The following is a 131,922-nucleotide window of genomic DNA, read 5'->3' as shown; positions in this document are numbered from 1 at the left end:
AATTTTGAGACTAGCAGATGCAAACTATTATATATTGAATGGATGGATAAACAGGTCCTATTGTATATTCAATGTTCTGTAATAAGCTGTAATGGAAAAGAAAACAATGCAACCTGCTGTTACTATTAAATTGAATCACTCATTTAAATCTTACAAAGAATACACGAAAGTTCTTAGTAGCGTTATTCACAATAGCCAAAAAGTGGAAATAACCCAATTGTCCATCAGTTGGCAAAAAAAATAAAATATGGTGTATACATACAATGGAATAGTATTCAACCATAAAAAGGTCAGATTTTGATACATACTACAACACAGATGACCCTAAAAGACATGCTAAGTGCAACAACCAGGCACAAAAAAGCAAATATTGTTTTAATTCCACTTATATGAGGTACCTGGAATTGGCAAATTCATAGATACAGAAAGTAGAATAGAGATCCCCAGGGACTGGGGAAGAAGGGAATGGGGAGTTAACTTTTCAATGCCTGGTGTGTTTGGAATGATGAAAAAATTCTGGAAATAGATGGTGGCACACCATGGTGAATGTACTTAATGCCACTGAATTGTACACTTTAAAATGGCTAAAATGGTAAATTCTGTTATATATATTTTACAACAATAAAATTTTTTTTAGAATCAGCTTTTATAGTCATACATGCAGAAGAAAAAAAGCACCTGCTAGGCTTTTGAGCAGGACTGCAGTGTCTATCGCTGGGGGAGAATAGATGCTGACACATAGAGCCTTCCAGTCCATGGAGACGGCACATGCCCCCTTCAAGTCTTAGTTTCTCTCAGCGTCATACTATACTATTTGGCGTATAAATCTTGCCATCTAACGTTTTTTTGTGTGTGTATCTTTTTGTCCCTCAACAACCTCAACACTTGGATCCTACACATGTGGGAACCAGGAGAAACTAAGAATCATCCAGCTATCTCCTTCCTCCCACCTTGTCCAGACTGGTTGATTGTGGTCCAATTTTCATTTATTTGCCAACAGTTTCAATCTTCTGTCTCCAGCCACAATTTGTCCTCTGAACCCCAGACTGCTTCTGCAGCCCCTCCGCCAGGATGCCCCATGGTCCCTGAGTCTGAGCACGTCCAGGACTGGGCTCAGCACCTCCCCGACCTCGTCCTCCTCCAGGCTCCCCTGACCTGGTGAAGCACATTACCACCAGCCCCTGCTGCCAGGGCCACAGTTTGGAGAGGCCCCTTGCCACCTCCCACAGCCTCCCACCACCTCAAACATCAAGGCTGGTAGTTTCCACCACCTAATTCACAAAATCTTTCCAAGTCCCTTCTGCCTCCTTGGTTTAATTGTCTCATAGCTCTCAATGGACCCCTTGCAAAAGTCTCCTTATTAAACCCCCAAGTCTGTTCGTTCCTCGTTCCAATCTGCAGCAAGAACGACCTTTAAAAAAATGGTACTTTCTGATTTATAATATCTCCTTTCCTGACAGCCTTCCAACAGTTCTCCACTTTGAAAAAAAAATTGTTATTATAATTAACACTTATAGAAAATTTATTATGTTCCAGTACCTGTTCTATGGTCTTTATACATAGTAACTCAGTTAATCCTCATAACTAAATATTCCCATTATACAGATAAGAAAACTGAGGCTCAGAGAACCACCTCCAACGTTTTTGCATCAGCTCTTACCCCATCCTGTTTCTTTTAGGCAGCATACAGTTGGGCACTAATTTTTTTAATCCAATTTAACACTCTGTCTTTAGGAATATTGAGAGTATTTACATTTAATTGTGATTATCAGTACAGTTAGCTTTATGTCTGTCATCTTGCTATTTGTTTTCTATTTGTCTTACATTCTTTTTTTCTTAATTCTTCTGGATTAATGGAATATTTTTTATTCCATTTATCATTAGTGGCTTATTAGCTTATAATTTTGTTACTCTAACTGGTAGTTTTGGGATTTGTCGTATGCTTTTAACTTAAAACAATGTCTTCAAATAGTATTCCACCATGCCACATACAGAATTAGAGCCTTATGTTTATCCCCACCCAAACTTTGTACTATTGTCATACATGTTGCTTTTGCACATATTAAAAACCATATATTACTTTTGTTTAGACAAGATTATTGTTTAAAGAAATAGAAATAATAATGTTTAAGACTTGTATATATGTATTTGCTTGTTTAAATGTAGACTATTTCCGGGACTTCTCATATCTTTGCTTACGTTCATATTTCCCTTTGGTATAATTATTCTTCGACCCTAAAGACTTACTTGTAGTGCAAATCTACTGGTGAGCAATTCCTTCAGCTTTTGTATGTCTTAGAAAGTATCCCCTGATTCTTTTATTTATTAATTTTTTTGTGTCCATGCCTTGCGGCTTGTGGGATCTTAGTTCCCTAACCCGGGATCGAACCTGGGCCCTCGGCAGTGAACGCACCGAGCCCTAACTGCTGGACCACCAGGGAATTCCCTCATGATTCATTTTTTGAAAGATATTTTCACTAGGTATAGACTTCTATTACTCACAGTCTCAAGGCCCATAGGCCTCAAATTCCATTAAAGGTGGGCAGGCTGCTGCCCCTTGTGCTCAGGGTAGGCGCTGGGTGTCGGGTTTCCTGGGGTCCCTGTGCCCCCCTCAGCTTGCCATTGTCCCCACATACATGCATCAGAGTCTTTCTCCAGGCTCTGACGCCGTCCCCGGTTGTCCACAGCTGTTGTTTATGACTCTGGTGCTAAGCTCGTGGTAGGACCAGGTGAGATGTGTTTTGTCCCAATTCAGCCTCAAATCTCAGGCAGGCCCTTCACACTCTGGCTTCAGGGGTGAGGTTTTCCTGGCATTCCTGTTCCTCCTACCCCTGGCCTCCAAATGCTGCCTTGTAACTGCGGTGGCCTGGGGTGGTTGTTTTCCACATACACCCCCCAGGAGAGCAATCACCCAGGATCTGTACCTGCCCCACCACCAGGAGCAGAGACTTCTGGCTTCTACCCTCCCCCTGAGGCAACAAGTCTTTGCCCATGTTCAAGGAGAGGCAGATGGATTTTACTTCTGCTGCTTCTCCAGAAAGTACCATGCCCAGCACGTCATGACTTGGGCTCTGCAGAGGAGAGGGAGTCCGGGAAGCTAGTGGGACTTTGAGCTTGTTCCTCCACAGCCACCAGTCACCTCCTCAGTCCTCCACAGCCACCAATCACCTCCACGTTTGCAGGGAGGTCAGCACCGCATGCTCTCCTCCTCAGGGACACCTGGTGAAGGCAGAGGGCGAAGAGCTCTCAGGTAGGTGAGAACTCCCTTTATATCCGAGGACTGGCTTCAAGGCACGTGATCTGTGCATCACAGACAGCCCACACTTTGAAGATCCTTGCAGCTGCTTTCAGGCTGTGCCATCAGCATCCTGAATTCTTTATTTTTGAGCAAAAGTTCTCGTATTTTCCTTTTGCACTAAGACCCACAGATGAAGTAGCCAGTCCTGTTCCAAAGTGATGTGGTAGCCTTTACAGATGCTAGAATCTTTGCTGAGTTTTTCGTATCGACTTCTAGAGCAGCTACCTTTTGTCCCATCCTGTCTCTCTTCCCAGTGGATTATCTTAGAGTTCAGTTTCTGTGGTTGCCTTGCAACCTCTGAGGGCTCAAAAACGTTGCCATTGTGTCTTTCATCAAGCTGTTTGTTAGGGTAGGAGAAACATTTTTGTAGGTTTCTAAGGGAATTTTTTCACATCCTAAGTGGAAGTCCAAAACTGCTGTATGGTTCAAAACTTGCTCTTTTCAGGATCTCAAAATTTCAGCCAACAGAACAATTATCTGATTAAGGTGCGTCTTCCCTCTCCCACCCCCGACTCCCCACCCCACCCCCCTACCTTAAAAGGGAATATCACATTTCTTTTAAAATTTCCTACAGAAAAAAAATGGTTTTATGTTTTTTGTTTTCTCTTTTGCCCACAACAAAATATGTGTTCGTATCACTGTCAATAGTAGAACAACCTGAAATGACAATTACAGTATTTTGATAATAGGCAGCTATGGTACCATTAAACCCAATTACTCAACTGAGCGCCCCCATTAGCTCATGACAGGGAGAAAGTTACAAAGTGAAGCGTGAACAGAGAGGAGGAGTAATAAAATTAGGGGAAATTCTCTAAATAAGGATATGTGGCTTGTGTGCTAGAGATAAATAGGTTATATAGTACACATATTGACTGCACACTCTTTTTAAATACTCATGCCAGCTACAAACTGGCATATGCCATCTACTCAACAAGGATTAAATTGTGAGCTGCTGCAGCTGCTGACCTTCAACACCCTCTTAAAAGAGCTCAGGGTGAAAACAGGTATGACCCACTCTGTGTTCTGGGAAAAACTGGCATAACAGGTCTTCAAATAGTTAGATATCTTTAGAAGACTTTATGAGCCCAATTCTTGCATCTCCTTATAATTTGAAAAATGATAACATCATGAATGGTGACACCTGCTCCCTATGACTAGCAGCAAGCCTCTGATAAAATGTGAGCTTGACTGTACTGAGCCCGTCACTGAGATCATATATGACACTGACCTTCCCTCCTGCCTCTTGGTAGTGATTTCTCAGCGCAATTTGAAATGCTGTCTCCTGGGCTTTAGTCCTCCTTTTGCCCCCAAATAAAAACATAGCCCACAACTCTCATGTTTTGCTTTTTTTCAGTTGATACTCAGACTCTTCGTTAGTACACTAAAGATGAATGTCTTCTAAATATTTCAGTATCGCTCCTTCACTGTTAGCATTGTTTTTATTATTAAAAGCAATAATACATAGGCTAAGTTGAAATAGGATTCAAGTTAGTTTTCCCTCAGGCTATTCTTTTTTAAAAAATCTAAAGCATTTTAAGTCACACTTCTCTTAGAAATCACTTGACAATTTACAAGTCTGCTTCTTTTTTTGTCTTAAGCTGGTGATATCTTTAAACATTTTATCATGGAAAATTAAACAAAAGTAGAAATAAGAGTATAAGGTGCCTCAATGTATCTTTTACTTAAATTTAACATTTATTCATCTGTATCCCTACCTACTGTCCCCCTCTGATTATTTTGAAGCAGATTTTGACCATAATTCCTATCATATTGTAGTACTGTATCTTTAAAGGCTTTCTTTTTTTCTCACCTAACCATGATACCATCATCACATCTAGAAAAAAATAAGTCCTTAATCGTATGTTTCTAATTTCTCCAACTCATTGCAAGTATAAGAGAATGGTATTATTAACCAAGAATCTGAAGATTTAAGGCATCTGCAGTTTCCCTAAATTAAGAAGAATTAGCTTTTATCACCAAGGGAACAATTAACCATCTATTTTTAGCGCTTTAGCTGTACATGCAACTCATAGTGTTTTCCTTTGTGTTAAAGACAAACGTATTGCCAGGCAAAGAAATGGCCTTAACGTTTTTGTATTAAAAAGCAGGGATTAGAGGGTTGGAGGAATATTTATCCTACAAATTTTAGGACCTATTTGTTAATGTCTGGAATTTTAGCTTTTAAAAAAAAACACAGATTTTATTTTTAATGGTAATAATTCTTTTCTGCAGCCAGTATCCTTGGAAATGGATGTGGATGGACAACTGAAAATAGAACCTGTGATTAGAACAGGTAAATACGGAAATGTTTGGATTTTTTTTCTTTTGCATTTCTCTTTGCATTTGAATGTATTTCAAAGAATAATGGAAGCTTCCTGAGTCTTTGTAAGGGATCCTGATTAAGAGATCTAAACAGCTAGAAGAACCAAAGAATCCGGAAAAGTAAAAAGTCATTCCTAAGGATGAAGGTCTTTATATTGCTGGGGACAATGCCCTGAATATTGCTTGTACTAGTTATTGCCACATAACAAATTTCCCCAAAACAGTATAGCTTAAAACAATGTGGATTCTCTCTCCCACCATTTCCATGGGTCTGAAATTCCAGAGCACCTTAGCTGGGTGGTTCTGGCTCAGGGTCTCTGATTAGGCTGCAGTCAAGGAGTCAGCCAGGCCTACAGTCTCTGGATAAAACTGAAGCTGGAGGATTCTCCCCAAGCTCACTTACAGAGTTGTGGCGAGAGGCTCCCATTGCCTGACCCATGGTCATCTCCACCAGATTGCGAACAGTATGATTCCATCAGAGTAACTGATGAAACAAAGCCAGGGAGAGAAGCAGCTGTCCTTTGTCATCTAAGGTAAGAAGGGACACAGCATTACTCTAGTTTATCCTATTGGGCCTGTGATCCACCCTGGTACGTTGTGGGCGGGAACAGTGCAGAAGTGTGAATACCAGGACAGACGGACCACTAGGGCCACCTGGGAGGCTGGCTCCCACAGCCTGCCCCTCCCAAGGAATACAAAAGTCTCCACCCATCCAGCATCAGCTCAGTCCAGAGTCTTATCTAAATCAGGTCCAGGTGCAGATGGAGCTATGAGGATGTCTGCAGCACTTACGCACAGTTCCCCCCGTTCTGTAGGCCTGTGAATAGCAATGGTATCCCCCTCCCGGTGCCCTGTACACATGCTTATCAGACAGGATGATTCCTGCTCAGAAAGATACACAATGAATGGCACGCAGAAGTTACTGCTCTGTGAGTAGTTCTGAAATCCAGCTGGGCAAGTGTTAGAAATTCCTTGACTAGAATTCAGTCTTCCTGCCAGGAAATGACTTTCAAATGGCTCTTGACTTGGGCCCTCTGAGGCTTTGGCCTCATCTTCTGAGTCATCCTTTTACATGAACGGTTTACGGGGGAGCCATTTCTCAGCTGCTTCCCACCAGTAGAATCTTCGGGGTCCAAAGGCCCCCCTGTACTTTTACTTCTCTGTCTCTTTCGGTCCAAGTTGACCAGGTTCCTGCTGATATATTTTTAAAACTTTGAATCTTCTTTGAGTCTTATTCTGAGGCATCATTTTTTATCTTTTTTCAGATCTTAACAAATGACTTTATAGTTGTACTCTTGTGCTTTCCTGAGAGTGTTAGCTTCCATGATGGCTGAGACGGTAAAGAATCTGCCTGTAGTGCAGGAGACTTGGGTTCGATCCTTGGGTCCAGAAGATCCCCTGGATAAGGGAATGGCAACCCATCCAGGTATGACCTAAATCAAATCCCTTATGACTATACAGTGGAAGTGAGAAATAGATTTAAGGGACTAGATCTGATAGACAGAGTGCCTGATGAACTATGGATGGAGGTTCGTGACATTGTACAGGAGACAGGAATCAAGACCAACCCAAGAAAAAGAAATGCAAAAAAGCAAAATGGCTGTCTGAGGAGGCCTTACAAATAGCTGTAAAAAGAAGAGAAGTGAAAAGCAAAGGAGAAAAGGAAAGATATACCCATTTGAATGCAGAGTTCCAAAGAATAGCAAGGAGAGATAAGAAAGCCTTCCTCAGAGATCAAGGCAAAGAAATAGGGAAAACAATAGAATGGGAAAGACTAGAGATGTCTTCAAGAAAATTAGAGATAGCAAAGGAACATTTCATGCAAAGATGCGCTCAATAAAGGACAGAAATGGTATGGACATAACAGAAGCAGAAGATATTAAGAAGAGATGGCAAGAATACACAGAAGAACTGTACAAAAAAGATCTTCACGACCCAGATAATCATGATGCTGTGATCACTGACCTAGGGCCAGACATCCTGGAATGTGAAGTCAAGTGGGCCTTAGAAAGCATCACTACGAACAAAGCTAATAGAGGTCATGGAATTCCAGTTGAGCTATTCCAAATCCTGAAAGATGACACTGTGAAAGTGCTGCACTCAATATGCCAGCAAATTTGGAAAACTCAGCAGTGGCCACAGGCCTGGAAAAGGTCAGTTTTCATTCCAATCCCAAAGAAAGGCAATGCCAAAGAATGCTCAAACTACCACACAATTGCACTCATCTCACACGCTGGTAAAGTAATGCTCAAAGTTCTCCAAGCCAGGCTTCAGCAATATGTGAGCCGTGAACTTCCTGACGTTCAAGCTGGTTTTAGAAAAGGCAGAGGACCAGAGATCAAACTGCCAACATCTGCTGGATCATCGAAAAAGCAAGAGAGTTCCAGAAAAACATCTATTTCTGCTTTATTGACTATGCCAAAGCCTTTGACTGTGTGGATCACAATAAACTGTGGACAGTTCTGAAAGAGATGGGAATACCAGACCACCTGACCTGCCTCTTGAGAAACCTGTATGCAGATCAGGAAGCAACAGTTAGAACTGGACATGGAACAACAGACTGGTTCCAATTAGGGAAATGAGTTCGTCAAGGTTGCATATTGTATATTGTATATTGTCACCCTGCTTACATGCAGAGTACATCATGAGAAACGCTGGGCTGGGAGAAGCACAAGCTGGAATCCAGATTGCTGGGAGAAATATAACCTCAAATATGCAGATGACACCACCCTTATGGCAGAAAGTGAAGAGGAACTAAAAAGCCTCTTGATGAAAGTGAAAGAGGAGAGTGAAATAGTTGGCTTAAAGCTCAACATTCAGAAAACTAAGATTATGGTATCCGGTCCCATCACTTCATGGCAGATAGATGGGGAAATAGTGGAAACAGTGGCTGAGTTTATTTTTCTGGGCTCCAAAATCACTGCAGGTGGTGATTGCAGCCAAGAAATTAAACAGACGCTTACTCCTTGGAAGGAAAGTTATGACCAACCTAGACAGCATATTAAAAAGCAGAGACATTATTTTGCCAACAAAGGTCCATCTAGTCAAGGCTATGGTTTTTGCAGTGGTTGTGTATGGGTTTGAGAGTTGGACTATAAAGAAGGCTGAGCGCTGAAGAATTGATACTTTTGAACTGTGGTGTTGGAGAAGACTCTTGAGAGTCCCTTGGACTGCAAGGAGATCCAACCAGTGCATTCTAAAGGAGATCAGTCCTGGGTATTCATTGGAGGGACTGAAGTTGAAGCTGAAACTCCAATAGTTTGGCCACCTGATGTGAAGAGCTGACTCATTTGAAAAGACCCTGATGCTGGGAAAGATTGAGGGCAGGAGGAAAAGGGGATGACAGAGGATGAGATGGTTGGATGGCATCACCGACTCGATGGACGTGGGTTTGGGTGGACTCCAGGAGTTGGTGATGGACAGGGAGGCCTGGTGTGCTGCGGTTCATGGGGTCACAAAGAGTAGACACGATTGAGCGACTGAATGAACTGAACCCATCCAGTATTCTTGCCTGGGAAATCACATGGACAGAAGAGCCTGGTGGGCTACAGTCCATGGGGTCACAAAGAGTCAGACACGACTGAGCTACTAACACTTTCACACTTCCTGAGAGTGTCCTTGATTTAACTTTGCTCTGAAGCCATTTCGTTTGGCATTATTTGGGATCTTCCAAACCAGTGAACCCTGGTTCCTTTTTAAGTCCTTTCTTGAACTTCTCTTTCTTCTCACAGTTTACTATAAGCAGCAAGAAGAAACAGGCTGATGTTTTCAGTACTCTGGTTACAAACAGATTTAGCTAGATTCCTTAATTTGTTAGCTGCATTTTCCAATTCCCACATAACTGCACAAGCTCCTTCCTCTTGCTTTTGGCTTCACTTCCTTGCCACACAGGCCTCTCCATGAGGCCACCCACAGTATGACTTCTTTCTCCATTTGAGTGACCAGAGACAACTCATGACAGAAGCCACAATCTTTCATAACCTAATCTCAGAGTGACACACACCACTTCTGTTGAATTTTATTAACCACACCGACCACCCTGGTACAATGTAGGAAATCACACTGTGGTATAATGGCCAGGGGGCAGGGATCATTGGGGACCACCATGGAGCCTGCTCCCACATTTCCTAAGCAGCATCATTACTTGGTAGGTTTGACAATAATCATTTTTTCCAAAAGGTCTAAAAATATGAGGTCTTGTTTTTTTAATCTATGGCATGTAAGTACAGAAAAATCTGGCAGGACCTACAGAATCGCAGCGTCAGTCATACTTATTTCTGGGTATTGAGATTATGCGTGATTTTACTTTTGTTTTTGTAACTTTGTTTCCAAATGAGTTTATAATAATTTACAATCAGAAAACATTCTTTTTTTTTTTTTTCCCCAGTGTGGAATATTCCAGGGGAAAAGAAGTTAAAGGTTGGGACAATTTATTATTTTCAAACATTTTGTATTAAGCATTATTAGACATTAGGTACTTCCGAAGGGAGAGGATGTAATCCTTGTTTTTAAGGAATTACAGCTATAATACAGTGTAATAAATTCTACAGAAGAGGAATGAAAGGAGCTTAAATAAAGGGCAATACACAGAGGAGCCAAGTTAAACTGACCCCTTAAGATAGCATGCAGGGACTTCCCTGGTGGTCCAGTGGTTAAGACTTCCAATGCAGGGAGCATGGGTTTGACCTCTGATTGGGGAACTAAGATCCCACATGCCTTGGGGCACGGCCAATCACACAAACAAAAAAATCTATTAAAAAAAAAGAGTGGTAGCATAGGAAAGGGATGAATAGACAGCCTTTAAACCATCCTTGGAGTTTGAACTTGTTATTATAGTGTGAATACACCAGTATAGAAGTATAAGCAGGGAAATGAAGTGCCAGATATATTTTTAAAACTCACCTTCACTTTGTTTTCATTGTTTTATCTTTAAAACACTGATCCACCTGGAATGTTGTAAATGTTACAGTTCAATGCAAGGCAAAATAAATCTCAAACATTAGTTAAGTAAACATGAGTAGTGTTTACTATCAAAAAGAACTTGGAAGTCTAAAAAGAGCTTTGACATTATTTTCAAAGTTTAATTTCTAGAAATACAGCAGACTAAACATTCCTACTTAGAAGACCTTAAAGAGTTTGAGTGGTGAAATGTTCACTATGGCAAGGCACGCTGAAAGAAGAAACTGATAAATGACGTCAGCTGGGAAAATACAAATTAATGAGCACCTTACTGTATACATTTCTATCTCATCCTCATTTGGTACATTGTAATATGGCACATTCCCGGATTATTATATGTAGAAAGCAATCCTTTTCTAATACTTTATGTCCATACATTTCCATGGAGATCAACACTGAAATGTTTACGGCCTTGAGCTCAATCAATGTATGGCATGATTTTAATGTGAATCCTCTACTGTCCTGTAAGGTCAAGGTGTAACTGATTTCATGAAAAACTGATTTCATGTAAAACAGCTAGTTGGCATTTCTAAACTAGCTGCTCTGCTCCTTCTCTTCCACGTTGAGTACAGTATCCACAGTTATTCCAATGTCCTGCAGTGACCAGCCTGCCTCCACTTCCAGAGGCCTTCTGGGAAAGGAAGTAGAAAGGCTGTATAGGGATGTGCGATACCCAAGCTTCATCATCCAGTCAAACAAGACCTAGAAGACAAAAAGCTTCGTTATAAATACTGCACACGCTTTGTCCCTCATGATAGTTTATGATCTCTCATTGTTACATCATGCCCCTAGGAGTCATGAAACAGAACTTTCGTATCTTTCAAAGGAACTTTCCAGTGTTTAAAGCAAAATAGCATGCCATGAATTTTGAGATGTGAATGACCCTGATACCTTTTGTTTCAAAGAAGGCCTAGGGACTACTGACACCTACAGGCAGCAGAAGCATTTAACAATTAGGAAAGCTCCAATCATTGGGAATGGGGAGATTATTCATTAAAAAGGCTAAGAACAAAGGGTTAGCATTTGGGAAAAAAGTCATTTAGATTACAATCAAAGCCAATACTCCACATCAAAATCACCCAGGAACAGTCAAAACAGACATGTCCACGGCCCAGAGACTCTGCCTTTTGATAATAGCCCATCCCTATGAATGTATTGCATTTCCTGTCATAAAGATTCCCATTGTAATTGTCCAAATTTCCACTAAGACTCCTGCTAAAGGATGGTGTGTTGCTTTAGGAAGAAAGCTCAATGACAGAATGTTCTCAGGGGATGCTGGTATCAATTATACATATATCAACTTATATCAATAATTATACTTTATATCAAAGTGATACTTATATCAATTGTAAGTAACCCTTGACTTCTACCACCATCCATGTCCCTGTTGATATTCCATGTAATAAATGTGCGTTATGTCACAAAATGCCATAATTTTCCAGTATGTGAATGAGCCTTAGTTTAACCAATGCCTACATAAGCACTTATATTATTACCTTTGATCATCTGTCATTATTCCCAAAGAATAAATTCTCATAAATGAAATTACTGGGCCAAAAGATATATTTTAAAATATATACTGATAAATTATCCCACAAGAACAGCAGTCTAAATTACATTACATGAATAATGTGAATGTAATTTAATAAGAATCCCTGTTTTCTGCACACACTGCCCCAAACTGGGTACTCTTCTTTTTAATCTTTGACAATTTGATAGGTAGAAAATGGTATCCATTTTAATATGCACTTCTCTAATTCTAAGTGAGACCAAACATTCTTTTCATGTTTATCACTTGGTTTTAAATTTTTCAAATTTTTTTAGCTAGCATAATCATCATTACTTTATAAATATTTATTAAAGTGTTGTTGTTTGGTTGCTAAGTTATGTCTGACTCTTGCAACCCCATGGACCCCCACCAGGCTCCTCTGTCCATGGGATTTCCCAGGCAAGTTTTTTTTCTCTAGCTAGCATAATCATTACTTTATAAATAATTATTAAATTGTTGCTGCCAAATTTTTAACTTGATGAGCTTTACAGAATTTAAAATTTTTATGTAGTCTAACCTACTAGTATTTCCTATTATAGTTTATAGCAGTCTAGACATAGAAGGTTAAATGCAGCAATAAGGAGAAATTTATTTAGATAATAACTTAGATTTTTAATGCATTCATAATGATAAATTCAAATGTACTTAAAATCAGAAATACACCAACATATTAGTAATTGGCTTTGGTGTCAGATGGCAAATCAAAATTGTTTTTCACTCTACTTTTCTGTATTTTCCAAATCATTGCTAGTGAACACAATATTGTTTTTAAAAGAAAAAGAAGTCTATTAGAACAAAAAGAAACAAGCTTTAGAGAATGATCTGAAAACACATACAAGCAATGGGGCTTCTTAGATTAATAATCCATTAGCGCTAATAAGAACAGAGTTAATAATAGCTGCTTCCTAAAGATTTGAAAGCATCTTACCACTGAGCTGTGAAAATATAATTAAAAAACAAAACAAGGAAGAACTGAAAAAAATTTGAATGCAGAAATCACAATTCAAGAAGGCTCAGCAAGCCTAATTCTCCAAATTTCTGTCACGTAAAGCATACATAAATCCCATTTACCCTGACCTGATGGTAATGCAGACAACAGACAACACATCCTCCCTGCATGGGAATAAACTATTGCCAAATCCAACACAAATATTTCTCCGAATATGATTTTTCCTCACCTGTGAACTGCAAGACTTAAAAAACCTTCTCCTCAGGACACGCCCACTCGGACAGCGGAGAGCTACAGTCACGACCTGAGGAAAAAAGTGTTCAGATGAGAATTCCAACCACAGCTGTTTGTAATTCCAAAATCACTACTCCTGTGAAACACCTGTACCCAGTTCTCAGCACTCATGTGGGGTTTTGTAGAAATTTAGCTCTCAGAGTTGCACGCCAACATTAAGGTCCAGTGAAAATTCACCTTAAACACAGAAATAATTCTTCTGAACCTGAAAAATATCTTCCTACTGCTTGAGGAAACCAGTGATGGAGTCTTCCAGAGAGGGCGCCAGAGACCCGAGGTTTCTGTCTGCCCAGACAACACTAAGAGGGCAGCTGGGCCTCGAAAGAGGCCTTACCAAGCCGAGATGATCCAGAGCTGCCTCAGAGTCTGCAGGCAAGACAAACACTGGACTGGAAGGAAACAAAACGCTACCCAGGCCACCCCATCACCGTAGGCTGGGCACCATGTCTCCCTCATGAGAACGAGAGATGAGCCTGGAGTTAGTCCTGGCTGCTGGGGATCTAGGAGACCCCTTTTCCTGAGCAGCTTTGTTCTACATATTGAGTTCCCCCACAGTTTTTCCTCTGATAAAAGTGTTAAATAGCTAAAAAGAGCTTGCAACATGCTAGTATTTTAAAGAACATTCTAAAAAAGAAAAGAGTGGGAAAGACCTAGAGATGATCATATTAATAAAGTCAGAAAGAGAAAGACAAATACCATATGGTATCATTTATGTGGGGAATCTAAAAACAGATGCAAATGAACTTATTTACAAAATGGAAACAGATTCACAGGCATAGAAAACAAACTTACGGGTACCAAAGTGGAGGGCTAGATTAGGGGTTTGGGATTAGTAGATACAAGCTACTAAATAGATGAACAACAAGGTCCTACTTGTATAGCACAGGGAACTATATTAAATATCCTGTAATAAACCATAATGAAAAAGAATATGTATAGATGTATAACTGAATGACTGTGCTGTCCACCAAAACTAACACAACATTGGAAATCAACTATACTTCAATTTAAAAAAAAGAAAAGATGACAAATTAGTCATTAATTCTGACATTCATTATTCACCCTCAGGAAACCCTTTCTGATGGTCCTATGGAAAGTGTTTTAACCCTTTCTTATGGGTAAGAAAGGCACACTTCCCAGACTAGAATGCTATCTTTTTCTTGTCTTTTAACTTTTATGAACGTTATCCTAACTGTCCTGGGAGTTTTGTTGGCAGCACAGTTACGGAAATGGTGGAAATGGTTGTTTTATAGCAGCACCCACCCGCTTCAGGAAAGCCACGTTAGCACTATTTCCATGCAAGTAGGTAGAGTGTTTTATTCACATCCAGATTGGTGTGATGTTGAGCTCTGTTACTACTTCTACTAAAGGAAAGTTTTATAATAAAACACAAACTAACAATCACAAAAGCCAATTTTGCTTATTTGTAGAACAATAAAACCTAACTTTTACAGTGAGGTTTTGTTCAAACTTTAATGATCTAAGAGGAGAATTAAGGCCAAACGCTTTCAAAGAAACTAAGGTTAAAATATAGTGACTTAATGTTTACCATTGTGATTAGATAAATACTTAAGAGAAATGAACAATCATTGTTTGAAACCTAGTTACTGTTCTGTTATAACAGTTACTGTGAAAGGTGGGTGTGTAATTTTCTCCTAAGGCTACTGACGTCCAATGGACTGACCTATGAACAGGTCAAAGGCCTGGAACACAGTTCAAATTGTAAAGTAAATCTCTGTCCCAAACACAGAGTGTTAAATGAAATCTAAATGAAAAGGGGCAGCACTAATTAAAATTTGGCCCCCCTTAAAATGAAATAAGATAGCATACAATAATGAAAATAGTTGCTATGGTACTATGGTAATTACATGATGATTTACAAAACTCTTTTCAAATTATCTTAAATTCTACGGTTATTGTCTTTTCAGTTTAAAAGCAGAACAGTAACATGTGGTGACTATTCTGTTGTGAATTCTAGACTACTTATAACTCTTTTGATAGTTGTAATATGAAATACATAACAAGCACTTAAATCAGGGTGTAAGGCTTAAGAATAGCATTGTTTCAGATACCGCCCCCCTTTCAGAATCCATGTCAGCCATTAGTTCACTTATTAGTCTGCTCCTAAGTCCAAGGAGGCTTCCACTATAACAGGAATTTTCTCACATGGCTATTGCAAAGCCTACAGAGCCACAGCTACTACATGTACAGGATACACATTCACACAGTGAAAACTTCATCCTGTTCTGATAACCTTTAAGATGAATGTTAGTCCCTTCCCTGAGCAACAGATTTATTAAGATGTCCCTCTATTCTGTGGGTGACACCACACACTTAATGGGCCCAACTTTAATAAGAAAATAGAGAATGTCCTGAAAATGAAAATCTCCAGTATTCCTAAAGGTGAAATTATTCTTTTATATATGGATTCATGAAACAGCTGTGTGGCTTAGGTATTAAAATATATTAGTTATGATGGGCAAGCTTTATGTATGATGATAGATCATGATTATGGTATCAGAACAAAGCTTCAAAGTTGACAGAATACAAAAGGGTACTTTGCAGAAAGCCAGAAACAAGTATGACTATGTGACTGACAAAGACAGACATCCTAAAATCTGGGGTAACTGTGGCATAGTGCTCATTGCCAACTCCAGGTGTGCCTTTTTAACTCTGAAAGCACTTTTTTAGGGTGACGGGGTGAAGGATAGGTAGGAAAGGCACACTCTCCAAACTAGAATGCTTCCTTTTTCTTGTTTTTAACTTTTATCATGATGACGACATTCCACGCCTAAGGTCTACTTTCATTATTATTAAACAGTCCAACTACAACAGAGGGGAAAGGTCAGGCAGAGACACCCGGAGGGACCAGGCTAACTGCTCAGAAACAGCTCATTAGATCAAAGCGTTGGCTGACTAGGTCAAGGAGAATAAACTAGGACACCCAGAGTCATCCAGGGAGGTAAAAATAAGGGCTGGTGAATGGCTAGCAGAGAGTTAGGAATTTATCCTTTGAATTCTAAGAAATCTATGCGCAGTAGCAACTGCACAGGTGGAAAACGCCTTGCCCAGTGATGATTCTGACAGAATCAAAATCTTCCAAAATTTATTTTCTTTTCTTGATTAGTGTAGAATATACACTAGACAAGTATCAAGTGGTATTAACTATACATTAGTGGCATTCTTCACAAAACTTTATTATATAATTTAAAGTTGCTTATACCTGATTGATACTATGTATGTATGTGATTCTCAGGTAACATGTAATTCTCAAGTAACAATTTTTTACCATAATTTTGTTGACTTTATTAACCAAAAATAGCAAAGAGGACCAAAAATCAGAGCAAGGCCAGAAGAGAAGCAAATAGGAGCAAGGAGAAGCAAATAGGAGCAAGGAGAAGCAAACAGGGATAGTATTGCTTCTAGAGTAAACAAGGGAATTAAGCCCAGAGGTCTCACACAACCAGAGGGCCTGGGCTCCCCGAGGAGGGACCTCAAAATCCTGCCTGTGGCTTCAGCCTCAAGTTGAGGAGATGGGATGAGACATGATTGAGGTTCATCCCAGCTCTAAAACTCCAAAACTGTGACAGACACTTTAATGAGTGTAGCACAGGTCATCTGTCCAAGTATGGGAAAAGAGCAGAAAATAAACAAAACAGAATGACTATGAATAACTCTTATAAAGAGGACAGCAACACCAACTGCTTCCAGGTGGAGATGTGTTGACCTTTTTAGGGTCACAGACCTGAGATTCTGAAGAGCACCCTCCTTCTACCTATAGTCGCAAAAAGGTACAATTTCAAAGGATTCACTGACCATTTGATGTCTATCATCACTGGTGACAGACTGGTGTTCTGTGGGAATAAGGTCATGTGCTTTAAAGCTGGAGAAAAGTCTTAAAAGGCGTTCCCTGTCAACCTGAGCTGTACTTAGTTACTCCCGTACCCAGAGCTTGAGGAGAGGTGAGGATGTAGGAGGGTCAGGACAGACATATCATGGGTGTGGATGTCATGGGTGTAACAGGGAGGAATTAGACCTTTGGTTTTTTCTTAAATTGTGTTTCTCCTGGGACTATGATTCTCCTAGGACTGATTGCACACATCATTGTCTCTTTTTCTGTAAGACTTTCAGAATTTTCCTCAGTGTTTTAGTATCCAAAATACTAACTTATGAGCTGCAAATGTGTTGGCAAAAATGAGACCCTCCAGCACGTTCATGGCTGCCTCAGAAATGGTTTTCAGGGAGTGTAACAGTCGCTGAAGAGTCAAGAAATGGAAAACCATCCAGCTTGCCTTTGCCTACGCCATTTCACGGCTTTAAAAATGTGCTTCTGTACCTCAGAGACTGAGTGAAACTGAGCTGGGCAACCGTAAGAAGGTGGCACAGATTATGGCAAAGCAGTTGGGCAGAGGACACAATGCAGAGTCGGGATTCAGTCCAACCCTGAGCCCAAACAGCAAACCATCTTTCAATTCAAACACCTACAAAGTAGCTGCATCCTTCATTTTCTCTTTTTTAATGGAAAAACTACAATTTGAAGTCATCTGCCTATTTTGATTCTATTTTAATAGGCAACTCATTTGATGACCCAACATTCTGGAAAAGACCACATATCCAATCTCTGCCCGATGAAGTGGAAGGGCTTTAAAACACAAACTCAGCAGACAGCAGGCTTCCAAAATAGGGCTTGACTGAAGCATTTGATACCACCCCATATTTGAAACAAGACCTAATCATGGTGCAAACACATAAACACTGTACTATTTTTTCTTTCTAAACCCAAATGTAGGTAAGATGTACTTACTTGATGTTAAAGAAAATTAAAAATACATTGATTTTCAAAGAAAAAAAAAATAAGCTTACTTCTTCAGCTGTTTCAGGGGGTTCTTCAGGTAAATCAAGAACCTAAAGAAAAGTAAGTATTTAGTAACAGGAATGTAAACAGAAGAAGAAAAAATAACCTCGAAGAGAAGAGTTCCTCTCAACATAGAGTTTGGACATATCTATGCTTAATGAAATCTTTTCTTTTAATATACATTTATAAAATGTTTACAATGAGGACTCAATAAACATTTTTGGATAAGCAACTCTGTGCTAACAATACATCATAAAAACAGGATTTGAAAAAAAAAACCAGATCTCAGATGACAGCTGCTAATCTATACACATTTAAAGAACATTATGTTTATGCTGTTCTAAGATATTACATAAAAATGTACTACTAAAGAAACAGAGGATAAAAATTAAATTCAGTAAAACTCCGTGATTATTTAGGTTCACACATATATGCATCAGGATGAGTACATATATATTTCTCTTTACTGGCGCCTTCTAAGGGGCTGGAAAACCACCATTCACTTTGGTTGCTTTCATGATTTATCCACGTTTCCCTATTTCTGTTAATCTATTAAAAAACCAGATGTACAAAGCATTTTCTCTCACTAAAACAGTGTACAACAATTTCACCTTCAAGGGATGCTTTTTATTTTTTAATACCATAGATTCCATATTTTATAACATTTTATCTAACAAATATTCATTGCATCTATTAAATACATCATTTGTTTTTGTTTGCTATCAAAAACATATGTGATGGTCAATTAGAATTTACCATCAGCATGAGATAATCTATGCTATTAACAAATAGCAAAGAATCTTACAAATGTAATGAGTCCATGTAGCTCTCTAGATCTTTTTCAAATGTTAGAAACAGTTCAAAGACCCAGTTCCTACCCTCAAGCTCCATGAAGGGACCAGGAAACCTCAGACTGAGAAGCAATGCATTGAAAACTACTTTTAGGGAACACATAGCTTAGCAGCTTTCCCTAAGACTCAACAGAAACACACTTATTTCAACCTTAACCAGCTCCAAATTGGTCTTCTTAGGGATTAAAGATTTGAAAGAAAAGAAGGAATAATAAACCTGGACACTGCTCCAGAGTGAATGGTTGCTAACTCATTCCCTAAAAGGGGCACTGGGGACAATGATACATTCATGTTAATAACGTTAGCCACTCAACTAAGCTCCAGTACTTTGGCCACCTGATGTAAAGAGCCGATTCATTGGAAAAGACCCTGATGCTGGGAAAGACTGAAGGGAAAAGGAGAAGGGGGCAGCAGAAGAAAAGATGGTTGGAAGGCATCACTGACTCAATGAACATGAGTTTGAGCAAACTCTGGGAGATAGTGGAGGACAGAGGAACCTGGCATGCTGTAGTCCATGGGGTCAGAAAGAGTTAGACACAACTGAGCAACTCAACAACAAAATATATGACTTCCTTATATCTTAGCTACCCAAAGGAATGTCTTCGTTAGTAAATATTGCATTTTTTGTTTCTACATAATTAAATTACTTCCTTAAAAAGAACTGTTTACTAAATGTACTATCATTTATCTTCCTAGATTCCTTGTAAGTTTGGCTCAGAATGCTAGTATTTAACAAGAAAGTGATTTTTAATGAAGCTGAAGTGATTCTTAATGAAGACACCATCTGGATTCCCTCAATATACCACTTCCACCCAAAAAACAATATCCCTACTGTATGCAGATACAGCTCAGTGAACAGTTATTAAGTAATGAACCTCCTTCTTCGTGGGCTGCTCAGCGGGTGGTGAAATGTTGGTTACAGAATTGGGCAAGTTCCGTCTCTTTGCTGCTTCTCTGTTTGATGTTTCAAAAGATGTCTGACTCTCACTGTCAAGCTCCAAATCTTCATCACCCTGGTCAAAAGCAAACTCAATTCAGAAGTGAAGTCACTACCTAGAGCAGTTGTATCTTCTGTTGCCATCTTTCACATTACCTTTCTTACCAACCCTTAACGGTTTCATGACGTATTTACCATTATGAAATGGATACAAACATTCTGCTTCACTGTCAGAATCCTGTTTACCCCTACTGGATCATCTTTATGAGATGATGAAAGGTACAGTGTAAATAGAAGGCCAAAAAAGAAGTCTTTGGGACAGAAAGCATCTTACACAAAAAAATCTACAGCCAGTTCCTCTAAAAATGAATTTATGAATATCCTTTTTTCTCTGAAGAAAACTTAACATTGTAAACTTCCACTTGCAAATGACAAAATTCATACTCAGTGCCAAAGGAAGAGTCAAAGGTCAATTTGGCTTCAAAAAACAGAGCTAAATTGAATATAATGTGAGCTTGTAATACCCAAGAGATTTGGATGCCCTCATATAAAAGATGTGATTTAGTCAACAGTTTTCTCAGACTGTCTTAAGTTAGAACTTTTCAAGGATCTAAGTTATATGCGCTTTAGGCACCAAAAACCACTTAAACATTTGACATACAAATATGATCAATAAAAACTCTCTCTATATATAACTGGTATATAAGCATTATTAATAAAGACTCCTAAAAATAGACTAGAATAATAATTTACAATTTTTAAAATAATTAGTATATGTTAAAGGAAACATAAACAATAGCAGAATTAAAAAATATGAAATGAGAATATTTTCTAACCCCAAGTTTATGACCATTGCTTAACTTCCAGGTTTCACCCGTCATCTGATAAAAGCGTTCTTCCAGCTTTTTCAATTTCATTTCCTGGCTAGGTTTTAGAACATTCTCTATGTATCTGCTGACCTGTTCAAAAAAAAAAAAAAATCAGGTGACTATACACTAACACCCCTAAGATTCTATTTACATTGTCTATAAAGTTGTAAATAAGAACCAGGTAAGAAGTGGTGTTTTAACACTAATTCAGTTTTGCCAAAAAACCTACATCCTCCACTGTTGCATTCTCTCTAAAAATTTGCATTTGTACACAATGCAAAGAAAACCAAATGTTCTATCCTTCTGCTTGTCTGGCAGTCTGCTGATACATCCTTTAATGGGTTTTCAGTGCAACAAAAACTTACTAGGGTTGGAGATATAAGTATGCCCAAGTGCTACCTGGTATTTCAAGATCATGAAAATAACTGTTAAATGATCATCCATGGTAAATGCAACTTCTAGTTAGCAAAACCAATCTTGGGTAGGATGAAGCAAAAACAGTGCTCAGAGGTAAAGTTATGGCTATAAATATCTAATTAAAAAAGAAGAAAGGATATCAAATTATTAACTTTACATCTTAAAAATCTTGAAAAAGAACAAGTTAAACACAAAGCTGGCATATGAAAGCAAATAATAAAGAAGACATAAAAACGGGATAGAATAGAAAAACAACAGAACCAATGAAACCAAAATTGGTTCTTTGAAAAAAAATTAACAAACCTTTAACTTGACTAAGAAAAAGAGATGACTACCAAAATCAGAAATGAATGTAGAGAAACTGAGACCCTCAGAAATTGCTGGTGGACATACAAAATGGTGTGGAAAATAGTTTGGCAGTTCCTCAAGAAGTTAATATATAGAATTACCACATGACCCAGCAATTCCATTTCTATGTATATACTCCCAAAGAATTGAAAGTAAGTTCTCAAACATTTGCACACAAATATTCACAGCAGCACTATCCACAATAGTCCAAAGGTGGAGACAACCTAACTGTCCATCAGTGAACAGATAAACAAGTTTTGATCCATCCATACAGTGGAATATGACTCAGTCATAGGAGGAATGAAGTGCTGATTTATGCTATATGGATGAACCCTGCAAAACATTAGGCAAGGCAAAGAAGTCAGACACAAAAGGTCACATGTTATATGATTTCACTTGTATGAAACATTCAGACAGATCCATACAAACAGAAAGCAGATTGCTGGCTGCCAGAGGATGAAAGGAGTGAGGAATGGGGACACAACTGTTTAATGGGTTTGGGGTTTTCTTCTGGGGTGATGAAAATGTTTTGGAACGAGACAGAGGCAGTGGTTGTACAACATTGTGAATATTCTAAACGCCACTGAATCACGGGCTTCCCTGGTAGCTCAGCTGATAAAGAATCTGCCTGCAATGCGGGAGACCCGAATTTGGTCCCTGGGTTGGGAAGATCCCCTGGAGAAGGGAACGGCTACCCACTCCAGTGTTCTGGCCTGGAGAATTCCATGGACTGTATAGTCCATGGGGTCGCAAAGAGTTGGACATGACTGAGCGACTTTCACTTCTCAATGTTTAAACCTCTTAATTTTTTAGATGGGCTAAAAGGGTGATAGGCAGTAAGGCCAGGCGTGAAGTCTGAAGACGGCTCTCTGAAGTGAAGTGAAGTTGCTCAGTTGTGACCTAAATTTGAAATTCCCCCGGATATTTTTGTATTTTCTCTATATAATACTTTCCAAACAGTAGGCTTTACCTTTTCACCCTGTGCCTCTTGTTGTTTTTTCCTCACAAGTTTTTGCCTTTTCTCATTCTTCTCTTCTTCTTCTAAGATATCAAAACATATAAGTGCTTTTTAATTCCCATGTATCCGTAAGTTGAATGTTATTTTCTCTGAAAATCATCTGTAGATCCTCACATTTGGGGAGAGAAAAGCTTTCAAAAAACAGATTTATTTTTCAAATAATAAAGATCAGATAGACAGAGACAGTTGAAACAAAGAAATCCGCAAGAAATTTCTTTCTGTAAGAAATGTCAATCTGTAGGAAAAGGTCTGTTCTGAAACAAAAACTTTCTGACATGTATTAATGTTGCGTGTTACAGTTTTGGTAGGGAGACTTCAAGAATAACGATGTTGGGGTTTTTTCCTGCAGGTGCCGGATAGGGTTTTAGCAGCTCTACAGAAGCCCATTCTCACACATGAGGTGTGGAATACTGTGCTCCAGCTATTTGGTCACCCTTGGACATGACGGTAAAAGCAATACGCCTAGATTCTCAACGTGGGGTGTGAGTGGCAACCCTTTCGGTGACTTAACCAATATTAGATTATAAGCCACTGAATGTCAAGAGAAGGGATCTCTGCTGTTGTAGAGACCTTTTAAAGTTTGGGTTAGAAATGATACAGTTTCAGACATATATATAAGAAAAAAGAACAATTTCTCATAAAAATATTGGGGTATAGCCCATTCAAAATTGTTAACTAAAGTTGTAAGTATTACTCTACCATAAAATTACATAGCACAAATGAATGGTAAAATAATGCTTATTGTGCAAAAGTTCTCGAATAAAGGAAAGAAATTTCAGTAGAAAAGTATAAAAGGGTAGCATAAAGAGTAAACTTACCTTTCAGATAAACTTGGGAAGGTTTAAATGAGTTAACCCATGAGGTAGTCACAGAAATAATTAATGTAAGAAGAGCAAGCAGTAGGAAAATCCGGCCACACAGCAAAATTAGATCTTTGATTCCTTATAAAGGTTAAAAAAAAATTACAATTACAATTCAAAACATTTTTCTTGATACTAATAATGAGTACTAATACATTAGACAGAAGATTATCTGTCTAGAAAAGTATAGTAAAATTTAAGGTATGTAACTGTCTTAAGATTTTTCATATAGTCTCCTTTGGGCAACAAAATTCATCATGACTGTCATTACCAGAACGAGTTTTCAGAAAACGATTCTAGAACATCTTATCTCTCAGGAATATAAGTATAATCTGAGTGACTGGCTACATTATAAATATATGACTATCCATAATGCATAAATTCTGGTTTCCTTTCTGCCCAGAGAAGGAAAGAAAATAATCCACATAATTGGGAACTAAATTGTGATAGTATCATCTTATCAGATTCTAGTTCTATTTAAAAAAAGCCACTCCCATTGAAACACGAAATTCTTCTCACAGGTAAATTATGCAACTCTGTACTTCTCTATTGCTCAATATTTACTTCATCATTTGTAAATAAATTTACTAAATACACGTTTGCCTAGAAAAAATTAAAATTTCAGTACTTTTATTATTTTAAGAACCAAATGAAAATTAACCAGCAAAAATGTAACAAGTACCTTCTTTGTGTAATACACTTTGCCAAATGGTAGAGAGTGTACGTATAAAGTTGGATTAAAAATGGTTTCCACCCTCCATGAATTTCTAGTTTTGTTTTGTAATTCTCAAAAGTTACCAGGCAAAAGTACAGAGGAACCATCTTACCAGTGTGATGGGGGCTGGCAGTTAGTCAAATAACTAAGAATTTACAAAGGAATCATATATACAGACTTAAATATTTTATTTTTAACTGAAAACATATATACACGCACACATACATATACATACACACACACACACACACACACATGTATCATCCTTAAAAAAATAAGCAATTTAAATTTGTTTAAAGTTTTTTTGTTTTCTTTTGCATTACAGTCCTTCCAACCTTTGCCAGCATTAACTACTGATTCAAGTATTGTTCAGTATGACATGTAATTAACTCTAGAGTAACTATGATCATTTCAAAAGTAAAAGTAATTTGATACCTAGAGTATTCATATTTAGAGAAACAAATGCTTTATGGAATTTATGTTCTATAACACTGCTTTTTGTTCTAACAAGCAAGCAATTTCAAATGGGAATACAAAAGAACTAGATTTATGTGTACACCTCTCAAGTAAGAAATTTTTAAATTAAGTTGAGATGTTTTGTTTATACTATGCTCAAGAGCCCATATGCAGGACACTTCAAAGGATAACAAATGTGATGAACCAGCATTAAAACACTTAGCTTAAGTATAAGTAAAAATGTATCAGCAATGAATGCTTTTACAGAGTGGAAAAAAACGGATCATTTCTCAATATATGTCCAAAAATATAGCACAGGTGAATGAACATGTCTGAATTATCTTTGGTAATTCAATTAGCAGTTCCAGCTAAAAGTAGCAGTATCTCTAAGTTCTGGTCCAAACATAACTAGCCCTGCAGCTGTTGCACTGAGATGTATGATTTTTAAAATAGACTAAAACACTGTTACTGGATATTTGCAGAACCAGTAACAAGAAACCAAAGTAGACAACTACCAGTTCACAATTGTAAGTGGAAAGGCTACCAGGCGGCCAGTTGCATTTTCTATAATTTTTTACTTTTATTAAATTAGATATTGTGATAAGTGATGGGAATACAAAAAAAGAAGGAGGGGGGGGCCTCTGTGCTCAAGGATATTATCCTGTGGTCAGAGCTTATCGTGTGAACATCTCCTTCTGCAACTGAGTAACCACCTTCTCATGGACTAGTGACTCAAATAATAGTGCAAAGTAGATTATAGATGAGCAGAGTAACGGTGAATTCTGTAAGGTAAGGAAGCAGGTAGATTCTGGAATAAGCGTGAATTTAACATTTCTGTCTATCATTTAGATAAAGGTCTTGTTAGAGTCCAATATGGCTGGGAACTTCTAGAGAATGTCTGTAGATTTTTTAAAAGGCATTTTTTAAAATTTCTTATTTCAAGCAACGTTCTGGGTACCTGACTTCTTGCGGGTAGGGGTAACGAGAGGAAATACACAGAGTTAAATTTCATCATGGTCTCTTAATTCCCTTCTTCCCTCTCTCTTTCCTTCTCATCCAGTCATTGATTTATGCATGCATGCAGCGACTAGAGATTGAACACCTGCCTTCTGCAGCGAGAGTGCAAATCCTAACCAATTCCAGGGAATTCTCACAGTGGCCAATTTTGGAAGTGAGTTTAATAAGGGAGATAGACATGTAAACAGATCATTAATATGTCCAAAAATGAATGAATTCTCCACCAGTCCACGTTTCCTTTCATTTTTCCCTTTATCACTGGTACCACCAACTGCTTGAAGTTGTTCTTTGCCACATGTAGGAGTCATCCTTGAATCTCTGCTTTCTGTCACCCAAATCATTAATCCATCAACATCCCTGCTGATTCTACTTGGCTAAAATCCCAAATCTGTGCACATTTCACCTCCTCTGTTATCCTATGCTATGCTATGCTAAGTCACTTCAGTCATGTCCGACTCTGTGCGACCCCATAGACGGCAGCCCACCAGGCTCCCCCATCCCTGGGATTCTCCAGGCAAAAACACTGGAGTGGGCTGCCATTTCCTTCTCCAATGCATGAAAGTGAAAAGTGAAAGTGAAGTCGATCAGTCGTGTCCGACTCTTAGCGACCCCATGGACTGCAGCCTACCAGGCTCCTCCGTCCATGGGATTTTCCAGGCAAGAGCACTGGAGTGGGGTGCCATTGCCCTCTCTGTTATCCTAGTCCGGGCCAACTGTCATCATGACTTCCCTACTTCAGAAGCCTAACATGCCTCACTGCTTCTGCTGTAGCATCCTTGCAAAACATTCTCCACACAGAACCCAGAGACCTCTAAAAAGCCTTAAGGAAGTCCCTTAACCTCACCATATCTCAGTTTCTGCCACTCTAATGACAGAAAGCAAATAGGAACTAAACTGCTTCTTGATGAGTGTGAAAGAAGAGAGTGAAAAAGCTGGCTTAAAATTCAACATTCAAACAAGTAAGATCATGGCATTCAATCCCATCACTTCATGGCAAATACATGGGAGAAAAGTGGAAACAGTGACAAATTTTATTTTCTTGGGCTCCAAAATCACTGCGGATGATGACTGCACCCATGAAATTAAAAGATACTTGCTCCTTGGAAGAAAAGCTATGACAAACCTAGACAGTGTATTAAAAAGCAAAGACACCACTTAGCTGACAAAAGTCTGTATGGTCAAAGCTATGGTTTTTCCAGTAGTCATGTACAGATGTGAGAGTTGGATCATAAAGAAGGCTGAGGACAAGAAGACTTGATGCTTTCCAATTGTGGTGCTGAAAAAGACTGTGGAGAGTCCCTTGGAATGCAGGGGAAGCAAACCAGTCAATCCTAAAGGAAATCAACCCTGAATGTTCATTGGAAGGACTGATGCTGAAGCTGAAGTTCCGATACTTTGGCCACCTAATGCGAAGAACTGATTCATTTGAAAAGACCCTGATGCTGGGAAAGATTGAAGGCAGAAGGATATGGGGTGACAGAGGATGAGATAGTTGGATGGCATCACTGACTCAGTGGACATGAGTCTGAGTAAACTCCAGGAGATAGTGAAGAACAAAGAAGCCTAGTGTGCTGAAGTCCATAGGGTCACTGTCAAAGTGTCCGACACCACTTAGCGACTGAACAACAAAAATTGGGATTATAATAATACCCATCTTTTTGCTTTTTCATATTGATTGTAAAGCGGATTAGATGAAATAATGAATGAACAGCATTTAGAATTTGGTGCTAAATGAATGTTACTGATACTATCTTGAGCCAATCTCCCTCTATGTCTCCTTGATCCAGCCTCAATGATCTTCATCCTTTCCCTCCAACGCGTCACAGTTCCTTTGTCTGGAATGTTTTCCGGCTTTTCAAAGGGTTGATTCCTTATCATTTAAATCTCGGCTTAAATTCCTCAGCAGGTTTACCTCACGTCAGTTTATTTCCTTTTGAGCATTCAACACAATTTGAAAGTCCTGTATATGTTTGTTCCTGTGCTTTCTGCCTCTTGTTCCCTTACACGCAAAACTTCCAGATCAAGGGCGACTTTTTCAGCCACCTGCAGTCAACTTCCTCAATGAAGCGGGAGTCTCGCTTTCCCCCTACCAGACCCCTACCCGGACCCCGATCCAGACCTGGATCCGGAAGAGGGAGGCCGGCGCGGTGCAACCTGGGAGTCGTAGTCAAAGCCGCCCAGAGGCATCGCGGCTGGGAAACGGGAATTCAATGCAGTGTTCATGGGGCCGTTACCCGAGTATGAGGGTCAAAAGGGAAAAGCCAACACTTACCGAGATCTGGTTTCCCACGTCGGAGCTCCAGACACAAGAGGGGGAGAGCAGAGAGTAGAAAAATACCAACAACCCCACGAGAAGCCATAGTGACGGGAGCCCCGTTTCCGGGCGGAAGGCCCGCCCCTTCCGGCTACGCCTCCCTGGGAGCCCTTGTTAAGGGAGGAATTTGGGGAGACAGCTAGACCCTGAAGCCGGCGGGTCGTTGGTCAGATTGAGATGAGCCCAGGTTTTTGAACTCATAATCTGTAGCGTTAGAACAAATGCAGGACACCTCACGTCACGTGGGCGGTAAGACGGCCTCGCTGGCGCCCGCCTAGTCAAGTCCTGTCAAACGTGCTGTCAAGTCAAACGTGGGCTCTGGCGAGGCTGACCGCACCTGGATTCCGGAGACTGTGAAAAAGAGTTGTCAAGAGTAAAATGAGGCGTAATGGAAAGGATACGGGCAGTTGACGCTGTGAGGAGGCAGCCTGGCCCTTTAGCCTTGTGTCCGTAGAGGGTGCTTTTGGACTTTTGGGTCCGAGCAACTGAGCGCCACTCTGCCGCAGCACCTTCTTCTTCGCCTCAACGGTCTCCGGCCCATTTCGTGGTCTCTGGTTCCTGTGGAAAGGTGATTCAAAAGTGAGACCTGGCGCCTAATCCTGGAGACCCGCCACCCCTTCTCCGCTCCGGGTTAGTTTGGCCAGCAGGGTTATTGTTAAAGACTTAACTCGGCCTCACAGTTCTGTGACCTCATTGCCATCCCGTGACTCACCTCCACGGCGCTTCTGCCAACCTACAGCGCAATTAAGCTAGGGAGATCCTTGCAGTTTACAAGCTTTCATGCTTTGAAAGTTCATTTTCTGACCTAGCCATCAATTTTCCCCACCCTGGCATTTAGTTCAGCTAACATTTATTGAGCCCCACAGTTTGCTGCCCGGAGGATTTATGAGACTCAAATACGTGTAAGTTAGTGAATTTGCCCCCAGAAAGCTCAGAAACTCAGTTTAGTAGCCTTGTAAACAGATAAACACAGCCAGTGCTTGAGTGTTGTGATAAGGATGGGCACGGGGCTGTAGAACCCTATCCCCAGCGAGGGCTTGAAGGCTTTCCTGAAGGAAATCATGCCTAAATTATGTCCTAAAGGTTAGGAATTGGGAAAGGGGGCAAGAGGAAGAGTGGGATTTCAAGTTTAGGAAATTGAATGCAGAAAATCCAGGAATTAAAATATTGCAGTTTCAAATTTGAGTGGAGGTGCCTAGAGGTAGGTTGCAGTTAGGAGCACACAGGGCTTGGCTTTGTAGGCTAAGAACTTTATCCTGGAAGTAAAGGTGCAAAATAGGAGGGCACAAACTCAAAATGAGTCTAGATGAAGTATTATAAATTTTCATATGGCATACCAATGAAGTAATTAACTATATTGACTCAGAGCTTCTCATTTTTTGTCTACATGAAGAAAGGAAAGAAAGGAAGTTCCACACTTCTTATCTGTCTTCATTTTGGTGTGATTTCCTTGTTTAAGCATTTTGCTTCCTCTCTCTGTATTCCTAGTATAATCTGTTGATGACAGCAATGAGTGTCTGTCAGAACAGTAAAGTGGAGCTTCCCACATACTCTAAGATTTGCATGATGTTTTAACACATTTCCCAAACTTTGTTGACTGTGAAGTCTCTTCACCACAGTTATCTACTTCTATCCACCCCTTCCTCCCACCAGACCACCAAACTAACCTATTCAACTAAAACCAAGTTTCTCACTGCATTAAGGGAGAATACTGATGTATCATAATTTTTGTAGTGTCTTAGAGGGGAGTTCAAGGATGATTTTTATAAGGCTTTTCAAATCTAGGTTGGAAGGGTTTAAGGTAGTCTTTCTGATGTTGAGCTCTAACTGGGATTAGACATAGTACATGGTATAAGAGTTTAGTTCTGGTGGACATAGCAGGATGCAGGACTTGACGGCAGATGTGGCCTCTTTTTGATAAGAACGGGAATTTTCCCAATTGAGTGACCAATTCAGCTTCTTAGTGCATGAGAGGGAAGCTTTTTACCCAGATGAGTAACCTGTTGTTCACATAATTAGATTTTCAGGAAGTTTATAAAGCTAACAGTGAAGGCAATTAAGTTATGTGCTGATTTACAGCTATCCTTGTTGGCAAGAATTTCCTGGAACAAAAAGGAAAGTCATGTTGATTGATGTAAGGTCACAGTTCTCAGTGATCATAATTAAGCTATTGTTTATAGGTGTTTCAGTTCTTACAATAAAATCTTATATGAACACTTTGAGTATTGCATAAGAGGAAGAAATGATGTGTTAGTTGCTCAGTCATGTCCAACTCCTTGTGACTCCATGGACTGTAGCCCACCAGGCTCCTCTGTCCGTGGGATTTTCCAGGTATGGATATACTGGAGTGGGTTGCCATTCCCTTCTCTGGGGGAATCTTCCTGACCCAGGATTGAATCAGGGTTTCCTGCATTGCAGTCTGATTCTTTACCATCTGAGCTACCAGGGAAACCCTGGTATAAGAGGAAGGGACTTTTAAATCTTGATAGTTTATATTAAGTCATTCTCTATTAGCATTCTTAAAACACAAATTTCACATTTTTTTATATTTAAGAAGTGATGCTACCAGTTTTCTTTATGTGTAAAAAAGTAGGATTGTCGAGACTTCTGTGGTAGTCCAGTGGCTAGGACTCTGTACTCCCAATGCAGGGGGCCAGGGTTTGGTCCTGGTTGGGGAACTAAATCCCACATGCCACAGCTAGGAGTTTACATCCTGCAACTAAGGATCTTGTGTGCTATAGCTGGGACCTGGTGCAGCCAAATAAATTTAAAAAAAATTTAAGTAGGATTGCCATCACATTTTAAAATCGAATCATATTTGATTGGGGGGAAAATGTTTATTAACACGTAGCATGAATTGTATGTATTAAGAGAATCTACACTCCGGAAGATGGGGAAGGACAGGGAAGCCTGGTGTGCTACAGTCCGTGGGGTTGCAAAGAGTAAGACACGACTGAGTGACTGAGTAACAACAACAGAACTGCTTATGTTACCTAATATTTGAAATTTTTGTATTTAAAAAAAACTAGTTAAGTTTTTCTATAGCTTATGACAATTTTCAGACAAAAAAGTTGAATAAATTTAAAATGACTATCCATACACCCACATTTTATTATGTCGTTTGTTGTTTAACTGCTAAGTCATGTATGACTGTACAACCCCATGGACTGTAGCCTGCCATGGGGTTTTCCAGGCCAGAATACTGGAGTAGGTTGCCATTTCCTTCTTCAGGGGATCATTCCAATCCAGGGATCAAACCTGTGTCCTTGCATCTCCTGGTTTGGCAGGTGGGTTCTTTACCTCTGAGCCACCCGGGAAGCCCACATTTTTACATATGATCATATGTATACATATGATCATATATCTGTCAATCTATCCATTCATCAATAGGTCTTATTTTGATTCATTTCATAGTTGGAGACTTTAGAACATTTTCCCCAAGATACTTCACTGTGCATATCATTAACTATATCATATGTGTCTGCATACTTCAAATATATACTTCAGCATGCATTTCATTAACTACAGTGAAAAGCTAACATCTTAACTCTACCCTTCCTTGGATTCCAACATAATCATTGTTAAAAGATAAACTGAAACATGTTAAAAATTTTGAGAGTTTGAGCAAAAGTTGATTCAAACCTTCTATCCTGATAGAAAAGAGCTCTGGGGAGCCAAGAAAATGAAAGACTTTACTAGGCAAAAGGGAAGAGCAACACGGAAGTTATTTTAGGCAAAACAGCAGGTTGGTTATTGCAAGGCTATTTTAGAGGATGGCAGCGGTCCAAGAAGTAGATTCCCTACCTAGTGCTGATCAGGTGATTCCATTTCTGGGAGAGCTGAAGCTGTAAGTAAATTCTGCATTTGGTGGTGTGGGGATTCTCATAATCAATCCGTTTTAGGCCTCTTGTCTTGTTTCTTAACCTCATATACTAGTGCAAGATAACAAAATTTTTCCCAGAAAGTAACCATTGTTTTGATTTTTTCTTTCTACTATAGATGAGCTCTGTCTCTTTTAAAACATTTAAAATCCCATGGACAGAGAAGCCTGGCAGGCTATAGTCCATGAGGTTGCAAAGAGTTGGACACAACTGAGCAACTGCGCACACACAGGACTTCTATAAATGGAATGATAGAAAATGTGCTGTTTTCATTAAGCTTTGTACACACATCACGATTTTTTAAACTTTTTATTTTGAGATAATTTTAGGTTCACATAGAGTTATAAGAGAGAATACAGAGGGAGCACATGCATTCTTTACTCAGTTTCCCCCACTGGCAAATTCATTCAAAATTATAGTACAGGATTTATATAAACAGGAAATTTATATTGACACAATCTATCAAGCTTGCTCAGATCTTACCAGTTTTACGTACACTCATTTGTCGGTGCTGTATACGGAGTTATTACCTGTGTTTCCTGTGACCGCCACTAGTCGAGATACATAACACATAATAATAGCTCCATCACTATCTCTTGCCCTACTTTTTTATAGCCACAGGCACTTCATTTTCTATCCTTCATCACCACCATACCCCAGGCAACCAGTAATCTGTTCTCCATCTTTTAAGTTTGTTGTTTCAAGAATATTATGTAAAGTGTAATTGTACAGCATTCATTGACATGAAGTGAAAGTCCCTCAGTCATGTCTGACTCTTTGTGACCCCATAGACTATACCCCATGGAATTCTCCAGGCCAGAATACTGGAGTTCATTAACTACAACGAAATGCACATCTTTTTTTAAAATTCACTTATATTAATTGTACCGTTCCTTGAGTACCCATATAAGCATGTTTAAAAACAAACCAGCAACTGGGACTCTTGTGCTCCCAGTGCAGGGGACCAGCTTTGGTCCCTGGTCAGAAAACTGGATCCCACATGCTGCAACTAAAGCCTGGCACGGCCAAATAAATAAATACTTTTAAAAACTTTAAAAAAATATTGAGTCATATTAAAAATTTTAATATTGGCTTTTGAGATCAGATCAGATCAGATCAGTCGCTCAGTCGTGTCTGACTCTTTGCCACCCCATGAATCGCAGCACACCAGGCCTCCCTGTCCATCACCAACTCCCGGAGTTCACTCAGACTCACGTCCATCGAGTCAGTGATGCCATCCAGCCATCTCATCCTCTATCGTCCCCTTCTCCTCCTGCCCCCAATCCCTCCCAGCATCAGAGTCTTTTTCAATGAGTCAACTCTTCGCATGAGGTGGCCAAAGTACTGGAGTTTCAGCTTTAGCATCATTCCTTCCAAAGAAATCCCAGGGCTGATCTCCTTCAGAATGGAGTGGTTGGATCTCCTTGCAGTCCAAGGGACTCTCAAGAGTCTTCTCCAACACCACAGTTCAAAAGCATCAATTCTTCGGCGCTCAGCCTTCTTCACAGTCCAACTCTCACATCCATACATGACCACAGGAAAAACCATAGCCTTGACTAGACGAACCTTTGTCGGCAAAGTAATGTCTCTGCTTTTGAATATGCTATCTAGGTTGGTCATAACTTTCCTTCCAAGGAGTAAGCGTCTTTTAATTTCATGGCTGCAGTCACCATCTGCAGTGATTTTGGGGCCCCCCAAAATAAAGTCTGACACTGTTTCCACTGTTTCCCCATCTATTTCCCATGAAGTGATGGGACCGGATGCCATGATCTTCGTTTTCTGAATGTTGAGCTTTAAGCCAACTTTTTCACTCTCCACTTTCACCTTCATCAAGAGGCTTTTTAGTTCCTCTTCTCTTTCTGCCATAAGGGTGGTGTCATCTGCATATCTGAGGTTATTGATATTTCTCCTGGCAATCTTGATTCCAGCTTGTGTTTCTTCCAGTCCAGTGTTTCTCATGATGTACTCTGCATAGAAGTTAAATAAGCAGGGTGACAATATACAGCCTTGACGTACTCCTTTTCCTATTTGGAACCAGTCTGTTGTTCCATGTCCAGTCCTAACTGTTGCTTCCTGACCTACATACAGGTTTCTCAAGAGGCAGGTCAGGTGGTCTGGTATTCCCATCTCTTTCAGAATTTCCCACAGTTTATTGTGATCCACACAGTCAAAGGCTTTGGCATAGTCAATAAAGCAGAAATAGATGTTTTTCTGGAACTCTCTTGCTTTTTCCATGATCCAGCGGATGTTGGTAATTTGATCTCTGGTTCCTCTGCCTTTTCTAAAACCAGCTTGAACATCAGGAAGTTCACGGTTCACATATTGCTGAAGCCTGGCTTGGAGAATTTTGAGCATTACTTTACTAGCGTATGAGATGAGTGCAATTGTGCGGTAGTTTGAGCATTCTTTGGCATTGCCTTTCTTTGGGATTGGAATGAAAACTGACCTTTTCCAGTCCTGTGGCCACTGCTGAGTTTTCCAAATTTGCTGGCATATTGAGTGTAGCACTTTCACAGCATCATCTTTCAGGATTTGAAATAGCTCAATTGGAATTCTATCACCTCCACTAGCTTTGTTCATAGTGATGCTTTCTAAGGCCCACTTGACTTCACATTCCAGGATGTCTGGCTCTAGGTCAGCGATCACACCATTGTGATTATCTGGGTCGTGAAGATCTTTTTTGTACAGTTCTTCTGTGTATTCTTGCCACCTCTTCTTAATATCTTCTGCTTCTGTTAGGTCCATACCATTTCTGTCCTTATTGTGCCCATCTTTGCATGAAATGTTCCTTTGGTATCTCTGATTTTCTTGAAGAGATCTCTAGTCTTTCCCATTCTGTTGTTTTCCTCTATTTCTTTGCATTGATCGCTGAACAAGGCTTTCTTATCTCTTCTTGCTATTCTTTGGAACTCTGCATTCAGATGTTTATATCTTTCCTTTTCTCCTTTGCTTTTCGCTTCTCTTCTTTTCACAGCTATTTGTAAGGCCTCCCCAGAAAGCCATTTTGCTTTTTTGCATTTCTTTTCCATGGGGATGGTCTTGATCCCTGTTTCCTGTACAATGTCACGAACCTCATTCCATAGCTCATCAGGCACTCAATCTATCAGATCTAGGCCCTTAAATCTATTTCTCACTTCCACTGTATAATCATAAGGGATTTGATTTAGGTCATACCTGAATGGTCTAGTGGTTTTCCCTACTTTCTTCAGTTTAAGTCTGAATTTGGCAATAAGGAGTTCATGGTCTTTTTTTACTCAATATACACTCCTTGAGATTTATACAAGTTAAGTGTATCATTATTTATTCTCTCACAATAGAAACAGTGAGAGACTTTATTTTGGGGGGCTCCAAAAACACTGCAGATGGTGACTGCAGCCATGAAATTAAAAGATGCTTGCTCTTTGGAAGAAAAACTATGACCAACCTAGACAGCATATTAAAAAGTAGAGACATTACTTTGCCAACCAAGATCCTTCTAGTCAAAGCTATCATTTTTCCAGTAGTCATGTATGGATATGAGAGTTGGACTATAAGGAAAGCTGAGTGCAGAAGAATTGATGCTTTTGAACTGGGGTGTTGGAGAAGACTCTTGAGAGTCCCTTGGACTGCAAGGAGATACAACCAGTCCATCCTGAAGGAAATCAGTCCTGAATATTGGACTGAAGCTGAAACTCCAATACTTTGGCCACCTGATGCAAAGAGCTGACTCATTTGAAAAGACCCTGATGCTGGGAAAGATTGAAAGTGGGAGGAGAATTGGACGACAGAGGACAAGATGGTTGGATGGCATCACTGATGGGATGGACGTGAGTTTGAGTAGGCTCTGGGAGTTGGTGATGGACAGGGAAGCTTGGCTTGCTGCAGTCCATGGGGTCGCAAAGAATTGGACATGACCAAGTGACTGAACTGAACTGATAGTAAACACATTTTTAGTTTTGTAAGAAAATGCCATATTTATTTTTCAGAGTGATTCCAGAAATCTACTTGGGATCCTAAGCTCCACAGGTGGAGGGAGAAACTCCACAAGGGCAGGCAAAGACTGATCAGGGAGCTGTAAGGTGATTGAACCATACAGCTCATGTAAGTAAGGAAACATTTAGACTCTAACTGACCAGCATCGAAGTCCTCCCTCTAGGAGAGGAATAAACAAACATTTTATGTAAATGACCAGGTAGCGGTCATTTCTATAAATGAGTAGATAGCAAATATTTTAAGCTTTGCAGGTCATGTAGTCTCTATGTCAAATACTTAGCTCTACTATTGTGGCACAAAGGCAGCCATTCGTAATAAATAATCAAATGGTTATGGCTGTGTTCCAATAAAACTTTATTTACAAAAACAGTCCATGGGCTAGATTTGGCCTGTAGACCATGGTTTTCTGACCATTCTGTGAGGCATTTATGAGACCACAAGAGAGTTTTACTTAAAGGCTTCTTTAGAACTGCTCTAAAAAAACTTTAGAAAAGAAGTCACAAAAGGATCAAGTTGACTTTAGAAAAGAAGTCATAAAAGGATCAATTTGATCCATAAGTAACAACTTTCTGCAAAAACAAAGAGCAACACTTTTAAAGAAAAAGAACAAAATTCAGATATTCAATATCATGTTAACCATTACATTTTTTAAAATACCTTTTTTTTTTTTTTGCTGTGGCAGCTTTTTTGGCTCTCGCAGAACGTGGGATCTAGTTCCATGAAGTGAAGTGAAGTCGCTAAGTCGTGTCTGACTCTTTGCAGTCCCATGGACTGTAGCCTACCAGGCTACTCCGACCATGGGATTTTCCAGGCAGAGTACTGGAGTGGTTGCTATTTCCGTCTGCAGGGGTTCTTCCCGAAACAGGGATTGAACCTGGGTCTCCCGCATTATATTCGGATGCTTTACCATCTGAGCCACCAGGGAAGAGCCTAGTTCCATGACCAGGGATCAAACCTGGGCCTCCTGACTTGGGAGTCTGGAGTCTTAACACTGGACCACCAGGGAAGTCCCTCAGCCATTAAATTAAAAAATAACTAGGTATGACAAGAAGCAGGAGAAGGTGACACATAAGCAGAAGAAAAGCAGGGGAAACAGACTCAGAAATTACATAGATGATTGAATTAGCAGACATGACTTTAAAATAGGCCAACAAGGAAAAATGGCTACATCAGAGTGGTGAAATTATGGATGATTTTTAAAATTTTCTAAATATATATATATATATATATGGAAAAGTTTCAAATGTTAGCATATTATGTAACTCTAAGTAAAATAATATTGTTTTGCAAACTTTAATATATTCTTTTCTCATTTAATGTTATGTTAAATTGTTCAAAGTTAATATGTATAGCCCTAAGTTTTTGAACTGTGGTGTTGGAGAAGACTCTTGAGAGTCCCTTGGACTGCAAGGAGATCCAACCAGTCCATTCTGAAGCAGATCAGCCCTGGGATTTCTTTGGAAGGAATGATGCTAAAGCTGAAACTCCAGTACTTTGGCCACCTCATGTGAAGAGTTGACTCATTGGAAAAGACTCTGATGCTGGGAGGGATTGGGGGCAGGAGGAGAAGGGGACGACAGAGGATGAGATGGCTGGATGGCATCACTGACTCGATGGATGTGAGTCTGAGTGAACTCTGAGAGTTGGTGATGGACAGGGAGGCCTGGCGTGCTGCGATTCATGGGGTCACAAAGAGTCGGACACGACTGAGCGACTGAACTGAACTGAACTGAATTTATTTTCACTTATGCATAGTATTCCAATATAAGAACATGGATGTCTGTTTTTCTGATGAGGGACATTTAATTCCAAGAAAAGAGAAGTGATAAAGACCCAGTTGAGGATAGTGATTACCTCTGAAGAGAGGAAGGAGGATGGAAAAGGGATGGATATTTGGAGCTATACAGTGTGGTAAAACTTCATTTCTTAAGCCAAAATGTGTGGATGTTCACTGTATTATTCTTTTCTCCCTTTTAAAAAATTGAAAAAAGAATAAAAACAATTGAGATATAGTTGAGGTACAATATTATATAAGTTATAAGTGTACAACACAGTGATTCACAATGTTTGAAGATTATACTCCACTTATAGTTATTAATAAATATTGGCAATATTCCCTATGTTGTACAATATATCCTTGTAGCTTATTTATTTAATACCTAACAGTGTATCTATTGTACCTCTTAATCCCCTAATCATATCTTGCGTCTTGTCACTTCTCTCTCCCCAGTGGTAACTGGTAATTTGTTCTCTATATCTGTGAGTCCTTTTGTTATATGCACTAGTTTGCTTTATTTTTAGATTCCATATATAAATAATACCATACAGTATTTGTCTTTTTAAAAAATGTATTTTAAATTGAAGCATAGATAATTGCTTTACAATATTGTGTTCGTTTCTGCCATACATCAACATGAATCAACCATATGTCTTCTCCTTGAGCCTCCCTCCCACATCCCACCCCTTATTTCACTTAGCATAATACCTTTCAAGTCCATCCATGATGTTACAGATGGCAAAATTTCATCATTTTTTATGACTGAGCAGTATTTCACTGTGTGTATGTATATATATATGTATAGTATATAGAACTAATTTTATATATATATATATATATATAGTTCTAATAATTTTTTGGTGGCATCTTTAGGATTTTCTAAATATAGTATAATCTGCAGGGACAGATTTACTTCTTCCTTTCCAATTTGAATTGCTCTTATTTCTTTTTCTTGTCTGATTTTTAAATTACTGATTCAGTTTCCTTACTGGTAATTAGTCTGCTCGTATTTTGTAAGTTTTACTGGTTCAGTTTTGGTATATTGCACGTTTCTAAGAATTTGTCCATTCCTCCTGCTGCTGCTAAGTCGCTTCAGTCGTGTCCGACTCTGTGCGACCCCATAGATGGCAGCCCAACAGACTCCCCCGTCCCTGAGATTCTCCAGGCAAGAACACTGGACTGGGTTGCCATTTCCTTCTCCAATGCATGAAAGTGAAAAGAGAAAATGAAGTCGCTCAGTCGTGTTCGACTCTTTGCAACCCCACGGACTGCAGCCTACCAGGCTCCTCCGTCCATGGGATTTTCCAGGCAAGAAAGAGTACTGGAGTGGGGTGCCATCGCCTTCTCCTCCATTCCTCCTAGATTGCCCATTTTCAGATCAGATCAGATCAGTCACTCAGTGGTGTCCAACTCTTTGCGACCCCATGAATTGCAGCACGCCAGGCCTCCCTGTCCATCACCAACTCCCGGAGTTCACTCAGACTCACATCCATCGAGTCAGTGATGCCATCCAGCCATCTCATCCTCTGTCGTCCCCTTCTCCTCTCGCCCCCAATCCCTCCCAGCATCAGAGTCTTTTCCAATGAGTCAGCTCTTCGCATGAGGTGGCCAAAGTACTGGAGTTTCAGCTTTAGCATCATTCCTTCCAAAGAAATCCCAGGACTGATCTCCTTCAGAATGGACTGGTTGGATCTCCTTGCAGTCCAAGGGACTCTCAAGAGTCTTCTCCAACACCACAGTTCAAAAGCATCAATTCTTCGGCGCTCAGCTTTCTTCACAGTCCAACTCTCACGTCCATACATGACCACAGGAAAAACCATAGCCTTGACTAGACAAACCTCTGTTGGCAAAGTTATATCTCTGCTTTTGAATATGCTATCTAGGTTGGTCATAACTTTCCTTCCAAGGAGTAAGCGTCTTTTAATTTCATGGCTGCAGTCACCATCTGCAGTGATTTTGGAGCCCAGAAAAATAAAGTCTGACACTGTTTCCACTGTTTCCCCATCTATTTCCCATGAAGTGATGGGACCGGATGCCATGATCTTAGTTTTCTGAATGTTGAACTTTAAGCCAACTTTTTCACTCTCCACTTTCACTTTCATCAAGAGGCTTTTGAGTTCCTCTTCACTTTCTGCCATAAGGGTGATGTCATCTGCATATCTGAGGTTATTGATATTCCTCCCGGCAATCTTGATTCCAGCTTGTGCTTCTTCCAGTCCAGTGTTTCTCATGATGTACTCTGCATAGAAGTTAAATAAACAGGGTGACAATATACAGCCTTGACGTACTCCTTTTCCTATTTTGAACCAGTCTGTTATTCCATGTCCAGTTCTAACTGTTGCTTCCTGACCTGCGTACAGATTTCTCAAGAGGCAGATCAGGTGGCCTGGTATTCCCATCTCTTTCAGAATTTTCCACAGTTTATTGTGATCCACACAGTCAAAGGCTTTGGCATAGTCAATAAAGTAAAAATAGATGTTTTTCTGGAACTCTCTTGCTTTTTCCATGATCCAGCGGATGTTGGTAATTTGATCTCTGGTTCCTCTGCCTTTTCTAAAACCAGCTTGAACATCAGGAAGTTCATGGTTCACATATTGCTGAAGCCTGGCTTGGAGAATTTTGAGCATTACTTTACTAGTGTGTGAGATGAATGCAACTGTGCCATAGTTTGAACATTCTTTGGCATTGCCTTTCTTTGGGATTGGAATGATTGGATTGCCCATTTTATTGGTGTATAATTGGTCATAGTTATCTCTTATGATCCTTTATATTTCTATGGTGTCAACTATAATGTCTCTTTTTTAATTTCTGATTTTATCGATTTGGGCCTGCTCTTTTTTTTTTTTCCCTTGATGGATCTGGGTAAAAGTTTATCTGTTTTTTTTTTAAATTTTTTTCTAATCTTTTCAAAGAGCCAGCTCTTAGTTTCATTGATCTTTCCAAATTTTTTTTAGGTCTCAATTTATTTCTGCTCTGATCTTTCTTATTTCTTTCCTTCTATTAACTTTGGGTATTATTTGTTCTTATTTTTCTAGTTTCTGTAGGTATAAGGTAGGTTACTAATTTGAGGTTTTTCTTGTTTCCTGAAGTAGGCCTGTATTGCTATAAAATTCCCTCTTAGAGCTTCTTTTGCTGCACCCCATAGATTTGACTCAGGGGTAAAGAATCCGCCTTCGATGCAGGAGATGCATCAGGGGCTGCAGGTTCAATCCCTGGGTCGGGAAGGTCCCCTGGAGAAGGCAACCCACTCCAGTATTCTTGCCTGGAAAATTCCATAGGCACAGGAGCCTGGTGGGCTATAGTGCATGCAGTTGCAAAGAGTCAGACATCACTTAGTGATTAAACAGCAACAGCAATGGATTCTGAATCATTGTGTTTCCATTTTCACATATCTCTGGGTATTTTAAAATTTTCTTCTTTGATTTATTCATCGACCCATTGGTTGTTTAGTAGCATATTGTTTAGCCTTCCATGTATTTGTGCTATTGTGCAGGTTTTTTATTAACTTAAAAAGTTACATAAAAACTCAGTTGTGTCCGACTCTTTGTGACCCCCATGGAAAGTCCATGGAATTCTCCAGGCCAGAATACTGAAGTGGGTAGCCATTCCCTTCTCCAGGGGACCTTCACAACCCAGGTATGGAACCCAAGTCTCCCACATTGCAGGCAGATTCTTTACCAGCTGAGCTACCAGGGAAGCCCATTAGCTTATAGTTGATTTCCAGTCTCATAGCGTTGTGGTAGGAGAAGATGCTTGATATGATTTCAGTCTTCTTACATTTATTGAGACTTGTGGCTAGCATGTGATGTATCCTGGAGAATGTTCCATGTGTATTTGAAAAAAGAATGTATTCCACTGCTTTTGGAAGGAGTGTTACATGTATCCATCTGATCTAATGTGTTGTGTAAGGCCAGTGTTTCCCTACTGCTTTTCTGTCTGGGTGATCTGTCCAGATATATCTGATATAATATCAAAAATATACAAAGAACTCCAACAATTCAACATCAAAAAAAACAAACAACCCTGATTTGAAAATGGGAGAGGATCTGAATGGACATTCTCCAAAGAAGAGATACAGATGGCCAACAGACACATGAAAAGATGCTCAACATCACTAATCATCAGGGTGATGTAAATCAAACCCACAATGAGATATCACCTCACACCTGTGAGTGGCTATTATCAAAAAGACAACAAATAACAGGTGTTGGTGATGATGTGGAGAAAAGAGAACACTTGTGTACTCTTGATGGAAATATAAATTGGACAGTGACTATGGAAAACAGTGTGGCATTTCCTCTAGAAATTAAAAATAGGATGACCCTATGATCCGGCAATTCCACTTCTGGATATTTTCCCAAGGAAAACAAAAACACTAATTTGAAAAGGTATATGCAACCATAAGTTCATCTCGGTCTTATTCAAATAACCAAAATAAGGAAGCAACCTAAGTGCCCATGGATAGATGAATGGATAAAGAATGAAATGGAATACGACCCAGTCATAAAAAAGAATGGGATATTATCATTTGTGATAACATGAAGGAAACTAGAGGCTACAATGCTATGTAAAATAAGGCAGACAGAGAAAAACAAATAGTGTATGATTTTACTTATATGTGGAATCTAAAAAGCAAAACAAATGACACTCAAAACAGAAACCATCATATACACAGAGAAGAAACAGGTGGCTGCTGGAGTGGGAGGTGATGGGTAAAGGAATGAGCAGGTGAGGGAGATTAAGAGGCATAAACTTACAAAACAAGTAAGTCATGGGGATGAAATATACATTGTAAAAAAAGAAGTGATTACAGAAATAATAAAACATGTTTAGATTCAGAATAGGTATATGTTATTTCTAAAGCTTTTTAATCATCTCCCCCACCTATATTCTTTGAAAATACATTAGCAAAACAATTAGAGATCAAAAGGGTAATCAGTGCGTATATGATTTCTGTCTCGATATGTCTTCTGAGGGAGTGGCCTATTTTCCAACAAAGGAGCCTTGCTCTTTCCCTTGGAAAAATTCCTCTTATTATAAAACTTGCTTTTTGTTAATCTCACATTCAATTATAGTTATTGTTCTCTGTCTCTTCAGTATTCATTCGTTTTCTCAATACGAAACAATGAAATTGTGTAATTGAGTAATCCTTATATTATTTCTTTCTCATTATTTCTATCCCTCTTATAAATAACTGTAATTATTTTCACATATGCATCATGAGAAATTTATATTTCATTGAGCAACTGGGATGTGCAAGCTTCTTTGTGTACTACTATTTCCTGTACGGACTTCTCAGATTGTTTATTGGAGTACCATTTCTACCTTCCTTCTAACAATAGCTCTTGACCTATTAGCTTAAAAGAAGACAGAGTTGTAATATAAATATCACTTATGAGTCATGAATACATTTCCTATAAATTACACTTTAGAAAAAAGGGAGAGGCATAGGGAGAGGCTACAATTAAATTTTTTTTTCATTTTAACAGTTTTTAATGAAAGCTATAGACAAGATGACTTTATTCCTACATCTTCTTAATTGTTTCTTCCTTATATTTGCCCTTTTCCTTTCCTACTTGGCAAGATTTGGGTTTACGTTCAAGGATCTTTTGGCAGGCTTTGTCCAGTTTTAGTCAGGTGATAACTACTTGCTGGGGTGAATGCGCACATGGACAGTCATGCCATTAGCCTTCTCCCACTGCACTCGTTCAATGCAAATGACGTATTTCTTCCTGTAAACCTGAACTATTTTGCCAATTTGCTGCCCTTTGTAATGCCCTCATACAACCTGAAGTTCATCATCCTTTCGGATGGGCATGGACTGAATGTTGTACTTCTGTCTTAGCTCTTTAGAAAGAGAAGACATAAATTTCCTGAGAATGTGGGAAGGCGCATTGAAATGCCTTTTTCGGTTTTTGCTTCCGTAAGAAGTCACAAAGGGATTGAACTTCATTTTGGCCGATAGTGCTTCAGCGATGGCCACAGAAGGGAAGAACAATTTTTGAAATGTTTTATTGGGTGCACTGGGTCTTCGTCGCTGTGTGAGGGCTTTCTCTAGTTGTGGTGAGCAGGGGTGGCTCTCTAGTTGCCGTGCTTGCGCTTCTCACTGTGGAGGCTTCTCTTGTTGTAGACCCTGGGCTCTCGGCGCATAGGCTTCAGCAGTTGTGGTGCATGGGCTTAGCTGCCCTGAGGCATGTGGGATCTCCCCAGACCAGGGAGCGAACCAGTGTCTACTGCATTGGTGGGCAGATTGTTAACCTCTGTACTACCAGGGAAGTATGAGGCTACAAGTTCTTTTAACAAAATAAAAAGCGATATTGAACATTTTCTCCTACAAAACAAATTAAAAAAAAACCACTTAAAAAAACTTGGATCTTGTATTCTCACTGAGACAATATCTTTGATGATTTCTTTCCAGTAATGGTCAAGAAAATATGGTTTAGAGTCAGGATCTGAATCCCAGCTCTGCCATTCACCAACTGTGTCATCTTATTCAAGTTAAGGCATTTACTGTCTTTGAGCCTTGGTCTCTATTTCCAAAATGGAGATGATAATATTATTTATTTCTTGGGTTCAGGAGGGGATAACAGAAAGCTCTTACCATCATGCTTAATAAAGCTATGTTTAAAATATATATATATTGACTGATTGATTTGGTTGTGCCAGGCCTGATTTGTGGCATGTGGGATCTTCAATCTTCATTGCAGCTTGTGGGATCTTTAGTTGTGGCATGCAAGATCTAGTTCCCTGACCAGGGATCGAACCCAGGCCCCCTGCATTGGGAGCGTGGAATCTTAGCCATTGGATCACCAGAGAAATCCCTAAGAAAGCTCTTCAGGACAGTGCTTGGTTCAATCCATATTAATCACTGGCAATATGGCAACCCACGCCAATATTCTTTCCTGGAGAATTCCATGGACAGAGGAGCCTGGTGTGCTACAGTCCATGGGGTCACAAAGATTCAGACACAACTGAGTGACTAACTTTCACTTACACTTTATTATTTTGACAAATATTTCACAGTGTCTTTGTGGAAATCACCTAAAATTGTCTAGTGGTCAAAAGAAAAAATTAATGATGAAATTATTAAAACATGAAATAGATGCTTTCCTCTGCTGTTCCTTACAAATTATGGTAGATTATAATGATGTCATAAGACTGCCACACTTGAATAACTTAGTTGATTTTCATTCTCAGCATCCTGAAACTACCTCTTATTAGCTACATTTACTAAATTTTTTCTTTAACTAATATTTCTTTGATTGAAGAAGAGAGAGTTTAGGTACAGTCTGAAGTCTTCAAGTGCTGGGGATATGGCTACCTGTTCCTTCCCACCTAAGTCAGAAGTTCAAAAAGGAAAAACATTTACATGAATATAATATATATATTTAAATATTTTTATTTATTTATTTATTTGCCTGCACTGGGTCCTTAGCTGCATGTAGTATCTTCAATCTCAGTTGCAGCATGTGGGATCTAGTTCCTGGACTAGGGATCAAACCCGGGTCCCCTGCACTGAGAGTATGACGTCTCAGCCATTGGGCCACCAGGGAAGTCCTGACCATAAAATATTTTAGATTCAAATAATACATTATGAATCTTTGTTCAACATATTGCATGGGATTATGTACTTAGGGGATGGAAAGTTTTCTGTATTAAAACCAGCAGAGATATAGACCTTGACCTCCATTCATCATCTTTATGTTTGCTTTATGGCATCATTGTCCTCCCATATTTCCTGGTTCAAGACTTGTCATCTTTGACTCTTGTGCCCTCTCCCCGATCTGTCAATTTCACTTCCTTAGTTTGTCCAATCTGTTCCTTCCTGTCTGTTCTCAATACCTATTAGCTTTGCCTCCTACACTGCCAGTTTCACCATTTCCAATCCATTTCATCTATTTCCAGGGAAAGACACCTCTGAGAAATCTCCAGAGGCTACTGCCTGTGGAATAATGTCTAAACACCTTAGCCTGCTTACTAGCAAGGCTTTCCAGGACTCCTCCACCCATCTCCCATCGCCCGCTTCAAGCTGCCTATGGTTCAGCCAATCAGCACTGCTCTGCTTACTACTTCCTCTTACTGCTAGCTCACTTCCTCCACTCTAAGTTATTTTCTTTGTTTGACATGCCTGTCTTCTTTCTGTCAGTCTTCCTACTTCACACATGAAGAAATGACTCTCAGAGGGATTAAGTGACTATGATAGTGCCTTTGGGGTGGGGGAGGCGGTGTTGAGGCGTATACGAAACCAAGTTTCTCTGACTCAGACTCTTTACTCCTAAGTACTTGCGAATATTTCTTAAGAACAAGGATATTCTCTTATTTAGCCACAGTACAATTCTCAAACTCAGGAAACTTAACATCAATGTAGTATTATTGTATATTATACAGTACAGTTCAGTTCAGTCGCTCAGTCGTGTCTGACTCTTTGCGACCCCGTGAATCTCAGCACGCCAGGCCTGTCTATCACCAACTCCCGGAGTTCACTCAGACTCACGTTCATTAAGTCGGTGATGCCATCCAGCCATCTCATCCTCTGTCGTCCCCTTCTCCTCCTGCCCCCAATCCTTCCCAGCATCAGAGTCTTTTCCAATGAGTCAACTCTTTGCATGAGGTGGCCAAAGTACTGGAATTTCAGCTTTAGCATCATTCCTTCCAAAGAAATCCCAGGGCTGATCTCCTTCAGAATGGACTGGTTGGATCTCCTTGCAGTCCGAGGGACTCTGAAGAGTCTTCTCCAACACCACAGTTCAAAAGCATCAATTCTTCGGTGCTCAGCTTTCTTCACAGTCCAACTCTCACATCCATACATTACCACTGGAAAAACCACAGCCTTGACTAGACGGACCTTTGTTGGCAAAGTAATGTCTCTGCTTTTGAATATGCTATCTAGGTTGGTCATAACTTTCCTTCCAAGGAATAAGCGTCTTTTAATTTCATGGCTGCAATCACCATCTGCAGTGATTTTGGAGCCCAGAAAAATAAAGTCTGACACTGTTTCCCCATCTATCTGCCATGAAGTGATGGGACCAGATGCCATGATCTTAGTTTTCTGAATGTTGAGCTTTAAGCCAAATTTTTCACTCTCTTTCACTTTCATCAAGAGGCTTTTTAGTTCCTCTTCACTTTCTGCCACAAGGGTGGTATCATCTGCATATCTGAGGTTATTGATATTTCTCTGGCAATCTTGATTCCAGCTTGTGCTTCTTCCGGCCCAGCATTTCTCATGATGTATTCTGCATAGAAGTTAAATAAGCAGGGTGACAATATACAGCCTTGACGTACTCTTTTTCCTATTTGGAACCAGTCTGTTGTTCCACGTCCAGTTCTAACTGTTGCTTCCTGACCTGCGTACAGATTTCTCAAGAGGCAGGTCAGGTGGTCTGGTATTCCCATCTCTTTCAGAACTGTCCACAGTTTATTGTGATCCACACAGTCAAAGCCTTTGGCATAGTCAATAAAGCAGAAATAGATGTTTTTCTGGAACTCTCTTGCTTTTTCCATGATCCAGCGGATGTTGGCAATTTGATCTCTGGTTCCTCTGCCTTTTCTAAAACCAGCTTGAACATCTGGAAGTTCACAGTTCACGTATTATACAGGCCATATTCAAATTTCACCAATCATCCTTTATAGGAAAATTTCCCCATCCAGAATCCCATCTAGGATCAAACTTGGCCCTTCATTCTCTTAGTTCTTCAATCTTCTTTAACCTGGAATAGTTCCTGAGCTTGCTTTGTTTTTAAGACACTTACAGCTTTTAAAGAGTACAGGTCAGTTATTTGTATAATTTCCAACCCTGTGGCTTTTTCTGAATAGATTCAGGTGGCTTTCATGAATAGATTCAGGTTATAGATTTTTAGCAGGAATACTATATAAGTGAAGTTGTATTCTTCTCACTGCATTGCATCGCCAGGCACACAATGAGAGCTGTCCCACTATATTCGCCTTTGACCACTGGAATAGGGTGGTGTGTGGACTACTGCAAAGCCACCAGTTTCCCCTTTGTGATCAGTAAGCAATCTTTGGGGACATATTCTGACTGTGTAAATAACTTTCCTCCTCAAACTTTCACCCAATGGTTTAATGTTTAATGACACAGCGATCACTATGATAGTTGTAAAATGATTTTTTAAAAAAACTCAACAGTTTCATCTACATTTACTACATGGCCGTCTAGTGAAAGGAGGAACTTTCCCATTTTTTTCTGTATTCCTTTTTAGTCAGGCAAAGAAAACAAAAATAATCCAAACAAAAACTTAAAGAATTGGATACTAGTCTAACTGGACTGCGGTTGATTCTCCTTCCTCTGGCACATGCGGGGCCTAAGCTTCTCTCAGACCGGACCTTTATTCCTCTGCCTACAACGCTCTCAGCCTCGTGAGTGACGGGCGCTGGCCACACAAAGTGGAGTGGCGTTGAGAGCCTCCAGATATTCTAAAATGACACCCCAGTCTCTACACCCTGGGAGGAAATGCTTTTGTGTGTCCACCTCTACGCTATCTTTATGCTTCAACTTTTGAACACAAAAACATTTGTTCCAAAGCCTTCCAAACCGTGCTTAAAGTATCATCTGGTGGTGGTGATGGGGGCTGGGTGGAGGGTTTAAAATGTAGATTGCTCGGGTCCTGCCCCAAAGCTTCCGATTTAGTAGATCTGGGTTAGGGTCCAGGGATCAGGTGGCCTGCGGATTAAACCTTGAGAAACATCACCCTCAAAATGATTGTGGGCAAGTCTCCTTTCCTGGAGAAGTCGGGCGCCACTGGCAATTCCCAAGGGGCTCGCTCAGAAAAGGCTGGGGGAACAAAAAGGGGCATTCATCCTTCCTCCATCCATCCGACTTCAGAAACCTACATCCGGCTGATGCCACTCGGGTGCGGGGACCCAGGTGCTGGGGAGAACACGTAGGCGGCAAGATCGGGAAAGACATCCCCCTTTGGAGCAGGGAGGGCTGGCTCCCGAGCGCGAGGGGACGCAGAGGGGTCGACACCGCCCCTCGGCGCCGATCCGCCCCAGGGCAGCAGTGCCCGAGGGCTCCACCCCCACCCCGCCCCGCTCCCAGCGGAGCACCGCGCGGCGTCTGAGTGCTTAGTCACGGTGAGGCTGCGCCTGCCCCGGGGCCAGCACGCCCCCCTCCCTCCCGGGGCCCGCCCCCGGCCGCACCCCCAAGGCGCGCACTTCCGCGCGCATGGCCCTGCTGGCCCGGACTCTAATCGCGAGCGCGGGACACTGCTGGCTGCGGGTGGCGCGCGCCTTCCCCAGCTCCGCGCCACCTCCGGCCAGGGCAGCCCGCGCCTTCTCCCGCGCCATGGCATGCAAGCAGGAGCCGCAGCCGCCGTGCCCGCCGCTCAGCGCCGGCGCCGAGATCTCGTACGACTACCTGGTGATCGGCGGCGGCTCGGGCGGGCTGGCCAGCGCGCGCCGGGCGGCGGAGCTGGGCGCCCGGGCGGCCGTGGTGGAGAGACACAAGCTGGGCGGCACATGCGTGAGTATCCCTGGTTCCTGGCGCTTCTCCTCGTTCCTGGGTCCCTGCTGAGCAGCGTTCCGAAGCCCCGCTTTGTGTCCGCTGCTTTCTGCAGGAACAGCCTCCGTTCTTCCCTAGTGCGATCCACCCCCACCTCCACCCCCGCCCCCCGCCGCCAGCGCAGCGCTTTCCGCTTCGCCTCGCCGGTCAGAGTCAGGATCCCAGCGAGTATAGAGGAAGGAAGTATAAAAGGACTTATCCGCGACCCCCGAAGCTAAGCCTGCATCCTTTCTGGCGCAGGTGTCATCCTAACGGTGGCCCGAGGTGATTAAATTTAACAGAACTTTCCTACATCCTCACTCCTCTGGGTGGAAGGGTATTATTGTATTCCATGCTGGATCTCAACACCAGACCCTTGAAACGTAAAACTGCGTGGAGAATAATTGCCGCTCGCCCGCGTCTCTCCGGGGCGGGGGGAGGAAAGATGGAGCGTGTGCAGTTCACTGGGGATCATGGGGCTCTCCCTTCAGTTTTAAGGGCAGAATGAGTTACAGCAGCGGTTCTCTTGGCTACACATTCAAGTCACCTGAGGAGATGAAAAAAATTCTGCCTAACCCGGGTGCAGCCTCGGCTTTGGCGATTCTGAATTGCAGCCAAGGTTGAGAATCACCGACTGCAGTTTACGTGGATGTAGGATTTACTATTAAATGATTTTACAGATCTTTCGTTGGGGGGGGGGGGGGCCGGTGCGGGATTTTAAAACTACCTCTCCTCCAAAGAGGGTTGTAAATCCAGCGATTCAGAAACTATTCATTTAAAAAACAAATTTAGTTTCCAAGTTTTTGATGAGGGCTTTTCTGTTGCAGAACTTGGGTGAGGTACTTGCTGTTGGTATTATCCCAGGGACTTTGCTGGCGGTCCAGGGGTAACACTCTGCGATTCCGTTGCAGGCGTCGTGAGCTCGATCCCTGGGTCAGGAATTAAGATCCCGCGTGCCTCGCATGCGGCCAAAAAAAAAGAAAGAAAGAAAAGTTGTATCTAAGAGTCCCTTGACTTGGGAATGGGTTCTTGAAGTTCCTTTGGAGAGAGATGCTTAAATGACACTACATTGGGAACTCCTTAAAGGCAGAAGCGGGTTTGTATGTTTTCAGCCCCTTATCACTTTAACAAAGTCCCTGCTCAGTAACCGTATGTGAATGAAACTCAAAATTAACAGCTGTGAAAGGTTAAAGGAGACAGGACACTGTCTCCAGTGTCCAGTGCTCTTTTTTGAAGTTCAAAACGGAAGTGGGAACAACGAAAGGAAAAATGACAGTTTAATGGTCAACTTGTACCGTGACACCTTAGTCCAGACGGAGCCTCGAAGAAGTCTGACTGCAGAAAGCAGATGGAGGGGTGCCAGTAAGAGGCCCCCAGGACAGCCGGTGACATCACTTGATAGCTGCCCATTTTAGTCCCTCTCTGCTTTTCCGTTTTCCTTCTTCCTCGTGAATGTCCTAATCAGCCTGTGGCATCCTTTATCATTGTCTTGATTAAATTGTCTTGATTAATTGGTATTAATCAAGAAGGGGATGCCCCCACTTTTAGATTCCTGTTAGAAACGTAAATAGATGAATTACGAGATCAGCTACTTCCAATTTAAAAAAAAAATCAACTAGTTTGGAGAGCTAGCAAAGGACAGCTTAGGAATTAGCCACTCACTGTTTCCTTATAAAGAACTTGGCTTTGCTTATCTCGGACTTCGCTGGTGGCTCGGACTTCCCTGGTGGCTCGGACTTCCCTGGTGGCTCAGACGGTAAAGCGTCTGCTTACAATGCGGGAGACTCAGGTTCATTCCCTGGGTTGGGAAGATCTCCTGGAGAAGGAAATAGCAACTCACTCCAGTATTCTTGCCTGGAAAATCCCATGGACGGAGGAACGTGGTAGGTTATAGTCCATGGGGTCGCAAAGAGTCGGGGTACGACTGAGTGACTTCACTTTCACTTTCCTTATCCCATTCTGCTGCTACAATTTAGTTTTCAGTAAACACTGATCTCTTGGGGAAAATCCCCCATTTCATATTTTTATGATGTGCCATTTGGGCTTGTATCAAACTGGATTTGGTTTTGAAATGCCAGGAAGGGTGTAGTATGCCTTGACTATCAGAGAAGATAGTAACTAATTGATAAAACGTGAGTTTAGATTTGTCCCAGGATTCTCGACTGAAGCGATTTAGCAGCAGCAGGATTCTCATTATCTGGGTTATCTGCAGGTGCCATAACAAACTCCTTACATGCAGTGATTTCCAAACAGGTGTAGGGAAAATGAAAGCACATTTCATTTGTTCCTGTCTTCACTTCACTTCTCTTAAGTGCGAAGTATTTGGACTGGAGATGATTGAGAGAAAAGGGTAGATACCAAGATTTGTAGGCAAAGGTATCTTCCCTCTAGAAATTTACTGCATGATAGGGGAGCAAAACGTATTGTAGACAGTCAACCCCAGAGTGCGATGGCACCAGAGTAAGGTTCCCTTAGAGTAGTTGAGAAATGATCACGTCTGCTTGGGCACATTGGATAGTTTGGGGATGGAGATAATATCTTTGTGAACTTGAACTGGATATATATCATTTTTTGACAGGGTAGGTCAGGGGCTTAGGCACAGAGGCAGGGTGTGTTGTGTAATCAAATTTGACTGGAGCAGAGGTGTCTCCAATGAGAGAGAGAAGCTGATGGGCAGGGGTAGTAAAAATATAGTGTTTCTGGAAGCACAGTTAACTATGGAAGGATTTTGAGCAGGAAAAGGACACTGTAAAAGTGGTTTTATGGTCAAGGTATTAATACTGTTGCGAGATGTCCCTTGGGAAATTGACATAGATGTTTCTTTACTTTTGACTCTCCAACCAGTTTTTTTCTTAAATATATAAATCTAGGGACTTCCCTGGTGGCACAGTGGATGAGAATCCTTCTGCCAATGCAGGGGACATGGGTTCGATTCCTGGTCCAGAAATCCCATATGCCTTGGAGCAAGCAACTTAGCCCGTGCACCACAGCTACTGAGCCGCGTGCTGCAACTACTGGAGCCCTGGCGACCAGAGCCTGTGCTCTGTAACAAGAGAAGCCACCACAGTGAGAAGGCTGCATGCACAGCAACAAAGACCCAGAACAGCCAAAAATAATAAATAAATAAATAATTCCTAAGAGCATAAACTTTAAAAAATATATAGATCTCAAGCTTGGTGGATTTTTAAATTTTTTGCTGTGGGTGAATTCACACAGAAGTTTCAGTTTAGAGCCTTCTAGTGGTGGTGGTAATTTACAGGGAGTTTTGTTTTTAATTATTTGCTCGTTTATTAGTATACCAGGTATATAGGTACATTTTTCGATGCTGTGGTCATAGCAACAGACAAAGCAGGTAAAAATCCCCATCCTCATGGAGCTTATATTGTGATCAGTTCAGTTCAGTTCAGTCGCTCAGTTGTGTCCGACTCTTTGCGACCCCATGAATCGCAGCATGCCAGGCCTCCCTGTCCATCACCAACTCAGAGTTCACTCAGACTCAGCGTCCATCGAGTCAGTGATGCCATCCAGCCATCTCATCCTCTGTCATCCCCTTCTCCTCCTGCCCCCAATCCCTCCCAGCATCAGAGTCTTTTCCAATGAGTCAGCTCTTCGCATGAGGTGGCCAAAGTACTGGAGTTTCAGCTTCAGCATCATTCCCTCCAAAGAAATCCCAGGGCTGATCTCCTTTCATTATATGTAATTTCTAAATTTTCCATGTGGTTTTTAACAAATAAAAAAGTATACATTTTTGTTTTTAGCCTTCCTTCATGAAAGCTTAGACTCAAGGATTGATGAACTTGGAAATGATTTTGGAGCTCTACTAATTCAGTCTTACTATAGTTTTTTTTTTAAATAGGAAGCACTAACATAAGCTTGCTGACTCAATTTTTTTTAATGACCATTTGAAAAAATTGTATTACTATCATTTTTATCAAGAATTTTTTTTATTAAAAGTAGGAAGCTTATAATTTTAAGTAAAGGACAGTTCTTTATTTATTTGGCCATGCTGTGTGGCTTATGAGATCTTAGTTTCCTGCCCAGGTAACAATCCCATGCCTCCTGCAGTGGAAATGCGGAACCCTAACCATTAGACTGCCAGGGAAGCCCTGACAGTCCTTTAAATTAAATACTTTTAGCTTTATGAAAATGGGGCATGTGCCTTGTTGCTTTCATTTCATTAAGGATCAGACTCACATAGAACCTTATAGGAATTTAGAAGCATTGTTCTAGCCTGCTACTGCTATTGCTAAGTCACTTCAGTTGTGTCTGACTCTGTGCGACCCCATAGATGGCAGCCCACTAGGCTCCGCCGTCCCTGGGATTCTCCAGGCAAGAACACTGGAGTGGGTTGCCATTTCCTTCTCCAATGCAGGAAAGTTAAAGTGAAGTCACTCAATCGTGTCTGACTCTTATCGATCCCATGGACTGTAGCCCACCAGGCTCCTCCGTCCATGGGAGTTTCCAGGCAAGAGTACTGGAGTGGGGTGCCAGGGCCTTCTCCATGTTCTAGCCTAGGACCCTCATTTTTACCAAGGAGCAAATTGAGTGTCAGCTGAAATGTGGTTGAAAACAAACCAAGCATAAAATAATCTATGGAATTAGCAGCCCAGCCATCAGAAGCTGTGGCTTTGGTGTCATTGTGTAGAGTAATTTATGACTTGATAAACATTTTTAATCACTCTTCTCAGCTACACAGAAGGAAACTTCTTCTGCCTCTTAGGAATCAGTCATCATTTTGTGGCTAAAACTCCACTCTCTCAATGTGGGGATCCTGGGTTCGATCCCAGGTCAGGGAACTAGGTCCCACCTTCCAAAACGAAAGAGCCCGCATGCCACAACGAAGATCCTGCAACTAAGACCTGATGCAGCCAAATTAAAAACCAAAGCAAAACAAAAAACGCTTGCTTTGGAATCTACCAGGTGGGTGGCCACTTCAGAGCTCCTGATTTAGCAGGTCTGGAGTGAAGCCCCGGCAGGTGTATGTTATGAAGAGCCCGATTCTGATTCTGGTGTACTTGAGCCAGACACAATGCTGCAGGCTTCATGGGAAGCAGGAACTGTGCGAAGACTGAATTCGACCCCATGGAAGCACAAGAACGAATCTGGTGAACCCTGCACAGTTGTCGGGGTCAGATGATAATGAGTTTGGTCCAAGAGTCATTCCCTGCTTTCATAGTTTCATGCTTCCAGAGTAAATGCCTTCCATGGGTGTATATGTGGTGTGACTGCTTGCCACATATACAGTTTTCCTTTTCCTGGATGCTTTTGTTCCTTCTGTGATATAATGGGGTCGGCCCCTTCCAAGGAGACAGGTGTTTTCAGGATGAGTGACCTGTGTTGGTATACTGAGAGTTCACTTTTCCTTGATGGAGTTTATCACCTTAAACTGTTACTAACTCAGGTTTGAGACGACTATGTCCCATACTGTGTTCTGTAGGGAAGGAAAAACTTTTCCTCCACCCTTTTATGTTCAGTAGCTGGGGCCTGCAAATTAAACTTGACAATGGGCAGATTAATGGGAGAAAAGGTTTATTTCCCATGCACACATGAGTGTCACAGAAAAGAATTGGGAAAAAAGGAACTCGTAGACCTGGAAGCTTAATACAAATTAACAGAGGGTGACAAATTGTGGAAAAGTAACCAAAGGAAGAGGGATTTGGACATCTAGAGGCAATAAATTGTGGGAAGGTAAATATATGGGGGGAAACTAATGGAAGATAAGAGTTACTTTATAAGGTGTGTGTGTGTGTGTGTGTGTGTGCGCGCGCGCGCGCACGCGCGCACGCGCGCGCGCAGATTCTTCTCATTGCTACCTTTCCATCTCCAGTGATAAGGGTTTTTCTCCAGCTAGTATAGGATTGGGTGGGAAACACCTTCACTAAGGGAAATGTTAGCTTTGCTTTTCAGCACAAAGGTGGGGAGATCAGAGTTCCTCCTGTCTGCTGTTTCTAAATTGTCTTCACCTCAAAATAATGCTGGAGGAGTGGCATGGGCAGTAGGGTGGCCCACTATTTTGGAGTACCACATTCTGTTGCCCTCAAGTTCAGTGTGGAAATAAGTGAAGGCTAGAACTGCTACTAAACGTCTAGTGGATGAACTAGGGAAAAAGGCTTGTGCAGCTCTAATAACATGATTCCACTCTTGAATCAGTCTTTATTTTTCTGGATCAGGTTAGACATTAAAAATGGGAAGCTGAAAGAAATCATCTTTTTAGCATTCAATCAGAAGTAAGTAATCTTGTATTGCCTACTGCAAGTCATTAATTTCTGAGGGCTGGAGAATACATGAGATAATTTTTGAGTTCATTCTGTGGAGTCTCCAAAAAGGTAAATAGGAACGTGACTCGTTTTGTAGCACTTTGCAGATTCTGTATTTGTGTTTCCTTTTTACAAACTGCAGGCTTGTGGCTGCTCTGCGTTGCCCGCATCTCTTGGTGCCATTTCTGCAGCAGCATTTGCTCACTTCGTGTCTCTGTGTCATTTTAACTCCCGTGGTAGTTCAGACTTTTTCTTCATTATTGTATCTGTTATGGTGGTCTGCCATCAGTGATCTTTGATTGTAACTACACGACTTGGTGAGGACTCAGATGACGGTTAGCATTTTTTAGCAATAAAGTGCTTCTTAGTTTTGTGCCTTTTTTCTCAGTGCTGTTACACACTTAATTGACTACAGTGTAGTGTAAACATAACTGTTGTATGAACTAGGAAACCAAAAAAATTCATGTGACTCTTATATTTCGGTGGTCTGGAGCCAAACCCGAAATATCTCCGAGGCCTGCCTGTATCATGCTTGTCTCATGATCAAGTGCAGACCAAGGGAAAATGCAGAGGTTGCCCAAAGCCAGGGTGAACTAGAGCCTTCTGAGAGCTTGGTCGCCGTGGTTCAGGGCCCTTCTTTCTGACTTACTATTCCCTTGCCCCAGGGCCTGCAGGAGTTCTTGCTGAGTGTACTGATGCAGCGATAAAGACTAACCCAGTTTTTAGTGTATCAGTATGAGGTTCTTAACCAATGAGAGTTAGGGAGTAACTTTTTGTCCAGGTTGATCCCTGGACAAAAAGTCTTTTTTTTTTAATATGTATTATATTACTTTCAGATAATTTGACATTTGTATATATTGTGAAATGGTCACCACCATAAATGTAGTTAACATCTGTCACAATACATAGTTACAAGTTTTTCCTGTGAACTTTTTTTTTCCCACTTTTATTTTAATTAATTTATTTGACTGAGCTAGGTCCTAGTTGTATGCAAACTCTTAGTTGTGGCTTGTGGGATCTTAGTTTCCCAACTCGTGATAGAACCTGGGCCCCCTGCATTGGGAGTGTGGAGCCTTAGCCACTGGACTGCCAGGGAAGTCCCCTCTTGTAAACTTTTAAGATCTGCCCTCTTAGCAGCTTTCAAATAGTGTTATTAACTGTAGTCACCATGCTGTATGTAGTTACATCCCTGTGACTTACTTATTTTATAATGGAAAGTTTGCACTTAGCAAAAGTCTTCTTGATCATTAATGTCACAGTGAGCTGTGCTGTACACACCAGTTGGAGAGACCAGCCGGAGGAGTAGAGGCTTTAAAAGAGGCCTGAGAAACAGCCATCTGGTAAATTGTTGTCTGTATTCATCTAGGCTGTTTACAGGGCTTCCCTGGTGGCTCAGATGGTAAAGAATGTGCCCCTGGTCGGGAAGATCCCCTGGAGAAGGAAATGGCAACCCACTCCAGTATTCTTGGCTGGAGAATCCCATGGACAGAGGGGCCTGGTGGGCTACAGTTCATGAGGTCGCAGAGAGTCGAACATGACTAAGCAACTTAACACTTCTTCACTTCAGGCTGCAAACAATTACGTGGTATAACAGGTAAATCATACACTAACTTGGAGGTAGTAGCATGTACTTTGATATTATAACATCTGTAGCCCCAGTAGGCTGAACATACATATTTTTTAATGGTAATAATACCTAACATGAAATCTACCCTTTTAACAAAATTTTAAGTGTACAGTACTGCATCACCGACTCAATGGACATAAATTTCAGCAAGCTCCAGGAGTTGGTGATGGACAGGGAGGAGGCCTGGCGTGCTGCAGTCCATGGGGTCGCAAAGAGTCAGACACGACTGAGCGACTGAACAACAACAGTATTGCTGACTGTAGGTACAGTGTTGTACAACAGATCTTTAAAACATCCTGCTTATCGAGATTTGGAGCCTGTTAATTGGTAAATCCACATTGCCCTCTCCCACCCCCAGCCCTGGCAGCCACCATTCCGCTGTTTGATTCTTTGAATTTGACTGTCTTAGATCCCTCATGTAAGTGGAATCATGCAATAGCTATCTTTCTGTGACTGTCTTATTTTACTACGATGTTCCAAGGTTGGCTTCCCTGGTGGCTCAGATTGTAAAGAATCTGCCTGCAGTGTAGGAGACCCAGGTTCCATCTCTGGGTCAGGAAGAGCCCCTAGAGACGGCAATGGCAACCCACTCCAGTATTCTTGCCTGGAGAGTCCCATGGACAGAGGAGCCTGGCAGACTATACAGTCCACGGGGTTGCAAAGAGTCAGACACGACTGACCAACTAACACTTTCCCAAGGTCGAACATGCATTTTTAAATGAACATTTATTAAAAGGAGGGCTCAGTTTAGGGAACCTTGCCATTAGTTCCTTCAGTATTGACAAAGATCCCTCAAAACCAGAAAATAATCCTGATTGTTTCATGAGTTGAGAGTTTCATAAAATGAGGCACACCTATGTTCATAAGTGCCAAAGAAAGGAGTGATCAGAAAGGGTGGGGTTCATTGAAGCAGGCAAATCCTATTATTGAAGTCTTTTGATTTACCTTGTTGATTGTTTAATCTTTTGCAACAGTCTTAGTAATGTTGTTTTGCCATCCACCTCAGAACCCACTAAATTTGCAAGGCTGGTAAAAGAAAGGCTGCCTCTTAATCCTTCAGAGTTCCTGCTTGCGTGTAAAAGGTATTTTGCACAAGTCGCAACAGAATTTTTCTGGTCGAGTGGAATTAAAGAATTTTATGGAAATATGAGTGACCTTCCGCATTTCTAAGCAGATTTCACACAGTCACAATTAATAACCATTTATTCACTGAGTGTTGCAACATGAGATATTAAATAGGATATGGGATCCTAGATCCTTTTTCTTTTGGGGGTGAGCAAGAGCTGTGGGGCCAGATATCACTCAGTGGGTGTCAGGTGGTTGAGAAAAGTGACACCCTAGAGGAGCTTGTCTCACATAGCTGAATCTGATTTCTCCTGGTTGCCCCAGAGTAGGAGTTCATTTGTGTTTGATCCCTGGGACTGGAAGATTATATGTTAATCTAAGGATCTGCTAAAATAAGAATTGAGCTCAAACAATTTTAGTTCTAACATTTGAATACCTCTTATATAAGTTCATTTTCTTGCTTTAAATTCTGTTTTATATAGAATACCTTCACTCTTCTTTCAAGCTAGATGCCTTCCCAGACTAACTTTCATCTGAAATTTGAAGGTAAAAGACATGGATATTAAATGTTTAATATGTGCCAGGGTGTGATAATTGGATTTATAATAAGAAATACGTATTCGATCTTTGTTCCCATTTCTGGCACAGAGCTCCTAAAACCTTTGGAGTTTACTATATGATGAGTGCCTTGACATTCGGCCTCACCTGGGTTTATGTTAATGAGGTGTCTGATGGAAAGAATGTAAGCATAGGTCCTGGTTGGCAAAGGAACCAGCCTAACCCCCTGACCTTGGGAAGGAAAGGACAAGGGTTTGGAGGTCGAATAACACCAGTGGCCAATGATTTAGTCAACCCTGACTGTGTAATGGAAGCCTTCAGAGAAAACCAAAAGGACAGAGTTCAGAGAGCTTCTGGGTTGGTGAACACTTGGAGATTTGAGGAGAGTGGCGTGTGTGCCCAGAGAGGGCATGAGGGCTCCACACCCCTTCCTACATAGCTTACCCTGCACATCTCTTCCATTGGTCTGCTCCTGAGTTGCGTTATAGCTTTTTATAATAAACTGGTAATCTCATGAGTAAAATGTTTTATCACATGTTTCTCTAGGTCCTGTGAGCCACTCTTACAAATTAATCAAACCCAAGAAAGGGCGGTGGGAGGTGGAGTCATTGAAACTTTGGATCTATAGCAGGTTGGTCAGAAGCACAGCTGATAATCTGGACTTGTGTTGGGTGACTGACATGGGAGATAGGGCAGTCTTGTAGGACTGAGCCCTTCACCTCTGAGATCTGATCCCGTCTCCAATGGATGCTGTCAGAATGGAGCTAAATTGTGGAGAAATAAAACACACATCAGGAGTGGTCAGAATTGTGAAGGGACGTGGGTAAGTGATGTCCAGGGGCTTATTAGTTGTGGATGTAAAGCTGGTGAGACTCGCCAAAGACAGAGATCTTCATCTCTTCTGGTCATCAACACTGAGCCCCTAGAACAGTATCTTGTGCAACATGACTGAAAGATTGTGCTCAAAGAAGCTGTTGATGAACCGATAGAGTTTTGCTTAGTGAATGACGATTTGTCATTTGCTAAGTGCTCCTGCCTCAGTCCTGAGCTAGATTTTAGGCTGTGAAGAAGGAAAATGGATGGAAGAAACCATAGGCAACTCGTGATGGGAGGCAGTAAGGGGGAAACCAGAGGAAGGAAGCTTACTGTTACTTAAGCACCAGTGACATTCTTGACCCATGAGATTGCAGATTAGCCGAGTTACTGTGACGTTTTTACTTGTCTGGGCAGAATTGTAGGTTAGAAGGCCAGACCTTGGTTAAATGGTGAAGCTCATGAATTTTGCCACAGGTACCATTGGACTCTCAGGCTTCCTAGGTGGCTCAGTGGTAAGAAATCTGCCAGCCAATGCAAGAGACGCGGGTTCAATCCCTGGGTCAGGAAGATCCCCTGGAGGAGGAAATGGCAACCCACTCCAGTATTCTTGCCTGGAGAATCTCATAGGTAGAGGAGCCTGGTGGGCTATAGTCTGTGGGATCACATAGTCAGGCACAACTGAATGACTAAAACACACACTTTTCCATATGGCTTTTCTATAACCAGAAGAGCTGGCAGACTGCAGAAATAATTCAGAGAGGTCAGTGGCATCATCAGAAGTATCATGAATTAGAAAATAGGTGCTTTACATACATCATCTCTGATCATCTCAAAACCTCTACAATATAAGTATTATCAGTCCCGTTCTATGGGATAGGAAACTGTGCTCAGAAGGGTTTAGAAACTTACCCCTAACCACCAGCAAGCAGAGGATTCAAGCTCCTGTCTGTCTGACTCTATGTCTGTGCTCAACCTCAGCTAGAGAGTGGGAAGGAGGGTTGACCAGGGCTGCGTAGAGCTCTCCACCCCAGCTTCCTCAGTTTTGTAGGTAACGAATCATTTTCTCCTTCCACGTCAAAGAGGCATTTGATAGTTGGGTTGTGCTGAAGTGTTTGAGGTTTTGGAAACCAGTGGAAACCCCTGGAGGCCTGTCACTAGGAGCTGCCAAAATAGGAGGAGGAGTACGTCAAGGTCATGGGTTTGCATTCAGCCCTAGCCCCAGGTCCCAAAGTGTGCTAGACAGATTCTCTGGCTCCTAAAGCTCATAATTTTCTACCAGCTTCCTCCTTTGACTTCGGGCCCGAGAGTGTGCGATTTTAGGGAATGTGGGTGATTCTGCTGCTGCCTCTGGAGTCGGCTTCTTGGACAGGCCAAGCACCTCCTTCTGGTCGGGACTGTGGCTCCATGAGAGCAGAGTCTGCGTCCATTTAGTGCTCTGTTTTGCATCATTTCTGGCATTAGTGAGTGAGCACTTAATCAGTACTTCTGAATGAATGAATGGTTAAACTTCTAAAAAATAAACTACTCAAGAGTCATACACTTGGCCCCAGACCTGTAATGTTTAGGCATCCAGAGAGCCTGCCTAGTTCTCTATGGTCGTGGTCAGCAGAGCTTATGAGCACCTGATATAAATTATTCCAATGTTACAAATGTTTCCATGTAAAAGAAAAATAATTGTATAGTAGAAAATACTGAAAACAGATAAGAGCGGTCAAAGAATGAACCATCTAAATTCCACTACCCAGATAAAATCATTTTGGTTTATTTCTTTGTCTAAATGAATTACACAAGTAAGGAATGACATTATAGAAAGTATATGGAGTAAAATATGAACATTTTCTCCCTCCCCAGAGATGACTACTGTTAATAACATGGAGTATGTGCTCAAAGTGTTTAATTGTATGTGCACATTTTCAAATATATATAAATGTAAATTGGAATATACAGAACAAATTGTTCTGCAGCTTTCTTTTTGTCACTTAATATTCTAAGAAACCCTTCTGTAACAGTAAATAGAAATCACTGTGGCCTTTTAAAGGACTGCAAAGTATTCCATAGGCTCAGTGTACAGTAATTTCCCTGTAATAATGCTTCCTTAATGATGGATAGTTACCTTGTTTCCGGTTAATCCCTGTGACAGTGAATGCACATCCTTATCTATGTTTCTTTGGATGCTGGAACATAATATGTGACCGTTTATACAGTCCTAAATTTAGAATTGCTAACCTCTAAAGGTGTGTGCCAAATAGTATGTGTAGTTTTAATGGCTTACTCTTTAAAAAATACATATTTATAGTTGAATAAGTTTGATGTGTTAACATCGTGTAAGTTTAAGGTGTATAGCCTGTCACTTTGATGTATTTATCGATTGTAATATGATTGCCTAATATAAGAATATTTATCATGTTACATAATTATAGTACAATATTGCTGCCTAAGTACTAATTAGTCTTACTCTTAGCCACAGTTTTTTTCAAGTTATAAGTTTTAGGGTGTGATCAAAAGGAAGTAAACAAATGTACACAAAAATGTGTGTGTATACATATACATCACAATTTACAAGGACGGTTGGGAGGAATTTCTCTCTAAGGAGTTTGAATAGTTATATATTTTTTTATGATGAATCAGATCAGATCAGTCGCTCAGTTGTGTCCAACTCTTTGCCACCCCATGAATCGCAGCACGCTAGGCTTCCCTGTCCATCACCAACTCCCGGAGTTCACTGAGACTCACGTCCATCGAGTCAGTGATGCCATCCAGCCATCTCATCCTCTATCATCCCCTTCTCCTCCTGCCCCCAATCCCTCCCAGCATCAGAGTCTTATCCAATGAGTCAACTCTTCGCATGAGGTGGCCAAAGAACTGGAGTTTCAGCTTTAGCATCATTCCTTCCAAAGAAATCCCAGGACTGATCTCCTTCAGAATGGACTGGTTGGATCTCTTGCAGTCCAAGGGACTCTCAAGAGTCTTCTCCAATACCACAGTCCAAAAGCATCAATTCTTCGGCGCTCAGCCTTCTTCACAGTCCAACTCTCACATTCATACATGACCACAGGAAAAACCATAGCCCTGACTAGACGAACCTTTTTTGGCAAAGCAATGTCTCTGCTTTTGAATATGCTGTCTAGGTTGGTCATAACTTTCCTTCCAAGGAGTAAGCGTCTTTTAATTTCATGGCTGCAGTCACCATCTGCAGTGATTTTGGAGCCCAGAAAAATAAAGTCTGACACTGTTTCCACTGTTTCCCCATCTGTTTCCCATGAAGTGATGGGACCGGATTCCATGATCTTAGTTTTCTGAATGTTGAGCTTTAAGCCAACTTTTTCACTCTCCACTTTCATTTTCATCAAGAGGCTTTTTAGTTCCTCTTCACTTTCTGCCATAAGGGTGGTGTCATCTGCATATCTGAGGTTATTGATATTTCTCCCAGCAATCTAATAGTATGCTTTTAAACATCTGGCTGGTTTTTACTGAAATCTTACTATCTGTGTTCTCCTTTGTACTGGCTGCTAGAAGACTAAGAGTCAAGTTTATGGTCTGTTTCTAACATATAGACATAAAGGTCTATATATATACATGAATATAAGTGTATAAATGGTGTATTATCTTCATGTATATAAGCATAGAGAGAGATAATGGATGAACTTTACTGCTTGATTCATCATCATACTTTGATCTTGAAAAATAATGTAATTTTCTGCTATAGATTTTCTCAGAGGAGACATTCTGGGTGTTTTACCCAGCATAAGCTATAGTAAATTTCTCAGAAATCCTCTAGGACAGCTGCTCAAATGATTCAGTTGCCTTTATTCAGCTGGTGGGTCCTCTCGCCACTGCATTGCTCTTTCTCTTCTGCTTTGTCCCTCTTGGCTTGTGCAAGCTCTGACCTTGGGTACCTCCTGATCTGTATCATGCCCGGAGTGCCTCCCTCCCCACTGCCCTGCCTCAGAAATGGACTTGTTCTCCCCTGCAACCCACTGCTTTTCTTGACAAAATGCTGATAAGTAAAATTCTTTGCCTTCTCGCACAAGGAAGTATTGTTCATAAATTTTTCAACTCTATAATAGAAAAAAGGGAGTAAATCTCCAGGGTGGATGCTTGGGTTTCATCTTTTGTAGGTTTCTTTGATGATTTTGAATTGAATCTTCCTAAAATATGTCCCTCTTATTTTTTTCTAGGTGAATGTCGGATGTGTACCCAAAAAGGTAGAGCTTTTATTCCTCCTTCCTTTCATTCCCCTTGGGCATATTTGGTGAATCGTGATCAGAATAAGGTTATTTTCAGATGTATCAGTTAAAATCCTTGCCTCAAAAAAGAGCTGAGAAACCTACTAACGGTAACCACAGGATAGTTTTTATTTGTGTTTGTAAATATCATTCGGGCTTCCCTGGTGGCTTGGTTGTGAAGAATCCACCTGCAATACAGGAGATTAGGGTTCGATCCCTGGGTCAGGAAGATCCCCTGGAGAAGGGCATGACAACCCACTCTAGTATTCGTGCCTGGAGAATCCACATGGGACAGAGGAGCCTGGTGGCCTACAGTCCAGGGGGTCACAAAGAGTTGAACACAACTGAGCGACTGAGCATGCACAAATAACATTTATTAAGAAGCCTGAAGAGGGAGAAAAGATGCCTGGGGATAGAGTATCTGAAAGACCCCTGGCTTCTCGCCATCTTTCCACTCTGGTATCCTCAGTGTATGATCAGTAGTATCATGCCCCAAAGCCACAGGATGGCTGGTGGAGCTCCAGGCAGGATGTCCTCACCCAGCACTTTCCCCACAGATGGCTTTAGATTCTCCTGGCCAGGGCAAGCTACCCCTGCAGAGGAGACTGGGCAAGTGAATGGCATATTCAGCCCAGAAAAAGGGAGGGAGGGGCTGCTGCAGAGATAACCACAAAATATTAGCTCCTGGATACTAACTGCATCATACATACAAGGGAAATTCATCCTGACCATTCACCTTGTGATTAAGTTCTCACAGGGACAAAGTTCCTTTGGGGACACAGTGGGGAGATAACCAGGAATAGAACACAGTGTCGTCTCCAACTTCTGATGGTCTAGAAGGAACAAAGGCCAACCAAATGTGCATAGTCGTGACGTTAAAGAAAAGCATTATCTGTCTGCACAGGATAACCTTTTCTCAATAGGGAGGTCCAGCCAGGAAATAAAAACGATTATATCCAACTCTAAGCCCAAGTGCCGAAATGACCAAGACCTAGTAGCTGAGGGTAGCAAATGGATGGGTGTGGCTCACACACATGGCTTCAGTTATTACCTGGAACCCTCAGTGACTTTGCACAGAGTCGGGTATTTGCCTCAATCCATCTGGTCTTTCACCTGCTCCGGTGCAGCTCTGATTTTTTTCTCAGGGAGACTAGAACGGTTTTTCTCCTGAAAAGATGTGTCAAGATTGTTGGGGGTTTTTTTTGTTTTGTTTTATCTTGATGCTGATAGTTTTTGTTTTTCAGCAGGAATCTATTGCCCTGTAAACTGTCCATGTTAAAACCATGCGTCATGTGACTTGGGGTATCTCCTGGCCATTCTAAAATTGAATTTCTCAAGTTGCTTGAATGATGTTTCTGAGGATAGTATTTGGATGCCATGGTGGTAAGCAGTTGATAGAACTGCACCTCAGTTAAAAGAGTCCAGCAGAGTCATCAGTTTATTCTTTTTGAGGCACACGGGGAGAAAAGCAAAAAGAAGAAATCAAAGGCTTGTTAAAAGTGGAGTCTCGGGCATTTCTGACCAATAAAATGGCAGTTTGCCATCTAGACTTCTGGATGCCAATTTTAATTCAGTTATCATGACAATCAGTTGGTATAAAAAGTTTTTACAGATTATAGGCAACATCCCAGTCAAATCTTGTGAGTTCCAGGTGTCTGGTTACATATATCCTTACAAAGACATATTGTAGTTACCGAATACATAGTAAGAGTCCGTTCTTTTAAAGTTTCTAGTGATCAGTTTTATCTCACAGTTTCCTTCCAAATCACTTTGAAGTTATAGATGCAAAAGGTTAAAGAAATCTGAAACTTAGAATGAATGTAAGCAGTAGTGAATAGAACTGTGAGGCATATACTATTCTGCTTTTATAGAGCTTATAAACTAGGGAATGAATTCAAGAGCAGAAGTAATTTCCCCCAACGTTTCAGAAACCTCACTAGAAAATCTATCTGGTCATATTTCTGAACTTCTCTTTAAAAATGTTTAGTTTTATTTGTTATTTATTTATTTTTGTTATGTTTTTATTTGTGACTTAAAGATCAGTATTTTTATCTATTGTTATATAGTTATATTTTTCTATAGGAAAAAAATATCTCTTTTCTGTCAAGACTCAGGCACCACTTTTTTTTTTGATATAGGTAATGTGGAACACTGCTGTCCACTCTGAATTCATGCATGACCACGTTGACTATGGCTTTCAAAGTTGTGAAAGTAAATTCAATTGGCGGTATGTATAAATGCTGAGATGGTTCTGTTTATAAGCGTGAATGTTTTCTTTCATAATGAAGTGAACCATAAACTTTTGGGGACGTATTATTATTATTAATGTAAACGGTATATAACAAACATTTGGAGGTGATGGATATGTTTGTGGCATTGACTGCAGTGATAATTTCATAGGTGTATACTTGTCTCTAAACTCATCGAGTTGTATACATTAGATACATACAGCTTTTTGTGTCTCAATCATACCTCAGTAGAGTGGTTTTAAAATACATATACAACATACAAGGTCCATGTTAGCTATTTTAAAGTTGTTGATTCAGTGGCATTAGGTATGTTCATAGTGTTGTACAGCCATCACCAACATCCGTTTCCAGAACTCTTCCAGCCTCCCAAGCAGAAACAGGGTACCTGTTAAACAGTCTTCCCTCCCACACGCAAACCCCTGGTATCTCTACTTTATCTTCTGTCTCTATGGATTTGCCTATTCTAGGTACCTTACACAATATCTGTCCTTTTATGCCTGGCTTATTTTACTTAGCCTAACATTTTTAGAGTTCATCCATGCTGTGGCATGTGTCAGAATTTCATTCCTTATAAGGCTGAGTGATAGTCCCTAATGTTTATATACTGTGTTGTATTTATCCATCCTTCAATGGACTCCTGGGTTTTTTCCATCTTTTGTCTGTTGTGAATAATGATGTTATGAACATTGGTCTGCAAGTCCTGTTTTCAGTTCTTTGGGGTCTACACCTAGAAGTAAAATTGCCGAGTCTTGTGACAGTTTATATTTTAACTTTTTTGGGAAGCTTTTATACCTGTTATTTATTTTTTATTGAGGTATAGTTGGCATACAACATTATATAAGTTTCAGATGTAGATCATAGTGATTCACACCTTTTAAAGGTTATACTGCATTTGTAGTTATTATAAATCATTGGCCGTATTCCCTGTGCTGTCCAATATATTTTTGTAGCTTATTTTATGCATAATAATTTGAACCTCTTAATCCCCTATGTTTAACTTTTAAAGGAACTGCCATAAACTTTTTTTTGGTCTCCTTTTGGCTGCATCTTGCAGCATGCAAGATCTTACTTCTCCAAGGGATTGACGCATGCCCTCTGCAGTGGAAATGGGGAGTCCTAACCTCTGGACTGCCAGGGAATCCCCTCGTATAAACATCTCTGAAGCCATACATTTTAAAAGTTAGCTTATTTATTCATTTATTGAGCAAATAATGAGTGGCCATGACATAGTAGGCTTTGTGCCAAAGCAGTGTCCTTGCTTTTTGTGCAGAAAAAAATTTATGAACAGTTTGTGTTAACTGAACGTTTTCCCTAGAGTAGATTAAGGTTTCTCTGCATGCATACGGAAAGCAGACAGACACAGGGGAAGGGGCGCCTGCCTTTAGAGACACGCACCCCCAGGGCTCTCGTGGATAGTCTGATTCTCTGCTCTGGGGTGTTCATGGTCAGAGGCCCTAGTTACCACTGAGCAAGGAGACTACTGATCCTCAGTACTGACTCTGGTTCATTGCAGGATTATAAAGGAAAAGCGGGACGCCTATGTGAGCCGCCTGAACACCATCTATCAAAATAATCTAACCAAGGTGAGTGTGTTGGGCTTTGAACTTTGAGAAGGAGCTGTTCTCTGCTGGAGAACTGAATCTGGCCAGGCTGAAACACAGCCTCTACATTTATCTCTTTTCTTTCTTTATGATTAATGGTTTTGATGTTGATCTGTCAGAGCATAAATTGGACTCGGTAGATCAATCTTGTTTCTGTTTCTGTGGAGAGATGGTGGTATGTGCCAGGTCTCAGCGAATACCTGCCTGCACCTGTCTGGCCCTCCACTCAGTTCCAGAAACCAAGCACCTAAGAGCCTGATTTATGTAACAGTGTGCCAGTTTGTGGATTAAATTCAGGACCATTATCTCCCTGGAATGCTGCCACTGCTCACCTGCTCAGAACAGCCTCGTCCTTGGTGGCTGGATCTACTCAGGACATGCTGTGGTTCAGAAGGGCATTTTTGTGAACGTAGTTCGGTCAGCAAAATTAGGCAGACATAAACTGGGCTGTAGATGTGCTCATTGCTACTACTATTGGTTTTAGGCCCTCTTGGCCAATGAAGAAAGGAAATACATGTGTTTATGCTTATCTATGTGTATATTAATAAACGTATCTATGAAGACTCTAAAAGTGAAAGGAAAAAGGAAAATCAGGCCGCGGTGTGTTTGCTTTCAGCACACTGTGGTGGTCTTTGCTGTCCTGAGGCCTTTCCCGCCTCGTGTTTTACCGCCTGAGCCACCAGGGAAGCCCCCGCTTTGTGCTTCTGTGTCACACCTCTTCCACAGCACTGTGGGAGACATCGACGAACTGTGCACCACGAACGGTCCAACTCTCCTTCCTCTTTTTTATTTATTTATTCTAAATCAATTTATTTTGGGCCACACGACCTGCGGGATCCTAGTTCCCCAACCAGGGGTTGAACCCACAGCCTCGGGCAGTGAAAGCTCAGAGTCCTAACCACTGAACCACCAGGGAATTCCCAACTCTCTCAACGGCATGACTCTCACCATCCTTCGTTGGTCTTTGTGGTCTCACTCTGCAGCTTCTAAGACTTCGGCATCGCTTAGGTTATGTTAGATCAGTATACTTGGGTTATATTTGGGCCACTGTAATCTCCTTAGCAGCATGTTTATATTTTTATATTAGTTCTTTTCATTAGGTTTCTTTTTGAGAAGGTGATATTTTCTGACCTTAAGCCCAGTTCAAAGGGAACATATTTGGTCTTCAGATCCCTGTGCACTGAGTTCATGGGATTTTAAGGCTGATAGACATGAATGTGAGATGCCATTTGCTATACTAAGACACCCAAGTTAAAAAAATAATAATTTTTTTTAAATGGAACTTGTTTAAAATACTTTTGCAAAAGAGAATGGAAAACTACTCAGGCAACAACATTTTTTTAATACTCACAAATCTTGGTGTGTAGCAGAATTTCCATGACCTCATATGGGAAAGGAACCATAGGTCATCCAGAAATTCAGAATAGGAAACTTTCTGTTAAATATCCTAGGGAATGAAAAGTAAAATTTCATCAGTTTCTTTCCTAAATGATTACGTATATTTATTGCCACTCGACTCAGTCCCTTTTTTGTCTAACATGGCATAGGAAATCATTACCTCATGAAGGAAGGTGTTTTGGGAGCCTCGTGGCTTTTGGCATCAATCTTGTTTCACCTTGATTAAGCAGGGCATCTGCAGAACAGGCCTGGAGGGCTGATTAGAAAGGAGGAAATAGCTCAATTTAGAACCAGGTATGCTCAAACTTAAACCATCCTGTTCCGTGATCGTGCTTACAGGATTCCAGTGTCCTTGTGGGTTGCCCACATTTTTTGCCTGTACATGTATCATGGCTGGCAGAAACTAGCTGGCAGTTCAGACTCAGTCCCAGGCATGGAGGCTGCCAGTGAGAGCAAATCAGATCTGAGTTCTCAACCCCTTCTGTGTAAAACTTCACAGTCATGTAATTGTGATGTTCTTCCCCTCTTCGTTTGAGAAGAGAGAAGGATGGCGTTTCTCCCCGCTTTGGCCTCAGCTCCCTGCACCTTTATTCTTCTTGTTTTTCTCAGGCTTCTTTCCTCCAGACACATCGTTCTTCAGTCTGTTTTCATTCCAAGTGAGGAGGGCTTTCTCCTTCACCTTTTGGGAACAAACATGTAATCTTCTTCTTCACGGGATGACTTGCATAGATATATACTTTTTTAGTTTCTAGGTTTTCACCCAAGATTCTATCTTTATTTCTACTTACTGTATACTTCAGCATCAATGGCAACCCCCAACCTAACTATCAATCAACAGTTAAAAGTTCTGTAGAAACTCGGACGTCAGAGAGTTGTCTTGGCATCAGCAAGCCATAAACCAAAATCCTCCATAGAGACTGGAAAAAATAAGTTGCTGCAAGCTTTGTTTTGCTTTTTTTTTGGAGGGGGTGGACGTTCTTTTTTTTTTGGCTGTGCCGTACAGCTTGAGCTCAGTTCCCCAACCAGGGATCAAACCCTGGCTCTGGCTGTGAAAACACCGAGTCCTAACCACTGGATCACTGGGGAATTCCCTTGTTTTATTTTTTTAATCTTTTTATTTAATCTCTCTCTTTTTTAAAAAAAAGTTTAAGTATAGTTGATTTACAGTGTTCTGTTAATTTCTGCTATAATGCAAAGTACCTCAATTATACATATAGCTATACTGTAGGACCTTGTTGTTTATCCATCCAAAATATAATCGTTTGCATCTGCTAACCCCAAACTCCCAATACTTCCCTCCCCACTCCCTTGTTTTTCAGTCCTACAAACAGGCTAATGTTACCGTGCTCTCTTCTCCAGTCCCACATAGACATCATCCATGGCCATGCAGCATTCACGTGCGATCCTCAGCCCACAGTGGAGGTCAACGGGAAAAAATACACCGCTCCTCACATCCTGATCGCCACAGGAGGTGTGCCCTCGGTTCCTCAGGAGAGCCAGATCCCCGGTGAGTCTTCCAAAGGCATCTGCTAACAAATAACAGTCAGACAGCCCTTACCGTTGTTTCCCACCATACCCACCACAGCAGGGCATCTGCCCCTTGCCAGTTCTTTGTCTTGGACACCTGAGAGGAAGCCTCTGCAGAACCTGAATGTAACTGGCTTAAGTGGTGCCTAAGTGACAGGGCAGGGCTTCCCTGGTGGCTCAGATGGTAAAGAATCTACCTGCAATGAGGAGACTTGGGTTCGATCCCTGTGTTGGGAAGATCCACTGGAGAAGGGAATGGTTTGCCCACTCATTTTCTTGTCTGGAGAGTTCCATGGACAGAGGCTCAGTCCTTGGGGTCGCAGAGAGTCGGACACGACTGAGCGACTAACACTTTGACTTTTCAGTGATGGGGCAAAGAAAGATATATTTCATCCAGCTCCAGGCTACAGGTAACACAGGAGGAGAAATCAGCAAGTGCCCCATCCTTCCCCTCTCAGCACAGTGGAGTCTGTTTCTAGCCTCAGTTTGTTGTGAGACATTTACTGTTTTGTTTAAAGGAGAGAAATCTTGTATAGATATAACTTCATCCGCTAATTAAGCCTTCTTATATGCATATTTTTCTCTCATGTAAAGAATTAGAAATTAAAGCAGTAATGAATCTCCGACAGTCATCAGCCTTTACTTTGTATACACAGAGAGGAATCATAAGGTATTGCTATGTTCTGTCATAGAAAACACTGTCTGTATCTTTTTCCCCAACTAGTTATAAGCCCTTTGTTTTTAATAGATGATGATCGTGGTTTATAAAACTTTTATATTCTCCATGGATTGGCTTCTTCTTTTTTTTTGGCCATGCCATGTAGCACGTGGGATCTTAGTTCCCTGACTAGGGATTGAACCCAAGTCCCCTGCATTGGGTGCACAGTCTTAACCACTAAACCACCAGGGAAGTCTCTCTATGGATTGGCTTCTGAAGACCCACGACCAACCTGAACTGATGTGGAAAATTTTGAGTTTCTATGCATGTAGGTATTTCTTTCTCTCTGGAGAGGGAATCCGTAAAATTTCATAAGCTTTTAAAAGGGATATGTGGCCCAAAAGCTTAAGAACAACTAGTATAAAAAAAAAAAATGTTAAAGATACTGTTGTCAAATAACTTAAAATTTAGTTGGTGAGATGGGATATAAACATCCTGATAGGGAACAGCTTTAAAAATGGATTGTTTAGAGAAAGAAAGCAATGTACAGAACAATGTGTATAATATGCTGCAGTTTGTGTTGTTTTAAAAAGGCGGGGAAACTGTGCAGATGCACCGGGGTATCTGGAAGGGCACACAAAACCCTAGGAGAGCACCAGAGCCCTGGGTGGGAAAGCAACCTGCTTTTCACACAGTGGCCTTTGGTGCTTTTTGAGTTTTTTAAAACATACATTTATTAAAAACATGTAATAAAAATAAATGCAAAAATAAATAATTAACAAATGCAGAGAAATGTAAATATTCCAAGGTGATTGCCAGACAGTGAGCGTTGGGTCACGGAAAGGGGGGATGGATTACTATGAGCTAGCATAGACCAAAAAGACTTGCCAGGAGAAGGGCTTACAGATTTGAGTATTATGTGCTGAAGAAGAAAAAGGCCAGAAGAACCAGTGGGTGATGAGGTCTTTAAGGGACATTCAGTCAGTTCAACCAGTTTTCTAGCAGTGAAATCTGGAAGCAAATACATTGAACTGGGACTTCCCTGGTGATCCAGTGGTCAAGACTCTGCCCTCCCAAGGCAGGGGGCTCGGGTTCAATCCCTGGTCAGGGAACTCAGATCCCACATGCCACATGGTACAGCAAAAAAGCCCCCCAAAATACATTGAACTGAAATTGAAAGAAGCTTAGGGCCAAATTGTGAAGACTTACAAAGTGAAATTAAGGAGTCTCTGTCATTCATGAAAACCAATTATTAATAGCTTATAAATAGGGTAGTGACAAGATCTAAGTGGTAATTTTAGAAACCTAATCTGACAGTGACTTACAGAGGAGGAAGGCCAGTTAGAAAGTTGTTACAGTGGAACGTGCAGGAGGTGGTAATAGGTTCTGAACTACAGTGTTAGTGTCTGAAATGTGGTGGAAGAACTCAGTTCAGCTCTGCAGACAGTTACTGAGCCACTGGTCTATGCCAGGCACTAGGAGAAGAGAGCAGGCAGGAAACACAGAAGGGAAAGCCAGCTATTTCATTGATTCCAAGACACATTTTTAGAAAATGTTCAACACTTCTGAAATCAAGTTGTGTCCTTAATCATTGTGCATTAAATTTGGCAAAATGCAGTATTTTTAATAACTGATGAGATGGTTGTTAAAAGAAGGAATCACAGATTGAGAACTCAAGACTTTGGATTATTTGTTTTCTTAAATAATTACATTTCTTTATTTTTGGCTGTGCTGGGTTTTCATTGCTGTGTGCGCTTTTTTCTAGTTGGGGAGACCAGGGGCTACTCTACTTGTGGTACAAGGGCTTCTCAATGCAGTGACTTTTCTTGCTGCAGAGCACAGGCTCCAGGGCACGTGGGCTCAGTAGTTTTGGCTCCTGGGCTCTAGAGCACAGGCTCAATCAATAGTTGTGGTGCACGGGCTTAGCTGGTCTGGGGCGTGCGCGAATCTTCCCGGATCAGGGATCGAACCCATTGTCTCCTGCATTGGCAGGCGGATTCTTTACCACTGAGCCACCAGGGAAGCTCAAGACTTTGGATTATTGATGGAGGGTGGTCTTTTTAACTGAAGTGGTAAATGAGAAAGGGATATAGTTTGGGAGATATTATAAAACTAAGGTTCAAGTTGGAAAATAGCAAGTTTGAAGCAGAGTAGAATCTTATAGCCGGACAGTTAAAAATATGGGACTGGAGCCTGGGGAGAAGGTCAGAACTGAAACTATGCATTTGGAAGTCTCCCCGCAATGAAGGGACAGTTGGTTAAAACCTTTGAAGGAAAAAAGGCAGAGAGAAGAGAACCAAAATAGTGAGCCATTTGGGGGTGGACCTGAGATCTTAATTTCTCAAAGAAATTTAATAGTTATTTAGTCATCGTGGCAGAGGAAATTACAGTGTTGACTTTGGGAAGATTTGATTGGCAGCTTCCTGAGTGGAGACTTAACAGAAGTCATCAAAACAGTGATGAGCTGAGGAGGTGTTTGGTTTGTGCATAGAATATGGTTGTTTTACAAGAGAAAGCTCCGTTGGTGTGACCTATATTGCCTTTCCCTACATAGGTGCCAGCCTAGGAATAACCAGTGATGGGTTTTTTCAGCTGGAAGAGTTGCCTCGGTAAGCGGTTTTCCTCCCTGACCTCCGTGTTCATTCTTCCTCAGTCTCCTAACATTTCTTCTACTTCCTCTTCCCAGATGTTATGTGTAGGTGTTTCCTAGATTCTCTTCTCCCACCTCTTTTCTTTTTATGACCTTGGGTCTCTCATCCATGAGCACCCCTCAATAAACAACTCAAATCTTTTCATGCTTTCGGTCCAAGGCCATGCTTTCGGTCCAAGATGTTTAGGACCAGACTCAAATGCAGGGGTGTTTTGAAAATAAGCACTGAAATCCTAAAACTGTCTTCTCTCTTCAGCGTGACAGAGCATCCGTTGATGATATGTCTAAAGTGACTCATTTAGGTTTTCAGAGCGGCTAGTGCAGAGGCCTCTGGATAAATGAAGCCTCCGTCAGTCCCACAAAAATAGGTTTCCTGAAAGTGTCATTTATATGTGTTTATCCAAATAACCTTTGTAAACCTCTGCCACTGGTTTAGATACACACAGAGAAAAAAGATAACAAGGAAGATGGTTTCTCTCTTTTTTTTTTTGGCTGCACCACGCAGCACATGGAATCCTAGTTCCCCAACCAGGGATCAAACCCACAGCCCCTGCAGTGGAAGCATGGAATTCCAACTACTGGGCCACCAGGGAAGTTCCTATTGAAGAAATTGCCAATTGCAGGCTTCCTAGATGAGAAGGGTGCTCCCCTCACTCATGCTAAGAATTGGGGCACCAGGGAACAGGAGGAGGGGCCCTGTTAGCCCAGAGACTGGCCTTTATCTTCTGTGAGTAGCGCTTACTCACTCCCGGAGTCATTGTTATTGTTGCTCAACTCTGTTGCTCCCTCGGTGGGCGCTGCCAGTCCACTGTGAGGTCTTAATCCTGAGCTTTTACTTAAAGGCCTTCCTGGTGGGTGACTCATAATCCCTGCTCGCTCCTTTACCTTGATTCACCTGGAGCCGCAGACTGTCCACAAGGGACAAGAGGGCGTCCTGGCATTTTCGTGGCTGCTGTGAAAATGTCCCATTACAATATTCAGACCAGGTCATCTTCTGACTTTGAGAAGAGCAAGCAGATTGTTTAGGTTTGTTGGGACATGGCAGCATGTTAAGAGAGCAGCCTTTCTTCATGATCTTTTGAGTTTTAGGGATGACAGATGTGAGACGTGAGAATACATGCAGAAATGTGGTTGTGACTCATGGTGTTTAAATGATATAATTCAGTCTAGACTCAGAGAAGCTTCATTCTAGATATCTGTCCGTTACATATTTTTAAACCATTTATGAAACTTGTGTAGGTAGCAATGCAAGTTTCAGAAGTGAATATATGCATGTTATAAATAAGACTCTGGAAACACAGGAAAATAACAATTGGTATATGATTTTTGTCTTTTTTTAAGACTCTTTTATCATTGTTATGTTGGTAAGTAAGTGAATAATCAAAGAAGGAACAAATTTTGTAGGTGAAGTTAACATGTGCTCTGGGCTGTATGATCCAGCTTTGTCCTCATTGAGCTTATGGCTGAGGGAAGCTTGAGCACAGACCCTGTGGAATACTGTGGGGCAGGGAGTTCTGAGGGCCGTGATGAGGGAAAGAGAAGAGCTCTGGGGACCTAGCAGAATATAAGACTGTTTCCACGTGGTGGAGGCCTCCCATAGGTGGCAGCCAAAGTGTCTGTGTGCCCAGGGTGAGCCGTGGCCACCCCCCTCCTCTCCTGGAGACTCTCCAAGACCTGTAGGCATTTAGGGTAAGAAGGAGAATGTGGAGGTTGTTCTTGGTTCACAGTTTTTACCTAACTTACTGAGTTTTCATCTACTGAACACTGGTGTTTTAAATCAAGACTCCGCAAGCCTGGGTGTCCGCTCCCCAGCCTGAGCTTCAGCTTCTTAAGACCATGCCACTGTGTCTTCATTCCTCTGGCAGTCTTTGTATCACAGCGTGGAGCCTGGGAATGAAGCCAGCCTGAAGCGCAAAGCTGAGCGGCTTTAAGGGACCACAGCATCTGAGCACCTGGATGCGGCCATCCCTGAAGCCAGAACCTCTTGGTTACATGAATCAATACATTCCTTTTTTTGTTCTAAACCAAAGCAAATGAAAAGATTGTTTCCAGTGGTTACTTTAGTGGTAAAAAGTGGACAAGAGGGGCCTGTGGAAGCTGAGAGGGGAACACTGAGCTCCTTGAAGATTTTTCACCTATTTCTTGTATATCCTTTCTGCTGAGAATACATCTCTGAATCAGGAGTGTTTCCTGTGACCTCTCCCACGCAGGAACTGCATGTCGTTCTCTGTGCTTTAGCGGACCCCTGGGCATGTTTCCCCTCAGGAATTCCTCAAGTGCAGGGATTGCTACCCATGGCGTCCAGCGCAACGCTTAACAAAAGTAGGACTTAAATAAGAAATGTTTGGGCAAGAGAGAGAAGATGGAGAGGGAAGAGGAGGGACTCAGGAGCAAAGACCCAAAGAAAGGAATGAGTCAACATAGAAAAAGGGACGGTGGAGAGGGAAGAAGAGCTATTTCCTAGTTTCCGAGTTAGACATGTCTCTTTTTGTACGCTGGGTTGTAGAAGAGAGTTCTTACCTCTGGTCATACCATAGGGAGAACTCCTTGCCCCACAGTGTTCCACAGGATCCGTGCTCCACCTCCCCCCAGCCATTCGGGTTCACACCACATCTTCCATCCACACTGAAGCCCTCTAAAGACAGGGACTCACAGCATGGATACCCTACCTGTGGTGGTGGTGGTGGTTTGGTTGCTAAGTCGTGTCCAACTCTTGTGACCCCATAGACAGAGGAGCCTGGCAGGCTACAGTCCGTGGGATTCTTCAGGCAAGAATACTGCAGTGGCTTGCCATTTCCTTCTCCAGGGGATCTGTCCAACCCAAGAATCGAACCAGGTCTCCTGCATTGTAGGCAGATTCTTTACCAACTGAGCTACAAAGGAAGCCCACCTTACCTGTAGAAGATACTAAAAAAGGGTTTCCTTTCTTGTCCCCTGATTGCTCACTTCTTACCCAAGCGTTGTGCTAGTAGTGCGACCGTGTTCGAAGCTTGAGAGAACGCCAATCCCAAAAGGGGCCGAGGGGGCACTTTTTCTGTAGGCTGCAGTGGGGAAGTTGGGGACTGGGGTTAGCTTCCCCGTTGTGGACTCAGACCTTCGTCCAAACATTTATCTAGTGTTTAAGTTGCTTTCTTAGGCCAGAATTTATTCAGGACATCTAGTTTCATTGCAGCTCTATCCTACAAGTTAAAATGGCTTGCTTCAATTGGCCTTTCATCATCTTGGAGAGACTGATAGGATTTAACAGTGATCAAGGAGAAATACTGAGCTAGAGGGGAATAATAGTGGTTAGAACTATGCCAATTTTAGTTTTAGGTGTGAAGATCATTGCATAAGGAATCATCTCTAGCTTCAAAGGCTTTTTATTTCCTCTCTGAAGAAACGAAGCTAAGGAATTTTTTAAACACCTAAAAATATATTTCCCTTCTACAGAAGGATATTTTCTGCTTAAGATGACTATGTTATCCTGAACTGGACAGAAAAAGGAAATGAATGAAAAGACAGATGAAAGCTGAATAAAGTCTGGAGTTTGGTCCACAGTAATGTACCAGAGTCAGTTTTGACAGTTGTTCCACGGTTTGTTGTTTTTCAGTCACTCAGTCGTGTCCGACTCTTTGCAACTCCATGAACTGCAGCACTCCAGGCTTCCCTGTCCTTCACTATCTCCCTAAGTTTGCTCAAACTCTGTCCGTTGAGTCAGTGATGTCATCCAAACATTCGCATCCTCTACTGCCCCCTTCTCCTCTTGCCCTCAGTCTTTGCCAGCATCAGGGTCTCTTCCACTGAGTTGGCTCTTAGCATCAGGTGGCCAAAGTACTAGAGCTTCAGCATCAGTCCTTCCAATGAATATTCAGGGTTGATTTCCTTTAAGATTGACTGATTTGATCTCCTTGCGGTCCAAGGTACTCTCAAGAATCTTCTCCAACACCACAGTTCAAAAGAATCAGTTCTTATTGGACCACTCTTTATGGTCCAACTTTCACATCTGTACATGACTACTGGAAAAAAGCATAGCTTTGACTAGATAGACCTTTGTCAGCGAAGCGATGTCTCTACTTTTAATATCCTGTCTAGGTTTCTCATAGTTTTTCTTTCAAGATGCAAGCGTCTTTTAATTTCCTGGCTGCAGTCACCATCCGCAGTGATTTTGGAGCCCAAGAAAAGAAAGTCTGTCACTGTTTCCATTGTTTCCCCATCTATTTGCCATTATGTGATGGGACCAGATGCCATGATTTTCTTTTTTTTGAATGTTGAGTTTTAAGCCAGCTTTTTCACTCTCCTCTTTCACCTTCATCAAGAGGCTCTTTAGTTCCTCTTTGCTTTCCACCATAAGGGTGGTGTCATCTGCATATCTGAGGTTATTGATATTTCCCCCAGCAATCTTGATTCCAGCTTGTGCTTCATCCAGCCTGGCATTTCGCATGATGTACTCTGCATGTAAGTTAAATAAGCAGGGTGACAATATACGGCCTTGACATACTCCTTTCCTAATTTTGAACCAGTCTGTTGTTCCATGTCCAGTTCTAATTGTTGTTTCTTGACCTGCATACAGGCTTCCCAGGAGGCAGGAAAGGTGGTCTGGTATTCCCATCTCTTTAAGAATTTTCCACAGTTTGTTGTGATTCATATAGTCAAAGGCTTTAGTGTAGTCAATGAAGCAGAAGTAGATGTTTTTCTGGAATTCCCTTGCTTTTTCTGTGATCTTGCATATGTTGGCAATTTCATCTGTGATTCCTCTGCCTTTTCTAAATCCAGCTTTTACATTTGGAAATTCTCAGTTCACCTACTGTTGAAGCCTAGCTTGAAAGATGTTGAGAATTACCCTGCTAGCATGTGAGATGAGTGCAGTTATGCAGTAGTTAAAACATTCTTTGGCATTGGAATGAAAAGTGACCTTTTCCAGTCCTGCGGAAACCACGGTTTGTAAGATGTTAACTTTATTTTTTTAATTAAAGTATAGTTGATTTACAATATTGTGTTAATTTCTACAGCAAAGTGACCCGTTAAGCAATTTGTACGTTGTTTTTGGTATTGATTTTCTTTATGACTTACCCCAGAACATTGAATATAGTTCCATGTGCTATACAGAAGGACCATGTCCATCCACTCTACATCTACTGACCCCAACTCCCAGTCCATCCCTTCTTCAACCTCCCCCCATAGCCACAACTCGGTCCTCTATGAGTCTGTTTCTGCTTTGTCGATAAGTTTCACTTGTGTCGTATCATAGGTTTCACTTGTAAGTGACGTCATACGGTATTTGTTTTTCTCTTTCTCTTATTTCACTTAGTATGATAACCTCCAGTTGCATCCATGCTGCTACAAATGGCATCGTTTCATTCTTTTTATGGCTGAGTAGTATTCCATCGTATACGTGCACCACATTTTCTTTATCCATTCGTCTGTCGATGAGCATTTAGGCTGTTGCCATGTCTCGCCTATTCTGAGTAGTGCTGCTATGAATATAAGATGTTAACGTTGGGAAAACCTGGGCAGGGATATCCTTAGCTTTTCTGTAAATCTACATTTATTCAAAAATGAGCTTATTTCCCGATCTTAACCCTCTGCTCTTGTAGCCGCAGTGTCATTGTTGGTGCTGGTTACATCGCCGTGGAAATAGCTGGCATCCTGTCTGCCCTGGGTTCTAAGACATCAATAATGATACGGCATGATAAGGTAAAATCTGTTCTTGATGCTAATCTTTTAAAAATTTTACAGGGAGGGCTTCCCTGGCAGTTCAGTGGTTAAGAATTTGCCTGCCAGTGCAGGGGACTGGGTTTTGATCCCTGGTCTGGGAAGAGTGCACATGCCTTGAGTCAGCGAAGCCTGTGCTTCATAAGTAGAGAGCAGCCCCCGCTCGCCACAGCTAGAGAAGGCCCGTGTGCAACAGTGAAAGCCAGCGCAGCCAAAAAATAAAAATACAGGGAGCATTTCCTGTTTCACTGTCAATAAATAGAAGGTGCAGCGCGTGTATTCTGTTCTTCGTGGAGCTGCACAGAAGGCAGGATTAGGACCAGTGTTCCTCCCAGCCACCAGCTGCTAGTTGAGAACAGTGGGCACCCCGGCTGGCGTTACTGTCATGAAGTAGTGGATATACTAATAAGTGCCTAATAAGGCATACAGGCTTAAACATAAATATTAGTTACATTGAGCAGACTGCCAGGTTAATTTCTTATTCTGAAAATCAATTTCATTTGGCCAGATAGTATTGGAGTATTAACATTCAGTCAAAATCTAGTACGTTCTTTGCATTAAAAGGAAACATCAAAGATACTTGCTTACTATGTTCATCGCAGCATTATTCACGATAGCTAAGAGGTAGAAGCAACCCAAGTGTCTGATGACACATGAATAGATAACCAAAGGTATGGTATATCCACACAAAGTGGAATATTATTCAGCTTTTAAAAGGAAGGACATTCTGACACATGCTACACAACATGATGAAGCGTGAGGACATTATGGTAAATGAAATATACCACTCTCAAAAAAATAAATATTATGATCCACTTACGTGTGGTATCTGGAGTACCTATGCTCAGAGAAACAGAAAATGGAGTGGCATTGCCAGGGACTGGGGGAAAGGAAACGGGGAGTTGTTTAGTGGGTACAGAGTCTCAGTTTTTCTTAATTGAAGTCTAGTTGGTTTACAGTATCATGTTAGTTTCAAGTGTTCACCATTGATTCAGTTATACATACATATATATATTCTTCAAATTTTCTTCCCTGATAGGTTATTACACAATACTGTGTGTAGTTCCCTGTGTTATACAGTGGGTCTTCGTGGGTTATCTGTTTTGCATAAACTACTGTACATATGTTAATCCCAGCCTCCTAATTTATCACTCCCCCACCCCCAGAGTCTCAGTTTTGCAAGGGGGAAGAGTCTGGTCGCACAACAATGCAAATATACGTAACACCATCAAACTGTGTCCTTAGAAATGGTTATATGGTAAATTTAATGTTCTGTGTTTTTCACCACTGGGACTTCCCTGGTGGTCCAGTGGCTAAGACTAAGGGCTCCCAGTGTGGGGGGCCCGGGTTCAGTCCCTGGTCAGGGAGCTGGATCCCACATGCTGCAGCTCAGTTCACATGGCATGGTAAAAGATGCAGAAGAGCCAAATAAATATTTAAGAATGTGTGCGCATAACTGACTCACTCTACTGTACACCTGAAACTTAGTACAACGTTGTAAATTAACTGTGTTTTAGTTTTTTAAAATGGTTAAAAAAACTCACAGTGTGGCCATGAATGAAGAAGAAAGGGGGACTGATACTGAAATTTCCTCCCAGGTTTGTAGCGTATCTTTAATCAGGTTTTATTCTTTCCTGCCACCCATCCCTCGGCTGCCTCTGTATACAGGTGCTTAGAACTTTTGATTCAATAATCAGTTCCAACTGTACTGAAGAGCTGGAGAACGCTGGCATTGAGGTGCTGAAGTACTCCCAGGTACGACCGAGCCCTGGGCGAGCTTACCACCCTTGGTCATCCATCTGTCCTGCATCTCACTGGTTCTATCAACACAGATTACATCTACCCCAGTCGGTTATTCCTTTCTAGAGTACTTCCAAGTCTTTTCTGTACCCTAAGAAGCTGTATTTCACACTGATGTGTTAATGAAGTCTAAGGTATAAAAGATGAGGAATCTGGTAGTTGAATTTAGTTTAGTTGGAACTAAAACTATAATTTTTGTGCTCCAATTCCTCCTCTTCAGGGAGTCCTCATCTCCCTGATGGTCCAGTGGCTAGGACTGCACTCCCAGCAGAGAGGGCCTGGGTTCGATCCCTGGTCAGGGAGCTCAGTCCCACATGCCACAGTAAAGATCAAAGATCCCGCCTGCCACAAGTAAGACCCAGAACAGCTAGATAAATATGTGATAGATAAAATAATAAATGTTTTTAAAAAACCACAGTCCTCATTGAACATCCTTAATTTTCAGGTTTATACTTTTTTCAGGAAATATTATTATGGAATCTCTTTTGAAAGCATATCATTGAGTTTTGTAGATGAAAACAATGACAAAGTGACTATATATATATATATATATTTTTTATTCTCAGGGAATCACCAACTTGTCAGATTTTTTTCCCTGAGTATGAGCCTTGTAAAAATGATTTCCCCCCCAAAAGCTTTGTCCTTTCAGCATAGGCCATATTATAAGTAAAATAATAAATGTGAAGTTGCTTTGTAAATGCTGAAGTCTAGACTGGTGGTGAAAGTCAACATCAGAATCCCCCTGGGACTCCCGCTAAACTTTGTATGTCCTTCACCCTCCTGACCTAATCGTACCCTCCTCCCTGATCCTAAGAGTGTCCTGGGAGAAGCAAGGACTGTGCAGTTTAGAAAATTCTTAATGAAGCTGCTACAGCCCATTTCCTCCCCCGAGTCCAGTTGCAAATCACTGTGCTTAGATTTGTGATTTAAAATTTTATCACAACTTGGAAGTACACTTTAAAATACTTTGTTTTTAAGCTGAAGTGTTAGGGTCTTGGCATGAGTTGACATTTCTGGCCACTGGCTGTCTGATTTGGGGTCCCCAAGGATACTGTCTTGGCTCCAGAGAGTTCTAGTGTGGGCAGCCTTTGGGCAGAAGTAAATTGTCAGCATGTAGGACTCGTATGATTGGAGAAGCAAATGGCAACCCACTCCAGTGCTCTTGCCTGGAGAATCCCAGGGATGGCAGAGCTTGCGGGCTGCCGTCTATGGGGTCGCACAGAGTCGGACACGACTGAAGCGACTTAGCAGTGGCAGCAGCAGGACTCATATGTGTGCTTCCCAGGTGACTCAGTGGTAAAGAGTCTGCCTGCCAAGCAGAAGATGAGGGTTCGATCCCTGGGTCGGGAAGATCCCCTAGAGAAGGAAATGGCAACCCATTCCAGTATTCTTGCCTGGAAAATTCCACAGACAGAGGAGCCTGGCAAGCTACAGTCCATGGGGGTCTCAAAGAGTCGGACATGACTGAGCACACACACTGAATCCTGAATCATTTGCAGGATTCAGTGGAGAGTTTTTAAATGTCAAGAATTCTAGTTTCCTGTTTATTTGCTTTCCTTCCCATTCCCCCCACCCCCAATTAATAACTTGTATTTGCCAATAGGTCAGGGAAGTTAAAAAAACTTCTTCGGGCCTGGAACTCCGCATGGTTACTTCAATTCCTGGTAGGGAACCCACCTTCACCACTATTGCAGATGTTGACTGCCTGCTCTGGGCCATTGGGCGGGACCCAAACTCCTGGGGCCTGAATTTAAACAAACTGGTAAGTTGACCTAGTCTTCCTATGATACTCTTCCCCTCACTCCAACTTTGTTTAAAAATGGTTGATATATATTACTGTGTAAGTTTAGAGAATACAGCATGATGGTTTGATTTATGTATATTGTGAAATGATTACCACAGAAGGGTCAGCTGACATCCATCTTCTCATACAGATACGATAAAAAGAAAGTAGGAAAGAGAAAAGGAAAAATATTTCTCTGTATGTTGAGAACTCGGGATTTACATACACTCTTCACAGCAGTGTTGCCTATAGTCATCTTGTGACTATAGATACTGCATCCCTAATACTTACTTATACTGGAACCAGAAGTTTGTTTTTGACCACCCTCCTTGCCTAAAACATTCTTGAATCAGTTGATAGTCCTGTGGTTTCCCCTGATCCAGTCCCAGACCCCCCAAAACTTGAGTGGGTTCTGTTCAATTCTTTTCATTTGTCTAATTTGTCATCAAATCCCATTGCTTCTGCCTTTGAAAGTTCTTTAAAAGTTGTTTTGTTTTTTTTTTTTCCATTTCTGGTGTCCTCACTCGAGATCAGGTCGTTGTCTTGCTATTTCCTGACTAGCCTCCTCATTACAGATTTCCTTCGTACTCTGATAGCTGTCTCTTTAAAGCCCGATAATTATTCCTTACCCTCTGCAGCTCTCATCGTGATGGATGGGTGTGTGACTTGTCTGGGATGTTGTGGCACTCAGGGATGGGTACGCATGTGAAGCTGACCTACCAGTGCCATCGTTCTTACTTGTCCTTTAAAATTTTAAAGGATAGTCTGGTACAGTAGCCTGGGGTGTGGGTCCCAGTGTTTGACCCAATTTTGAACCTTATATTAGTTTCATGGCCTTAGGAAAGTCGCTTAGCTACTCTTTAAGTTTCAACTGCTTCATGGAAATATGGAAATAAAAATTGTACTTGTCACATTGGGTTAGACAGAAAGTAAATGAGAAAGTGCATGCAAACTAGCTTGCCTAGATGCTGGCTTATAGTATGAACTCAGCCAGTGTTAACCAGCTGCTGCTGATGGTGAGGATAATGATAATTGTTCTGATATGCTATACTCTTCTACTAGTAATAATAGAATATTTTATATGTTTGGTGGAGGTTTATATGGGGTGGCAAAGAGTCAGACACGACTGAGTGACTTTCACTATGTATTTGATGGAGCCTCTTGAGGAGTGTGTGACAGTTTGGTTTATATTCTAATATTAGTATCTGTTTTAAGTTCCATCCCTTTTTCATTTCACTAAAAGCCATTTTTCATAATTAAAAAGAATAAAATATCCAGGGACACGTTCTACTTGATTTTAATCTCATTATTCAGTGAAAGTTAGTAAAATCAGTAATCTATTTTTATATTAATGAAGCTATTCACCCAGCTTTTCACCTTTCAAGAGATGTTGTGCCATTACACAGACCTAAGCTTTGCTAGTCCAGTTTTCAACTATATTTGCTGAACTTTTAAAAAATGAGGCAAAAATTTTCCCTCAGTTCAGTGTTGATATATTTTTAGACTGCAAATTGAATGACTACTCTGCTTAAGTCTTCACAATATGGTACTAGCCTACTTAATCTTTTAAAAAAAATTTATTGGCGTAGAGTTGACTTACAATTTTGTATTAGTTTCTGCTGTACAGCAAAGTGAATCAGTTTTACGTATACTTATCAGTTCAGTTCAGTCGCTCAGTCGTGTCCGACCCTTTGCGACCCCGTGAATTGCAGCACGCCAGGCCTCCCTGTCCATCACCAGCTCCCAGAGTTCACTCAAATTCACGTCCATGGAGTCAGTGATGCCATCCAGCCATCTCATCCTCTGTCGTGCCCTTCTCCTCCTGCCCCCAATCCCTCCCAGCATCAGAGTCTTTTCCATGAGTCAACTCTTCGCATGAGGTGGCCAAAGTACTGGAGTTTCAGCTTTAGCATCAGTCCTTCCAATGAACACCCAGGACTGATCTCCTTTAGGTTGGACTGGTTGGATCTCCTTGCAGTCCAAGGGACTCTCAAGAGTCTTCTCCAACACCACAGTTCAAAAGTATCAATTCTTCGGCACTCAGCTTTCTTCACAGTCCAACTCTCACATCCATACGTGACTACTGGAAAAACCATAGCCTTGACTAGACGGACCTTTGTTGACAAAGTAATGTCTCTGCTTTTGAATATGCTATCTAGGTTGGTCATAACTTTCCTTCCAAGGAGTAAGTGTCTTTAATTTCATGGCTGCAATCACCATCTGCAGTGATTTTAGAGCCCCCAAAATTAAAGTCTGACACTGTTTCCACTGTTTCCCCATCTATTTGCCATGAAGTGATGGGACCAGATGCCATGATCTTCGTTTTCTGAATGTTGAGCTTTAAGCCAACGTTTTCACTCTCCTCTTTCACTTTCATCAAGAGGCTTTTTAGTTCCTCTTCACTGTCTGCCATAAGGGTGGTGTCATCTGCATATCTGAGGTTATTGATATTTCTCCTGACAGTCTTGATTCCAGCTTGTGCTTCTTCCAGCCCAGCATTTCTCATGATGTACTCTGCATATAAGTTAAATAAGCAGGGTGACAATATACAGCCTTGACGTACTCCTTTCCCTAATTGGAACCAGTCTGTTGTTCCATGTCCAGTTCTAACTGTTGCTTCCTGACCTGCATACAGATTTTTCAAGAGGCAGGTCAGGTAGTCTGGTATTCCCATCTCTTTCAGAATTTTCCACAGTTTATTGTGATCCACATAGTCAAAGGCTTTGGCATAGTCAATAAAGCAGAAATAGATGTTTTTCTGGAACTCTCTTGCTTTTTCGATGATCCAGCAGATGTTGGCAATTTGATCTCTGGTTCCTCTGCCTTTTCTAAAACCAGCTTGAACATCTGGAAGTTCATGGTTCATGTACTGCTGAAGCCTGGCTTGGAGAATTTTGAGCATTACTTTACTAGTGTGTGAGATGAGTGCAATTGTGCGGTAGTTTGAGCATTCTTTGGCATTGCCTTTCTTTGGGATTGGAATGAAAACTGACCTTTTCCAGTCCTGTGGCCACTGCTGAGTTTTCCAAATTTGCTGGCATATTGAGTGCAGCACTTTCACAGCATCATATATCCACTCTTTATTTTAGATTCTTATTTCATATAGGTCATTACTGTGTATTGAGAAGAGTTTGCTGTGCTATACTAGCCTAATTTATTCTTGCCAACAACTGTTTCAGGGGTAAGAGTGAGGAGCCCAGGGGCACAGAGATAAGAAATTGTCCACCAGGCTGGTAAACCCTGCAGAGAATAGAGATGTCTGTATTATTTACCTCTGTATCCACAGTGACTACAGTAATGCCTCATTTTGAAGTGCAAGTATTTGTCGATAAACGGGAGGTCTCATAGCTATCAGTAGTAAGTGACAGAGCTGGGACTTGAACCCAGATCTCCGTGCTCCAGAGGCTGTACTTTTCACCACTACACTACCTTCTCCCTATGCCTGCTGCCTCTCTACTTCTCCTCTGGGGATATATACACCTGGGATCTGCAAAACCACAAGATAAGCATCATACATCTTTTTGGAGCAAAAATTTAACTCAACGTATAGGCAAAAAAATTTGGTTAAAGGCAACATTGATATGTTTTTAGAGTAGAATAGAAATTTTGCTTGGGGTTTTAAAGATAAAACTGTAAACTTCAATGAAATCTGTTTTTGATGACTGCTTCAGGCTATGCCCGTCTGAAGTATGAGTTAGCATGCTTCAGAAGCAGTGCTTCCAAGGGAAAAATGGAAAATCACTGTGTTAGATGGACTCCACAGGGATGCCAGTTTCCATGTATGACAGCTGAGTGATTCCTTCTCAGGCTTCTCTGGCCCACTGAATCATACAACACAAAGTCAAATCCTGTTAAAACTCTTCAAAATTGGATAAAATATTTACCTTTTAAGTCCAACAAAAGATAGCAAACTTGCCAACTTGAAAGGATGTTTTTCATCCTGTGGTTTCTTAGAGATTCAGGCTGAAGAGGTGCCTGAAGTGAGGCGGATCCAGAGATGTGAGCTGCTGTGTTTTATAGATGGCCAAATACTTACCTGATGTCCCTCTACAATTTTAGGGGATTCAAACTGATGACAAAGGTCACATCATAGTAGATGAATTCCAGAATACTAACGTAAAAGGTGTCTATGCAGTTGGGGATGTGTGTGGAAAAGCTCTTCTTACTCCAGGTAATGTTTCTTCTTTTGGGGGCGGATAAGGGAGGCTCTGTGTGTTATATAAAACTATAGAGCTTTCTACAGTCAAATCAGCTCAAGCAAAGTTAAAAAGATGAGTGTCTTTATGATAAAAATGTTTTGATATGGATGTTGGTTGGGTACCTGACATTTTCTGAATAATTTCCATTTTTGCTTGGAGAATGCTTTTTAGTAGTATTCAATTTTCTTTCAAAGATTTTTAAAATGCTTAGTGAAGACTGAAACTTTTGTACAGATAATACAGTCACCCTCTGAACAGTGCTGGAAATTAGAATCCGAGTTGTGTTCATGACCGTGGAAGGAAGTGGCTTTGGGAACTAGTGATTTAGAGTGGCTTTCCTATATTTTTGTAAGAAAATATATATTTTAATCTTATATATTTCTTACATACTATTTAGTCTTTTAAAAAGATTTTATAGGGGTATAACTGATTTACAGTTTTGTGTTAGTTTCAGGTGTACAGCAAAGTTATCAGTTATACATATATACACTCTTTTTCAGATTCTTTTTCCATATAGGTCATTACTGAGGACTGAAAACAGTTCCCCGTGCTTTACAGTAGTTCTTATTCAGTTCAGTTCAGTTGCTCAGTCATGTCCGACTCTTTGCGACTCCACGAACTGCAGCACGCCAGGCTTCCCTGTCCATCACCAACTCCTGGAGCATGCTCAAACTCATGTTCATCAAGTTGGTGATGCCATCTAACCATCTCATCCTCTGTCGTCCCCTTCTCTGCCTTCTGTTTTGTATATAGTGGCGTGTATATATTAATCCCAATTTCCCAATTTCCTACCCTGACTATTTAGTCTTGATACAACTAAGACTGATTGCCATCCCCTGAATCCCATGCCTCAGCCTACTGCCTGAGTTAACTGATGTCGTTTCAGGCTCTCTACCCGCTTCTGTTGGCAGCATCCCTCCATCACCTTCATTCTGCCCCTCTAGGGCCTCACCCGCCCTTCCATAATCACCCAGTTCTTACTCACAATGGAAACTTCCTTGGTCACACCCCCCAAGCCCTTCACCTCCTTTAGGAAGCTCTTTCAACAAAAGCAAAACAAGCAAAGTTTCAAAGACTTCATAACATAATTGAATAGCCGCCAAAAGTTTTGTTGGAGTGAAGAAAATTTCTTTAATATCCTACTGATGCCTTACTTTGGAAAAAAACTTTTTGTCAATTTGAAGTCAATAAAATTAAAAACCAGAGCTTATATTGAACTCAGGCATTTGTTCTAAAAGACTGTTAGGAATAAAAACAGGCTAAGGAAGGTAAACTTTTTTAAAAATTAATAAGAAATAAAAATAATTTTTAAAAGAAACTTAAAATATTCCTGTGAAGTAGCTGATTGTAAAGTAGAAGTAAAGATGCTTGAAATAGATGCTTGAGATAGTTTGCTCCGTAAATATTGTATCAAAAAGCTAATATCCTCATTAAGAGGTAATTGCCACTGGAAGAGAATAGATACATGTATATGTATGGCTCAATCCCTTTGCTGTCCACCTGACACTTATCACAACATTGTTAATCAGCTATTGTGTGTGCTTAGTTGCCCAGTCGTGTCCAACTCTGCAACCCCTGCTGGAGTCCTGTCCATGGAATTCTCCAGGCAAGAATACTGAAGGCATTCCCTTCTTCAGGGGATCTTTCCAACCCAGGGATCGAACTCAGGTCTCCTGCATTGCAGGTGGATTCTTTACCATCTGAGCCACCAGGGAAGCCTTTAAGAAGCTGTATTCCAATATGAAATAAAAAGTTTAATTTAAAAAAATAGATAACTGCCAGATGTTTGCAAACTTGCAAATGTGTGGGGGGATCGTAATGGAATGTGTAGAATTCGTATAAGCAAATTGTTTTGGATTGTTAACTAAGGCATTGATAGGTCTTTATTATATAGAAATGAATATTGTAATGAGCACTGATGAAAAACTTAAAACTTGTGTGTTAAGCCAGATGAATAAATGATTAGTAGAACAATTCTGCTATGTTAAAATGAACAATAAGCTAGACACTGATTTTAAAATATCTTTGTAGTTGCAATTGCTGCTGGCCGAAAACTTGCCCATAGACTTTTTGAGTGCAAAGAAGATTCCAAATTAGACTATGACAACATCCCCACAGTGGTCTTCAGCCACCCCCCTATTGGAACAGTGGGACTCACAGAAGGTAGGTGGTTAAAAACGAAGGTCATTTATGGTTTCTTCCCCTTCTCTGCTAACTTTAGCTAGGTGTCTGTCTGCTGACTAAATCTATCTCAGCCCCCCCAAATTATAATTCTTTTTATTGGGTTGGCTAAAAAATTCATTCGAGGTTTTCCGTAAGATGTTACAGAAACACCTGAATGAACTTTTGGGCCAGCACAGTAGTTAGCTTCTTATCACATCTCCAGTTTCTTCCCCAACTGTTAGTACTTTGAAAGTGTAATTCCTTTTCCCTACTCCATTTTATCTGTCTGACTTTTTAAAGCTTTTTAGTTTGAACTAATTTCAAATTTAAGGAAGAGTTGCAGAAACACCAGAGGACTCCTGTCTGCCGATCACATTTTTGCTTTATCGTTTTCTCACTGTTTGCATACACATACTTCAGTATCTATTTCCTAAGAACAAGGCCATTGCCTTACAGAAGCAGTTTCAAATGGGAATATTTAAATACATGCAATATTATCTAAACTTTAAACCTTATTCAAATTTTGCCAATTACCTCAGATAATTTTATATTTAACATTTCCCCCCAAGTCTTGCATGTATTCTAGGATAATACAATGTATTTACTTTTGATACCTCTTTGGTCTCCTTTAGTCAAGAGACAGAATTCCTTAGCTTGTCTTTTGTCTTTCATGATACTGAGGTTTATGTTGTAGAACGTCCTTCCTTGTCGTTTTGGGTAATTTTCCTTTATGACTTGATTCAGGTTATGTATTTCTGGCCATCTCTCTGACTGCTCGGTGGAATTGTTTCAGTTTCTGATAGGTGCTTTTTCCCCCCTGCCTTACAGATGAAGCCATTTATAAATATGGAAAAGAAAATGTGAAGACTTATTCTACCACCTTTACCCCAATGTATCATGCAGTTACCAAAAGGAAAACAAAATGTGTGATGAAAATGGTTTGTGCCAACAAAGAGGAAAAGGTATGCGCCAAGTCCAGTAAGCCGAAGAGCGTCTTCAAGATTGGCAGGGGTGGAGGTGTTTTCATGAGGAGGGAAGGGAAGAGACCTAGTAAAGCTTTTTCTGGTTCAGCCAGCACAGTGGCTCTTTTATCTGTCTCTCTATATTGGAGTTATTCATAATGTTTCACACAGAAAGAAGGTTCCCCTGCATTGAAAATGTAAGGTGGAGAGGAATTCCCTAGCAGTCCAGTAGTTAGGACTTGGCGCTTTCACTGTTAGAGCCTGCGATCAGTCCCCGGTTGCAGAACGAAGATCCCACAAGCTACGTGGTTTGGCCCCAAAAAAGAAAAGTGTAAGGGGAAAAGGATGTCACTGACCAGTAGGCCAGAACAGACAGGCAACTCAGAGATATTGGTGAGTGTAAGAATTTAATGTAAGAAGTTTAGATTTAACGTAACCGATCAGTCAGGAAGAAGTTTATATAGTAAAATGTTCTGAGATAATCGATTATCTTTTGTGGTTTGACGTTTTGAGGAACGGCCAAACTGTTTTCCAAAGTGACTGCACCATTTTATGTTCCCATTAGCAACATACGAGGGTTGCAGGTCCCCTTCACCTCCACCAAGACTTGTTACTGTGTTTTTAATTGTGGCCATCCTAATGGATGTGAAGTGGTATTTCATTGTGATTTTGGTTTGAAGTTGAACAGTTTCCTTTTTTTTTCTTAATAATTTAAAAAATGGATTTTGTTTTGATATTAGGTCAGCTTATTGGACTTTTCTAGAAATTGAATTAAATACTAAGGTGGAACTTAGCAATATGGGAACATGGCTCTGTGAGAAATGATACCTAAAGATTCAGATGTAGGTTCCAACTTTTCTTATGAAAGAGGACATAGTTTGTATCTGAATCAACTGGGCCCTTACACTAAAAGCCATGAGACAAGGCCCTGGCTTATGAAAATCAGTGTCACTGAAAGTTAACAGAAGCAGAGAATCAGTATGAAGAGGAGTAAGTAGTTTGGCAGCAAGATAAAAGTTGCCGTTTCTTGCCCTGAATGTTCTCAGTAGCCTGAGATGTCCAGTTATTGAAACAGTGAGGTCGTTACTTACCTCTTCATATCCGTTATTTCTTTATACCGTTTATCATTCATTTATTTGGTAAACATTACCTGACAGTCAACTAAAGGCTAAGAACTGGGATATGAACAGAAATAGCATAAGACTCATGCCATCACCAGAAGCTGTTTGTGAACTCAGTTTTAGATCACCGTATCTAAAAATTTAGCCATGTTGAATATATGCAGTGTATGATTTGGGATTTCTTTGTCTTATATTGAGATATACTTTTTTTCAACTGTTAAAAAAAATATATATATATATAAAAAACAAAATTTGCATCTTAACCATCTTTAAGTGTACTGTTCAGGTATATTAAGAATATTCCTGATTTGTTTTGAAGCACAATATTTTTGTGGTGAAACTTTATGTTCTCTAACTTTGTCTTTCAGCAGACTACATACCCTAAAAATATTTGCTGGAGATGAACATTAACTAGTTTTTAAATATATTTAGATGAACACTAACTAGTTTTTAAATATATTTAGAAACCTCATTGGAAAGTGTGATTTGAAACAAATGCCTCTTGATGGTCATCTGTGCAGTCAGCCAGCACGTGTGGGTTGAGTGCCTCTAAGAGCTATCTCTGTGCTAGGCCAGATGGATAGAGTGAAAAGCAAAAGTGGACAGAGTCCCCTCCATCTAGAGATTAATGTCTGCTGGGAAAGACAGACTGTAATTGTCCAGTCCCCAAGTAATACAACTTTGCAGTTGTTATAGAACCATGATGGAGTAATACTGGGACTGAGTGCTCGCATGGGTGCTTTAACTTGGTCGGAAAGGCAGGTGTAGCCATCTGAAGAATGAAGGGACTTTAACACTTGAGAGGGGAGGAAAGAGTGTCCAGACAGAGGGAACAGCCTGTGTTCCATCAGGAGAGAGCGTAGTGAATCCTCAGGTTGGGAGGAAAGCTGGTGAGGCTGGAAAGCGGAGAGCCTTTGGGAGAGCTGAGTGAGGTGGACAGTGGAAGGATGTTGGGGCAGAATTATGCAGGGACATGTAGGCTGTTTTATGCTATATCAGGATTAAAGATGTAAGTTTTTTTAGAGGTTTTTAAATACCAGGTATCTCTCATGACTAGACTTCCCTGGTGGCTCAGAGGGTAAAGTGTCTGCCTGCAGTGCGGGAGAAGGGGGTTCGATCCCTGGGTCGGGAAGATCCCCTGGAGATGGAAATGGCACCCCACTCCAGTACTCTTGCCTGGAAAATCCCATAGACTGAGAAGCCTGGTAGGCTACCGTCCATGGGGTCGCAAAGAGTCGGACACGACTGAATGACTTCACTTCACTTCTCATGACTAATAAAAAAATCATTAGTGTACAAATGTGTGTGTGCATGTGTGCACACGCCTAGAAGGAGATTGATCACAAGGAATTGGCTCATGCAATTGTGGAGGTAAAAACATTTTTTCTTTTCTTTTGCAGGTGGTTGGAATTCATATGCAGGGAATTGGATGTGATGAAATGCTGCAGGGCTTTGCAGTTGCAGTGAAAATGGGAGCCACAAAATCTGACTTTGACAACACGGTTGCTATCCATCCTACCTCTTCAGAAGAGCTGGTCACACTTCGCTGAGAACCCAGAGACTTGTGTGGCCGGCAGCTGGACCAGTAGACCTTCGGGAAGGAACCAAATCATCACGTTTACTTACTGTTCCCACTTTCCGTTTTTCTTTATCGTCATCAGGATCTTCCAAGTGTGGAAATTTTCAGTCGGCTTATTTCTGTACTTAGAAATTTGTTTTGTTTTTCAGGATTGATTTTTCACTTGGTCACATCTCTCAGTAATTACTGTTTGTTTTATTAGTAGCTCTGGGCTGGCTGGTTTTTGTGTTTTTGTTTTAGCCTCATCCTAAGTATAAAACTATATGAAGTACAGTTAAATGAATGTTCCTGAATGAATATTGCTTGCTAATTTTTATAGAGGAAGATGACAGTTGCTCTTCACATTTAAAGAATGCAAGTACAGAGTGATTTTGTTTTTTATGAAGCCAGTACTGTGCTCTGCATATTGCAAAGCTATTTCAAGGATGTGAGTTTTCTTTAAAAACATATAACTTAAGAGGCATACCTCCTGTATTTTATTCTTTATTTTGTTCTAAATGATTTAAAATGATTCCTGTTGACTTTTAAAAGATGAAGTTCATCAAATTTGGGAAAGATTTGAGGAGGCTGGTTGCGTGAAGGACATTTGAGAAGTGATCCTGGCTTTCAGGAGAGGGACTCAAATACTTCCAAAGGCCTTTCCTCTGCCAAGAGCTCATAGTTCAATGAATGGTTGCAATTTTTGTATATGTTCTTGTCATTTTATTTCTTTGAAAACTGTTTCCAAAAATCTGAAAATAAAATCACAGTCTTTTCTTCTTATAATATTTGTTATGAGTTAATGGGTGACAGTTCATTTTCTAAGAATATTTCAGATTGAAGGGTCAGATGGCCAAAGTGAGCTGCTTTGAGTAGGCTTAAGGCCTTATGGGAGAGAAAAGAGATTTTGCTTTTATAAGACCAGAGGCATAATAGAAACATTTAGTGAATATAATGGTTGAGAAATCATAAGTTTTTAGCATTTTATTTCCATTAGCCTTTACCAGCTAGGTTAAGTAAGCTGGTTACATTTTCCCATGGCTTTCAATAGTGACTTAGTGCTACTGACTTCTGTCATTAAGCCTTTACTGAATGTCTTCCTGGTTAGCCATGACCAGGTTGCCGCTGTACTGACGGATTAAGTAGGTCCAGTCTCAACAAAAGAAAACTGTCACTAGTAACCAGGTTATATATCTGTCATCGAGAAAACAGGGTCTAAAAACCTGGACGTGAACTGACATAATCACTGCTGGCCAAAAGGTCGTGGCCTGCAGTCCTGGGCTCCGCTGACCTGGTGGGTTTCCTTTTATCGCAGGAGCCCCCCACACTCCCTTTTTTCTGGTTCCAGAGTACACCAACCTGGAAATAACCTTTTCCAAGTGTTAGTCATCTTTCTCATTAGTCCTCAGCTCAGTCCAGCCTGCAAGCCGATCACCCAAGTTGCGAGTGAAGGCTCAGATACATGAGGCAGCCTGGTGTAGGTGCTCAGTAGGAAGGAAAGCTTATAGTACTTGGTTTTAAGTAACCATATAATCTAGCATAAGAGGGAGAATTCTACACAAATAACTGGGATTCAAAGCGGCGTGTTAAGCATAGAGTGACCGTATAATCTATTGACTAGAATGGGACACTTGGGGAGTGGGAGGGGCACTCTTAATTAATTGGGACCATAGACACAAATTTGTACTCTTGTGGGAAAAGGGGACAGTGCCATCCTAGTGAGGCTTTGGAGAGGTGGAAGGATACAAGTTCAGAGGAAGCAGAAACTACCAGTTTTCTGGGAAAACTAAGAGGTATGTAGGATTTGGAATTGGGGATTGTGGAGGAGGTCAGAGGATGTGGGAGGTACAGCGGGGCAGAGATGGCCACGTATACATGGGGAATGATAAAGTTCAACTTGACTGGAGCTGAAGAGCATGTGTTAGCTGAATGTTCTTTCCCACTTGTTAAACCTGATGGTCTGGTAATATATTGATACGTAATGAACTGCCTGAAAACAGGCTTAACCTAGCAATCATTTTCTTACACTTCACAATTTTGCGGGTCAGGAATTGGAGCAGGACGGAGCTTGCAAGGATGACTCTTCTGTTGATGTTGATAAAAGTCAATTGGTGGTGTTCATATGGCAGATGGGCTGGCTTAGTGAGTCTAAAACAATCGTCCATGTGTCAGACACTTGGACAGGGGTGACTGGCTGAAAGGCTGGGCTCGGCTGGGGCTGTCAACCAAACTGCCCACGTGTGGCCTCTCTAGCATGGCCGTCTCCGAGTTGATAGATGGAAGCTCAGGGCTCCCAGAGATTGTTTCAGGATTCCCAGATAGGCACTGCAAGCCCTATGACCTAACCTTGGAAGTTCTAGAATGTCACTAATACTCTGTGTTATCAGTTAAGCAAGTCACAGAGGATTTAAGAGGGAGTGAATTGGACTTCAGCTGTCATTGGGAAGAGTGGTAAATTTGTGGCCATCTGTAATCACACACACTAATGGCAATCTACTCATTTTACAATGTTTGACTAACACCACCTTTGTGAAGACTTCTTTCACGGTCTTATGCGTATGTATTCCCATAATTCCTTGTCACATAAGGCGGTCTACACTATGTGTTCACCTCGCATATGTCACTTTCTACTTAGTGTCAATCATTTTCTGTATTCTCTATTTCAGTTTTGTAATATTCCTGGTATATTATACAGCAAATTTGGCTGCACAAGGAAGAAGGTATGTGATTGTGTGATTTTTGAGACTAAGATCTGTATTTAAAAAGAGCCCTGTAACCCTAACCGTAACATTTTAATCCTTAACTTTTTTGTGAAAAATGGGTAGGCAGGATTTTCAGGCCTTCAAACTTTCCATGAATTTTTGTGTGAATCTGACCTCCAGGGAAACAGGTAGATACAGAAGGTGATTTCCATTGTGCTCTACTCTGAGAAATACTCTTTTTTTTCCATTACCATTGATACAATAATTTAGCATGTTGACTCATCAATAAAGATCAAAGTCAACATTTTAAAGGTAAGAATGATTGTATACAGTCATTTCTAGGTTTTATATAGCGTACTTTAAGTGCTATTTAATGTCTTAGGAGAAGTTTCAAAACATGCTAAATGGTAGGTAGCACTGGCGTTAAATCTAGATTTTACATACAATGTTTATGCAAACAAGTCCCCTTAAGTTGTGTAAGCAAACATTTGTTCATTTTGCATGTTCAACCTCTAGACTCCATATATTTGAGGAATCCGAACCTTACAAACCTTGGAGGCGAAGCCCAGCTCCCCACATAGAACCTAGAAATGCTTCCTAGACTGGTGCAAGGCTTCCCAGTCTCCCTTGCAGCTAAGGAGGAGGCACATGGCAGACTTGGCCAATGAGACGCAGCCATTCCTGAGCATTCAAGAAACCAGTGATGCAAAGGAACAGGGATAGGAGGCTCCATCCTAGTGGCAGGTGATGTCCGTCGTGGCAGTAAAATCAAGGGGCAGCCTGGCTGCAGCCCTAGTGCCTGTCTTGTTGGTTTCTAGCTGTCGTGATCAGAACACCATGACACTAAAGCTGACCTCGCTGGCCCATTTCCGAGCCATGGTTTTGGCCACTGTGACTCTGGCTGCCTAACTTCTGAATATGGATCACCAGTCCTCCCAAGATTCTGTGAGCTACCCTACATAGGATACCATTCCTTTTGCTTAAATTAGTCCATGGTTATCTGAAAGTTACACTAACCCTGTCTTAATTTCCTAAAACCATCTTGAATTTCAAGAAAGCTTGTCTATCTAAGTGCACTTGCTGCGGTGCCATTAAATACTTTTCCATGTTCTTTGCTCCTTTCAAAGTCAGGGAGCACACCCTACACATTTCTGTGCTGTGTGTTCCTCTTCTTCACTGCAGCGTCCAGTACTGTTGAGTGACTGGGAGCAGTGGGAGATGACAGTAGAAAATTAGGTTGTGCTGTGTAAAGAGAACCTTGATAAATGGATGAGAAGATGAGCAACAAGGAATCATTGAAGATCGTCAGAGGAGGAAATGTCATCAAAGTGGGGGTTAGAAGATGAAGGTGGAAATAGCAAAAAAGAGAGTAGAATGGAGATCAGCAATGGGGCTGATACTGTCTTTGTGTGAGTCCATAAAGGGGCCAGACTAGGGTGGTGGCAGTGGGAGTGGAAAGGAACGCATGCAAGAAAAATTGTATTAAAATGAACCTGCAGAATTTGTGAGCTGGTTGAATTTAGGGCTTGAGGGGAAGGGAGGAGTCAAAACTAGGCCTGACGTTTCCAGCATGAGGGACTGGGAGAAGGATGATACCATTCATAGAAAGACCATTAATAAAATACCAACAACAGCCAGAGGAACTGGTTGACAGGGAGCAGATGCTCCAAGATTTAGGCATGTTGAGCTTGTGGTCCCAGTAGGGTCCTGGAGATAAAGAAGCTGGAGTTTAGAAGAAAATTCAAGACTTGGGAGAGATTTGTGAATTACACACGTGAAGATCATAGTTAAAGCCACAGGTCTATCCATGACCCTTAGGGAGTGTGATGAGAGACAAGGCCAGAGCATCAATAATGCCCACATTTAAAGGATGGATAAAGGGCTAAAATCTTGGAGGAAAAAGACAGGATAGGAATAAAGTCATGGGGAAGGTGCTCGGCGAAAAGGGAGAAGAGTCTTAGGCCACTGAACCTGAAGGCAGAGGAATGCTCACGGGAGTGTCAGTGTTCTTCAGCCAAGGAGCATCCCATCTTTGAGCAAGTTTTGCGTGCGTGCTAAGTTGCTTCAGTTGTGTTCTACTCTTTGCGACACCAATGGACTGTAGTCTGTCAGGCTCCTCTGTCCATGGGATTTTCCAGGCAAGAATACTGGAGTGGGTGGCCATTTCCTCCTTCAGGGAATCTTCCTGAACCAGGGACTGAACCCAGGTGTCCCACATGGCAGGTAGATTCTTTACTGTCTAAGCCACCAGGAAAACACCATGCTTGAGTGTGGGGAGGAATAAATACTAGAGTGAATAAGACATGCTTTCATCATTCAGTTCAGTTCAGTTCAGTCACTCAGTCGTGTCTGACTCTTTGTGACTCCATGAATCGCAGCACGCCAGGCCTCCCTGTCCATCACCAACTCCCGGAGTTCACTCAGACTCACGTCCATCGAGTCAGTGATGCCATCCAGCCATCTCATCCTCTGTCGTCCCCTTCTCCTCCTGCCCCCAATCCCTCCCAGCATCAGAGTCTTTTCCAATGAGTCAACTCTTCGCGTGAGGTGGCCAAAGTACTGGAGTTTCAGCTTTAGCATCATTCCTTCCAAAGAAATCCCAGGGCTGATCTCCTTCAGAATGGACTGGTTGGATCTCCTTGCAGTCCAAGGGGCTCTCAAGAGTCTTCTCCAACACCACAGTTCAAAAGCATCGATTTTTCGGCACTCAGCCTTCTTCACAGTCCAGCTCACATCTATACATGACCACTGGAAATGGGGACATGCAAATCAAAAACTACAGTGAGATACCACCTCACACCTGTCAGAATAGGTATTGTCAAAAAACACAAATGCTGATGAAGATGTGCAGAAAAGGAAATCTTATTATACTCTTGATGGGAATGTAAACTGGTACAGCTAATGTAGAAATAAATATATGGAGGCTTCTATAAAAACTGAAAATAGAACTACCATATCATCTAGCAATTCCACTCCTGGATATATATCTGGAAAGAACAAAAACACGAACTCAAAGATACATGTACCCCAGTGTTCACAGCACTTGGAAATTATTTACAATATCCAAGATACATGGAAGCAAGTGTCCATCAAGGGATGAATAAAGAAGATTTGGTATATATGTGTGTATATATACATGTGCTGTGCTGTGCTTAGTTGCTCTGTTGTGTCTGACTCTTTGCAACCCCGTGGACTGTAGCCCACCAGGCTCCTCTGTCCATGGGATTCTCCAGGCAAGAACACTGGAGTGGGTTGCCATGCCCTCCTATTTTACATATATACATACAATGGAATACTACCAATCCGTAAAGAAGAATGAAATAGCAACAACATGGATGGATTATTATGCTAAGTGAAATAATTCAGAGAAAGATAAATACTGTATGATATCATTTTTGTATGTGGAATCTAAAAAATATAACAAACTAGTGAATATAACAAGAAACAGACTCACAGAGAACAAACCAGCGGTTACAAACGAGAGGAAAGGGGAAGGGGCAATATAGGAATAGGGAATTAAGATATACAGGCAGTTATGTGGAAAATAAGCTATGATGATATACTGTACAACCCAGGGAATATACCAGCATTTCAGAATAAGTATAAATGGAGTATAGCCTTTAGAATTGTGTATCACTATACCATACACCTCTAACTTAGGTAATTTTGTACATCAACTATCCTTGAATTATAAAAACAAGAATGAAGTTCTGACACACTCTGTGGTGTAGATGAGCCTTTAACACATTATTCTGAGTGAAACAAGCCAGACAAAGAAGGACAGATATTGTATGCGTCTACTTATACAAGGTGCCGAGAATAGGCAAATTCATAGAGACAGAAAGTAGAATAGAAATTGCCAGACTCGGGGGAGGAAGGTGTGGGGACTTAACATTTAACAGGTGCTGCTTGGGATGATGAAAAAAAGTTCTGAAAATGGGGAGTGGTGATGGTTTCATAACATAGTGAATGTACTTAATCCCACTGAATTATGGACCTAAAATGGGTTAAAATGGTAGATTTACTTTATATTTTACCTTATTAATTTTTTTTTTAAATAATGCAGGGAATAAAATAAAATCTGGAACTGCTGCAGCCATCTTGTGGCCATGAAGGCAAAATTTTGCCATAGTTAGAGGATGTGAAGATGATTCATAATGACACTGGTGGTGTTGAATTAACGAGACCCCAAAATATCTGTCTCTGCATTTGTTATGTGAGATTAGAAACTATGTATTATTTCAGCTATATTTAGATAGATCTTTTGTTACTTGCAGTTAAAATATTCTAAACCAAAGAATACATTTCCATAGTTCTGAGTTTGTTTATATTATAAACAAAAAATGAACTTTTTCTTGTAAAAATTTAATTTATAAAACTCTGCATTTACAAAATTGTAGGAAATACCTTTTACATTAAAAAAACTAGCAGGATTGTTTTCTATAGCAAGTTTCATATGTGATAGCATATGCAAAGTATTAGCAGTTATCAGACATTTAGGTAATAATGGCACACCACTCCAGTACTCTTGCCTGGAAAATCCCATGGACGGAGGAGGCTGGTAGGCTCCAGTCCATGGGGTCGCTAAGAGTCGGGCACGACTGAGCGACTTCACTTTCACTTTTCACTTTCATGCATTGGAGAAGGAAATGGCAACCCACTCCAGTGTTCTTGCCTGGAGAATCCCAGGGACAGAGGAGCCTGGTGGGCTGCCGTCTATGGGTCGCACAGAGTCAGACACAACTGAAGCGACTTAGCAGCAATAAAAGTTAGTTCCTTTTTCCTTAGTGTTTTAAAAATATTTAAGTCTCAAAATTCTACTTACATAAAACCTCTGGAGTATATTGTACCACTACTGAATAAAGTAACCTATATTATATATAACACATCTATAAAATACATAAAATTCATAAAAAGACTTTCTGTTGAAATTTTTATTCAGATGAACCCAATATCAATACCCCAGGGTTTTAATAATTTGAAAAAAAGGAATATTTGGTTATAGAATTTGTAATAGTTCATAAATACTTTGAAAGCTCAATCTGCTTTAAAGATTATTGATATGCCTAGATATCTTAAATTGTATCTTGCTTTGTTTGTTTTTGCCCAACTTAAAAATTTCCTCCTTCTTTCCCTCCTGTTTGAGTTGTCTCTTTACTCATGGTCTTCATGGAGGAATATGTTAGGGCAGAGAACAGAAAGAACTTTGATTTTCAAAAGCTTAACTCTCTAGAAATTTAAGGATATCCTTTATCCCCTTTCTTGGCATACTTTTCCCCCACCCCTGAATAATATCTTCTTCCTTTCCTTTGAAAACTCAGATACAAACTCATCAGCATAGATGTTGTTGGTTTTTGTTTCCAGTTTGACTAACAAAAATGACATCTCACTGTGGTTACGCTTTGCATTGCTAGGACTCTTCATGAGAGTGGATCTATTTTCATGTCTTTGTTGTGATGGGTTCCTGGTCTTCAAATGTCAAACAGGATCAGAATGGAAAGTAAGAACAAGGTGAATATAGAAACAAGAAATTTGCTAGGCCAACACTACACTAGACAAGGGAACTTGCAAGAAATTATACTTAGCATGGAGATGGAGGATTAGACTGACTCCTCCAAGTCAAACACTTGCAGTAAAATAAAGCTGCAAAGCCTGACGAGCAGAATGGAATCTGACTGTCTCGAGCAACTTTGTGGCATATGCTGGAGGCTTAACTAGTGACGGGAAAGGGGAGAAGACTGAGGTTGGTCCCCCATGAGGTGGTATTGTAGGTGGTTTATAGGGTCTGGAGCCAGGGTGCCTGGCTCTGAGCCTGTGTAATACTGTTTATTTGCTGGGTGACATTGGACAAGTTACTTAATCTCTTGCTGCCTTCCTTTGTTCATAAGTAAAATAGGGATAGTTAAAGTATTTACTTCACTGGGTTCTTGTGAGGATTAAATGAGTTAATGCAGGTAAAGAAGTTAGCATAATAACTAGTGCATAATAAACTCGGTTGCCCATGGCTATTCTTTGTCAGGCCAGTGAGCCTGATGTCAACATGTGTTCAAAGAGTGAGTGGGGTTATAAAAGGGGAAGTCTGAGTTAAGGCAATAATAGATCAGGTTCATTGTTTTAAAACATTTGCTGGGTTTCTTCTCTGTGCACGGCACTGTGTCAAGTCCCAGAGAAGATAGAAGCTTCTGGTTAGGAAAGAAGAGGAGACTTTGCAATCAAACCAAAAGTTGAAGGGTGGGAGGAGACACAAAAGTCCTTTGAAGCCAGCAGTTTCTGTGCCCCTTGGCCTTTGGTCTCTGGCTCTCTTAGGCCACTTGCTGCCCAGGATGCCAACAGAGGTGGGGCTGAAGCCATACTGTGATAGGAAAGGGAAGAGGACAAGCTTAAATTATCCTTCTGCAGGGGATCTTCCCAAAACAGGGGTTGAACCCTGGTCTTCCGCAACGCAGGAAGATTCTTTACCAGATGAACCACCAGAGAAGCCGTAAATTATTGCCATCAGTCCCTAAGTTGTATTTGACTCTTTGCGACCCCATGGGCTGTAGCCCACCAGGTTCCTTTGTCCATGGGATTTCCCAGGCAAGAATACCTGGGCAGGCTGCCATTTCCTTCTGGGGGTGGGGGCACTTAAGTTATATCCAATCTTTAAAGTGTTGTTGATTTGTTCTTAAATTTAATTAATTTATTTCCCCATGGGCTGTACGTCAAGGCTGTATATTTTCACCCTGCTTATTTAACTTCTATGCAGAGTACATCATGAGAAACACTGGGCTGGAAGAAGCACAAGCTGGAATCAAGATTGCCGGGAGAAATATCAATAACCTCAGATATGCAGATGACACCACCATTATGGCAGAAAGTGAGGAGGAACTAAAAAGCCTCTTGATGAAAGTGAAAGAGGAGAGTGAAAAAGTTGGCTTAAAGCTCAACATTCAGAAAACTAAGATCATGGCATCCAGTCCCATCACTTCATGGCAAATAGATGGGGAAACAGTGGAAACAGTGTCAGACTTTATTTTGGGGGGCTCCAAAATCACTGCAGATGGTGACTGCAGCCATGAAATTAAAAGATGCTTACTCCTTGGAAGGAAAGTTATGACCAACCTAGATAGCATATTCAAAAGCAGAGACATTACTTTGCCAACAAGGGTCTGTCTAGTCAAGGTTATGGTTTTTCCAGGGGTCATGTATGGATGTGAGAGTTGGACTGTGAAGAAAGCTGAGCGCTGAAGAATTGATGCTTTTGAACTGTGGTGTTGGAGAAGACTCTTGAGAGTCCCTTGGACTGCAAGGAGATCCAACCAGTCCATCCTAAAGGAGATCAGTCCTGGGTATTCATTGGAAGGACTGATGCTAAAGCTGAAACTCCAGTACTTTGGCCACCTCATGCGAAGAGTTGACTCATTGGGAAAGACTCATGCTGGGAGGGATTGAGGGCAGGAGGAGAAGGGGATGGCAGAGGATGAGATGGCTGGATGGCATCACTGACTCGATGGACATGAGTTTGAGTGAACTCCAGGAGTTGGTGATGGACAGGGAGGCCTGGCGTGCTGCAGTTCATGGGGTCGCAAAGAGTCGGACACGACTGAGCGACTGGACTGAACTGAATTTATTTCCCCATGGGCTGTAGCCCACCAGGCTCCTTTGTCCATGGGATTTCCCAGGTAAGACTGCTGGAGTGGGTTGCCATTTCCTTCTCCAGGGGGGCACTTAAGTTATACCCAATCTTTAAAGTGTTGTTTTGTTTTTCAATTTAATTAATGTATTTGACCATGCCACACGGCTTGCTAGATCTTAGTTCCCTGATCCGGGGTTGAACCTGCACCCTCATCAGCGAAAGCAGAGTCCTAAGTGCTGGACCACCAGGAAATTCCCTAAAGGGTTGTTCTTAAAATGTTCATCCTCTTTGTTGTCCTCTGGCAAACCTGGGTTTTTTCTCCTAGGAGTAGCTTTATCCATTCCCCAGATTGTTAGCTATCAGGAAGGAAAGCTGACGAGTGCACAAGTGTGGTGAGGGCTGTGATAGGAAAGCTCCAGGAGCTGTGGAGCAAACCAAGGACAGGCATGACCCGGAGCCGGGGTCCAAGGAGGCATCCGGATAGAGATATTTGAGGACTTTGCTCCCTTCTCTCTCTGCATCATGAATTTCTCTTTCCTCATTGGGTGAGAACCATCAACATACACAGTTCTATAATCAGCTCCCATTGATTCCAAATCCTTCCTTAATCTTATATCCCTCCCTTGCTGCTGCTTCATCACTTTGAATCTATTTCTAGCAAAACCCTTAAAAGAGTTGTCTGGATGTTGTGTCAATACTCAGGCATTCATCCTCACCACACTATGATAACTGCCCTTGTGAAGGTCACTGATGACTACATGGTCAACCTTTTCTTCTTGAAACATTTCTTCACTTAGCTTCTGGGAAACCCACTCTTCCTTAGTTCTCCTTCTCCTTCCTTAGTCCCTTCTCAGCATCCTTTCTGATCTTTCTTCGAGGGACTTTGAACTCATTTCTTGTCTTTCTTTTCTATTTTCATTTACTACCCAGATGAACTGAGCCAGTTTCATGGCTTTAAATCTTTTTTGGGCCATGCCACATGATTTGCCGGATCGTAATTCCCTGCCATGGATTGAACCCATGGCCCATGCCCCCTGCAATGGAAATGCAGGGTCCTAACCACTGAACCGCCAGGGAAGTCCTCAGTTCTGTGGCCTTGAATGCCAACTCTAAGCTGACTCCTGGGGCCAACTGCCTACGCAGCAGCTCCATCTAGGTATCTAATAGGGACTGTCAGCTTCATGTGGTCAAACGAACTCATTTCCTCCTCCAGAATCGCTCCTTTCCCATCTCAGTATATGGATCACCACTCACTCACTCACGCAAAATAAAAATTTGTAGTCATCCTTGACTTCACTCTTTGGTGAAAGGTTTTTTTTTTTTTTTTTATATCCATCTTTTGGATGTGCCATGTGGGATCTTAGTTCCCAAACAAGGATCCATCCCACATCCCCTTCATTGGAAGGGTGGAGTCTTGACCATTGGCCTGCCAGGGAAGTCCCAAGTGAAAGTTTTTTTGATGACTTACAATAAAGTTGCTGCCAGGCAAAGAGTTATTGGGACAGCTGACTTTCATATATGGACCCTAGTTGAGAAAAGGATGGTGTTGAAAGTAGTGAAAGTTAGTCACTCAGTCATATGTGTCTGAGTCTTTGTGAGCCCATGGACAGTAGCCCACCAGGCTCCTCTGTCCATGGAGTTGTCCAGGCAAGAATACTAGAGTGGGTTGCCATTTCCTTCTCCAGGGGATTGTCCCGACCCAGGGATCAAACCCAGGTCTCCTGCATTGCGGGCAGACACTTTACCAACTGAGCCAGCAGGGAAGCCACTGTTGAAAGTATAGAGACTAATTACAGCTGTTGAATGGGGAGACCAGTTTGCCCCTCGGGAAGCGTCTCTGAGGACGTCAGTAGGACATATGTTGGTGCTTAGCTCTATGGGCGCAAGAGCTAAGGTTTCAGTGCAGTCCTCTAGCAGGCTAGGGATGAACCCAGAGGCTTTCAACCATAAAGTTTATTTCTCACTCATGCTCCATGTCTATTGTTGATGGGTTATAGCTCTACTCCATGTCATCCTCACTCCAGGATCCAGTAGACACAGTGCCCCAACCTGGAATATGGCAGGTGGAAAAAACAAGACAGTGAATCACAAGCTAGCTCTTAAAGCTTCGCTTAGTTATTACATGTGTCACATTCCATTAGCCTAAGCAAGTCACATGCCACTCCTATGTTTAACAGGGCAGAATAATCTTCCTTCAAGAAGAGGTAATTATGAACAATTACACAACCTACCATAGAAGCCACTGGATTTGGCAATTGGCAAATCATTGGTGACCTTTGAATAGACCTTAACTGGAGACTTGGATACTAATAATAATAGCTATAATTTGCTGATTGCTTGCTGTAATCCACATACTCTGGTGAATGGCTTACCTTTATGGTCTCATTTAATCCTTGTTTGATAGCCATGATGTTTGATGATCCTGGAGTGAGGATGACATGGAGTAGAGCTATGACCCATCCACAATAGACATGGAGCATGAGTGAGAAATAAGTGATGAAGTGATCACTCACCTGGAGCCAGACATCCTAGAATGTGAAGTCAAGTGGGCCTTAGGAAGCATCACTATGAACAAAGCTAGTGGAGGTGATGGAATTCCAGTTGAGCTATTTCAAATCCTAAAAGGTGATGCTGTGATAGTGCTGCACTGAGTATGCCAGCAAATTTGGAAAACTCAGCAGTGGCCACACGACTGGAAAAGGTCAGGTTTCATTCCAATCCCAAAGAAAGGCAATGCCAAAGAATGCTCAAACTACCACACAATTGCACTCATCTCACACGCTAGTAAAGTAATGGTAAAAATTCTCCAAGCCAGGCTTCAACAGTACATGAACTGTGAACTTCCAGATGTTCAAGCTGGATTTAGAAAAGGCAGAGGAACCAGAGATTAAATTACCAACATCTGTTGGATCATTGAAAAAGCAAGAGAGTTCCTAAAAAACATCTACTTCTGCTTTATTGACTACTCCAAAGACTGACTGTGTGGATCACAACAAACTCTGGAAAATTCTGAAAGAGATGGGAATACCACACTACTTTACCTGCCTCCTGAGAAATCTGAATACAGGTCAAGAAGCAACAATTAGAACTGGACATGGAACAACAGACTGGTTCAAAATTAGGAAAGGAGTATGTCAAGGCTGTATATTGTCACCCTGTTTATTTGACTTATATGCAGAGTACATCCTGCAAAATGCCAGGCTGGATGAAGCACAAGCTGGAATCAAGATTGCTGGGAGGAATATCAATAACCTCAGCTATGCAGATGACACCATTCTTGTGGCAGAAAGTGAAGAAGAACTAAAGAGCCTCCTGATGAAAGTGAAAGAGGAGAGTGAAAAGCTGGCTTAAAACTCAATATTCAGAAAACTAAGATCATAGCATCCAGTCCCATCATTTCATGGCAAATAGATGGGGAAACAATGGAAACAGTGACACACTTTATTTTTGAGGACTCCAAAAGCACTGCAGATGGTGACTGCAGCCAAGAAAACATGCTTCCTCCTTGGAAGGAAAGCTATGACCAACCTAGACATCATATTAAAAAGCAGAGACATTACTTTGCCAACAAAGGTCCATCTAGTCAAAAGCTACGGTTTTTCCAGTAGTCGTGTATGGATGTGAGAGTTGGACTACAAAGAAAGCTAAATGCCAAAGAATGGATGCTTTTGAACTGTGGTGTTGGAGAAGACTCTTCAGAGTACCTTGGACTGCAAGGAGATACAACCAGTCAATCCTAAAGGAAATCAGTCCTGAATATTCATTGGAAGGACTGATGCTGAATCTGAAACTCTAATACTTTGGCCACCTGATGCAAAGAACTGACTTATTGGAAAAGACCCTGATGCTGGGAAAGATTGAAGGCAGGAGGAGAAGGGGACGACAGAGGATGAGACGGCTGGATGGCATCACTGACTCAATGGACGAGTTTGATCAAGCTCCTGGAATTGGTGATGGACAGGGAAGCCTGGCATGTTGCAGTCTATGGGGTCACAAAGAGTTGGACATGACTTAGCCACTGAACTGACTGAACTAAATTCTTATGGGCTGTGTGTTTGTGCCCCCCTCAATTCATACATTGAAACCCCCAGTGGGATGGTATTAGGTGATAGTGTCTTTGGGAGGTAATTAGGTGCGTGGAGCCTTCATGGCATGATTGGTGCTTATAAGAAGAGAGGGGAGAGAGCTTGATTCCTTTCTTTCAGTCACTTTGTTCTCTGCCACGTGAGGACACAGCAAGAAGGCAGCCGTCTGCAATCCAGGAAGCAGGCTCTCACCAAACACTGGTTCTGTTGACTCCTTCATCTTGGGTTTTCTGGCCTCCAGAAGTGTGAGATATAAATGTTGTTGAAGCCACCCAGTCTGTGGTAATTTGTTACAGCAGCCCAAGCTGCCTGAGAAAATCCTTTTCATCACAGGTGAGGAAGCACAGGTTTACAGAGATTAAATATTGCCTCAAGGCCATATGACTACTAGTAAGTGGTGGATCGTGCTTCCTAGTGGTAAAGAATCCGCCCGCAGTGCAGAAGACCCGGTTCGATCCCTGGGCTGGGAAGATCCCCTGGAGGAGAAATGGCAACCCACTCCAGTATTCTTGCCTGGAGAATCCCCATGGACAGAGGAGCCTGGCGGGCAACAGTCCGTGGGGTCACATAGTCAGACACGACTGAGCGCACACAGCAGCAGTGGCAGCAGATAAAGAAAAGCTCTCTGGGGACTTCCCTGGTGGCCCAGTGTTTAAGACTCCACACTCCCAATGCAAAAGGTACAGGTTTGACCCCTGGCCAGGGAACTAGATCCCACATATCGCAACTAGGACCCAGTGCAGCCAAATCAATAAAGATAAATATTATAAAAAGGAAGTAGATTAGAAGTGAGCAGGCACTGAGGAGAAGAGGAAATGGTAAGTTATCCCTTAATGGGTACAGGGTTTCTGTCTGAGGTGATGAAAACTTTTAGAAATTATGATGATAATTTCACAGTATCTTGAATGTGATTAATGCCACAAAATTGTATGTTTTAAAATGGTTGAAATGTCAAAATTATATATATATATATATATATATATATATATATATATGACCTGGGTTTGATTCCCTGGTCTGGAAGATCCCTAGGAGAAGGAAATGGCAACCCACTCCAGTATTCTTGCCTGGAAAATCCCATGGGCAGAGGAGCCAGAGGAGCCTGGTAGGCTACACAGTCCGTGGGGTCACAAAGAGTTGGACATGACTTAGCAACTAAACCACAACCACAATATATCACAATTAAACAAAATGGTAAAAAATAATTTAAACACTGTGTTGGAATTAATCATGTGGTTATATTGAGTTGTTCCTTGGAGTAAGAGGGTTTGGATAGGCCAGGAGGGAAGAATTTTATTTTTAAATATACAAAGTATATTTCCCTGAAGAAGTCACCACACTGTCTACCAAAGTGTATGCAGTATATTTGAAGAATTCATGAGATAAGACATAAATTGCTATTGCATTAGTAGCTTGGATCCTTCTTCATATAATTTGACATTCACCACACCCTTCTGACCCAGAAATATTGAGGCTATAGTAATTAAACTATTGAAGCATCAGTTGTGGAGACAGTGTATATTACACAAATAGCCATTCCTATAAATCATCACGTCCCTCACCTCAGAGTGAAATGTTTTTCCTATTCCTTCCCTGAGCCCTGGCTAGAAGTTGCTTCAGAAGCCATCCACATGGTGTCCATATTGTGTAACAAGGATGAAAAGGTAGAATGAAAGTCTGTATGTTTAACCTCACATCTTGAATTCTCTGAAATCAGGCTAATTTGGGCTGATGTTTGGAAATGCGGTTATCATTCAGTCATCACATAGTCAACATTACCAGTAGACAAAAACGGAATCCTTTTCTAGTTCACTGGTAAGTGTGTTGTCCACATGTAAGTATGTTTGACACAAAAATGGCCTATTTACAGGCCATATAGGGACTTAATTTTTGGTATCACTTGAAGAGTACCTTCAGAGTGCAGGATATCACCCAAAAGTGTTTTGAATGAATGCAGTCGTTGCTTTCGGTGTTATGACTTAGTCACAGCAAATAGCCAGAATAGAGAGAAATGATGCCACTGGTTGATGTTGTTGATCATTTATTTATTTTAATGATTTGCTGGGGTGTTTAAGAGAGGGTTTCAAGTTGGACAATGATAATAACAGCTATAATTTTGGGGTAAAGGTGGGGGCAGTTGAGATTTGAGGGTTAGTATTATAAGCAACATATTCTAATATTGGCATTAGAAGGGTTAACATGTCCTATAGGTGTTCCAGGGCTTCTGGGATGGCTCAGTTGGTAAAGAATCCACCTGCAATGCAGGAGACTGCTTTCAATGCAGGAGACCTGGTTCAATCCCTGGGTCAGGAAGATCCCCTGGAGAAGGAAATGGCAATCCATTCCAGTATTCTTGCCTGGGAAATCGCATGGACAGAAGAGCCTGGTGGGTTACAGTCCATGGGGTCACAAGAATTGTACACAACTTAGCAACTAGAACACCACCACCACCACATAGGTGTTCCAGCTGGCTGAAATGAGACAGAATATTGAAATCAAGGAATGCTTGTGAGTATTTTGTCCAAGTACTTAAACAAGGAGGCCATAGACCTGGGTGGCTCCAAAGCCTTGGTAAGTCTACACGTGAAACGATGACCTAAGGCAGAGTCACTGGAATCCAAAAAAATGAAACTTACGAACTAATCACCAATAGCCAACTAGGATTTCCCAATAAGGCAGCCACTTAAGAGCTGTAACCAATCAATACTTTCTTTGATTTGCTTCCTTGTCTTCTCTGTAAAAAACCTTTCCCCTAATTTCTATGGAGTGGAGTGCTAATCATTTTTGGTTTGGGGCTAATTTGAATTGGCATTTGCTCAAACTCTTCAGAATTTTAATGTACCTTAGTACCTTAGTTTATCTTCTAACTTCCTTGCATGCTGTCCATCTGGTAAATCTAGTTCTGTCAAAGCATGATTCTCTAATTGTTAAAATCCTGTCTCAAGTGATTAGTAAGGAGCATGTATGTATCCAAGTTTTATTCGGTTCAGTTCAGTTCAGTCGCTCAGTCGTGTCCGACTCTTTGAGACCCCATGAATTGCAGCATGCCAGGCCTTCCTATCTATCACCAACTCCCGGAGTTCACTCAAACTCATGTCCATCAAGTCGGTGACGCCAAGTTTTATTAAACACTACTAAAAAACGAAGACCACGCAAATGAGAAGAGAGATCACATCCCTTGCTACAATGTTAAGCAAGAGAGTCAGCCACCATCTCTTGCATTTAGCAGAGATTCAAAGGCAATCATGGAGAGGGGAAGCTTTATAGAGGGAAAAAAAGCTGGGTGGGGGGCGGTGGTGGTGGAACACTGGTAGTATGCGCTGGAAGGGGAACTTGGAGAAAGGATGTCTGAAACAGGGAAGTTGGCAGCCTTTGAGTAAATCTTGACCATTCTGAGCTGATTGCAGCAGAGGTTGTGGCTTGGTTTCTCAAGTGGGCCAGAGTTTTATAAGCATATATGGTTTAGCCACTGTTCATTTATAGGAATTCTCTCATTCATTAAGAAGGAAGCTAGCAGAATGGTAGAACTGATTCCATGAGTAAATTGAGACTTACATGGTAAATTGGTACTTAGATAATCACTGGGGAAGGGATGAAATAAAAATAAATTTATACAAAACTGGCTTATGTTTCTCAGGACAATGTAATTTTAAGCTTTGGAATTTTTTTTTCAGTTTATGACTGCTCCTCCTCATTACACCTCATCAATTTTTCCTGGGTTATAAAATCTTTGAGTCCTAATAAATTGTTTTCTAAATGAAGTTATGTTTCCTGAGGGTGTCAAATGAATATCAAGTGTGTTTATTACAAAATCCTATAGAATGAAATCAATTTTAAAAAGCCATACAGGGACTTCCCTGGTTGCCTTCCAATGAGGGGGCGGTGGGTTCGATCCCTGGTAGGGGAACTAAGATCCCACAGGCTGCTGGGCAACTAAGCCCTTGCACCACAACTAGAGCAGGAGCCTGCCTGTCACAATGAAGCCTCAGCACAGCCAAAATAAATAAAATAAAAATGTAAAAAAACACCCAATCATCTTTTGGCTTTAATTCCAAGTTTTGATTAAAAATTTATGTATTATCTCATTCAATCTTCACAACAATCCGATGAAAGTAACCCATTGTGGTAGTTCAATTATTATTCCCATTTCCCAGATGTGAAAACCAAAACACAAGTAACTTGAGGAGTAACCAGCATTAAGTAAAGGACAGCTATAAAATAGTAGCGCACTGGCCATGCGGTCGCTTCAGGCTGCAGGAGTGAGGCAAGGCCGGCACCACAATTTGGCATGGTCCAATACATTGCAGGCTGTGGACAAGGGCAGTTGTCTTTTTTGCCGCTTAATTTTTATTTTTACCCCTTTACGCTGTTGAATCGCAATCCTTTCCTAAGAGAGTTTACAGGGATGGGGGTTCGGAGTTCAGAAACCGGACTTGGCTTTAGAATTTGCCTTTGCTAGCTGTACTGTCTCGAGCCAGTCATTTAGTTTCACTGGGTCTCTTGTTTCAGTTGTGTAGAGAGAGAGCTGGAACAACGTTCTCCGAATTTTAGGTGATGGTGAATAGTATCTAATGTAAAGTCGCACCATTTTAGCTGCGGCTACTCGACTCCGGGAGTTGGTGATGGACAGGGAGGCCTGGCGTGCTGCAGTCCACCGGGTCGCGAAGAGTCGGACACGACTGAGGGACTGAACTGAACCGACTCAACTCCTAGTTACGTCCCGCCCCCAATCATCCCCCCGTTGTCATGGAGATCGGGACGCCCAAGTTGGTAGATTCTCCTCCCGCGATACCTGGGCGGAGCACGGGATGACGCACGCGCGTTCTCAGCGGCCGAGGCGCCGCGGTGCCTACCGGGACTGAGCTCCCAGCCGCCCGATCAGGAAGTGGCGGGCGGAGCTGGGGGAAGAGACGCCGCCTCAGCCGCCGCCGCCAGTGCGAAGACCCCCCGAACTGGCGGGGCAGCGCTGGGCATGCGTGCCGGGCGGCGGAGGCGCTGACAACGAGCCCGAAGCGGCAGCCACGCGGGCGTGGGCGGCTGGTCCAAGCGGAGGCTCTGGGAGGCGGCGACGGGGCGCGTGGGGCGGCCCTCCTGGCTCAGGTAGGAGCTGCGGACGCCGGGTTTGGGGCGCGGAGCCCCAGCCTGTTGTTCTGCGGGGCCTCCTCCCACTCCCGGGGGCACGCGGCCTCCCGTCCCGCGGGAAGCCGGGGCTGCGGTTCCCTGCCCGAAACGCTTAACCCGGTTACAGCTTCTCGGGAGCATTGTTTCTGAGGCCGGAGGTTCAGTGAGCAAAGTTTTGGGTTGGAAAGCGGGGAAATTCGAATTGGAGAGCTGGTCGTGCCTCTCCTGAGCCCCCAAACTTACATTAGCTGTAGCCACACGGACCAGGTGTGTGGCGTTTGGGGAACCGTGGCGCCCAGCCAAGTAAAGGCTGTGATTTAGGCGCTCCTTCACGGATTTTTTTGTTTTTTTTTCAACTGCTTCTTGGAAACCTACTTTGGAATGATTCCTAATCTTGAGTTATAATAGTTTTCTGCAGAGTTTAAAGACATTTTCCAAAACAAGTCGCTGCGGTACTTTTTCCCCTTCCACTTCTACATTGCTGTCTTTTCATGGGTAAGCAGTCTCTTCTCAGCTTGCCGGCTATTCAAAGCAATATGGGCCCCTGCGAGGCTCAGGCAGGCAAATGAAGCAAGAGAGGAAAGAGTTGAAAGGTTGAAAGAAATCAAATGATAAAGTGGATAAATGATAAAGTCAAATGATAAAATGGGAGGGATGTGGGCTTGGCAGTTAAAAGATTTTCACTGAACTTTTGGCTTCTCAGAGGGGAGCACGTGAACTCACTGAGTTGTGGCAGTGATGTGTGTGTTTTAATGTAAAACGGGGAGGTTGATGTGTCCTGTTTACTACACAGGTCAGTACATATGAAACTCTACAGATGCGGAGTAGTCTTCTGAGAAAAAGGTGGAAAAGTTAGGCAGAGCATGTGATGGTGAAAGACATTAAACCTTCTGTTCTAGGGACCATTGAACTTTACCCGTACCACACAGGTCGCTTTTGTTTTGGAGGCTTTTACCAGCATTTTAGGTCTGGAATAAGGAGCACCTGGTTTAGGAATCAGTCTCCTGGCGTCCAGGCTGTCTACTTTCAGCTGTGTGATCTTAACTCTGCCTCCTCAGGTGTAATAGGATAAATACCTGCTATCTCATAGAGTTGTGAGAATCGAATGCTGTTAACATCCAGGTCTTTGTAAACTGTAAGACTTTTATTTAAATCTGTGTTAAAATCGTGATTATAAAAGCCTGGGTTAGTAATCTGCCTTTACAAAGTGAAATCAGCAAATGTTTGTTGTTTTAGGCTTGTTTCCCCCACCACGTTATTGGGGAATTCTTTCTTGTTCTAATACACTTTCCCTCCCCCAAGACTGTCTTCTGCCTTCCTCACCTGGGTATAATCACTGGGTTATTTCTTTTCAGATCCAAGTCAAAATAATAATTCTGAAATAACACGTTGGTCTAGCTTTGCTACTTAAAAAATCACTTTCACAAACATTTTCTCATTTTATTCTTACAGTTGGGCTAGATGTAGACAGCATGGTAGTATCCTCATTTTACTTATGAAATTGGATTTAGAGAGGTCTAGTGGATTCCCTAGGTCATGTTACTGTCAGGGGTCAGAATTTAGGGTGGTCTTAGATTTGAGGTCCAGGGTCAGTGATTCTTCTTTCTTTAACTAAAGTTTGACAAGTTTATTTCTTATCAGTGCTTTTATAAAATTTTATAGAAGTATAGTTAATTTACAGGTGTTTCTAATTTCTGCTGTATAGCAGAGTGGCTTAAACATACACTCTGTCATATTCTTTTCCATTATGGTTTATCACGGGATATTGGACATAGTTCCCTGCACTGTGCGGTAGGACCTGTGTATCCATTCTGTAGAATAGTTTGCATTGGCCAATCCCAAACTGCCAGCCCTTCCCTTCTCTCCTCCCCTTCTTGCTTGACAACCACAAGCTTGTTCTCTACAATCGTGAGTCTGTTTTTGTTCCGTAGATGTGTTCCTTCAGTCATGTTTTAGATTCCACAAGTAATGAAATCATATGCTATTTGTCTTTGTCTTTCAGACTTAGTGTGGTAATCTCTAGGTCCAACCATATTGTGCATATAGAGTATTTCGTTCTTTTTCATGACTGAGTGATATTCAGTGCTTACATTTTTAACTTTCAGCGCGCTAAGTCACGTTTTATTTATTCATTGCTTTTTAAGCGAGGGGCTGAGTGCTTTCATGTTCTCAAATGTAAGCTGCTTACATGAAGACAAGGATTTATCTTCCAAAACTTTCCAAAGGCTGCAGTGCAGTACCGTGCCCCACAAATAGAAGACATTTAATAAAGGCTTGTAAAACTATTAACAGAGAGGTTAGGGCAATTTAAAGTTCTTCTGTTGTTAGTCATTTACAAAATATTTATTGAGCTACCCCATGCCTGAAAGCTTTCAACGTCTTAGAGTCTCTTTTTTGTCACAGAAGGGTGTGTGGGGTCTGGCTACTCGCCGCTCAAAAGCCCGTAACCAGTCCAGGTTGGTGGAAAGGAAAGTTTGCTTATTTGAAATAAAGCAGGCTGGGGGAGGGCATATGTCTGTCCAAAGGCCGATTCGCTGCGCTGCCCCTCCCTCTCCCCCCGCATTGGCGGTGGGGCAAGAACTTTTATAGATAAAAGAAGGGGGCTGTCGCAGAAACAGCACAGTCAGCTCTGACAGTTATCTTCACTTTGGTCATCAGACTGACCAGCGTCACCTTGGTTGCTTTAGGTACAGTTAATCTTCAGTTCCGGGGTCCATTTGTTCGCATTTCTTTGAGGCCAGTTCTCAGAATTGTGGCAGCTTCTGTTGTGGGTACAGTCTGGTCATCATGTAGTAACGTCTCCCACCTGGGGTTTCAGTATCCGTAAGACAAGCTCACAGGATATGGCTCAGAATATTATCTGTAGTCCTTGAGAAGGAACTAAAGGTCCTTGACTGTGCTTAATGACTCAGTTCAGTCGCTCAGTCGTGTCCTACTCTTTGTGACCCCATGAATTGCAGAACGCCAGGCCTCCCTGTCCATCACCAACTCCCAGAGTTCACTCAGACTCACGTCCATCGAGTCGGTAATGCCATCCAGCCTTCTCATCCTCTGTCGTCCCCTTCTCTTCCTGCCCCCAATCCCTCCCAGCATCAGAGTCTTTTCCAGTGAGTCAACTCTTCGCATGAGGTGGCCAAAGTACTGGAGTTTCAGCTTTAGCATCATTCCTTCCAAAGAACACCCAGGGCTGATCTCCTTCAGAATGGACTGGTTGGATCTCCTTGCAGTCCAAGGGACTCTTATTTAGTCTCCTTTGATTGTTTTCCCTTGCTTCTTCATTTCTCACTTCTCTGAGTAAACTCTGAACCTTTCCACAGACAGAAGGCAGGCAGAGGACTTGCGGGGGGGTGGGGGGGGGCGGCAAGGACCATAGGGTCCTGCTCCTTTTCATTTCCTCTGAGACTTCGCTTATGAGCTTATGAACACTAGTCTAAAAAGCGTAGAAATCATTTACATCGTCATCTCGTGTACTTCTGAGACTCTCCGTAGCGTTCTAGGGAGAGTTCAGACAAGAGAGGAGTGTTTTAAAATTCTTCTTGAATAACCTGTGGTTTCTCTGGTTGTACTGAAATTGCTCAGAATGTTGAATTTTAAAACGGAAGAAAATCCAAAGAGATCTATCTAGTCCCACCTCCTTCCAAAGCAGAAGTTTTCTGTAGCTATTTCTTAACAAATATTAAGTCAGCCTCTTCATTATTTATGGTAGAGAGTCCATCTGTGCTGCTGCTGCTGCTGCTGCTGCTCAGTCACTTCAATTGTGTCCGACTCTGCAGCCGCATAGACGGCAGCCCACCAGGCTCCTCTGTCCCTGGGATTATTCAGGGACAAGAATACTGGAGTGGGTTGCCATTTCCTTCTCCAGTGCTTGAAAATATACCTTTTAATTAACAACTAATTCTGATGGTTCTTTTTTTGCAATGAGCCTAAATCTGTCTCCTAATTTCCACCCAGTGCTTCTGAAGCACCATTCTCCAGTAGGAATACCGTGTGAGCTGGGAGTGTCAGCCACAAATGTAATTTCAATTTTCTAGTGGCCGTAATTTAAGAAAAAAGAAAAATAGGGCAAATTAATATTTTACTTAACCCAGTATATCCACAGTATTATTACATTAATCTCTAGTTATCACATAATCCATTTAAAGTATTTCAGTAATTTAGAACGTTTTTTTGCTATATTGAGTCTTTCTAGTTTTTTGGCTGCACCTCATGCCATCCAGGGATATTAGTTCCCTGACCAGGAACTGAACCTGTGTTTCCGGCATTGTCAGTGCAGTCTTAACCACTGGAGTATCAGGGAAGTCCATGTATTGAGTCTTTTTAAATCTGGTGTGTATTTTACACTTAGAGTACATCTCAACTCTGTCCCCACTTAAGGTGCTCAGTTGGCACTTCAGCCAGTGGCAGTCATCTTGGACAGCATAAGTTCTGGAGCTTTAGAGAATAATCCTGTTTTTCTTTACCAGTGCCTGGCACATAACAGGCATGAATTAAAGATTTTTTTTTTAGTGAATGAGTAAGTGAATGAATACAAGTCCTAGAGAACTAGTAATAAAAGGCAGTTTTGTTTGGGAAGTAACTTTTGTTGAGACCTGTGGATTTGGCATATAGATTGAGTGACTTGAATCTGTATTAAAACTTATTTTTACCTTTGCAGCATTATGGATCCAAGCCTTTTGAGAGAACGGGAGCTGTTCAAAAAACGAGCTCTTTCCACTCCTGTAGTAGAAAAACGTTCTGTGTCTTCTGAGGCATCATCATCAAAGAAGAAAAAAGCAAAGCTAGAACATGGAGGATCATCAGGCTCTAAACAAAATTCTGGTTAGTAGAATTGACTATTTAGTTTTATTTTTCAGGGAACCACTTAGTCATGGTAAGTTCATTTTTTAGTTCAACATTCGTATTGATTCTTAGTTTGTTAAGTATAAGGGCTGGAATGATGAGTTTCTTTTGCTCTTAAGATGTTAATAGTTGTTTTGTAATTAGAATTTAGGTTATCTTTAAAAAAAAAACATTGAGGTTTAAATTACGTACCTTATAGTTCGCTCATTTTAAGTGTATAATTCAGAGATTTTTAGTAAGTTTACAGTGTTGTGCAGCTGTTACTGCATTGAATTTTTGAACATTTCCATCACCCTCAAAAGATTCCTTGTGCCAATTGGTAGTCACTCCTTGTTCCCACCTCAGCCCCTGATAACTGATAATCTACTTTGTCTCTTTGCCTTTTCTGGACATTACCTGTAAATGAAATTGTACAGAATATGTTCTTCAGTATGTGGCTTCTTTTTCCTGACATCTGTTGAGATGATAATGTTGTTCTTGTTCTTTGTTAATACGGTGCTGTGTGCTGTGCTGTGCTCAGGCTTTGTGACCCTGTGAACTGTAGCCCATCAGGCTCCTCTGTTCATGGTATTTTCCAGGCAAGAATACTGGAGTAGGTTGCTGTTTCTTGCTCCAGTTAATTAAATGGCAACCTACTCCAGTTAATTAATATGGTATTAATTAATTGATTTTCAGATGTTAAACCAACCTTGCATTCTTGGAATAAAGCCCACTTGGTTATGGTGTGTAATCCTCTGTTGTGTGATTCAGTTTGCTGATACTTTATTCAGTGTCTATCCGTGTCGTCCCATATATCAGCATTTCATTGCATTTTTATTGCTAAAGAGTATTTCACTAGATGGATATACCACAATTTGCCTATCCTTTTCCTGTTAATGGACATTTAGATTATTTCTACTTTCTGGCTGTTAAGAATAGCGCTGCTGGGAAGATTCATGTACAAGCCTTTGTGTGGGCGTGTGTTTATTTTCTCTTGGAAAGAGACCTGAGTGGAATTTCTGGGTTATGTGGTAAATTTATGTTTAACTTTTTAAGAAACTACCAGAATGGCTGTACCATATTACATTTCACCGTTAATGCATGAGGAATCTATTTTTTCTCATCCTTGCCATTTTGATTATAGTCTTTCTAGTGGGTGTGAAGTGATATCATTGTGGCTTCAATATGAATAGAATTCCATGTGCTATTAATCATTCATGTGTCTTTTGATGAAATGTGTATTCAGATTGTTTTTTTTCCTATGAAAAAATTGAGTTGTCTTCCTATTGATTTGTAAAAGTTGTTGTTTTTCTGGAGGCAGGTAGAGGGGCATGTTATGGCTTGTGAGATCTTAGTTCCCTGACCAGTGATTGAATCCAGGCCTTGGGAGTGAAAGTGTGGAGTTCTAACCACTAGGCAAGCTTGTGGAATTCCCTTACATGTGTTTCTGGTGTCATATTTAAGAAACCTTTGCCTAACCTAAGCTCATAAAAATATTTACTCCTGTGTTTTCTTCTAAGAGTTTTATAGTTTTTTAGCTCTCATATTTAGGCCTGTGATCCATGGGGTTGATTTCTTAATGAGTGGTTTTAATGTAAGAGTCTAAATTCATCTTTTTGTGGTTATTCATTTGTCCCTGTGCAATTTCTTGAGGGGGGGAACCACTTGCTTCTCACTTTTGACTTGCATTGGCACCCTTGTTGAATATCAGTTGACTACAAATGAGTTTTTTTTTTCCTTCTGGAATCTCAGTTAGTTTCCATTGACTCATGATTTCCGTTGACATCATGCAAAGATGGGCACAATAATGGACAGAAATGGTAGGGACGTAACAGAAGCAGAAGATATTAAGAAGAGGTGGCAAGAATACACAGAAGAATTATACAAAAAAGATCTTCACGACCCAGATAATCACAATGGTGTGATCACTCACCTAGAGCCAGACATCCTGGAAGGAGAAGTCAAATGGGTCTTAGGAAGCATCACTACGAAAAAAGCTAGTGGAGGTGATGGAATTCCAGTTGAACTATCCAAATCCTGAAAGATGATGCTGTGAAAGTGCTGCACTGAGTATGCCAGCAAATTTGGAAAACTCGGCAGTGGCCACAGAACTGGAAAAGGTCAGTTTTCATTCCAACCCCAAAGAAAGGCAATGCCAAAGAATGCTCAGACTACTGCACCATTGCACTCATCTCACACACAAGTAAAGTAATGCTCAAAATTCTCCAAGCCAGGCTTCAACAGTATGCGAACAGTGAACTTCCAGATGTTCAAGCTGGATTTAGAAAAGGCAGAGGAACCAGAGATCAAATTGCCAACATCCGTTGGATCATCAAAAAAGCAAGAGAGTTCCAGAAAAACATCTACTTCTGCCTTATTGACTACATCAAAGTAGTGGATCACGACAAACTGTGGAAAATTCTTGAAGAGATGGGAATACCAGACCATCTGACCTGCCTCCTGAGAAACCTGTATGCAGGTCAAGAAGCAACAGTTGGAACTGGACATGAAACAACAGACTGGTTCCAAATAGGGAAAGGAGTACGTCAAGGCTGTATGTTGTCACCCTGCTTATTTAACTTATTTGTAGAGTACATCATTTAGAAACGCTGGACTGGATGAAACACAAGCTGGAATCAAGATTGCCAGGAGAAACATAAGTAACCTCAGATATGCAGATGACACCACCCTTATGGCAGAAAGTGAAGAAGAACTAAAGAGCCTCCTGATGAAAGTGAAAAACTAGAGTGAAAAAGTTGGCTTAAAACTCAACATTCAGAAAACTAAGATCATGGCATCCGGTCCCATCACTTCATGGCAAATAGATGGGGAAACAGTGACAGACTTTAGCTTTATGGGCTCCAAAATCACTGCAGATGGTGACTGCGGCCATGAAATGATGCTTGCTCCTTGGAAGAAAAGTTATGACCAACCTAGACAGCATATTAAAAAGCAGAAATATTACTTTGCGAGCAAAGGTCTGTGTAGTCAAAGCTATGGTTTTTCCAGTAGTCATATATGGATCTGAGATTTGGACTATAAAGAAAGCTGATCACTGAAGAATTGATGCTTTTGAACTGTGGTGTTGGAGAAGACATTTGAGAGTCCCTTGTACAGCAAGGAGATCCAACCAGTCCATCCTAAAAGAAATCAGTCCTGAATATTCATTGGAGGGACTGATGTTGAAGCTGAAACTCCAATACTTTGGCCACCTGATGTGAAGAACTGACTCATTTGAAAAGACCATGAAGCTGGGAAATATCGAAGGCAGGAGGAGAAGGGGATGACAGAGGATGAGATGATGACAGAGGATGGCATCACGGACTCAATGGACATGAGTTTAAGTAAACTCAGGGACTTGTGATGGACAGGGAGGCCTGGCGTGCTGCAGCCCATGGGGTCACAAAGAATTGGACACAAATGAGCGACTGAACTGATGCCAGTACCACAGTCTCTTGATAGCTGTAGCATTCTGGTAACATTTTGGAATTGGGAGGTATAAGTCCTTCAGTCCTGTTACCTTTTTCAAGGTTGTTTTGGTTTTCCTGGATCCTTTGCATTTCCATATAAATTTTAGGATCAGCTTGTTTTCATTTGTGAGAAAGTCACCTGTGATTTTGATGGAGATTGCATTGAGAATTGCTACCTTAACAATAAGTCTTGCAGCCAGTTAATATGGCTGTCTTTGCATTTATTTAGGTTTCTTATTTCTTTCAGCAATGCTTTGTAGTATTTAATGTGTAAGTCTTGCTCTATTAAATTCTAAATGTTTTTTTTTATATTGTGAATGAAATTATTTTCTTAATTTGGTATTTGGATTGTTAATTGCTACTATTAGAAATACACTATATTTATGTGCATTGATCTTGAACTCTGCAACTTTGCTGAACTCATTATTTCTAGTTTTTTTTGTGTGAAGTTTTACGGATTATGTGAGATTGGGGCTTCCCTGGTGGTCCAGCAGTAAAGAACCCACCTGCCAGTCCAGGGACCAGGATCAGTCCCCGGGTCAGGAAGATCCCTTGCAGAAGGAAATGGCAACCCACTCCAGTATTCTTGCCTGGGAAGTCCCATGGACAGAGGAGCCTGGTGGGCTACAGTCCACAGGGTTGCACAGTCAGTGCGGCTTAGTGACTGAGCACAAGCACGTGGAAGATAATGGCATTTGTGAATAGGAAGTTTCACTTCAGCTTTCCAGTGTGAATACCTTTTATTTCTTTTCTTGTCAATATTGGCTACTAATAGTAGTTAAGTGTGAACATCTTTGCCTTGTTCCTAATCTTAGGGGGAAAGCGTTCAGTCTTCCATGTTGTAGTATGTTGTTAGCTGCAGGAGGTCCCCTCTATTTCGGTTTAGTTTGTTGAGAACTTTTACTATAACTGTGTAGTGGCTACTATTAAAAACTTGTTCAGCATCCATTGACATGTTTGTTCTTTTTCTTATTAATGTGGATATTATGCTAATTGATTTTAAAATGTTAAACCAACCTTATATTCTTGGAATAAATTCTACTTGGTTGTGGTGTATAATCCTTTTTATTTGTTGTAGGATTCACTTTGTTGATGTTTTGTACAGGATTTCTGTATCTCTATTTGTGAGGGATATGATATGGTCTGTAGTTTTTTTGTGCCTTTTGGGGTATTTCTGGCCATAAAATGATTTGTGAGGTATTCCCTTTTCCTCTGTTCTCTGGAAGGTTTTGATAAAAATTTCTTCTTAAATATTTGATAAAATTCACATGGAAAGCCTTTTGGGCCTGATCTTTCCTTTGTGGGATGCTCTTCATAGAAATTTCTTCATATAGATCTGTTCAGATTTTCTGTTTCTTCTTGAGTTAATTTTTGTACTCTGTGTCTTTCTTAGGAGTTTGTCCATTTCATCATCTACGTTTTCCAAAGGTTTTCAGACTATTCCCTTGCAGTGCTTTGATTTCTGTATGATCAGTAGTGCTATCCCTCCCCACTGTAGTTTCTGATTTTAGGAATTTTATTGTTGTTTATTTGTTTTGGTTAGTCTGGCTTAAAGATTTGTCAATTTTGTTGATTTTTTTTTTTTTTTTTAATAAAAGCTAACTCTTTGTTTCATTGCTTTTTCTCTGTTTTTCTGGTTTTTAAAAATTTTATTTCTACTTCATAATTTCTTCCCTTCTTATTTTGGATTTAGTTTACTCTTAATATATTATTTTTTAGAGAACTAGATCAGTGTAACTTAGTTCACAACAGAAATTATTTACCTACTTCAAAGTGTAGCAGTAGTAATCTTTACTGATGTCATCTTGTTATGTGGTTTTCAGACTGTTTTACTAACTGATATTAAAGCAGAGCCAGTCTTTCTATCAAAGCAGGTTTATCATTCTTTCTAGCACATACATTAGATTTGATTATCTCTCCTTTTAGTTAAATTTAAATCAAAATTCTTTTTGTTCTTAATTTTTTGGCTGTCTTGTGCCCCCCAGGGATCCTGCCTATTGCCCCTGCATAAGGAGCATGGAGTCTTAACCACTGGACTTTCAGAAGTCCCTTAATGAAATTCATATTGAGTTAATTCATAGTGAAGAAAATTTTGGGCTTCCCAAAAGGGGTTCAGTGGTAAAAAAAAAAAATCAGCCTGCAATGCAGGAGACGTAGGAGATTTGAGTTTGATCCCTGAGTTGGGAAGATTTCTTGGAAAAGGAAATGGTAACCTACTCCAGTATTCTTGACTGGAAAATTCCATGGACAGAGGAGCATGGCAGGCTACAGTCCGTGGGGTCTCAGAGTCAGACATGAATGACTGACTAAACACACATGCACGAACAAAATTTTAGAAACTGTTTTAAGCATTAGCAGAAATCTACTCTTAGAACGAGTCTCTTTTATCTACTTAAGAATATCTTTTGGAGAAGGAAATGACAAGCAACTCCAGTGTTCCTGCCTGGAGGATCTCATGGATGGAGGAGCCTGGCGGGCTACAGTCCATGGGGTTGCAGAGTTGGACACAACTGAGCATCTGAGCAAGAATATCTTTGCTCCAAAATCTCAGTGGTTTAAAACAGCAAAGGTTTGTTTGTTTCATATCACGTGTTTGTCATATGTTGACAGGGGTCTTAACTCATTGTAGTCACTCAAGGACCCAAGCTGACATAGTAGGTGATACTTCAAATGTTGTTGGTTTCAATGACTGAGGGAAAGAGAACTCTGGAAAATCTTGCCTGGCAGTTAAATGCTCTGGTTTGGACTTCCCTGGTGGCTCAAATGATAAAGACTCCGCCTGCAATGCAGGAGACCTGGGTTTGATCCCTGGGTCAGGAAAATCCCCTGGAGAAGGCAATGGCAACCACTCCAATATTCTTGCCTGGAGAATCCCATGGACAGAGGAGCCTGGTGAGCTACAGTCCATGGGGTCGCAAAGAGTCAGACACAGCTGAGAGACTAGCACTTGGAGGTGACACATACCACCTCATTGACCAGACCTCATCACAGGGCTGTGTACCCCACCACTTCCATGTGCTGAATGAGAGGGGAGCTGGAAATACTGGGTGTAAACAGCAAAGACTGCCATAGCACCCTAGCCTGGGTCATTATCACTGGATTGTCAGCTGCTTGCCGGGTCTCCTGGGCTCGCCTCTCTCGTGGCCATTCTGTTTACCTCTGTTCTGAATCTGAGCTCAGTGTTCTTACACTCGGTCCTAGTGCCACTGGCTTGGAGCCCCTCCAACATGCTTTGCTTTCTTTTGCCTCTTGGTCTTTGGTCATAATATTTCCTCTTAATAGAACTTTCTTTCTTATCTCCTTCCCTCTTTCCTTTGGTGAGCTCCTATTTCTCTCTTAGGTTTCAGCCTAAAAGTCCTTCCCACTTGCCAGTTTGTGTTCATTGTTTAGCCTTTGAATTCCCACAGCACTCCCTGTTCTGACAAAGCTGTTTGTGCTACTGTAATTGCATGATTGTGCATGCTTAGTCTGCTCAGTCAAGTCCGATTCTTTGCAACCCTTTGGGCTGTAGTCTGCCAGGCTCCTGAGTCCATGGGATTTTCCCCATGGGAGATTCTCCAGACCAGAATACTAGAGTGGGTTGCCATGCCCTCCTCCAGGGGATCTTCCCGACGCAGGGATTGAACTTGCGTCTCCTGTGTCTCCTGCATTGCAGGCAGATTCTTTACCCACTGAGCCATGATTACCTGTTTGCTGTTGTAACCTAATCACTCTCACATAGAAGCACGCAATATGTATTTTTTGAACGAGTTAAATAAATTACAGAGTAAGGTAGGGAAAAGATAGTGTTCATGATCAAAAAGTCTGGTTATTAAAGGACCTGTATGCTTCCCATCTATGGCATGGACCCCAAGTTTTTCAATTTATGAAAATGTGGTTTTAACAATTGCTCAGAATTGCTCCTGGTTACCAAAATATTTTGTATATCTAAGTTTCAGAAGTCCTTTGAAAGTTGATTATGTGATTTGTGTTAGTTTCTAATGTTAGGAGAAAAATATAGAAAAATAAATACTCTAGGTACTTCCCTGGTGGTCTGGTGGTTAAGACTTGACCTTCCAGTGCAGGGGTGGGTGCAGGTTCGATCCCTGGTTGGGGAGCTAAGATCCTACATGCCTAGTGGCCCAAAACATAAACAGAAACGATATTGTAACAAATTCAATAAAGACTTGAAAATAAATAAATACTCTGGATAAGCGATTTCAGACTGCCATGTAGGGCTCTTTAAATTGAAAACGATATTTATTTTTCACTTCACATATCAAATTTTTTCTGTTTTGCCATAATTTTCAGTAGCTTCTTACTCTATTAAGTTGATGTGACGCATTTAGTGACAGGCTGTTGCTTCCATTTTTGTTGTTTTGAATAATGCTATTGTAAACATCTTTGTATCTTGAGTTTTTTTCTTTTGAACTAATTTCTCAGAATAAATTTCCAGAGGTGATGTTTCTGGCTTAAGGGCAGTTGTAGGGGTTAAAACCATACTTTGGTTTGCTCATGGCTTGTAGCGAAATAGTATCAGGGTTATAAAATTTAATACTATACAGCCTTTGGCATTTCAATAAATAAAACTGCCATATTAACAAGTGTTAAGTGGTCCTATCTTTTGACATTTTTAGCAGTTTTTTTGCATTGGGTATCTTAGTTCTTGAGAGTGTGAGTATGAGAGGCATAATGAAAGGACAAGCTTAAGACGTGAGATTAGGAGGTGTGCTAGTGAGTTTCAGTTTGAAAATAGCTTGTCTTAGATCATGAATTTCTTACTAAAGAGTAAGTTGGTTTTATGAAATGTGTATGCAAGTGTCCTTGTGACCTTGCTGAGTATTTTGAGTCTTTCACACTAATTCTACATAAAACTTAAGTCTTTAAAACTCTGAAAGTTGTCTGTAACTAACTAGAAAATACTGCTGCTTAATAAGTAGGGTCTTACATGTATGTGGAAGTATTTTACTTTGGACCTAGATAAGCATTTTAAGTAGTGTTTTAATTACCAAAACACAATAACGACAGTACCGTTTTTTAGTCCACATGGTTTGTTTAGGTGTAAGTCGTTTTGGGATCATTAGCCTTTCTTTTGTTTTTCAGTTTACCTCTTAATGCTTCTTAGAATTGAATTCTAAGAATCTAATCCAGTTTTTGAAGTGTCATTTTAGTTTATTTTTAAAAATCTATTTATTTGGCTGCACTGTGCGGCTTGTGGGTTCTTAGTTCCCCAGCCAGAGATTGAACCCAGGCTCACGGTGGTGAAAGCGTCCAGTCCTAACCACTGGCCTATCAGGGAATTCCCTGAAGTGTCATTTTAAAACAGGTTGGTCAATTACTCACATTTGTCAAAGTTTTATTGTATATTTAATGAAGTGGATACAGACACAAAAAGTGCATATTTAGCTTGTTTTTCCCTTCTAGTAGAAATCTTTTAATTATTCATAGTCGATATTATAACAGCTGGTCTCAGAAATTTTTCTTTTTTTTTCTCAGTAGTTGAAGACTGTTTTCAGAGCTTTTGTTCATTCTGTGTAGAGTACTAGACCACTTCAGTTTCACGTTTTCTGATGTTGTCCATCATACTTCTAATAGGGTTTGGTTCGTTTTTCAAGTCTTTTACGGTTTTGTTTTTCACACAGCAGCAGCAATCAAGCACTTCATAAAGAAAAGCCAGCACCACTAAAGAAACCACTGTAAATATAAATAAAAGCAGAATGACAAAGCAGGCAGTGTTCCAGTTATCATGAAAAGGGTAGATTTTTTGAACTTGAAAACCAAGGTACTGATAAACAGAGGTAGTGGTTTCATTCCAGAGGCTGGAGCTCAGTGAGGCCATTCTTAGAGATTCTGCTTCTTATATCGCTCCTTTTAATCTATAGAAGGTAGAAAATGAATATATGTAACCAGACTCAACGAATTTGTCAGTTAAAATCTCAGTTCTAAGATTTGTTAGTCAGTTTATATAGACTGCATGAATCTTCCTTATTTTCTGTCAGAATTAATACCAAAATGGTGTTCTTGAATTTTTCTATATTTCTGTTTATAGAGTATAAAATTCTATAAACCATACCATGTTTTTTTTTAAATATATATCACTTGTTAGACAAGTGTTTATCTTCAAGATTCATATATAGAAATCAACTGCTAATGGAGGGAGAAAAAAGGCAGCCGAATTGGTTTAAAATTTGACTAAAGCGGAAGTCACAGAACTGTTACCTAAAAGAAAAAAAAAAAAAGCAAAACCAAAACTTAGCATTTTAGAGTTGTGTTCTTCAAACTGCCCCCAGAAAAGCTTTTCTCACACCTTTGTAGATCCTTCTCACCTTCCTGGTTCAGTGTATTCTGTCTTAGTTCCACGCCTTTAAACTTCTGAGACAGGTGATGTAAATCAGGAAATAATGGCTGAGTGAAAAATAATAGAGAAAGAAAAGCCAAATAATGAGTTTTCAGAATAAGGGTAATATAATTTTAGATTAAAGTTGCCTATGAAGAGACCTTAATCTTAGGATTTTTTTTTTTTATATATATATATATATTTATATATATACATGCATATGATAGTCTTAAATGTTTCATAATTCTTAAATGGCCTATGGACAGGAATAGTTAAGGAAAAAAAACAGGCAGATTCAGCATTCCACAGGTATGTATTGCTAAATTTGTATTCCATTTCACAAAATTAGCCAGGGAATTAAAGTTTCACTATTCTTGCATTGAGCTTTGCTCCTGTTGACCTGATACTGGTTGGGCCTTAAGTGGGACCATAAGGATTGAAGATTTGATAGTATTAAAAATAAAAAATGACTTTTTATTATCTTAATCTTCAAAGATAATCTTTTTAAGCTTTTTGAAAGAAGTTCTAAAATACATAAATACTAAGAAACTTTGAAATGAGAGGAAAAAACCCCAGAGTCCCACTTCCCTAATTCAGTGACTGTTGTCAGATTGTATGCTTTCTTTTAGGAAAGAAATGAATTATTTAGTGTGGGTTTTTTTTTTTGCTACATATTGTAAGTAGACTTTTATTCTTGTAAATAAGTGTTTATTGATTACCTGCTGTGTAGTAAATACTTTTCTAAGTGCTAGAAATAACTTGTGTGTGAGTATGTTTCATTTATAGACAATTTCAAGGTAGTGTGAAAGTGTATGATAAATACCCCCATACTTATAATGCAGCTTCATTTCTCAACTCTTGGCCAGTCTATACCTCTGCCCACTTCCATCCCATGGAATATTTTGAGGCAGATTCCAGACTTCATATCACTTCATCTAGGAATATTTCAGTATGTATATCTTTAGAGGTGAGGACTCTGTTTTTAAATATAACTGCAGTATCATTTTCAAAAAAGATTAAAGCTTAAACCCCTTGCTCCCTCAAATGTAACAGTTTAATTCCTTAGATTTCTCTGTTTTCCTTATAACTTTAAAACTTTGCTGTTAATAAACTAATATTTTCTAAGCTTTTTTTTTTTCTTTTCTTTTTTAAATCTGATTTGCTTGGCAAGTCGTTTCATCTCTGGATGGACTTGGTTCCTTCCTTTCTTCTTTCATGTATTTGAAGGTTAAATTGATGATCTGAGGGCAAAAGTAAAGGTTCAAGTTCATTTCTTCTTGTTGGATTTAAGAATCCTTCCGTTTTGTGATGCTTGGTGACCTTTCATCTTGAAATGAGAGACAGGAGGCTAATGGACAGTAATTGAATCAATTGCTTATGGGAGATACAAAAATACACTGTCTGGCCCATGGGTATCTGATAACTTACAGTTTTGTGGTGGTTACTGTTTAGTCCCTTAGTTGTGTTCTACTCTTTGATTTGTTACCCCTATTCTTTGCGACTGTAGCCTGCCTAGGCTCCTCTGTCCAGTGGGATTTCAGACTATGTCAGGAGACCCAGCCTTTCAAAGTTACTTTTCTATCTTTTGGTTTTTTCTTTTCCAAGTACACCCTAGGAGAAGGCAGGGTTTCTGCATTGCACAGCTCCAGGGAGTATCAGTCACGTCCTGTGTGTGGCGGGTGCCTTTCAGATAGAATACAGTGTACGCTGGGGTTGTGCAGTGTGAAGGTCCTGATAGCCTACCCTTCCTCCTCTGCATGGTCACTGCCTCTGATCTTAGCACCTTTTACACAAATAGTCAAGTAACCTATAGAAGCTAACTCAGAGACAAAAGTTACCTCCTTTTGACCCAGCCTTGCTGATAGAGTAGTGTCATGTATGCGTGTGCACAAATGCCTGAGTAATGAAAAAAAAATCCTTTTGAATTTTTAGTACTGCTAAAATGCAGATATTCCTTGGAGGGGTAACACAGATTGTTAGTTATTTTTGCTTCAGTATGAATGAGTTTTAGGTTCTTTTTGAAAAGCAGAGCGAATAGAGGAGAGGGAGAGGAAGAAGATGAAGGCCTTGGGGAAATCGGGGTAAGGGTGTCTTATGTGGATGCGTAGAAACAGGGAGAATTGCCTGAGCCCGATCTAGTAATTTTACCTTGGCCCGCCTAGGCCTCTCCAGCACAGAGAAAAGTATTCCGTAGGCCTTTCAGGTTGTGATTCCTTTATAAAATTTGGAAATTTCGTTTGAAATGTCTAAATCTGACATGAGAACTGACTGCAGGGAGAATCACGGCAGGGGAGGGAGGAAGGAGCAGAGTGAGGCAGTTTCCTCGTTTTACCTCTCAGATTTAACCTATCCTGATCATTAACTTAAACTTCTGTTTTTCATGACTGATTTCAGAAACGTTATCCTAGCAATTTTAAATTAAAAAATATCATTTATAATCTTATCTCCCTAACATATCAAACTTTTAATTTTTTTTTTTCCTCCTAGAAATTGGCTGTGTAAAATGTATAAGTCATGCCTGGTTGAAATTATGCTGAATTTACTCCTTTGTATTTTAATTTATTTTGAGTAACTCTTCTAAAATTTGTGGATAGAGAGGGGAGAAATTATAGAGACTTAATAATTAGGTTATTATTTCAAAATGAAATTTTAGAATGATTAGAAAGTTGGCTTAAGGAACTTTGTATTCTGTTTATTTTTGAGGTACAAGTGAACTGCTTAAAAATTTTTCGGGTCCCCTTCTCCCTTTAAAAAAGAAAAAAAGAGAGCGGGAGGGAGGGAAAGAGATGGAATGGGAGAGATAAGGAGAGGAGAGAAGGGGGCAGAGAGACACACACGACATTCACTTACTTGAGGCTGACTTGTACCTGTCGTTAAACTGTTCTACTGGTTACATTAATACAGTATAGTCACACAATCGAATGTTATGTGTGAATGCGCAACTGTAGTGACCCAGAAAGATCTTTAGGATATGTTGTTAACTGAACAAAGTGCAGGCCAGTATGTGGAGGAAAAAGGGAAATAATATGTATTTTTAGTTACTTGTATCTGCACAGGAATCTTGGGGATATACACAAATTAATAACAGTGATTACTTGTGGGGTTGGTTGGAGAGTAGAGTCAGGTGATAGGGATGTGTGTGAAACTTGTCAAGGTGTACCTTGTTATAATCTTTTGGTTTTTGAACCATTTGAATTTAGTTATTCAAAGCTAAAAGTACTCCTTGCCTTTGGCTTTTAACAGTTTATTGTGTTTAGATTACTTCTAAAACAGAATCAGTGACTGATTAGATTGCATACTTTATCCACATGCAAACATGCTTATAATAATTATTCTTGGAATGGTGACTATGGATAGACGTGTATGCCACCTCCAAGGGTACCTGTAAGTTTTTTGCCATGTATCTAAGCAGTTTCCAGAGTACATACATAGCAGGTTTATGTTGTGAATGATGACAGTTTGCCATATGTGAATGTGTTGATTAACTGATGAGCAGCTCAGAACATTCACCCTTTAGTTAGCTTCTGGGCATAACCTGGAAAAAGTAAACCCTGTAATATAGATTTATTTTCCACCTTACATGTAATGTGGTTTATTCTTTCATAGTACACTAAAACTCTAATAATTTTGTGTGTTTAGGTTAAAATCTAAATTGTTGATGAATTAGACATAATTAGATATGTATGCAGAGGGGCTTCCCAGGTGATACTAGTGGTAAAGAACCTGCCTGCCAATACAGGAGACATGAGAGACATGGATTTGATACCTGGGTTGAGAAAATCCCCTGGAGGAGGGCATAGCAGTCCACTTCAGTATTCTTGCCGGGAAAATCTCACGGACAGAGCCGCCTGGTGGGCTACAGTCCATAGGGTCGCATGGAGTCGGAGACGACTGAAGCGACTTAGCACGCACGCGGGTATGTAGAAAGTCATTTACCGATAGGATTTTCTTGTATTGTGATACTGTTTTTGAAATTAAAATGTTAATTTATATGAAGCAAATGCTGTAAACATGCCTTAGAGAAAGTGAGAGAGAACAGTCAAAGGTGGGAACAGTCTGTTATACATATATATATATATACACAATTATATAGATAATTTTTAGTTTTTTAAAATATAAATTCCCTTCACCTAGTTTTCCTCCCATTTTAAGGCCCTAGTGAGATATTTATGGGTATAGGACTTAGAACTGTTCTGGAGCCCTTGAATTGCCAGATCGAAATAAAGTTAGGCTTTTATTCTATTTATGGAAAAGCCCTTGAATTGAATTTTCTGGTGCCTTTAAAAGCATATCCCTTTGAAATATGATCGATTAATCATAATAGCTTTACATATAGACTAGCTCACCCAACTCTGGAGCTGTCTGGGGTAGGCCATGTATCTAGTTAGCTGGGTGAAATGGCAGTGAGCCTCCATCCGTATAACTACAGACAGTTACCAGCAAGATGTAGGCTGATTGTAGCGTTAAGACAGTTTGGGAGGCAGGAGTTTATGTCTGAAGTTTGAGTTACGAGTTAACTGTTCTATTTGACAGTTATTTTTATTTGATCTGAGACTGTTTTTGAGCTCTCTTACTTTGGGTAGCAAGCAAGAATATTTCCTAAGCAATTAACCACATTGTACTGAGTCTGGAGAAATCTTCTTTCAGCAACCTTTGGGTTTGTAGGGGATACTTTTCTCATGCTGGCAGAACACTGATTATTATAGAAGGAATAAAAATTATGAAAAA

General features: G+C 41.1%; 4 protein-coding genes and 1 pseudogene across 6 annotated transcripts in view; 2 read left to right on the top strand and 3 right to left on the bottom strand.

Moving 5' to 3' along the window:
• Window positions 1-10,687: 10,687 nt before the first annotated feature.
• On the bottom strand, window positions 10,688-28,099 carry UBXN8 (UBX domain protein 8). Its single transcript, NM_001038672.2, has 8 exons — window positions 27,987-28,099; window positions 23,485-23,607; window positions 22,619-22,689; window positions 20,851-20,973; window positions 19,953-20,090; window positions 18,235-18,276; window positions 13,307-13,381; window positions 10,688-11,281 (listed from the first exon to the last, which is right to left on the bottom strand). Exons 1-8 carry the CDS (start codon window positions 28,072-28,074, stop codon window positions 11,114-11,116), a joined length of 828 nt encoding a protein of 275 aa, NP_001033761.1. The 5' UTR covers window positions 28,075-28,099; the 3' UTR covers window positions 10,688-11,113.
• Window positions 28,100-43,213: 15,114 nt separating this feature from the next.
• LOC782955 (large ribosomal subunit protein uL24-like) lies at window positions 43,214-43,654 on the bottom strand (annotated as a pseudogene).
• A 5,186-nt stretch (window positions 43,655-48,840) lies between these two features.
• Window positions 48,841-93,850, top strand: GSR (glutathione-disulfide reductase). The gene is made up of 13 exons (NM_001114190.2): window positions 48,841-49,137; window positions 63,657-63,683; window positions 65,843-65,931; window positions 67,467-67,536; window positions 70,312-70,459; window positions 73,692-73,746; window positions 79,364-79,463; window positions 81,150-81,236; window positions 82,885-83,043; window positions 87,124-87,235; window positions 89,295-89,426; window positions 90,255-90,388; window positions 92,910-93,850. Exons 1-13 carry the CDS (start codon window positions 48,841-48,843, stop codon window positions 93,057-93,059), a joined length of 1,560 nt encoding a protein of 519 aa, NP_001107662.1. The 3' UTR covers window positions 93,060-93,850.
• An 18,391-nt stretch (window positions 93,851-112,241) lies between these two features.
• Window positions 112,242-131,922, top strand: part of GTF2E2 (general transcription factor IIE subunit 2) — an 80,316-nt gene continuing 60,635 nt past the window's right edge. Inside the window, 2 exon segments of one of the 2 annotated variants that reach the window (NM_001046065.2) lie at window positions 112,242-112,569; window positions 117,245-117,408. In NM_001046065.2, the coding sequence (NP_001039530.1) occupies window positions 117,249-117,408 (160 nt within the window). In that variant the 5' untranslated portion in view covers window positions 112,242-112,569; window positions 117,245-117,248. 2 annotated transcript variants of the gene reach the window in all.
• Window positions 126,197-131,922, bottom strand: part of SMIM18 (small integral membrane protein 18) — a 6,959-nt gene continuing 1,233 nt past the window's right edge. The window contains exons 2-4 of one of the 2 annotated variants that reach the window (XM_003587960.6): window positions 130,961-131,156; window positions 127,184-127,262; window positions 126,197-126,733 (exon numbers count right to left, since the gene is read on the bottom strand). In XM_003587960.6, coding sequence (XP_003588008.1) covers window positions 126,400-126,696 — 297 coding nt within the window. In that variant the 5' untranslated portion in view covers window positions 126,697-126,733; window positions 127,184-127,262; window positions 130,961-131,156 and the 3' untranslated portion in view covers window positions 126,197-126,399. The remainder of the gene's footprint in view (window positions 126,734-127,183; window positions 127,263-130,960; window positions 131,157-131,922) is intronic. The other variant, XM_005226043.5, reaches the window with a different exon arrangement.

This window comes from Bos taurus, chromosome 27 (assembly GCF_002263795.3).
Source record: "Bos taurus isolate L1 Dominette 01449 registration number 42190680 breed Hereford chromosome 27, ARS-UCD2.0, whole genome shotgun sequence".
In the NCBI taxonomy this organism is placed as follows: domain Eukaryota; kingdom Metazoa; phylum Chordata; class Mammalia; order Artiodactyla; family Bovidae; genus Bos; species Bos taurus.
Note: the sequence above shows the minus strand (reverse complement) of the source record. Positions and strands in the feature narration are given on the sequence as shown.

What these genes read in the sequence shown, in the direction of transcription:
- UBXN8 (NM_001038672.2), bottom strand. Translation starts at nt 28,074, where the DNA reads ATGGCTTCTCGTGGGGTTGTTGGTATTTTTCTACTCTCTGCTCTCCCC. An exon ending in CCCCTGAAACAGCTGAAGAA is followed by an intron (nt 13,382 to 18,234) that starts GTAAGCTTATTT and finishes TTTTTTCCTCAG; the next exon opens with GTCGTGACTGTAGCTCTCCG. An exon ending in TTAAGTCTTGCAGTTCACAG is followed by an intron (nt 11,282 to 13,306) that starts GTGAGGAAAAAT and finishes TTTGTCTTCTAG; the next exon opens with GTCTTGTTTGACTGGATGAT.
- GSR (NM_001114190.2), top strand. Translation starts at nt 48,841, where the DNA reads ATGGCCCTGCTGGCCCGGACTCTAATCGCGAGCGCGGGACACTGCTGG. An exon ending in ACAAGCTGGGCGGCACATGC is followed by an intron (nt 49,138 to 63,656) that starts GTGAGTATCCCT and finishes ATTTTTTTCTAG; the next exon opens with GTGAATGTCGGATGTGTACC. An exon ending in TCGGATGTGTACCCAAAAAG is followed by an intron (nt 63,684 to 65,842) that starts GTAGAGCTTTTA and finishes TTTTTGATATAG; the next exon opens with GTAATGTGGAACACTGCTGT.